We start from the raw sequence: 143,468 nt of genomic DNA, 5'->3' as shown, positions 1-143,468 counted from the left end.
TTTAGTTAATTATTAATTGATTTTAATTGATTGATTAATTAGATTTAATTGTTCCTTTTGATTTAAAAATTCCGAAAAATAGTTTCGAGCTTTGAATTATTTTTCTAAAATATGTTTTGAGGCTCGTTAATTTATTTCAAATGATTTCGGACCCGATCTTGAGCAATCGGACTTGATTATTTATTCAAAAATGGATTCTTTTACCTGTTTTAATTCCGAAAAATGTCTAGAAATTCCAGAAAATTCCCGAAAAATCATTTTTAACCCAAGACTTGATTTGACATCAATCGGGATGGGAGACCTTATATGAAATATGTTGTCTGCTATCTGTTTGATGTGTTATGTGCCGATAGAGAGTAAGAAAACAGTTTTGTTCATAACTTTTGACTCGTAATTCAGAATGAAGTGAAACGAAAAAGAGATTAAAGCTTATAAAGTCTATTTTAATAATATGGTGGAGGATAGAATGTGAATAATTGTTGTTAAATGTATAGAATATGATTATATGTGATCTAATTGCTATTAATTGATGATTGCATGGACTATCTGGTTGTTCTAGTATTACATACATGTGATAAATGATTAAATGACATAGTGTCGTGTCTTGATAGATGTCGGATAAAAGCATATGGATTATGGTGATTGGATTTGGTTGGTTGATTGTTGATTGAGATAGGATAACAGGTGGATAGTCTAATAAATAGACGAGACGATGTCGGATTTTCGATAAGATTTATATGATATTTAATTGATAATATGTTATGTGAAATATGATTAGACTATATGGTAGAGTCAAAGCATGATTATGTGTTAAGTGATATTTGATGAGTTTAAAGAGTTATATAAGTGGGTATCGATATACGTGATATGTGTATGCGATAGGTTATGCTACCGAGTTGATAGGTAGAGATAAGAATCAATAGATTATTTAGTGATAATGGTAGTATCTTATTCTCGTTAAGGATTGGACGAGACGTGTATGACCGAAGACGTTCAGAAAGTCAAACGGGGTTGCAAAGCAAATAAGGAACGAATTGAGTAAGCGAAGCAGTGTGGCGAATAAAGTATAGCCCGGGATGGTCTAGAGACTATGATATACATATATAGATTGTGAAAGTGGAAAGATAAGATTAAGCTGTGTGTGGAATCGGATTTAAGGCAAGTATTCCTAAATCCTTCCTCATATATATATTGCATGTTCTGATTATTCTGTCAAGATTATGATATTGTTTATGCTAAGACCCTTCTCAAACAAACTCTTACTTCTGAGATTGAATCCCATGATTGTTTCTTCTTCCAAGTTTTGAAAAGCCAAACACCTATTTACTCTCAACTTTCTATTTTGATCCATTCTTTCCAATCCTCAAGATTTTAAAAATACCAGTTCTACAAATTAATTCGAAGTTCAGACCGTCATTGAAGCATGTGTTGCTCAGTGATAGTTAGAGCCCAGAATGAAATGGGATCTTCTTGATTATTCAACCCGCCATTGTCATGCTGGTTTAGCAGGCTAAATTCAGTTGCTTAGCCGATAATGGAGGATACTGAATAGTTAGGAATTTCCTGAACTATGATTTATCAAAAGACAGACTGTGGTTTATGAAATGTTGATTCCCAAAAGTTGATTTGAAATATTTCTGTTGCGGATAATGATTATGATTCTGTTCTGTTGATTCAATTGTCTGTTGATTTAAATTGTTAGAATTGGATTAGTTTTTATAAAATATGTGGACCAGATTCGTGGTCAGACCAGATTCGTGGTCAATTATAGGCCAATGTGTGCCTTGGATCCAGTATAGAGAACAGGGCTGTGTGCCATGTTCGGGGTTAGTGCGTGACTGATCAGCAGCCTAACCTTTGGTTTTTAAGTAAAAATGTGATGAATCCAATTCGACAATTCTTCTGTAAGTTTGAAATTCTGATTTCAATTGCTGATATGAATTGTGAAGTTTTCAATTGCATATCCTGAACTTGTGAACCCTGATAAAATATTTCAGGACTATTGTTGCTTATATACACTTGCTGAGCATTGTTGCTCACCCTTGCTATTCCTTTTTAACCATTTCAGAAAAGCTTAGAGTTGAATTGAGATTGCGAGTATGGCTAAGGCTAAGCGAGGAGTCAGAGTTATAGAATATCCAGAGGACAAGTGGAATGTTCAGGGAGATTGACAAGGTTGGTTCTAGATAGAGTTGTATTATTGATGAGATTCAATTGTAAGTCATAATTGAAATAGATTGACAGTGATTCTTCTTATCGAAGATGATCTGAGTTTGTAAGACATTGTTTATTGCTAGTGGTTGATTCTAATTTCAATACTGTAACCTGGATGCGATCCTGTTTTTAGGGGGTTAAAGTGTTTTCTTTTAAATCTTTTATTAAATTTTTCAGGTTTTAAATCCTTTGATTTTATTACCTTTTTAAGAAAATGCAGGTTTTCAAAAGTGTTTAAAATGGTTTTGTATGGTGACGTCAGAATCCAGACCCCCGGATTCTCGGGCTGTCACAAAAACCATTTTTAAAACACTTTGAAAACCTGTAATTTTTTTTTTGAAAAGATAATAAAACCAAAGAATTTCAAAACTTACATTTTAATAAAAGATTTAAAAGAGAACATTTTAACCCCCTAAAACAACAGGATCGCATCCAGGTTACAGCATTGAAATTAGAATCAACCACTAATATTACACAACTTCTCTTACCAAATCAGATCATCTTCGATAAGAAGAATCACTGTCAATCTATTCCAGCTATGACTTACAACTGAACCTCAGTAGCACAGCTTTAGCTAGCACCAACCTTATCAATCTTCCTGGACACTCTTTGACCACTGAATCCTCAATCCTGATTTCTCGCCTAGCCTTAGCCTTATTCACAATCATAGTCTAGCCATTCATCTTTAATCCTTTCTGAAATGGTTAAAAGAGAATAGCAAGAGTGAGCAACAATGCTCAGCAAGTAATAATAACAATGAAAGTTTTGAAATGATATAACAGAAATTCTCGAGTTCAAGATATAAAAAGATTCAACCTGAGTTCGCAATTTCAGGTATTGTATAAGAAGATCACAATACCTTGCAGCAATGGATACTGAGAAATTCATCTTTCCAAAACAATTATTGAATTGGACTATCACATTTTTAATTAAAACCAAGGTTAGGCTGCTGATCAGTCATACCTAACCCCGAGCAGGCCCCGCCATGCTCTATCACTGGATCCAAGGCACTCATTGGCCTAATATGACCACTCATTTGGTCTGACCACTCATCTGGTCCACATGTTTATATAAAAACAATAATACAATTCTCTAATTCAATTCAAGAAGCCAATATAAATCAACAAAACATAATCATAATCATCGTCAACATTAGAATAATTTCAAATCAACTTTGATAGTAAACTTTTCATAAGTCACCGTCCATTCTTTCATAAATCATAGTTCAGGAAACCCCTAACTATTCAGTATCCTCCATTATCGGCCAAGTTTACTGAATTTAGCCTTCTAAACCAGCATGACAATGGCGGGTTGAATAATCAAGAAGATCCCAAGTCATTCTAAGTTCTAACTATCACTGAGCAACACATGCTCCAATGACAATCTGAACTTCGAATTAATTATTAAAACAGAAATTCTTTAGAAACTTGAAGAATAGAAAGAATAGATCCGAATACATGCACTTTTAAATATAGAAAAGAAAGGTACGAATTCTTGCAACAGATACCAAAGGAATGGATCAGAATATTTGCAATATATCCAAGAGAAGGGTTTAGGATACTTGCCTTAAATCTGACTTCAGTCTCACATCTCTATCTCATCTTTCAACTTTCACAATCTATACATCTCGTAATCTCTAGACCATCTCTAGCTATACTCTATTCGCCATATCGCTTCGCTTACTCGATTCATCCCTTATTCACTTTGCAATACCATTCCGACTTTCGGACGTCTTCGAGCATACACGTCTCGTCCAAATCCTTTACGAGAATAAGATAATACTATAGTCACTAAACAATATTTCGCATATACATATCACGTATACCGATACCCACTTATATACCCCTTTAAACTTATCACATATCACTTAACACGTAATCATGCTTTGACTCTATCATATAGTCAAATCATATATCACAAATCAATCATATAAATCTTGTCGAAATCCGACATCATCTCGTCTATTTGTAGGACTATCCACATGTTATCCTATTCTGTCCAACAACCAATCAATCAATTCCAATTCCTATAATCCATATGTCCTTATCCAATATTAATCAAATCATGACACTATGTCATATAAGTCATTTATCACATATGTACCATATTAAGAATAACCACGTAGATCACGTAATCATCAATTCACAGCAAACAAGTCACATATTGACACATATTGCATATTACATAACATATAACCACATTCTAGATTCGATCATATTATCTCATTATATTAAAACAGGCTTCACAAGCTTCTATCTCTTTTTCGTTTCGCTCGATTCCGAATTACGGATCAAAAGTTATGAGCAAAACCGTTCTCTAACTCTTCTATCGGCACATAACACATATAACAGATAGCAGACAACACACTACACATAAGGTTTCCCACTCCAATTGATGTCAAATCAAGTCTTGGGTAAAAAATGATTTATCGGGAATTTTCTGGAATTTTTAAACATTTTTCAGAATTAAAACGGATAAAAGAATCATTTTTCAAATAAATAATCAAGTTCGGATACTCGAAATTGAACTTGAAATCATTCATAAACAATTGTCGAGCCTTGAACATAATTTAGAATAATATTTCAAAACTCGAAACTATTTTTCGGAATTTTTAAATCCAAAAAGGATAATTAAATCCAATTAAATAATCAATTAAATTAATTAATAATTAATCAAATTAATTAACCAATTAATAATTCAATTAATTGATCAATTAAAATAATTAATTACTAATTAAATTAATTAACTAAATAATTTAGATTTATTTTCGAATAAAGAAATAATTAAAACAATTTTCAAAATTAAAAAGAATAACTAAAAGCAATTTTGAAAATTAAAATACAAAAGGTTTAAATTGTAAAGTTTTCAAAACTTGGTCGTAGGGTCAAAAGTGTAAGTTTTGCAAAACATAGGGTAAAAGCTGCAGATTTTGAGACCCGGGTGGCTTATAGTCACCATCTCCGAAAGATCAGGGTTACAAACGGCAATTTCCCCGTTGTCACCCCTGCCGTCGCCGGAGATGGCATTCCGGAGCTCCCACGGCCACCAAAAGCTCCCGAACAATTCTTTAAACTCCCCAAAACATATTACCGGCCTTGGATTACTCGTTCACACATCAGAACAGCCGCAAAAATGAAAATAAAATCACGCCGCCGCCGAGTTCTTCACTCCGGCGGAGCTCGCTACGGACTTCCACCGTCCAATTCAAGCACACCACTCGACTCTACACATCCCACTGAACATAATTGAACCTTCAAAACGCACCCAGATTCATCAGAATGAATACTCCGGTCACAACTCAAAGTTTTCCGATGAACATCTCAAGAACATGAAGAAAAGTTATTTCAAAGATCAAACCCATGTTTCTATGTGTTTCTGAAGTCCAAATTCGACATATAATATTCCAAAACGACGAGCAAAACACACTCTACATCATACAACCATCACATCAAGCAAACAATCACTTTTACAAAAATTCATAATTTAAATTATATAAATTTCGAAATTTGAAAAATTCAAACAAATAATCGATTATACCTGCACTTGTTTTGATCATACGATTACGTTGTACTCATCGAGAGCTTCGATTTGACTACTTATACACCTCCATCGGATTCCAATAACGCCTCCAAATCCTCGTTTGATTACGAAGAACACACTTCGGTTTCTCTCGGTATTCGTGCAGAGAAACTGGTGAAATGATTTTACGGTTGAAATTAAGGTGTAGAAAGGTCTATTTATATTTACAAATAATTGGTACCCCTTGGATCGTTTATAACATGAAAATACGATATTTAATAGCTTTATATTAATGAAGCGGGGTCCAATCGGTACCAGTTTTCGAGATAATCATCAAAACGGGGCATTTTAGATTAATGATTTGTCTGCGGGTCCCGTTTGCACGTATTTCGATAAAAGGTAATATAATAATCAAAATATCTGGCTTTCACGCATATCGAGACAACCAGATAGTTATCAACAATTAAAATACCCGAAAAAACTCCGCCGGACCGACTCCAGGGAAAACCGTACTCCTGATCAAAAAAGTCAAAACACGAAAAATGTCCGAAATATTCAAATTAGGCTAAAGGTGAGTTTTCTCGAAACTTCCGGGAAGAAAATTTGCTACACTGTTACGAGTGAACGGTTTTCGAATAATCAAATAATCAATAATTAAATATAAATAAAGCAATTAAATGCGTAAATCGATTATAAAATCATATAACATTCCATAAATTGATATGAAAATATCCAAATAAATTATATTTTCTCCTGAGCATATAGAAATTGAAATCTCTCAAATACGAACACATTTGAGCAGTCAACTCAATATATCAGATAATACAAAATTCACAAAAATTCATATATTAATAACATAATAATCATAATTCACAATAATAATTGAACAAACAATACCACAAATATCACTTAATCACATAACACATATATTCAGATAATATTCATCTAGAATTTTCAAAAACAATATATGAAACTCATTTTTTAATAAAATATAATCATATATCAATAACACAATACCCAGGGTATAATATAAAAATTCTGGAAACTCATCAAACTGGAATAAAATTTTAAATCTTATTCACTTCTTTATACGAAAATCACTTTTATAATAATAAACAAATTTTAAAAAATCCGGGTCATTACAACGTGTGTGGGGGAAGTAGAGCACATGTGTCATCTATTATACGACTGTGACTTTGCAAAAACTTGTTGGCAACTGATGGGGATTTCAAATGATATGAACGAGGTAGAGTCTGTTTCTGATTGGCTTCTTAGAAAACTGAGTACGGAGTCAGGGGACGGGTTAGTAAATATTGCTACAATTCTTTGGGCTGTGTGGTTCGCGGGAAATCAGAAAATTTTTGAATGAAAATTTGTGAAGGAAAATTATTGACATATGAGCTTGCGATAAAATGGAGTTCGAAGCAAATAGTAGATTGTCAATCATCTTAACGAAGAAGACACCCCACTGTACGACCTGCGGAATCGGGCTTAAATCAACCACATACCAGTTAGTGCCCTCTGGCAGTAGGAGAACTCAAGGTTAATGTGGATGCTTCAGTGTATGCTGGACAAAACTATTTTTCAATTGGCATGGTGACGAGAAACCATCAAGGTCATTATGTTGAAGGGAAGACAATGCAGTTTGGGGAGTGTGTTCCTATGATGGAGGCAGAGCTGGTTGAGATCGCTGAAGCTCTGAAATGGATAAGGGAAGTTCCCATGAGAACGCAGGTAACCCTGGAGAGTGACTCACTACTCAGTATTGACGCTATCAACTCGAGTAACAACAATCTGTTGGAGATGGGCAACTTGATTAGTTTGTGCAGAGAGTTTCTCAAGAGAAGGAATGGGGTTAAGGTTGGTTATATTAGAATGCAGGCAAACAGGCTAGTTCATAGTATAGCTAGAATTCCTTGTAAGTCTAATAGCTTTGTTGAGAATATGTCTCCTCTATCATTTTTGTTGGAGACATTTATGTATGATTATCTCTGATTATTCCCTGATTTAAAAAAAAACATGTAAATTGGCACCGAGAAAATATTATTTAGGGGTCGTTTGGTTGGAGAGAGGGTATGGGGTTGGAATGAGGAATCAGGTTGAGGTGGTATGGGGTTGAGGTATCATTTTTAATATCATGCGTTTGGTTAAGTGCTGCAATGAGCTAGGGCTGGCAATTTTGGGTTTTGGGCCGGGTTGATAGTCGCGGGTCAAAAAATTTACCCAACCCGCACTACCCACGGGTAACGCGAACCCGACCCGAAAATTAATATTTATTAATAAAAATATTTTTTAAATAATAAATGAATATTATTTTAATCCAAATAAATTAATTTTTATTAAATTAAATACTTTTATATTAAATTTAACTAATAAATTTTATAAAAATAATATAAATAATATAAATATATATAATATTCATATTATATATTAATTTTCGGGTAATTTCGGGTCAATTTTGGGTAACCCGAAAATGACCCATTTTGTTCTGGGTTGATTTTAGGTCAACCTGAATTCGACCCGAACTCGAAAAACCCCAACTCGGATTCGTATTTTGCGGGTCGAATTCGTATCGGGTCCAATATTGCCACCCCTACAATTAGCATATCTAATTTATATATTTTTAAGTGATTAATTATAATTAATATAAAAATATTCTTGAAATAATTTTTTTATATATCTTTGAGTCATCAAATTCATTTGAAACTAGTAATTTGTATTTAATGACATAAATAAAAATAAAAATAAGACAAATAAAATTGACTTCAAACCTATGTTTCATACCCACCTCTCACCTTGAGTATGAAAATTTCATATCTTGTAGGTTTGAGATATGTGTTTGAAGGAAAAGAAAATCTAACCAAACACCAGATATGGGTTTGGAGTGAACAAAACTCATACCGGATACCACAAAGGCGTGAATCAAACGTGAAACGACCCCCTAATGTGCTTACAGCATCTCCAACTATTAAAAGCCATTAGCTAAAAGGTGAGTTGGCATACTAAAAATAAAAAAAATTAGCCAACGGCTTGAAAAACTCATACTCCAACCATACTCAGCTGTTTTCCATAATTTTAGACAACCTCCTATGGATGGCTAAATTTGTCGAACATCTACAGGTCTGTAAGAAATCTGTAGGAAGATTACACATCATTTATTACCATATTAAACTAATATATTCTATTTTAATAATCTAAAATATTAATAACATACTATTTTTAAATTATAGCCAACCAATATAGCAAATACCATTGAAGCAAAATGTCTTAGAGCATCTCCAACGGTGTTGGTTATAATCGTTGGCTAAATGAGACCTGTAAGACATTATGGGGCCGTTTGGGTGAGCTTAAAATAAGTGCTTCTTGCTTAAAATAAAAAAGTATAGTAGAAGTTAGAAGCAAATTAAGACTTATAAATGATTAAAGTGTTTGGAAAATAAGTAGAAGTCCTGAAATAAAAGCTAGCATTCCTAGCTTTTTATAAGTGCTTCTTGACTTTTTACACAAACGGTACGAATAAGTGCTTCTAACTTATAAATCCAGAAGCTGGGCTTTTAAGCCGTACACAAACACCCACTATGTAAAATTTGTTGAACCTGTAAGACATTTTGCTTCACGATATTGACTATATTGGTTGTTTATAATTTAAAAATAGTATGTTATTAATATTTTAGATTGTTAAAATAGAATATATTAGTTCAATATGGTAAAAATGATGTGCAATCTTCCTACAGATTTTTTACTGACTTGTAGAGATTCGACAAATTTTGTCATCCATAGGAGATTGACTAAAATTATAGACAACAGCTGAGTATGATTGAAGTTGAGTTTTTCGAGCTGTTGATTAAATTTTTTTATTTTTAGTATGTCAACTCACCTTTTAGTTAATTGTTTTCGATGGCCGGAGATGCTTTTACAGTTCAATAAATTTTATCTAATATATTACCGATACTAATTAGCGAACGATTATACTTAACTCGGTTATAACTTCATCGTAGATACTCTAGTTTAGTTGCTTGCAGTTGTGGTCAAATAAAGTCAACGCAAAATGCTGCCTCCCCAGCGAGCATCATCCGACTCCACGTACACCACCATCCCCGTCTCCTTCTCCGCCGCCATTTCCCGATCCTTCCAGAACCTCTCCACCACTTACTCCCGCCAACGTCCCTGGCCGGAATTCCTCGCCTCCGCCTCCGAATGCTCCCGTCCCGACTCCCTCGCCGGCGCCACGTCACGCCTCCGTCTCAACTCCAAGTACTTCGGCATCAATTACGCCATCGTCATCACCTTATGCGGCGCCTTTTCGCTTCTGGGTTCTCCCCCATATAACAAAAAACACATGGGTTGATGTGAAAGGTGCTGCACCAGTTTTGGAAACTAAATCAAAAGCAGTTTAGTCAAATATTGAGAACCTCGAAGCCTACCATTTATAGTAAAGCAACAAGAAATTCAAGCTGCCATTTGTACTATCAAGTCCAAGAAATTCTACATTTGTAATGGTTAGAAAGGTGTTGGAAAACACTTTTGCAGACTACCCTAATTTGTATTCGTATATATTCACATTGTAATTTTCATTTCAATGTATCCATACACTTAGAACTGAAGAGCAAAGCAGTAGAGATAGCAAGCAAAATATTGTAAGCTTCTGTTATTCATTTTCTTCTTGTAAGCATCCAAGTATTTTACTTGGAAGGTTCTTAATTTAAAAATCTCTCAGGTGGATCAAACAATCCACCTTAAAATTTTAAGATCCTTGTTCTTATAATTTCTGTTTAGATTTAAATATCTTTTGTGTTTGAACATAATCTGTTAAGCAAAAATTAGTTGAAATTTTTTGTAGATTTTATTCAGCCCCCTTCTACAATTTAACTTATTTTTTGTATTGTCAAATAACAAATCTCGACAAATTAAGATAGTAAAATTATTATCTTAATTATTGATTTCGATAGTGAGATCTTAAATCAATTAGTATATAAACATCTTATCGGAATATATAGGGTCTAAGTTTGAAAGCGAGTTTAATTATAAAGATGACCGAAGTTAAAGCGTAGCTAATACATGAAAGGCACATGTTTAGCCTATTTGTAATTAAAGAGGTATCAACTCAACTCTGATAAGAAAGCAAGGTAAATAGCAAGTACTGTTGGAGGAATCCGTACGAAGAACGTTATTGTTAAAATAGAATATATTAGTTCAATATGGTAAAAATGATGTGCAATCTTCCTACAGATTTTTTACTGACTTGTAGAGATTCGACAAATTTTGTCATCCATAGGAGATTGACTAAAATTATAGACAACAGCTGAGTATGATTGAAGTTGAGTTTTTCGAGCTGTTAGATTAAATTTTTTTATTTTTAGTATGTCAACTCACCTTTTAGTTAATTGTTTTCGATGGCCGGAGATGCTTTTACAGTTCAATAAATTTTATCTAATATATTACCGATACTAATTAGCGAACGATTATACTTAACTCGGTTATAACTTCATCGTAGATACTCTAGTTTAGTTGCTTGCAGTTGTGGTCAAATAAAGTCAACGCAAAATGCTGCCTCCCCAGCGAGCATCATCCGACTCCACGTACACCACCATCCCCGTCTCCTTCTCCGCCGCCATTTCCCGATCCTTCCAGAACCTCTCCACCACTTACTCCCGCCAACGTCCCTGGCCGGAATTCCTCGCCTCCGCCTCCGAATGCTCCCGTCCCGACTCCCTCGCCGGCGCCACGTCACGCCTCCGTCTCAACTCCAAGTACTTCGGCATCAATTACGCCATCGTCATCACCTTATGCGGCGCCTTTTCGCTTCTGGGCTCTCCCCTATATCTCTTGCTAATTGCCTCTGTTTTCTTCTTGTGGCTGTTGCTTTGGTTCAGCAGAGAGGATCAGATTGTGATTGGGGGCCACCATATTTCTGAGCAGGCGGTGATGATCGGATTAGCGGTGGTTAGTGTGGCGGTGCTTTGGTTTACGGGGGTTTTCAATACTTTGTTGATTGGGGTCAGTGTCGGAATTTTGATTGTGGCTGTACATTGTATGCTTCGTATTCCCGAGGGTGTGTTTCTTGATGAGAATGATGCGGTTCATTCGGGGTTGATCAACGCTCAATCCACTCCCAGTGTTAATAGAGTTTAGGATTTCCCGAGCTAGATGTACCGAGTATGTTTAATTTGGTTTTGTTGTGTAATGAATGATCATTTTATTATGAATTGTATGTTTTGGTATTGGCCCTTTTTTGTTGTTATAATAATACTGATTGGTTTTTGTGGAAATTTGGAATTTGATGTGTAGTTTGTCCGAAGAATAGTCTTGTGACAAATGATGATTGAAGTTAAAAATCTCATGTATAGTTTGTTCGTAGGGAGATCAGGTGACAATTGAAAATGATTCTTGTTTAAAATTACATGTATTGTAAGATCATGAGATTATGATTCTTGTTTAATATTTTATTTATAGCTTGTTCGTAGAAAGGTCATGTGACAAATAAAAATTCTACAAGATTTTAGTTTTAAATTTTATGTATAGTATCTTCGTGGAAATGTGATAAATAATAGTTCTGCAAATATCTATATTATGAGCGGGATTATAGTGTGTATATTTGTTCTAATTTGCTATGCAGTGGAATGAATTATTTTGTGGAGCTGTTTGTGCAATTCTATTTATATAATTTGTTTGGGTGTTGTTTTTCTTTTTCATGATCGTACCGGTTCATTTATTGTATTTTTTGAAATTCAGAATAGTATATGCGGTTCGTACTTGTATGGCCTTGTGACATTGACAAAGCTGTAGGACCAAGATTTGAATAATTGAAAATACCCAGGTGAAGGCTGGTCCTTTTCTTCAAACAGGCCAAATGATGTAGGTACAGCAAATGCCAAATGGGTTGCAGTGGAAAAAGGAGTTTTTTTCTTTCCGTTTTAAATGCTTGATCTTAAGGTATGGTTAAAACAGTTGATCTAATGAGGAAGTCTAAAACAATCTAGAGGATGCATTAAATTTACAAAATTTTAATTGCCAATTGATAAACCACTTTCCTATTCTCCTGAAACTTGAATTGTTTAATGTACATATGTTCTGCTGCTGTGTATGTTCATTCTGCTATTGTTCTTTACTTTTCTCATTTGTTAAATAGGTTGTAAACAATTTGTATCAGATTCCAGCAATGAAACTCGAGATGCCTGTAAAGCCGTAAGGAGTGAATAGCCGGGAGTATATCACATATGGACTATAAGTCTGCACACATTTGCTGATTTTGAAATGAAGATGCAGTGTGAAGCTTATTCTTTGTAAGTAATGAATTGTGATTATATTCCGGTATAAAAATAGCATGTAAACTCCTAATACATGCACTTCAGATCAGTAAACTTGATTACCAAAGCAAACTGGGGATGGATATAGCATAACTTAAATCTTTATCTTCGGTTTGATATCTCTGCAGGGAAAATAGGTACAATATGAAAGGATACTTGGTCTGAAATCTGTCATGCATAACTGGTAATTGGCAGCTGGATACTGTAAGATCTGACCACTTATTATCTTGAGTATAAAGTGAAGCTCAATTTCGACCCTTTATTTCTTTTTGTGAGTCTTCAATAGACATCCTTTTATATCTCACATCACTATGCAATTCAACTGGGGGAGTCCTAAATGTTATAAGACCCCGGATAAGGTCCCTTGTTTCTATAAGTAAAGTGTTGATTGTTTGACTTCAAATTTTTGTTTGTTCTATATAAGTATTTGTTACTATTATTAGCAAAAGTTTACGAGCCTATATGTGAAGTAGTTAGCGAGCTGAGATTTATTGTGTTCTAGCTCAGCTAAACTGTTATGACCCCAGCTCAAGACAACACCGTGCCACTTAGGGCAACTCCAACCCAACACCAAAACACCATTTTGGTGTCAAATTTGGTGTCAAATTCACTCCAACCCAACATCAAATTGGTGTAAAGTTGACACCAAATGAATTGGTTGACACCAAATTTGGTGTCAAGTATTGATTTGGTGCAACTTTTACACCAAATTTGGAGTTTTCCAAAATACCTACTATACCCTCACATATGTTAATGAAAACAAAATTATTCCATCTATGTCCCATTAAAGTTGTCTTATGTTTTATTATTTATTCTTTAATCATAATTGTTTTAAATTTTCCTTCTTTACTATTTTACTCAATTTTTTATTTATTTCCAAATATCAATAAATTTATATTCTTATATAGAAGATATGTTTTTTAAATAGATTTGATTAAAAATAAAATACAAAGTGATTAAATTTACCTCACATATGTATTATCATGCACAACTTGATAGTTGAGGATGAACGAGACTTGAATTTGCATGTACATGATTATGTGGAAACATCTTCTGCTGCTGTCGAAATGGAAAGAAATGGAGATGACGAATTTCAAGATTTTCTTAGTAGATATCGACAAATTAAAGATAAGGAAGCTCATTTTGAACTTCGCCACGCCTTGATCGAGCACATATGGGAAGAGCATGGGGATTCATATATTTAAGTTGTCCTCTTGAATTTATTAATAAATTTATAATTATTTTAGGTCCTTGTTTATTGAACATGTTAAAATTTAAGTACAAATTCAATAATGATATAAATAACTTAAAAAGAGAGAATATTCCATTTAATGTGTAAAAGATTCTTTTTGGTGTAAGATATGGTGTTGATGGGTTGGAGTGAAATTTTGATTTGGTGTAGTTTTCACACCAAATTGGTGTATTTTTCACACCAAAATGGTGTTATGGGTTGGAGATGGTCTTATCAGCAGGCTCGGCTGCTTGGAAATTACTGGAAAGTTAAGCAAAGTAGAAAATGGAGCCCACCAAGAATCAATATTGATTGTTCAGATGAAAAGGACATTCAAGTACATTACATTTTACTCCTCATTCTTACTAACTTAGCCAATGTTTCTTGGGCAGCTAGTGTTTGAGCATGGCCATGCCCCAGCATCACCGTCCTGATACTAATGCATGTTCTGCATAGCTCTTCACCACTATCAAAATGTCCACCTCTCAGCAGCAACTTGGCTCTGGTTTCTAAAAGTGTAGCCTTCAACAGTGTCACGTCTTGCCATACATATTCGTCTATCCTCTGATTTGACTGCAATTTCTTTTTCCAGCAAAAAGATCCGTGGCACCAATCTTGTATTTGAGAGACAAAGGATTTCTCTACTTCCTCGAGGACATTGGTGCAGACTTTGAGAAGTTCTAATGCTGAGTTGCACCTTGAGAAGGTTGTGAATGCTCTGATTGCTAGGGGAAGAGCTGTTTTTTTGATGTAGAGAACCATATCTATAGCCTTCAGTTGAACTAGTGGAGGTTCAGATTTGAATCCGAAAACCAGAAAAGCTGAGGCCCATAGGTGGTCTGAGTATACCAATGGGTTTCCTGTCTTTCTTATGCCTTGAATTGTTGCCTTGGCAGCGGGTAGGCCGCCTTTTCTCCTTCCAAATATTTGAGTAATTGGGTGAAATCGGATCCAATATCCAGGCTGTCTGTTGGCTTTCCTTGCCAAGCCTAGTTTAACCAACACTGAGGCTGAATCCTCTTCAGTCTTCCACGTTTGTGTTGCTAAACAACCTGAACAACAAAGTGCGAGGCTCACACATTTAGTCCACTTCCTGAGCCGGTTAATTGAAGAAGCTGGTAGAATCCTAGCTGCAGTTGCTAATAAATTAGCTGAAATAGGTGCTGGGGCAAACCAAGCTCCGACGAGAAGCATTCTTGAGGCAAGGAGGTTTCTTGTCCCTTTTGTTTGCTGCAAAATAGCACTGCAGAAGGCAAGTGCTTTCATCAAGAAAAGATTGTTTCTGCAGAATTGTTCATCCGTGGTGCTCAAATTGGAAGGTTCTTCCAGAGGAAGCTGATTTATAGCCTCGAACAGAGCAGATGGTGATATTGTAAGTTCAGAAAGTAGTGAACCAATCACCCATAACCCAAAAGTTGACCTCCCTAATTTGTCATAGAACTTCTCTAGAAACTCCATCTCCAAGGGCGAATATTCTTTCTTTCTTCTCCCTTTGATCACAATCATTGCATCATATAAAGGCAGTGGCTGAAGCTGCATGGGATCAAAGTTCATTACTCTGGAGAGTCTTGTGGTTATAATCACATGGGATCCTCCAGTGTTCCTTGGTATCAAGTCATGCAGATCCTTCCCTTCCCACCATTCCTTCTCTGTCTCAAGATTATCAATGATCACTAGATATGGCATATCCCTAAATAGTTCTCTTTTGACTCTCTTGAAGGCTTCAGATTCCTGCTCATCAAAGCTGTGGATCCTTCCTCGTTCCTTCTCAGCATCAGCACTTACATCCAGCCCCATATGGAGAGACAAATTTAAAATGTTCTGCCTGAAGTATCGAGCTTCACCACCTACCCACAAAACCATCTTGTATCTCTGTGAATACCTATAAGCAAACTCCAATGCAAGTTCTGTTTTTCCAATACCTGAAGCTCCATTTATGCACACAATGCTGTTTCCAAAACTTTTGTATTTTCCACTTTTTGACTTTTTGTATTTAAGTCGCTTAAAAGAATTTCTTCCTATAACTGGTTCAATCCAAGCCTCCAAGTTTGGCTCCTTGCACTTTCCAACCTCCAAATTTATGTACCTTCCTCTACCTGCATCAACCTCACTCTCTTCATCTGCTAAACCTTCACATTGACCAGGTGTTCCTCCTCTAATAATCGGTAAAGATGTTTCTTGCTCAAAGTACTCCCCACACCCAAAAAATGCAGTTTCAATATCCAGTATCTCTTTTTCTCTTCCCACAAAAAATTTGTTTCTCGGAAGTGGCAAGTCCTCGAAAATTTCAACTTCTTTCTCAACAACACTCTTTCTTCCAAGCTTTCCCGTCAAAATCCCTGTAGCTTTCGTTACACAACTTCTCCAGTTACCATCATTTGCCTCCAGCATGAACTCTTGTGACTTCATTAGGCCATCAATCGCTTCTTTACATTCTTTATTCTGAGAATTTTGGTTCACAGGGCTTGCAATCTCATTGATATCTGTGTCGAAGAACAATGGAATCAAGTTCTTCTTTTGAGAAAGGAATCTAATCTCTTCCAAACTATGATGATTCAGGATGCTGTGACTCGTAACAACCACAATGCCATATGTCACCGAGCAAATAACACGGTCAGCTATTTCATGGCTCTGATTATCGGAGTACTTGGCCCTATCAGCAACAAAACAAGCAATGCCCTGCAGCTCAAGCTCTGATTTAAGCCACTTACAGAAGCGCATCAAGTTGGGACTTTGACCGTGATAACCAATGTAAACATCGCAGCTTCTTAGTTTGGCATTCGATGCAGGTGAAACAGATCCTTTAGCAAATGACATTCTTGGAACCGGAAACGAAAACGAAATCCGAGGAGCGGATTCTTGGCCCGGAACAGGTACACATGTGACAATTTTGAGCTTTGTGTCATCGGAAAAATCACATCTTTCAGGTGGGGGAGTGTAGGATGTACTCGGAATGTCATCAGACTGCGAGCCACAATACGACACTGGAGTAGATGGGTGAGTAACTGTTGTACTAGATGGAGTAGTTGTGTTTTCTTTAATATGAGTGGGGATGATAGTTGCTCTAGGAGATATGTAAGGAGACTGAAGGGCTGAAACAAATGCTGAAGAAGGTGGAGATATGAGAGAGGGAGAGTTATAAGGTGAAGATGCAATTGAGCTGTATAAGTTTGGTGACTGTGCATCTGTGATGATGTTTGTTAAAATCTCTTTACCTGGCTTGTGGCTGGAGTTGGCTATTTTGATAGTGAGGGTCTTGGTTTCAAGGGTTGCCATTTCAGCACCAGAAAGTGACACTGGCGATTGTTCTTCCATGCCTAGATTATTAATGGTGCTTGGTGTTTGTTGTGAAATATGGATGAAGAAGATACAAGGTAATAAGAGACTTATATTCTGAAACCCACCTCACTGTTTTCTCTACTGTCAATATTGTGAAGGGTCTCATGAAGAACCATGTTCATAACTTTTAGTTGTGTTTAAACAAAACTGGTTAGGCTGGAATGGGACCAGGAAAAAAGAACTGGAACTATCACTTGATTCTTTGCACTAATTAATGTTGACAGGTTGTATGGCTTGTGGCTACAGACTATTTGCAGAAGATGAATGCAACAGTGAGGCTTTCTGTGTGAAAAATAAATCAACATGTGAAATAATGCATCATCTTCTTCCCTTGTGGGCCTTCCTCTTACACAATTTTTTCACTGCTAACTCAAACAAGGTTGCAAGGATAAAAATCACAACTTTGATGCACAAGTACAGGGAAATTTGAAACACATTGGTTGATTTGATCTAGAATGAACAAGTGAGAGTGAGAGAAAAACTTACTTAAAACTATTGAGTGCACATGGACTTGAGATTCAAATGGTGAAAGAAGAGAGAATGAAGCCTCCTTGCAGGCTGCAGCAACCAAGAAAACAAGGCCTCTGTGTGTTTGTGTCGACAAGCTGTCCAGATGGGGAATCTTGTGTATAGTTAAATGTACAAGAATTTGAAAATAAAGTATGGTTAAAGAAGGTGGGAGGTGTAAATGGTGCAATAAACAAGGGACAATATATATTCAGATGCATTGGGTTTAGGGCATGGTTTTGTTTTATGTGTTGTTCATTTCAATTTTTTAGTAATATACAATTATGGTAAACAGTAAATCTAACATGGGGTTTATTATATCTTGTTCACAGAAGCCAAAAAATGGTCAGAATGAACTCAGAGAAAGAAATGGGAAAAAGGCATTGGGAGATGAAGGCTCAGACACCTTGTTGATGGTGGGCAGTAAGTGTGGTTTTTAATGGTTTAGGTCTGGGAATAGAAACAAAATTGATGAGATATTATATATTTTTTTGTTTGTTATATTTATTTCTATGTATGATTAACTAATCTGACATTGTTTATTGCTCTGATAACTGGGCCAAGACCAGTCAACTGAGGACTGAATCATTTTAATAATTTGAAACTTTTTGTAGTAGCAGTACTAGTATTTATTTGAGGGTAGCAATCATCTCTCATATATGAAAGCTTATGCTAGATTGGGCTCATCATAGAATTAAGGATACATGTTTACTGGTATGTGTTAAGGTTTTGACTGCCAGCTTGGGTGCTTGGCAAATGAACTTATGTGGGCTCTTAGATGGATCTGTTTGGCTAGTTTTGAGAAGCACTTGTATTGAAACTTCAGAAGCCTGAAAAAAAAAAGTTAGGAAGCTTAACTTATTTTAGGATGGAGCTTCTTGTAACACATACAAGGGCAGTTTGGATGAGTTTAAAATAAGTGCTTCTTGCTTAAAGTAAAAAAAGTGAAGTAAAAGTTAGAAGTTAGTTAAGACTTATAACTTATAAGTGATTAAAGTGTTTGGAAAAAAGTAAAAATCTTGAAACAAAAGCTACAATTCTTAGTTTTTTATAAGTGCTTTTCGACTTTTTACACAAACGGTACGAATAGGTTCTTCTAACTTATAATTCCAGAAGTAGGGCTTAAGAGCATCTCCAATGGGCTCTTTAAACAAGCTCTTAACTCTAAATATAAAGAGCAAGTCAAGAATTAGAGCTCCAATGGGCTCTTAGAAACTCTTTAAAAATTTAAGAGCCTACTCTCTCTCCTTTCTTTTAAAGAGCATCTAGTAGCTCTTAACTCAATATAATATTAATTTCCCTCCAATCTTCTCTCTCTTTTAGTTAACTTTTTCCTCTCATTGATATAAAATAAATATAAAATATGAATAAGGAGCCAAATATAAAGAGTAGCATTGGAGTTCTCACGTTTTTCAATGTATTAACTTACTAAGAGCCACATTTTATATTATTGTTTAAGGGATGATTTAGGAGCACCGTTGGAGATGCTGTAAAAACTCCACCCAAACACCCACTTAATTAACTTCTATCCAAATACTTTAATAACTTAAAGACAATTTTTCACTTATAATCTATTTCTTTATTTTAAACAATAAATCATTTTTTAAATCCAGCCAAACGGTCCCTAATAAACCAACTATGAGCCTATTAAACTGATTTGTAACTTGTAAGTCAGACTCTGAGCGGCAATCAAAATATGAGTATTTATTTCAGTTACTCCATTTTGTTTTTAATTTAAATAATCCGCTTGTGAGTTTTTGGCACACATTTTTAATCACATTGAGATATAATTATGGTTTTTATTTAAAAAAATTCCGAATAAAAATACAAACTTATACTTTGGTTAACAACATGAAAATTTTAACTTAAAAAAACATAAAAATTTTAAAAGTAATAATTTTAAAAATAAGTTCACTTCATTTCATATTTGATATTGTGTGTCAAAAAAATTAAATATCAACTATTTTCAAAACATAGAAAGAACCTATATATTATCAGTTTAGACTTTTACTCGTATGAGATGCCTCATTTAGGTGAGATATCTCAGTCATTCGTACAACTAGCTTCTTAACCCGAGCTTTGCACGGGTTGTTTTAAATTATTTTTTTTATATATGTTCATCTTTTTTAAATTGAGATTATTTGTATTATAAAAGTAATTTAAATTGTATATTTATTTATATTTGAAGTCATATTATATTGATATCTATATGTACACATATCCTCACTATGATATTATTAAAATATAAATACAAAAAATATACACTATTTAAAATTTTATTATAAAATTAAATTACCACCCACCTAAAATTATTGAAAATTTGATATAAGAAATGAGATCCAAATTTGATATAATTAAATTTGATTAGTCTCTTTAATTAAATTACTCATTATTGTTGTATTAGATATATAATCGAATTTGACAAAATTCGGTTAAAATCGATGGCTAATTGGACAATAATTGGATTAATTGGTTGAAAATCAGGCCGAATATTAGAATTTACAAAATTTGTGGGAGATAATTTAAAATTTTAAAAATCATTATATATATATTATTTTTACATATATAAAATAAAATTAATTATGTATAATGATCTTATTAATCAATTTGATTAATCGTCGATTTTCTGATTCCCGCTTTTTATAACGCTAAATATATATTTATTATTATTAAAACATAAATATAAATATATTATACATATATGTATTGGAGTTTTAAATATGAAGTAATTTAATGTATATTAATGATAGACATTAATGTCTAATAAATACGTTAGTGTTAAAAGTCAATAATGACCTTTATATATAAAGAAATATGTATTTTGAGCAAATGGTAGTGTAAAATTGATGGCTAATTGGACAAAAATTGGATTAACTGGTTGAAAATCAGGCCGAATATTGGAATTTACAAAATTTGTGGTGGTAATTTAAAATTTAAAAAATCATTATATATTTATTATTTTTACATATATAATATAAATTTAATTCTGAATAATGATCCAATTAATCATTTTGATTGATCGCCGATTTTCTGATTCAGTGTTTTTATAACACTGGATATTTGCTTATTTATTATTAAATCATAAATATTTATTTATTTATTAAATCATAATTATATATATAATATACATATTCGTATATATACATCTTTGTACTGGAATTTTGATTATAAACTTATTAATGTATACTAATGAATAGACATTAATGTCTAAGAGACTCTCGTAAAGTATAGTTCGATAACGTATTTTAAATTTTTTATTTTTTCAATAAAAGTTTATATTTCAAATTTTTTTTCTAAAAAATATATATAATGTAAGTATATTTTACAAGAGCCTTAAAATGCGTGTCAAAAAGTAACGTAACGAACTTGTGGACGGAGGAAGTATATAATAGATAATAGATATGTAAATATGAAGTAATTTAATGTATATTAATGATTAGACATTAATGTCTAATAAATACGTTGTTGTTAAAAGTCAATAATGACCTCTCTATATATAAAAATATGCATTTTGAGTAAAGGGTAGTTTGGTCATATTGAATTAAATTGATCAAAGTTGTCCTATTAGATATATATAACGTATTTTAAATTTTTTATTTTTTTAATAAAAGTTTATATTTCATAATTTTTTTCTAAAAAATATATATAATGTAAGTATATTTTACAAGAGCCTTAAAATGCGTGTCAAAAAGTAACGTATAGAACTTGTGGACGGAGGAAGTATATAATAGATAATAGATATGTGAATATGAAGTAATTTAATGTATATTAATGATTAGACATTAATGTCTAATAAATACGTTGTTAAAAGTCAATAATGACCTCTATATATATAAAGATATGCATTTTGAGTAAAGGGTAGTTTGGTCATATTGAATTAGATTGATCAAAGTTGTCCTATTAGATATATAATAGATTTAGGGGTTGTTCGTAGATTCCCGCCGCCCTACTTCACAAAAAAAAAATGTGGCATAAAAAATTCGACAAAATCAATTCATAAACAATTTACTTCGCATCGCATAAATTATTGAACCTTAATTGTGACTATGAGTTTATGAGCTTATCTGAATAGTTGAGATTAAGCGACTTTAGATCAATTTTCGACATAAACTACGTCGTTCTTAATTTTCGATCAATTTGATCTAATTTATTTATATCATTTATGGTTGGATGAATGAATTTGGAATGAATGCATGACATTGAATTATGTTATGGACAATTATTTATAAATTTTATTATTCCTTCCAAAGATTAAAAATTGTCTTCGTCAAAAACAACAGAATTTAGGCTTATGAGTCAAAATTATGGTTAATGAAAATTGTTGTAATTAAACATAAAGTATTTTTACCATCACAATTTTTTATTTACTTTTGAATAAATAGGCCTCAGCAGCTCAGCCAGTAACATTCATAATAACAACAACTCCAAACAATATATACCCTGGTGAAGACAAATTGCAACAAAACAGTCACTCTCAATCATGATTGCGGAAATTTTTTTAATATAGAGTAACCAGAATTCAAAACGCATATGTCTGGCAATGCAATATTACAAGAAGAAATATTTTATGCAGCCAGTAACATTCATAATGACAACAAATCCAAACAATATATATCCTGGTAAAGACAAATTGCAACAAAACAGTCACTCTCAATCATGATTGCAGAAATTTTTTTAATATAGAGTAACCAAACATGAATTCAAAACGCATCTGTCTGGCAATGCAATATTACAAGAAGAAATATTCTATGCAATATAGACATTCGTTGACATGTTCTACGTCTCCACCAGACGGACATGGGCATGTTTCAAGAAATATCTTCAATTTTAATAATATAATTAAAACACATCATAATAGCAACCCCAAACAAGATACTGATACCTATATACCTATGAACCAAATTACTTATGATCATACTTACATATGTTACAAAAAATATGATATTCTACAAAACTGATAGTTTAAATCAATTCACAAAATATATCTAAGTGAAGAATACATTTATTACTTGACTAAAATTTTGCATTTTCTTTCAACAATTTCTTGTTTTCTTCAAGTTAAAAATTAAAATACTCAGCTTGAGTTACTTTCTATAAAACTTGTATCTATAGCAATAATTTTATCATCAACTTCAGCTTGTTCAATGGCTTCTTTTCTCTTTTCACGTTCATCTTTCTCTTTTGCCGACTATAACATCTCTTTAAGATTCTCATTTCTTTTTTTTTTCTTTTTCAGATTCAATTTGATCAAATCTCTTTTTTTTTATAGAACCACGACTCCAGCGTCTTCATTGTGTTTATTCTCCAATTTCTTTCTTTTTTATTTTGAATTTCTTTTACAGCCTTTCTTTTGATAGGCTTTTCCAAATACGAGATTTCCAACATTATACAATCTGGAGTTGATGGAGAAGCCTTTCTTTTGATAGGCTTTTCCAAATCCGAGATTTTCAACATTATACAATCTGGAGTTGATGGAGAAGAAACTGTCGGACTGTTCATCCAAACTTTTTTTGTCCTTTTCATACGAAAAACAATATTCCACTTAGACAAATATCTCAATATATTCCAAAAATGCTCGAGAGAAAAGTTCTGTTTGCATATTTCTTTGTACATATTTTTTACACCTCGAATCTATTTAGGAAACCATAATTATTTAATCATTCATATATGTAACCGATTCATTGTAAATGATCAAAAATATTACAGTATCAATTTCAGAGTACCTGCTTCTTCCATTCATTTATTATAATCTTTTTAAAATTTATTGACCGGCTGACCACCACTGATGGATCAGTGAACCCCAAATACGGTCTGATTCAAAAAATTTATGCTTCATTAAGTAGCTTTGCACTCTCTACCAATAAATTTTATTTTTTTGTCAATCCTAATGATGGGATCTATAACACATTTCGCCATGTTGAAATTAGTAGTTCGTCTTCTTGCCTTGTAAAATTTTTCATTTGTTGTCTTTTCTCCCTCACTTTCTATGAACAAAATACTTGAGATGCGACTAATATGACTTGTGTATTCTTTTATTTTTAACCTACAATAAGAATTTAGTATATTAACATCTACATTCCTTTCTTTCTATTTCGGTGTAAAATGAGTATTTTAATATTGCAAAATCATCATATTCAGGATACTCCCTATTAATCAAATTACAAAACGATGGCACTCTTCACGGCAATCCATCCTAAGCGCACCTGGACAAAAAAGATTTCAATAAATAAGAGTTATAAAAAAATCTTGTAAATATTTTAAAGCAATTTCAGTAATAATGGTCAACATGTATTAAAAGAATTCACTACAATGAAATTAGTAAATTACAAGCCATAAAATCTTTATTTATATAAATATGTACCTCATATTTGAAGAATAATTATAAATTTATCAAAGCCCCAAACAAAAGCAAGAATTTTTTTTTATAAAATTTAAGGAAACCTGAGACTGAAAAATCCGTCGTTCATTAGTACCAAGTTGTGATGTACGATAATAATTGGATAGATTTGTATAATTATAAGGGGGTTTTCATAAATACCTAAAACTAAAAGATTTTTTGTAAAAATATTGTCACTTTTTGAAACAAATTGCAAATATACTATCTTTCAAAAAAAAACAATTGCAAGAATACGATAGTTGCATTTGCAACCATATATGCAACTACTAGCAACTCTATATGCAACCACAAATACAACTTTAAAAAAAATATTTGGCAAAAAATGAGTGCTTTTGCGGGGCCTATACTAATATTACAAAAGCAACCATAAGATCAACTAAAAAAACTATGAAATCAACTAAAAGCAACCTATTTGTTTGTAAATATCAATCCCCGGTAACATTATATTAAACATCTTCTTCCCTGATCTCTTATACATAGTCTTGCATCGAGGGCAAACTGATTTCCTTCTTGTCTCTTATACTCATAGCAAGGCCTACAAATTGCAAAAACACACTCATTACATTACCGGCAGTCAAAAGCCTAACATCATCGCCGCAGACTTGATAGAGCTTTAAGATGTCGTTCAAGAGATGGAAAAGGATAAAACTTTCAGATTCGTTTAAGAGACAACAAATAGAATATCGTTTGAATGATGGTGAAGAAGGAAGGTGGAGATGCGCGACCTGGTGAATTAAAAAGAGAAAGGATGCAATTGAAGAAATGAAGAAGATGAAACCATGTGTTGAGCTGTGACAAGAACGAAACGTATAATTTCAAGAACGAGACGTATAGTTGCAATATTTTAATCAAACTTGTAAAAGAATTGTATTTTTGCAACAAAACCAGACATACCGTAGTTTTGCAATTAAGATGGTAAGAAGAGGCATTTTTGCCAAATTCCCCAACTATAATAGATTATTAATTTGAAGTTCAAAATATTTTAACAAGAAAATCCATTTTTAATGTAAGGAAATAGATAGTTTGGTATTTGGAATTGGTTGTGTTCATTAAAGGAAGGCTGGGAAGTGAAATACAGATGAGAGGGAAAAGAAAACTAAATTAGAAGAAAAATTATAGATAATTATAGGTAAATTAATATTATATTTATAAATATTATATTTATAAATATTATATTTAAAAGATATGAGAGATATTAAATTCTTAGATTTTGAAAGAATTCGTAGGAAGTTATTTGATCACTAATTTATGACTTATTTTCTTCAAGTTTAGAATCAAAAACTTGTTCAAAGAACTCATTAGAAATTAGAGCTGATCGCGAACCGAGCTGTTCGCGAAAAAGCTCGAGCTCGATAAAAACTCGGCTCGTTAAGAATTCGAGCTCGAGCTCGAACACATAAATGTGTTCGTTAAGAAAACGAGCTCGAGCCGAGCTTTTAGTGTGTTCGGCTCGAGCTCGGCTCGTTAAAACTCGAAAAAAAACAATATTTTCATAATAATTTCGTAATATATATATATATATGTTATTGAACGCCGAATTCAACATATAATATATCAAATCGATCATGAGAAAATTAACTATAATATGGTACCATCAAAACACACTAAAAATTTTATTTGGCTTGCTATTTTAAGAGTAAAGTAGCGGTTTGGCCTTATTTTTCTCTGGCTCGGCTCGGCTCGTATTTGTTCCTGAACAAGCTCGTGTTCGACTCGTTAGTTAACGAGGTCGAGCGCGAACACACTTTTTTGTTTGATAAGAAAGCTCGGCTCGGCTCGATAAGAAAAAATTTAAAGCTCGGCTCGACTCGGTCAAAACTCTGCTCGACTCGGTTCGTGAACAGCCCTATTAGAAATGACCATTCCATAATAAATATAACACCCTAATTTGAAGAAAAATACTCCATTTCTTTCAACTTTTAATTTCTTTATCAAATCAATTTTAAGTTCTTTCAATTTTTTCCAAAACTACATTTCCTACTTCTTTTATCTTTATTTATTTACTTATAGTGTAAGAGCAGTGTTGTGAAAAGCGCAAATCGGTTCTAAACGGCAGGAGGACTTTCTAGCGCTTAAGCGGTAAAGCGGACGCTTAGGCGGAATTTTAAGCGGGTCAATAAGCGGGTTAATTAAATATAATTAAATATTTAATTATAATATTAATATATTTAACAATAATATTATGTTGTGTTACGAATATGCATTTTTAATATTTTTAACAAAATATATATTTTTTAATTTTATAATATAACTAGTTGAGAAGCCGCGCGTTGCGGCGGCCTATAAAAATTATATTAATGATTTAATATTAATATTTATAGAATGTAATAATTTTGTGGCCGTCTATTATAAATATATTAATGATTAAAAATTAATATTTGTAGGATAAAATAAAGTTTATATTATAAAAATTTTGATGTAATACCAATACTAAAATATATAAAATTGCAAAATTGGATAACTCATGGTGAAAAAATGAAAATAAATTTTTACACGTAATTAACAATTTAAAACATGACGAATCTTAATTTTATTTGTGTTTTTTTTGAAAAGTAATCATGTTCTTACATTGTCGCCTTCCTCCAGTTTTTCTGGTTTGATTGTGTACAAAAACATCTAACTTAAATCCGTGAGATAGCGGTCTATAATTAGACTTGCTTGTTACAACCTTTATTTTTTAATGCTGTACGAACAGTCTTCACTTAAAAGTTGCTTGAACAGAATAAACAGATAATACATGAATAATATTTTTCTATGTACAAAGTAAATCATATAAAAATTAACAACAAAAAACAAGTCTGATGAACAAAACAAATATTATAAAAGAATAACCAATATTTATTGATAACATCCATCAATATCATGTCAAGACTATATTCTTCTCCCGTGTTTAGATTTGTCGACTCCCACATAGCGGTCTATAATTACCTTTGCTTGCGACGACCTTTATTTTTTATAATACCGTATAAACAGCCTCCACTTATCGTTGCAGAAGAACGGCACCACCGAGTTGAAAATCGAGCAAGAGAACTATCACCAGAGAGAGGTAGGAATTAGGATTGTGGTATTGAGAGAGAGTAGGTTGTGTTTAGATGATCGAAAACGCTACAACCTATAGGGTGGCAGTTTACACGCGGGCGAAAATCACCCTCTGCCTTTTTTTATTTAATACCGTATAAACAGCCTCCACTTATCGTTGTAGAAGAACGGCACCACCGAGTTAAAAATCGAGTAAGAGAACTATCACCAGAGAGAGGTAGGGTTGTGGTATTGAGAGAGAGTAGGTCGTGTTTAGATGATCGAAAACCCTACAACCTATAGGGGTATTTATAGGTGCAAAGAGACTTGTGTGCTAAGCTGCTATATTCCATAAATAATCTGAAAAGAAACTTACCCCTAATATATCCGAAACTAAAAAAGGTAGTTTTAATTTTTGATATTTTTCATCCGAAAATTCCAGAAAATTAGAAAATTAGAAAAATAAAACGGAGCGATGTGAAAGGCGCCACCTACACGCCCCCGCTTCTCTTTTATATAGAAACAAAATCAGATTAAAACTTTCAAGCTACTATATTCCATAAATAATCTGAAACAAAATCAGATTCTGAAACAAAATCAGATTCTGAAACTTGCTTCTAATATATCTGAAACTAAAAAAGATAATTCTAATTTTTGATATTTTTCATCTAAAAATTCCAGAAAATTAGGAAAATAATATTTTTCATCCGAAAATTCTAGAAAATTAGAAATTTAGAAAAATAAAACGGAGCGATGTGAAAGGCGCCACCTACACGCCCCCGCTTCTCTTTTATATAGAAACAAAATCAGATTAAAACTTTCAAGCTACTATATTCCATAAATAATCTGAAACAAAATCAGATTCTGAAACTTGCTTCTACTATATCCGAAACTAAAAAAGGTAATTCTAATTTTTGATATTTTTCATCCAAAAATTCCAGAAAATTAGAAAAATAGAACGGAGCGATGTGAGAGGCGCCACCTACACGCCCCTCGCTTCTCCTTTATATAAGTATATTGATTCTACTATATCCGAAACTAAAAAAGGTAATTCTAATTTTTGATATTTTTCATCCAAAAATTCCAGAAAATTAGGAAAATAGAACGGAGCGATGTGAGAGGCGCCACCTACACGCCCCTCGCTTCTCCTTTATATAAGTATATTGATTATAGTTATATTATTAAAAAAATTAATATTTCAAATTTATTTTTTTAAAAAAAATTAGCAAGTCAACATCATTTTGACCGCTTAATCCGCTTAACGACCGCTTAATCTGCTTAATTGTCCGCTTAATTTCAAAAAACGTTTAATCTTCCGTTTAGTACAAAATCGAAGCGTTTTAGGACCGATACCGCTTAATCGGCCGCTTAATGCCCTTTTTGCGATAGTGCGTAAGAGTATCATGGATTTGATCTAAATCTGGGGGTGACAACCCGGCCTGCCATCTCCATCACACTCTGTGGCCCCCTTGCCATGTGCCTCTACTGTACTATCTACACGTTCACCCCACCTCCACTCATATATTAATACTATTATTCTACCGTATTTGTTATTTTGTACTAATCACAGTATGATTAATTTTAGAGGCTTTTGGAAACTTGTATTTCATTTCAAATAATGAATTTCAAAAGATAGGATTTGAGTTGTCATTTCAAATTTTTAGATTTATACTAGTATTTGGATGTGTGGATTTCAAATTAAATCCAAATCCAAATTGTCAAACATGTTATTTGATCAAATCCAGAATTTCAAATCAAATTTAATTTCTCAAACAGGCCATTACTTTTTTCTGAAATCAATTTAAAAAATATTATTTTATTTTTTTTTGAAACCAATTTAAAAAATATTATTAATCTTATTTTGTAATTAATCTTACTTATTAATCAATTACTAGTCCCTACTATATATAATCTGTGATGCAATTAAATTCGGGGTTTTTATTCTCTTCAGCTAAGAAACGTCTTTGTTGTTTTCATGGCGCAAAAGGTACCCCTTGATCATAATTCTATATAAATATTTATTTATGTAATTTGATTTAGCAACTTATTAGTCTTACAAGTTTCCTAAATTCGAATACTTTCAGTCTTTTGGCTGATTGTCTAGATCCAGACAATTCAGAGTTTAATTATTTATAATTTAATATGTTATTTAATTTTAAAGTATTTGTTTTGTTGAAGAAGGTAGATTTGCTCTCCTATGTGCTGGAATGATGGTTAATTGTCCTTGTTCTTGATCTTGATCTCAACTTTAATGGACCCTTCTCCATATTATATGCATATAAAAATTCACACATACTTTTGTACTGTATAATTCCCAAAGTTCGCATTTTTATCAGTTTATGGAATGATGGCTTTGGAAAGTGAGAATTCTGTTATTGAATCTGTGGAAGATAATGAAGTGATTATTCCTAGTGAGAATACGATAATTCATAGTAATGGGGATTGTGGTGTTGAGCATGTTAGAGAGGTAGATTTAGGGGAGGTGAAATCCGAGGGGTTTCCTTCATCAGGTAGTGGTTCAATGGGGACGAATTCTCAGGTGAAGAAAGGGTATGGGTTGAAGAAGTGGAAAAGGATGCCAAGGGAATCTAGTAAGGAAAGGGGTAATAGCATGGATAATGGTACAGCTGGGAAAAGAGAGTTTTCGAATGTTACCCCTGATTCAAGAAAGGGCGTGGTTTTGGCTGAGACGAAACAAAGAAGTGAGGGTTCAGTTTCCTCTACTAATGGTGTATTGAAAAGCTCTGGTCTTTTTGCTCAGGGGTTTGGTTCTGGACTGGAAGTTGGACTTGGACCTGTGTTTGATGCAGTCGCGGATTCAGAAAATAGTGAAGATCATAGTAGCAAGTCCTCGACTGCAGCAAGTGCTCCTCAGCAGAGGTTGGAGATACCTCTGACGGGGGGATCTGTGGGTGATAGTAATGGGTTCCATGATTTAGCTGCTCAGAGGGGTCAGCATGGTAGAAATCGGACGGGAACTGGTAAGAAGGCTAGAGCGGAACAGGCTAAAATTGAGAAGGAAAACTCTTATTGCAGCGTGGAGTCTGACTCTCAGGGATCCAATTTTGTCTTTATGCAGGGAGCTAACTCAGTGACCAGTAAGGGTAGACAAAGCAAGTTCGCCAATTGTGATGGTGAAAATAGTGATGAGGAAGGTCAGGGCAGTGAACAGCATTTTGCTGAGGAACTTCAGTCTGGATTCAGGAAAAACATGGCAGAATTTGAGGAAGTCTCACAAACTTATTTACCTGCTGACCTAAATTGGAAAACCAAGGAAGAAAACTGTGTAAACAATGGGTCATCAGTAGATCAGGATCCTTTGCTTGAGTCTATTACCAGACTCCAATCTGCACAGGAAGCACTTGCTGAAGGTACTCTATGTTCTTTCATTACAGTTTTCGTGATGCTCTATGTTACTCCGACTCTTCTATTTAGGTTTCCGTACCCGTGTCGGACACTTGGACACGATACTTATTTTGTGTTGGATCTTTTGACTAAAATGTGGACACTTTGACCAATTTAAAAATCAAATATGAGTCAAACTTACAATTCAAAAGAAGTAGGTTTCAAAAAAAGAAAAAAGCAAGAAGCAAGAATGGGATAAAGTACGGAAGTCGCCTAATTTGCAAAATCCCCTATGAAATCATGTCTAATTTGAGTTTTATTGTTAGTTTTTGTTAGTATGTCTAACTTACCAGGCTTGTTTATTGGTATACTACGATGTGTCCTGTACCCGTGTCCAAAAATAGGACAGTGTCCCCGTGTCCCTAATTTTCAAAGTTTCTAAAGTCTGACACTCGGATATGAGTCGTGTCCGACACTCCGTACCCGAGTCCGAGTAACATAGGAATGCTTAATAGGTATATCTTGATAAGAATAGTAAATTTACGTGATTAGTCTTTTGGTTATCGACCAAATATTTTCTTAAAAAACCTATTCATTTTGCTTTCCAAGTTGCAACAAGTGAAATATACAAATTTTGCAAGCTCAATAAAGTATGGAATGTACTTCAGTTAAACAAACATCTGAAATATACAAATTTTGCAAGCTCAATAAACTATGGAATGTACTTCAGTTAAACAAACATTTTTGCTTAATTATATACTGATATTTTTCGAGTACAGATGGAAATACTATACTATAATGCATAAACATATATACTCTGTTTGGAATGGGAAGTGTTTTTCTCCCTAGTCCCTCCGCTCCATCACACAAGTTGAACTAGAGCTCATTTCTATCATTTTCTCACCCATCTCGTTAATCCTTTTCTTCCCCCTACAACTGTTCTTCCCATCTCTATTGATATACCAAATGGAACATAAGTATTTACTAGGTGAACACAATATCTGAGAAAGTAATTCATGTTACTTCGGAAACTATGTATGCTATGTACTTTGTACAATTCACGAATGCTTTAGACTGCATAAAGCAATAGTTTATTGGGGTGTGACAAGATGGTAAATACATTTGTTTTTGTTGGTTTTGTCTGGTCTTTTGCCCGTAAATTATAATCTGCTCTTCCTGTATTTGCTCAACTGCTGAATCTTGACCCATCGACCTGCTCACTGTTTTTTAGCCTTGTTGGTTCTTCAAGTTCATTCCTTTGGGAGAAGTTCATGTGCAGTAGCTTTTGGTTCTTTTTAATAATTGCTTTAACAATTGTTCCCTTCTAGTCCATGATTGCATATTAATGCCAGTTCGTAGGGAGTCGATATTTTTGCCGTTTATTTAGAGAAGCTAGTTTGGTACCCATCTTCCATTGCTTTGAAAATTTCGTGTTTGAATAAATGAAATATCTGTTTTTTCAGTAGTAGGGTTGGCTACGGGTACCTATTTTTGGCCTATTAATTGTGCTTGAATACATAACATATATATCTCTTAAGTAGTAGGGTTGTAGGTACCTATTTTTTTTCCCTATTGGTCTTAGTATCATGAGAAATGCTACGTCCACAGAAAGCGCTACAGAAAATATTTACAGAATGATGTGGCAGCTCCAGCTGGACGGAGCATTTAAGATGTTGTCTGCCACTTATCTAGCTATCCCTACTTATCGGTCATTATCACATTTATCTCTTTTTATTTTTATAAGCTGTTATCTCTTTTGTTTTGTTTGTACTTTCAATATTTTTATTTTTTTGTTAAACCTCAAATATTTCAAATTAATATTTATTATTTTAAATTTCTTACTTGAATAACCAATATTTACATAAACATGTGTATTTGTATATTATAAATAATGAAATTAAAGTGTTTTATCTTCTTTTTTAAGTAATTCACCTTTTAATTTTTATTGTCTTTTCTTTTTAAATTATTTAACACTTATTTTAACTGTATAATATTTGGATGTAAATGACTAACTTTACTATATAGACTTGTAATATACATAATATGTGAGGGTTTTTTAGTTATTCTTTTATTTTTTTTATATGTAATCACCTTTTTAGTTTTATTACTCTATTTTTCAATGTATTTATGCCAGTTATATTTTACTATATTTTTTAATGTTTTGATTGAAATTAATAATTTAAATATATTATATTTTTAAAATCAGTTGAAAAATGTTATGAAATGGGCCAATTGAAAAGTCAGTTGAAAATATGAAACTGGAAAGTTGAAATATACACGGGAAAAAAAGTAACGAAAACAAAAAAGGTGATTTCACAAAAAGATAAAAGAATAACTAAAAAGAAAAACTTACGTTATATATATATATATATATATATATATATATATATATATATATATATATATATATATATATTATAGAAGTCTAATATTGTAAATTTATCAATTTACATTAAAATTTTACAAAAAAACAAAATAAATGACATAAATAATTTAAAAGGAAAATATAATGAAAATTAAAAGGTGAAATACACAAAAAAAACAAAATAAAAATAAATATATAGTTCGTATAAAGTATATATTTTTGAAATTATTTATTTATTTCATCAAAAAATCACATGGGAAACATTTAAAGTATACTCTTCATTTTCATTATTTATGATATACAAATACACATGTTTATGTAAATATGGGTTATTTAAATAAGAAATTTAAAATAATAAATATTAATTTGAAAATTTGAAATATTTTAGGTTTAACAGAAAATAAAAATATTGGAAGTACAAACAAAACAAAAAAGATAACAGCATATGAAAATAAAAAAAAGATAAATGTGATAATGACTGATAAGTAGGTAAGTGGCAGACAACATCTTAAATGCTCCGTCCAGCTAGAGCTGCCACATCATTCTGTAAGTATTTTCTGTAGCGTTTTTTGTAAGCGTAGCATTTCTCTAGTATCATAGGCGCCCAAATGAGCGGCAATTAATATTGTCCAAATTTAAGCTTTTTCCATTATGATCTGGAAATCTTTTTTCATTAACTTCTTTTTACACCCCTTTCCCTTTTTTTACTTCCATGAAATTAATTTCTTCGACTCTAGTTTTTTTTGTCATGAGGCTTATTTTACCTCTTTCTACTGTGCAGAAGTTCAGAAATTTAAGGAAATCGGAAAAGATGATATATTCTTCTTCAGTGATGTGATTCAGGATGCTAATCCAAGTTCATTGGAGGGTGACATAGTTAACGTAAAGCAGAATGTTAATGTGTTAGAAAGCAAGCTTGAGGAGGCAAGGTCTACGCTTGAACCCTCTCTAACTTCTACAGGTTCAATACAAAAAGAAAACATAGAAATGTCAGATCTAGAGCAAAGAATTTCTAGAGAAGTCGAGGACCTTGAGGGCCTCTTCAAGCAAAGGATCGAAGCTATGGTCGAGTACTTAGTAACGTCGAAAACAATTGAAGATCTGAGATTAGCAGCAGTGAGTAATATCACATTTTTGGAAGAACAAAAACTTGTAGCTATAGAGCAAGCACAGGTAGTTAGCTTCTCTGAAAGTGTAGGATACCAAGCGAGCATGCCCAAAAGAGGAGTGGACAAGTTAGAAACACAAATAGAAACGGGTGAAAACATGAAGCTGAAGAAGAGAACATGTAACTTTGCTCTACTTTTCTTTATACAGTTTGTTCTACTTTGTGTAGCACTTTGGTTCTTTGTTTTGCAGTTGGTGCCTTGCTACACTGAGAATGTACCAACCTAATATTTTTGTTTTTGTTTGTTTTTGTTTTGTTTTTCAATATACTTGGCATCCCTGGAGGAGCTAATGTACTTGTTTGTTCATGTAGTGTGGTATACGGATTAATATACATTGTATTTCTTAATCTTGGTTATAGAATTTTTATACTTTATATGGTAAGTTAATAATAAGAAAATTGATCCTTGTGCACAAGATGCCTCCACATTGTACTTCTGTAAGACTGCAATTACACACGTCAAAATATATTAGCTAAAAAAATATAAAATTTATTAATTAATATTTCAGCAGTGAAAAATTTTATTAACTCTACTTATTATATATATATAATAAGTTTAAGTTAACGAAAATTGAATTTTCAATATTATGTGTGAGTATTTGAAATTACGTACGAGTCTTTGAGTTTTCAATTTTATTACATGAGACAGAAATCTCATACATCTTACCGAGTAAATTGTTTTTTTTGTAGAATACTAAATCTTAATCTAATTTGTTCCCATGAAACAAAAATCTCTCTTTCTCTGGGGCATATCCAAGTAACATTCACAATTATTAGTTATATATTAATAATTATGTCATATTTAACTTAAAAGGACTGATATATCTATACTATCTATACTATACTATATTATAATAAGTCAACATATGTATAATTTGTAGTCGTACAAAATTTTGGTTTGGTCATCTCCTTTGTAATCAGAAATTTGTCACACGTAAACTTCTCTTACTTTTACAATAATATTAAAGAGTTTTATACCGTTTAAATTACAAACACTTGAGATGTTGTACAAGATAAAAACTCCACCATTATTCTTTCAAATATAATTTATATATTATATTATAATAAACCGACAATGGTATAATTTGTAGTCGTCCAAAAAATATAATCAGTTGGTAAATATAATCTGGTTAAAATCTAATTCATCAATTCTAAAATACTAACAAGATAATGTTAAAATTTTAAATTATAATTAATAAATTACGAATTCTATACTCGCCCGTGCTTTGCACGGGTTAAAGGCTAGTATTTTAATAAAATTATATGTAAGAGTTTATAAAATTTTGCCTCAGACCTCAACAAAATAGACAAGAAATATGCTTCATTATACTTTTAATTTAAGGGATTCGAGAGAATTCGAGATCATGTTTCATGATGTAATTTTTTTGTTGATAATATTGTATCAGTGACGGAGTCTAGCATGACAGTTAAAGCAAAATCATAACAGCGGCATAGATTATCAGAAATAAAAGATTTTCGTTCGTTCGAAAATTGAGTATTTTTAAACTAGTTACAACAGAGAGGTAACGGGGAATGAGGTAATGGTCATATGGCAGAATTTCAAGTACATGGGATCTATCGTATAGAATGACGAGGATATTGTTAAGAATGTTAAGCCATCTCCAGCAGTTGTGATCCAAAAATCCAAAATTGGATCACCAACTGATCTAAATTCTGATCCAAATTTCTGACCAACTCCAGCAGCGTGATCCAAATTTTGATCCAAATTACTTTTTGTATATTATATTACATAAATTTTAAATTGAATTTAATTTTTAATCATTCTTAACTACTTATATTATATTTAATTTAATTAATTAATTATTTATTTTTTTAACATCGATCAAAGTATCTCAAAATTAAGGAAATGAAGATGAAACTCAAGGATTTCAAAATGATACGAATAGCTATGGACAATATTTTGATTATATTGGAGAAAACAGAAATAATCTGTTCGACTAAATCAAAATTTATATTTATCGTACTGTTTTCTAGTTAGTTTGTAATTTTATTTTATGCATTTTATGTACTTTTTATTTTATGCATGTAATGGACTCTTTTTTTAATTTCAATGAAATTTGCTTTCCTATTATTCTAAGTTTGTACTAAAACATCAATTTTATTAATCATTAATTATAAACTATTATTAATTAAATATTAATAATCACAAATTAATTTTAAGTCTGATAAACGAAAGATATACAAATAACAAAATCATTATTTTATAATAAAGTAGGTGATCCAAATTTGGATCAGTGAACAGTGGTGATCCAAATTTGGATCAGTACTATTCACTGATCCAAATTTGGATCACTTTTTGGATCACTGCTGGAGGAGAATTTGGGGTAATCTGCCCCAAATTTGGATCTTTGGATCACTGCTGAGTTTGCCCTTAGGACATGCGTTATTAAGAATGTTAAGACATTAGTTCACCGTATCAAGACATGATGGTTTAAATGGAGAACTGTCACAGGTGCTTATTGTGTGCCCTTGGGCACACATTAGAAATATCCATAAATTTTATAGAGTAACATTCACACTTATATTAGTGTGTAGTTCTGAATGTTAGTCAATGAGAAAGTTAGAAGAGTGTAGGTTAGAGATTGTAAACATGCGTAGTTATTTTGAATTTGTGGTTGTACGATGATGGATCAAAATCCAAATGATGTTTTTAGCTGAGTGTTGCATGTGGAACCGATTTTCAAGAAAGTGAGGGAGGGTGGACTGAGATGGTAGGAGCCTGTTCATCGAATATGAACAACTACTCCGATTAGGAGGGTTCGTCGAATATAAAAGAAGAGTTAATTACACTTTGTAACTCCTAGATTTGCAACGCAGTTTAATATCTGAACTTTAAAACGTGACAATATGCACCTTAAATTTAACATTCTCGTGCAAGTTGTAAACCCTAGTCACTATTCCATCCAAATCTGCCGTTAACTTTAACTGTTTGAGAGGTTACAGTGTGTATATTAGTTTCTAACAGCTATTTTATCCCATGTGACCCCTCAAAGCTTTATATTTTGAAATTATTTCTGAACACACACAACGATGTAAAAAAATTAAAATAAATTTTAAAATATGTACTTATTTTACAATTTTAAAATAAGTTATATTGTTTATTTAAAAATAAATAAATTTTCAGATTCTAAATCTAGATACATATTTTTAACATTATTTTAATGTTTTTTACATCGTTCTGTGTGTTCAGAAATAATTTCAAAATATAATACATAATTTTTGAGGGGTCACAGGGGGTAAAGTAGCTGTTAGAAACTGATATACACACAGTTACCTCTCAAACAGTTAAAGTTAACGACAGATTTTGACAAAATAGTGACTAGGCGTTACAACTTGCACGAGAATGTTAAGTTTAGGGTGCATATTGCCACGTTTTAAAATTCAGGTATTAAACTGCGTTTGGAGCAAACCTAGAGGTTACAAAGTGTAATTAACTCATAAAGAACAACTCCTACCGGGAGAGTTGAGAGTTGATAACATATTGAGCGAGTCCAATAAGTTACCTATCTTATTACTTATTAATAATATATAATAATGAGTCATAGTGAGTCTTAGTGATTTAAGTAATCTACTTCTAGTGTCAACTCCAATAGCAATCTCTATATTTGTTCTCTTAAGATTATTTTAATAATAAATTTGAGAGAGAGAATGGGAAAAGGAGGGAAAAAACAAAAAAAGAAAGAGAGAGATGATTATTTTATTTATAAATATTAAATAAGTAATGGCTAGGGTTACTTATAAATAGGTAATGGTTAGGAGAATTAAGGTTGTGCTAGTGATTTAGGATAACACTAAGATAGTGTTGGAGTGCATTTTTTTGACAAATTACCTAAATATGAGTTTAGGACATCATATAAGTAACGTACTGGACTTGCTCTTAGCGGGGGGGTGAAAAGTATTAGATCGAACACCGAAAGGTATTTGGGTATTATGATTTGACTGATTAAACATGAACATGATCGTCTTAAATCTTACATGTGACATAATTTTGGATAGGACTATTTGGCGAAGATGTTAGAGCAGCTGAGTCTAATTTTTGATAGTTAATGGTGGATAGGTTGTACACATTTATTATTTTTTATATATATGTTTGGGTTTGCTTATATCATGTATAGTTTTTTTATCGCACTAAATTCAGGATTTTCATAAAAATAATTTTATTGTTCTTTTATAAAGTCTATTACTGCATACATTTTATCCTTTCCGGACCCCACTCTAAATGAGATATGTTGGATTTATTTATATAAAAATTTGTAATATATGTTAATAATATTAAAATAGACTGAATTGAATACTATGAACACTTTCTCTTATTAATCAAAAATGAAGAAATAAGATAAAAGTAAGAATCTCAAAATAACATGAATAATCGCGGACAATAATTTGATTATCTTGAAAAAAATACATATTACTTATCTGTTTAAAACAAAATTAAGTTTGGATCACTAGAATAGAATTTGGGAAAATCTATTCAAAATTGGAGCTCAAGGCAGCGTTTATCCTTCAGATTTATTCAAAAAATATATAAGACGATTGTATGAATTGTCAAATGGCCAAAAGTGAAATATCGACTTGGATCACGAGAATGCGTCAATAAAACAGTTGAGAGCCTTCCATCTGTTTCATCCGCCAAAGTGATTATATGAATATTCTGCTCACTCAAACAGTAAGCCATCTATAAAAAAAAAAAAAAAAAAAAAAAAAAAAAAAAAAAAAACAAAACCAGTAAGCCATCTTATTTTGTAAATGGATAAAGAAGAGTCAAGATATAAGAGTGTACAGAAGACAAAAGGAGATTGATCAAAATTCAAATACATAGAGGAAAATCTCAAATATATAGACCTCTCTAAAATCCAATTTAATTATTTCAACTAAAAAACATATTTGGCAAGTGAAATAAAGGGGCGTATTTTCAGATAAAATTACGATTTTCATGCATTTTTGTAGTTAGAAATATATATTAAGAAAAAGTTTCATTTTTATTATTTATTAAAGATAAAAAATATAAATCTATTTGTTTTCGGAAAAAAATTATTATTTCTAAAGAATAAGATAAGCCAAAGACGAACATGTGGCAGACCAAGTGAATATCTGATCTTGATACATCCTGCATACATGCATGGCTGTGTAATACTATGATGCATCCGACTCCTAGAATGCAAAGTCGTGTACCTCTAAAATGTTGATATGGGCACTAATAAAATGTCAACATTGGGAAGATATGACTCCTACTGAAATTTATGCAAGTATGTGATTCTTCCTCCTGATATGGTCAAAAAAAAGAGAGTCAAATGACCCAACTAAGAGTTGTTGAGAAAAAAACCCTTGAAACCAAGAGCAAAATGTTTGGCATGTAAATTACAAGGTGTAAGCTGGAGCCTGGAGGGGTAAGTAAGGGTAAGGCTTAATAGCTAGCTACTGCATACTCTAACTGATAAAAAAGACAAGCACTATGCAAGTTTAGAAGTTTATTGTTATACATCATTGTCCAGATTTGAGATTCTTTTGCCTGTCCCCCATGTGGATATTTCCATGGAATACAAGTCTTTTTCTAATCTCAGTGAATTTGTATCAAACCATTGTTCAATTTTTCTTAAAAAACAATCTCGGATTTTTTTACGAAAACAACCTCTATGACTCAGACACGGATACAAGATACATATTATCTTGTTGACGGTGAAGCGGGATAAACAAGATATGTTTGAATCGGTTTAGTTTATCTACACCGTAGATGTTAAATATGCCTGAGCAGCAAAAGCTTGGGTAAAGGGTTGTATCACCCTTAAAAGGAAGTAAAAGTGAAGTAGGCAGTTTAGCAATCCCAACTCAAGACATTTGCACCCCACTTGCAGAAATTCTATTTTAACCCCAGAGAAGTCAAATAGTAATGAATAGCATCAGGCATCATACTATTTCAGCTCTACAAGACTTCTAACAGCAAAATATGAAACGTTTCACATGCAATATTTTACACCAAACCAAAAAGAAGATGAATTCAGCAAGTGATATAAAGAAAACCAACAAAAGAGAACCAACTTTTTAAATCCTTTTATCCATATAAATAAAAATATATGCAGCAAGTCAGCAACATCAGCAGCTTAGCAATACTATCTTCTCATACATCCATAAAAACCAAAGAAAAGGAAGTAGCTTCTTTGAATCCTCTTCACAGATTACTATGTTTCACTTTCCCATGAAGAAAATAAACACAAAAGACAAGAACTTCCTGATGAGTGAAAGACCTGACTCCTTGCAGTACAAGTGATTAACAAGATTATGGAGGCAAACAACCTCTAGAGCTTACTAGTTAGATCACTCTGCTAAAAATGAAGCTGCAAATATTCAATTATCTACTAGATAACTTTCCCATATAAGTATAATAGATTTAGAATCAGAAACAAGATCATAAATGTAACCTTGTTGCATGTTCAGCAGCACCACCTCCCCCACCACCCTGTGCTTCTAAATCATCCTCCATGGGAGGTGGCAGGTTAAGATCAATGCTGATAGTTTGAATGTGGGTGCCACCTGTCTGCGTGCTGGCTTCTTCGCCCGATGATGACATCACCAATGGTGCTTGAGCTTGAGGTTGAGAGTCAGTTTGATCAGCTGAAGCAGTCCAGTGGCACCTTTTGTGACCCCCCAGAGCCTGGCCTGTTGGGAATATCTTGTTGCAGACCTCACATTGGTGAATAATGCTACTGCTATGATCACCCTTTGAGCTCCCAGCACCTTCAATAGTGCTGTCTTTTTTGTTGGCACAGTCTTGACTCATCACCCAGTTCTCCATACCAGGAGTAATAAGCTGGTGCAGGTTCTGATCAAATCCTTCATTCCCCGCCCTGTGACGATCAGCATTGACAGATGAAGACTGATTATTCAGGCCAGAGTCGCCGTTGATGATTGTGAGCTTGAACTTGTTGTGACTTGACCTGTGGCCACCAAGTGCTTGGTGACTAGAAAAACTCTTGTTGCAAGTGCTGCATCTGTATTTCTCAGTAGTTGTCGACCCCGAAACCATCCCCTGTGCTGAACTTCCTGCAGCTGATGCTTTCTCTTGATCCAAATCCATCATCAGCTTCATTTTTTTCGCCTTTTTGTTCTTACTACTTCCCATCACCATCTCCCCATTATCCTCCTTATGATTAGCCCAGTCAAAGTCCTTGTGACCACCATTGTTCATGACCATCAATTCAGTCCTCCTGCTATCATAATCACCATAATTTTCCACAACATGATGAGCAGCATTAGCCTCCTGTCCCATATGATGATCACTCATATTCTTGATCACATGATCGTCGGACCCACCTTCCCCCATTCTCATCTTTTCCATCACAAGATGATCATGACATTCATCCTCAACCATCCCAAAACTCCTCTTCATTTCCTTATAACCCCCCTGCACAAAACCACTAGCCCGAAATTCAACATTACCAGATCCCTCCCCCCTATTGTTAACAGTCAAAGAAGTACCATAACTACCCTCCTGGTTTTGATCAAGCCCTGCATTCACATCCCTCGAAATTTCAGCAGCAGCAGCTAGAGTACTTACCCCAGAAGACCCCGAGACATCCACTTGTTTTAACAACATCAGATCATTAACCGCATTACGTAGCCTCTCCTCCTCATCCTCATCCTCAAATTCATCCTCATCCTCATCGTCTTCTTCTTCTTCATCTTCCTCCTCGGAAACCATAACTCCAGAGCTCCCCACAGCCTCAACAGAACTCTTCCTAACACCCTTCTGTCCCCGCCTGGCCTTTTCACCCCACTTAGGAATATCCGCCAATAAATCCCCCACCGGACCACAATCACCACCACCAACACTACCATCATCCTCCTCCTCATAATCCTCATCAGAAATTCTTTGATCAAGATTCTCAACCAAAACTTCATCTGGTGGCTGAATACCCCTCCAGTCCCTATCAGGATGACACCTCATATGCCCATACACAGACTTCATAGACGGAAAATTCTTCCCACAAAGATTACACACAGCTTTCTTGTTCATCAAACGCTGAAACCCCACACCATCCTCCTCATCCTTCAACTTACCAACCATCTTCTGTCGCCTCTGCTGCTTCCTAATAGCCTCAGCATGAATCCTCATATGCCCCCCCAAAGCCTTCCCTGACCCAAACTCCTTATTACACTGTGGACAAACCCTCGGAGTATTATTTGTCACATGCTGAATCGTAGCAACTTCTTGATCACCATGATGATCCATCTTCACAGGCATCTTGAGCTTGATCAAGAACTTGTTGCTACTCTGCTCTTGATGACTAGGGCCTGATTCCATTGAAGAGCTAAGCAATAAAAGTGAGAGAGAAGTAAACAACACAAGAGAGTTGAAGAGTTGGGCGTTATGTGTGTGTTTATATATGTATGTGTGAGACCTACCAGCTGCTATGCTGTGGTGTTGACATAATAAGAATAAAAGTGAGGATTTTTTATACCCTAGTAGGACCCTATTTTTATTTACACATAATATAATAATAATATTTTTGTATCTCTACTGCCCAACTATAATTTAGGAAGGATGCACAGTAATGAATTTGAGAGATATTGTTTTGTTTTTATGTGAAACATCCAAAAGAAAGAAATTGAGTCCTATTCTTTTTCATCAAGTAAAAGTATAGTGGTGGGAAACAACTAGCTAAATCCAAATCAAATATATCCCTCTACATAATGATTTTACATATCTTTGACTTTTGAGCTAAAAAAAACAGAACTTATTTTACTATGCTAACTGAAAAAGAAAACAGAAAAGATGAATGGAAAAAATGGAAAAGATGAATGAAAAATTGAGATGAAGAGGTAATGGAAAGGTCTCCTAGTTTTCACAATCTCAAGGGCTCTTTATTTCTCAAAATTACATGATATCCAAGTTTTCGAAATCCCAATCAATTGACGCATTATCTTTATTGATTTCACACTTAATATTTTCGACTTAATTATGTTCTCAATAATAAATATGGTAATTGTCGATATTGGGTAGTTGGTAGGTAGATATATTTGAGTATGTAGCTGATTCTCTACACCAAAATCTTCAATGTAATTGACCATTAATTGGATACTACAACTGCTAATTATGCTCACGTGGTCTTTCTTATCTATGTTATTAGCTCATCTTCGGTGAAGAAGTGTGGTTGATCATAAACACTTATATTATGGACTATACATTTTAGACTTAATTACCAAAAAACTATATAACTATCATGTTTTTTTCAATTTAACCACAATAGTATATTTGTTGCAGGATAATGCAAGTAACTTTAAAAAACTTTATTTTAAAAACCCAATCTTACTAGTTCATAACTATGGTTAAGTTAAAATTAAGATAGGTGCCACATATATTATCAAATTATTAATTAAATTATTTAGTACATGGGTTTTATTAATACTTTTACTATCTCATTATGGATCAAAATCCTAATTCACAATCTACACAAACACAGAGCGTAGTAAAATTTATGTTCGAAGGCGACGATGTTAGTGTGATTTTTTGAAACCACCGTCTATCAGGTACTGTATATCAATTATTTATCATGCGATTTATATTAATTTATATCGAATTAATAATTTTATTTAAGAAAAAATAGATTTTTTCGCCACCAAACTTATTGTGTATTTAAAAAACCTAACACTAAACTATGATTTTTTTGTCACTGATGTTAGGTTCGGAATTTTTTTGTTACTGATGTTAGATTCGGATTTGATTATTAACACTATATTATTCTTTTTAGCATTATTAAAATATTGTGATAGTTTGCAATATTTTGGTGATCTGGTAACGAGAGTTTGACATGCATTGTAATACTTCTAAAAAAATAAGTTTCATAAATTATTTTATTATTTTTTCTAAATAAAAATTTATCACTTGAATTTTTATACACAAAAAGAAAATATACATATAGCTGACTTTTTATGTATGTATAATAAATTATGTAAAATTTTAAAATTAAATTAAAAAAATTGATGTGTTGTGCTGTATGCGGGCATTCATGTCAGCTATGAAATAACCATGGTTAGAGATTCATTAAAATTGGGTTATGTCAAATTGATTTTGTATACTTAGTTGCATTATTCTGCAACAAAAAAAGTTTTATGGTTAAAATGAAAAAATCACGTAAGTTTAATAGTTTTTTTGGTAATTAAATCTACATTTTATATGGTGCCCACTCCGTCCGGTTAACTGCATACCTTCACGTATTTTGAAGTAATTTCATAATATTTTTTAAATTTTTTTTCTAATAAACTTTAAACATCAAAATTTTATTTTGAAAAAGGGTAATTTAAAACATATTATGATACATATTATAACACCATATCAATTATTTTTAACAAACAAAATATTTGGAATGGTTCTGACAAGTGATTGTCGACACTCGACACCGATATATGCCCCATGTTTTAACTAAAAATAAAAAAAATTATAATTGGGTCTCATTTTTAATATATAATGGTTTTAAATGAGGAGCGCTTATGCCTAGGGGTGGCAGTTTCGGGTAACGGGTCGTGTTCGTGTCAGCAATCGGGTCGATTTCGAGTCAATTTCGGATCAAGCTAAAATCACTTAAAATTGAATAAAACTTAAAATTGAAGTTATTAGAAACGAAATTCTAATTTGGGGTCATGTCGGGTCCAGTTCGTGTCAAAACGGGTGATTTTCGGATCACTTTTGGGTTTTGTCTCAGTAAATCGGGTTATGAGTTCGGGTCGGGTTCGAATCGAGTTCGGGTCGTGTCTGATATTGTCAGCCCTACTGAGTTATGCCCATCAGTAGCGAAGTGCAGTTTAGTTAAAAAAATGGAACCGTAATCATATTAATTTAGTTGAAAATTAAAAGTTAAAACCAAATCAAATAATAATATTGGTGCATTTCGATTTTTGTATTGGTGCGGTTCAGTTTTCTTAACTCGATTTCAATTTGAAAATCAAATAATAAAAAATGTGTAGATAATATAAAACGAAGAAATGTGTAAAAAAAAACTAACAGCGCCAAATAATTTAGACATAAAGCTATAGGAACTGGTAAATTTCATTTATACCCGGTGGGCAAAATGACACCCACCCATTTTTTTTTTGTAATATATTTCTAATCATGTATGAGCTATAGATTATTTTCAAAATAAAAAAATGTATGAGCTATAGATTATGCATCAAGCTACTACCAGGCCCGGTCCAGAGTGAGGGCAACCAGAGCGACCGCCCAGGGCCCAAAAAGTTTAGGGGTCCAAAATTTGTATAATTTATGTACTATCAATCATGCACTAACAGATAAATGTCATCAAACATTTGTTTAATCTTCTTTTTTTACATCCAGTACACTTTATTGTTTTATAATTATTTTCTTACGGAAGTTGACTAAAATTTGAGTTTGCATTACTACAAGCTCATATTTTATCAAATTTAGTGAAGTAAAAAAATTAGGGCCCATTTTCTTTTTTCGCCCCAGGCCCTCAAAAGGTATGGAACGGCCCTGGCTACTACATGTGAACTTCAGATAAGTCGCCCTCATGAAAATAGATTTCTCCTCTGTAGTTTACTCATTTATGCAATTATGGACTCATTTGCATATAATCTTAAAATGTAAATCTGCTTTTCCAGCAGATCAACGTGAAGCCGTGAAGGCCTATGCAAAGAACAAATGCAGGTAATAGCACCTGAAGAAACTAAACTGGAGCTACAATCAGTTTCTCAAGTTTTCATAGAACCACAAGGTTAAGTTTCTATCTCTAGCCATTGAGTTTTACCCCAGAGGATTAGAAGATCAACAGGTTACTAGTATAACCTTGACTAATATAGCAACTTCTTTGGTTTTTACTGAGACTGATTCAGAAAGTAGCATGTACAAGACAAGGCTACCCAGAAAAGGAAAAAAAAGAAGAAGAAGAAGAAGAAAAGAGTATCTAATGACACAAACAGATATCAGAAATAGAAAGAAATCTAGGTTGCATGCCCTTCGGGGCTATACATCTAATGCCATATACTATCTAGTCTCTGTGCTGATCGAACTTTTCTACTGCTGGAAAATCTAAAGTGCATGCCCCTGTTGTATACTCCTTTCTCACCCCTTCATGTGATAGACCTACAACACAGCAGAAGAAGCTACTTAGTCAAGGTATTGTTGAGAGTTGAGCTAAAGCACTTCAATTTACTTATCAGATCAAGTAACTGTTCAGCAAAAATGTGAAACAGTACATTGTAGAGAGTTTCTTCAGAGTAAATGATTTTGCTTAGCCTTTCTTTTACTTTCATTTATAGCAAAACAAGTTCTGCTCACAACTTAACAAGACTGCATCACTAGTAAGATTTCAGTTGGAGTACTTACATGTATATGCAAGGATGTTGTTGTGAAACAACGAATTTCAATCAAAATATACCAGTTAATATTCCACCATAGTATTACTTTTACATCCATATCAATCTCACAAGTAGTAAATTATATTTTCATCATATTTTATTTGACACCAATCATTAGTGAATTTCTTTTAACAATGTATATATATAGGGTCGCGCTCAAGAGAGAACCAATCCTTAAAAATAGAACCTTAGAACCACTAAGAATCTGCTGCAGAACCCTAATGAATACTAGATATAAGGCTAAAGGTTCTAAGAGGATATATATATAACAACTTCATCATCACAATAATACAATTACAATTCTAATTTTACTTTAACTTACAAAATTTATGGAAGTCATTATACTTGTATCATATTGCCAATCAAAATTGTATGGTCATACATTAGATATAGTGATGGTTCTATTTGAGGGTATCATTGCACCAAAAACTCTTGCTTGTCTTAATATTTCTACAGTAGTATTTAGGTACGCTGCATTTGCAAATGTAGCATCTAAAACACTAATGTTGGAAGATGCTAGATTATAAACTTTTAGAATAGCCAACGGCAATTTAACTGCATCTTTAAGATAAGAATTGAACCAAAAAAAAATATGGTGGTGGAAGTTATTACTGGGACTGATCCATACCTGTTTTTCAGCCTCTGATTTTCTGTTCCATATGAGCCAAATTTTCTTGTTCATGCCATCCTCTTCATTGCCGTAAAAGCGCTTCAGCTTCTCCCAAATCTCGGCATGGAAGTATTTATAACCAACACCATTTTCTTCGAACCTGGCAGGATCCCACAATTCATTCTGGCTTCTACATATAACTGTGTGATTTTGGTCGGAATCATTAAGCGATTCTGATCCTGAAGGGTTGTGATATAAGATACCCTTCCACTGCTCACGACCCACATCTACAGTAACCATATATCCAAGCTCACATTTTGCAACAAGCATTCCATTCAGTAGGCTGCCAGGTTCCATGATAGAACTACCTGTACAAATAATGAAAACTAATCTTATATACAAGTGCATAACCATATATGCAATCCAATAAACAAACATATAGGAAGTCAGAAGACGAAACATCGAAGTATCTTCATATGAAGATCTCAAAATAAAATTTTCACAAGATACTTGTATCGTAAGATCGTTTGCAGGTACGTTATATGTAATGTAATAAATTATGTAACAAATTAGGTCAAGAACCTAAGCCATCGAGATGAAGCATAAAAAGATCAAGTCTGACTCTAGAAACTCCAAGCAACAGTTATTCACAACTCATGCCAGGGCTTCCAGACACTTCATAACCCAAAGAGGGTAAGTGAATTGGTATTTATGAAGTGCCGAGTGTTCAGGCTGGGAAGTTTTTTAAATATTTTTCCAATTAATATGTTAAGTTAATAAGGTCCATATTTTTTGGAATATGATGGAATCTTGCTTTTACCTAATGCTGTGAGGATTCTGCATTACACCCCACCTGCACAACTCTTAATAATCCAAAAATATCTCAGGTGCTCCGATTATTTAAGTAATTGAACCATCAGTCGAGGCTCATGAATAAGAAAAGTAAATTTGCATGATGCTGAAAAACAAACCATATGCTTCTATATTAAAAATTAAGTTGTTACAGATATCTTGAATTGATATACAATATCAATTTTCCTTGATAAAATATCAGACCTTTTTTTTTTGTCTATCTACCTAATCTGTCAAAGGAGGATCGGCTAATACATAATTCCTCGAGTTTCAGCATTATTTACATAACTTTACAATTTACTTATGTTTTCAGAATCTCAAGCATCTGATATACAAATTTACTTATATCAGACATGGCCTCGACTTATGGCAACCAGGTATAAAAGAGCAGGATCGAAACACATTTAACCTTGTATTCTGGTACATGAAAACAAGGAGCGCGGGACGTAGCCACATACGGTGACCCGGTTTGTTCGATATATATTGTCTGCAGAATGATGAAAAGCAAACCTATATTTGGGCCCTTTAATCTCCAGGCACCTTTTCATATAAATTAACTGTTAGTGTTGCAAATATGTGAAGTCTAATGAATTAGCTCATTATTGGGCCCAATCATCTTATGAATCACAAATAATTAGAACATTCAAAATAGTCAAGTCAATATAATTCTGTTTAATATAATTTAAAAAAAATATTAATAAATGTGTAAATTATTAATTACAACTGTATAATTACCTTTAAAAACATCTATAATTATATATTACTTTTTTTTGAAAAAACCCATCGTACCCATACATTTCATCGTACCCAAACGTACTGTCGTACCAGATTCACTGAATCTAATGCTTTGCGTATCCAATTTCGCCTCCCGTTTCGAATCGAACCTTGACCTACATAACATTGTTCTGGTATCTTATAGTACCATAATATATAAAGGCTCTACCCTGATACCAGGACCATGAGATGCAATGCATCAAGTGGTATCCAGATTCTAAGTATAGAATATATTGCAGTGGATTTAATAGCATGAAGACAAACCCAGACACCAATATAGTACTAGAAATAACTGAGATCCATACAGTAATTAAGTAACTATTAGCCGAGCAAGAAATGTCTTGCCTGAAGGGAGAGGATGCATACTAGCACTGTCCTCAAAAAGACTTAGAGCTGAAGAGCCATTGACGATTGTGCTTGCAGAATCTGTAACAAAAGAAATAATATTTTCTTAGAAAAGTCCATAAGAGAACTTGCACCAAAAAAAAAAATTCAGCAAGGGCAATGCCAATGTTCAAGTACCATTATCTATGACTGAAGGTGCACTGTTCCGGAAGTAATAAACCTGCTCAAAATCATATAGTAATGACTGATAGTGGCTTCTCAAGGCATAAGATGCCCCTGTTATCGTAGTTGGGCAATTGAAGCCCTGGAAGACTTCTTTCCATTTGCGATCGTTTATGACCTAATTTACACCATGTAAATCAGCATATAGCATAGTTTTCAGGATATATATAGCACGTGTGAGCTTCATTCCATGGAAAACATGCAAATATAAGATACATTTTAACCTTCCTAAACATGAATTAAATAAAAAGTTGAATGTTGTGAGAACCTACAATATGCCAAACTTTTCCGAACATATAAACAATATGCAGCAAAAAAGTATTCAAAGTACACACATCAATTAACCATATCCAAGAAACTAGCAGATAGATTACCAAAAGTTTCACCAATTATGGATTGCATCCTACAGAGTGCAAAAATTTGCACATTAAAATTGAACTCATAAGATACAAAATGCACATTAATAATTGCATTTCTAGTATGCAGTTTATGTCTTTAATTTATTCTCTATGTTACCCAGACTCGGCTGAAATTGTCCAAACTGGATACGTGTCCGAGTTTCGGACTCTGCAATATACTGAAAATTTCACATGTTTTTGGCCTAAAATAAGTGTCGGCATGTCCGTACCCATGTCCGAGTGTCGAATGTCCAACACGGGTACTCGAAGCAAAATGAAGAATAGGGGTAACGTAGTTTATTCTTGTAACAAACGATGGATATTTGTATCAAACAAATGAAAGTAAGCGTTAATATAAATAAATAAATAAAACTATAGCGGAGAAATTTTTTTCATGAAAAACCCTAATATTTTTGTATCCAAGCAAGCTAGTCAAAGATATGTCTAAAAAGCTCATGTCTCATAAAATCAGAGGCAGCTACTTAATGTTTATCCCCGATGGATATGCTTAAATGACATACAACAGAATCAAGGTCAGTGATCTCATATCTCAACTAAGTTGATACCATATATCATATAGAGGATCAATAACTGCTTTTACCGTTATATAAAACAATTCAAATGAACTAAGGAGCTACACATCTACATATATACACATCACAGCAAGTCATTTGCAAATACTAAGGCCCATAAGTAATCATACCTTGTCCATGCCACCTCGGCCTGTAACCTCCACAAAAAGGCGATGCAAATCTAGTGGTCTTCCACCAATGGTAGGAATTCTACAAAGCAGATAAAAGTAAAAACTTAATTCAAATTAACCCAAATTTTGGTGTTCCTTTTTCCAGATACGCCCAATATTCCCAAGGCATATTTGAAGAAGATACGAATCCACAGTAGATACAAACATAGAAATTAACAACTTCAATTAAGAATCGTGGCTGAAATAGGGTTTAACTCATAAAGCTCCCTACATCAACTCCCAATCCCATAGCATATGTAGAGCGATGCATATATTACTCGGCACTTTTTTTTTTTTTTTGCCTTCAAATCAACCAAAGACCAATCTCAAATCAAAGATTCATAGTGGTCACATTTATGCATGTATTTGCCATTCCCGAGTTACACTGACTCACTGTTCCACAGAGGCTGTAATCCAAGTTATAATCATACAAATCCACACTATACTTTGACTTACATCAATACATACACTGACTGGACTTAAAAGAAAATTCACAAATGCATGAAAATAACGAATTGCATAACCAAAGAGCTCAGACCCATTCATCTCATCACAAATTCAGTGCCCTAATAAACACAATCAACCTAAATTACATCTCATTCAACATAAACCAAGATCATCATTGAATTGATAAACCCCATAATTTAAAAATCATAAAAACACCACATAAAGACACATACCCAAAAAAATAAAAAAAGCCCTAAACCACAAACCCAAATAAATATAAAAAACAGAAACTCACTTAATTTTGGTACGCTTGAATTGATGAAACTTTTCGAGCTTTTCACGAAAGAGTTCTTGATTTTGCACTAGTTCATCGTACTCGGCGTCCGGTGGCGGGTGAGAGAGCGGCGGAGAAAGCGATGTAGCGGCATTTCCGGGGGTGACAGGCTCGTGGGTCGTCGACATTTTCAATCGGAGAAGCAAACGGAGGTGGCAATTGAGTTCTGAAGAGTGTGTATAAGCTTGTGAATATAGACACAAAAATTGTATTGTCACCTGGGACCTACAAAACCTTAAATCTTAAACTCGGGCGTTTTTTCCATTTCAGCTTCGAAAAGAAACTGTCATAGGAAAGGGGAGATACGAGATTTTTCTATTTAAAATCGAAAAACGAATCTCACGTCCGATGTATATCTATTTCTCATCCTCAGCCCGGCTCCGTGGGTTATGCCCATCTTTTCTTAACAGCTGTATTCAACATGTATTTGAGTTTTCGAATTTTTATTTTTTTCGAGGTGATTTATTTTTATGACATCAATTAAGATTTATGATAATTAATAATATTTTTAGAAGGGTTATTTATTTGGCCGATATTTTTGTTAATTTTATTAAATTTTCTATTAATAAGTACGGTTTTATAAAATATATTTAAATAATATAATTCTGAATTTTTAGATTTTTTAAATTTTACAAACAGATGAATTTGACATCACAATTTTCATATGTTATATACTTACGAAAATCTGTTATAATTTTTAAATTCTAAAGAGCATTTCAAAAATTGTAGTGGAATTTTGTGAAACTCTCCCATCTTAATTTGGATTTAAAATAATATATTTATTCATACAAAAGTATAATGTCATTTAAGTGCGACAAAATCTTAAATATTTAAATTTCATCCGATAGAATCCCAATAATTCATCCTTAATTATATAAAATACATATATTGAATATTGGGCCATGTTCTACCAAAAACGCTTAGGTTGTGTTCATAGAATGAAATGGAGGGAGAATGAAATGATTTTTATATTATAATATGGTCTTGATTAGAGAAAATGTCATCAATTTTCATTCCTTCAATCATTCGATTGCTACTATTTTAGCTAGAATTTTAACCCACATGGAAGGAATGCTCATTCCATTTCTACATCATGTTTCCTTACAATCTTTATCACAAGAAATTTAAACCAATTAATATTTACTCACCATAAACTCAAACTTTTTTCTTTCTCCACAAAACTTTTATATAACTTTTCATTACATTCTCTCCTCATTCCGTTTCACCAAGTGAACACAGCCTTAGTTCAAGAACCTAGATTCTTAACTTTAGTTACTGTTTGGGGTTGCTGTTGCAGACAACAACAATAGCTTTTTGCTGAAAACCAGATTAAAAACTGTTTGATAAATTTAAAAGCAACTTTTAGCTGAAAAGCAGCTGTTAGAAAAAGCATGTCCTCTCATCCTTTTGGAAAAAACTGTTTTTCAGCTTTTGCAGAATGCTGTTATAGATTTCATTATAAAACCTCACCAAAATCATTATTTTTTTATATTATAACTCAAAATTAGTAAATATCAAAAAATTACCAAACAGTTATTTGATTTCTACAACGGCACTTATTTTACCAGCACTTTTTCTGACAGCACAGCAATTTTTAACAGCACTTCCAAATAGACCCTTATTTCTAACATTTATTAGTGTTCTGCAACTGAACTGCATATAAAAAAAATGTCATACTTATGTATTATGTCACAAAACGAACTTCGCACAGTGTTTCAAGCTTATGACTCTGAAACCATACACAATCAAACTAGAACTTAATGAAGCCAAACATCGGGAAGAAAGTACTTTGTGCTGGACTGCAAATATCTGTCACGGATTCAACCTCGAGGAAGAGGAACCAGAAGTCGACCAAACTGATATCAAGTAATGGTCAAGCCACGTCTTCAACTTTTCATCTACAAAGACTTTCCGACCTTAACTCAGTTCTTACAAAAAATTAAAAAACACCAATACCATCCAAGTTCCGGTTTCAAAATGTTTTTATCAGTTTCAGTTTTGTCAATAGACCACTTTTGTAATAACGAATTTTCTATGGTGTGCCCAAGGGCACACAATACTCACTAACATCCATGAGAATATTAGCTCTTGATTGGTGGATGGATAATAAATATAAATGGGCCCCCTGCATTCACATCAATTCCACCAATCAAAACAAACCATTTTCATGAAAATTGGTGCTTATTGTGTGCCCTTGGGCACACATTAAAAAGACCGTTGTAATAATCAGGATTTACTAATAACTGCAATAATAAAGAGTTTATGAGGTATGCTTAATCAAAACATGAACATTTTTTATAATTAGTTTTATTTGTGGCATCAAGAACAATAACTATGCATTACGCAACAACAATTTAAAATTTTGTTTTCGTTGCATAATTTTTCTATTATTATAAAGCCCAACAACGCGAGCATAAATACTAGTCATACATATTCCATAATCTCCGTGTCCAAACCGAACGTAAAGAATTGGTTGGGACGAAGGAGTATACATGTATATGTATAAATATATGTGTGCGTAAATTTGTAGGAAGTACAAAGATTTGACAATAGTTTCACAATTGATGGTCATAGTTCTGCATTAGTTAGAAGACTGTCTGGTTCAAATTATTCGAGTATTTAGGATTGTGCTCATTTGAATACAGTGCGACTGCGAACTGCATACGGCATACCTGAACACGAAGCTCCATACCTGAACAAGAAGCAGCACATAAAGTAAAACTCTGAAAATATCCTTGTTAAATCCATCCAAGGCAAGCCAGTTTCATCCTCTACTGATGGGTATACTAGTGAAATACCCACCAAGTACTGTATTTTACATTTTTGCTCACATGGGCAAGGTCTCCTACCCTTTTGTACACCTCTTCCCTTCTAAATATACAACAAAACTAAACTCTAATTAGACAACACTGGCAATCTACACCATCGGACAACACCGAGTCACCGACAACACTAGGAATCTACAACTGTACTGGTTGCCAAAATGCTCATTGCTAAGCTCATATATGCGATCCAACAGGATTGTGCCAAGATGCTTTCATTGCTATGCCTAAAATGAGACAGCAAGCTATGTCCGTTTGCTTATTTGCAGATCATGCTCATATCAGAGCATCAAGATATGAGTAATCATGGCGACGCCCAAACTCTAGTAGGCTCCCGTAAGTACGATCCCACACTCCAATGAAAAGGGACTCTGTATCTGGACTATAAGACATTCCAGAAATTTCACCAAAGAAGTCGATTTCCTGCTCTTTGTCATATCCACTCTTAACATCAAAGACGTGGACAAAATCTGCAGGCTCCGCCATAGCCATGAATCTGCCATCTGAAGAGTAACGAATTGACCGAATGGCTCCAAGATTACCCTTTAAGGCAGAAACTGACTTTGTTAGGTTTCGCATGTCCCATATCCGGCAGGTCTTGTCTTGGTTCCCAGTGGCAAAAGTTAAGCCATCAGGATGCCAGGCTGAAGCAAATGAGAAATCCATGTGACCACGCAACGGCGCAACAGTCTGCAGAAAGGCTAAAGTTAATACAAGTTTTACACAGACTCACTCATGTACAGATGTCTAAGAAGTGTAGTAGAAAATGGAAACAGACGATTACCTTCCCATTTCTCGAATCCACCAACATACAGTCAGGATTGTCTCCAACTATAATTAGAAGCTTACCGTCCGGACTCAAAGAGGTATGCTGCAAATATAACATTAAACAGGCAATTAAAATTCAAAAAGAGAAAAAACAGAGCACAAGCACATCAGACCCTTCACTTCAGTGAACCCCAAACAAAATGACCCCGTCATCAATTACCATGCAATAACATATATATCATTAGCGGACCCATAAGATTCGATGAGCTAAAGCCAGATTACACAACTTTTAGAAATTGTTGAAGGCGGTGCATTATATTTGCATGATATGGGAGTTGAGTTGTACTTGTTGACAGGGCCGGCTCAGTAGCAAGGCCAACTAAGCGGTCGCTTAGGGCCCCCAACCCTAAAAAGGGCCTCAAAATTTTATAAAATCACATATATTGAGTGAGATAATAATAATTAAATTTTTATTTATAAATATGAAAAAAAAAATATCTAAAACAAATATGAATTATTATACTTTAGAAAGATAATATATATATATATAAGTAATTTAAATAGATAATATATATAATATGAAATATTAATAAATATAAATAAGATTAACTTAAAAAATGAGAATTAAATGATTCAAATGATTTTAAATTTTTTAGACATATGTGTATTAAGTACTTACTAAATGTAATAAAATTTATTATCTAAATATATAATATTTATTTAAGTTTAACATTATTATGAGTTATATAATTTCTATTTTTTTGGTTATAGTACTTTTTCAACGTTTAATTAATTTAAATGTTACATTAATGTACAAATAAACCTAATAATAAATAAAAAGAACAACATATAAAATGGTATATAAATTTTGTGTAAAATATAAAGATAATTAATTATCATTTTATCATAAATAATTTTTGTGTATAATAATTTTATAATAATATAAAATATATACTATTTTAAATAAAAAATGTTTTATATATATAAAAAAGGCCTCATTTTCAGTTCTGCTTCGGGCCTCAAATCTGGTTGAGCCGGCCCTGCTTGTTGATGGGCCCTAACAACCGGATATCTTAGCTTGCAACATAAATAATACTTTTAATATCCTCTTGGCAGTAAGAGCTTAAATATACTAATCAGACATTTGCATGAATACTTGAGCAACAATTATAATAATTTAAGACATAGATTAAATAATATCGTAAGGGTAAAGCACCGGTATCCCTCTATTATATATAGGTCTTCCATCCGCTCTGTTTATCATCATTCTATTTAGTCAAATAGTGCACACTGCAGATCCTATCTCTGAAATTATTTTGTTTTTCCTTTCACTTCCCTTAAATCAATATAGCCTGATAGAGATATAAAGTTTAACCACAAGCCTATTACAAGAGAATAAATGAGAAAGAGGTGGTTACATTTACTGGCCAAGGAAAATGAAAATGGTTAGAAAGTTGGAACTTCTCCATATCAAAATCTCTAACTCCACAATCATTATTTGAGGCAGTAAAATGAACTGCACCACTGCAACATAGTTCAAACAAATATTAATACCATCATGAAGCATTAATCATGAAAAAAATTATAAACATTTTAACAATCTATGAAAATGTAAATACCTGGCAGTTTTATATATATCCACGGCATTAGTAATAGCATTGTCATCATAAGTAGTCCTTGAACAGAAGGAAACTCCAGGTCTATCTAAATTCTGCACCAGATGAACGAAATTATGCATTAGCTTAATATTAATCGCAATTCCTTAACATGAGAAAAAACAGTAGCAGAAGACAGCAGTGACCAATCCTAGATAGCACTAGTAACAGGTACTATAAGAAATTTGGTTGGACATTGGTGCTTCCGCAAGTACTAAAATAAAAAATTTAGAACCAGATATAATGAAATGGATTTACAAACTTTTATATAGCAGCTTGCAAGATTACTAATAAAATGGAAGACAAGAGACAAGTTATTAACATTTAAAGAGGCAAGTTATGATGTCTCTCCAGAGTCGAATCTTTACCTTCCAAGTACTATTATCTTTCTCAACCACACCCAGACAACCCCCACCCTGAATACAGACAATATTTATGATCCCAAATCTTTTTATCTATTATGCAAGACCATGAGGACCAAACATGCCCGAACTGATGACAGAAATTTATGTAAAAAGTAACTAGCTTGCCTTGCATATAAGTTCTCCCTGAAATCCTCCAGCAACAAGCAAATTATCCTTTACGGCTAATGTGCTTACTTGGGTTTGAGTAAATCCCTCCAACAGACTTCCAGGGTGTTTCTACAAAAGAAAAAAAACATAAATTAATACATTTGTGCAAAAATAGATACTAACAAACTGAAGCATTAATAGGACACTCACTTCACATGGTGCCACATGTCCAGAAACATTGAGAACCTCAGACTTGTTGCAAGCTAAAGAAGACCAGTGGATGACAGAAAAATGTGACATTAGGTAAACGTCATGCTTTGATGTAGCCCACACCAGATTCCGCAACTGCATCAGAAAATACCAAGTTTCCAGATCAGTCAATACTGCCAATCATTATAATATTGAAAATCAGAGTAGTGTAAACTTAAGCAAAGGGGATATGATTTATAGATTTGTTTTTAATTAATTAAACACTCTAGTAGAGCAACAGATGAGGCAGCCACAATTCAGGGTGCCAACATCATTTTAAATATCGGTTTCCTCCTGAAGATTATACTCATCAATAATATGTAAAGATATGGTGGTAATAATGGTATTATAGAATCATAGACAGATGCTCAATAACCGACACACAGATATAAGTCATGTTTCTGAGGTGGAAGGTACCTCCAAAAGCTTCATAATAATCCTAGATCACAGAAGACCCCATTTTGGGAAACCATATACATAGGAGGCATAATACTACTATTGTTTCATTTTATATAATGATCACAGAGTGGTCGACCCCGCTTGTTTGATTGAATAACCTCCAGAGCGGGATCCAACTAGATATCCAAATGAGCCACAGTCAGGTAACTTAACTTTATTCTTTTCATTGATTTTTATTCTTTCTTTCTTCTTTTTTGATATAATCAAGTCAATTCAACAATTTTTCCTGCAACAGAACCTCAATTAAGTACTCTTCTATACAGTAAAAAGGCGTTGGTATGCCCAATCAACCTCTTTTAACTTTACACTGGTCCATTCAGGGCTTCCGAATTTATAAATGTCAAGGTAAGCTCAGTTCATATTAACATCAGCGGATGCAAATCAGCACTTAGATATCACTTAGGTCAACCATAATAGTATACAAAACAGTTCTACAAACCTACAACATTGCAAATAAGTATGCTTGACCTTGTACAGGGATAGCAAAAAGTATTGTCAGATAATACAAGTATGTATCTATAATAAAGAAACTCGTGCTTCCTTGAGAATATGTAAGTGGACAAACCTGGAAATGATGAATAGTTGATCTCACTGATCTTGAGTTACGTCTGAACTCATAATACAATCCCCCTTTCTTCGTGATTTTGCATTCCTAAATTTTCCATGTTATATTTAGTAATTGTAGGGAAACTGGGAGTGAAGGGTGTGATGAAACAAAAGAGAATATAAATTACCTTCTTTGCTCCTTCTCCAGATTGAGGAATGTTTTCATAGTTCTTGTACTGTTCAAGTCTTGTCTGCCTATACTTTTCTCTGGTGATGCTAAGCCTTTCCCAAGGAATTCCCTGTATATCTTTACCTTTCTTAGCCTGGGAGGCAGTAGTGTCTGCCATTTTGTTATTCTATAGAACAGCGAACAATTAGATTAAAGGCACAGATAATATAAATTTGCCATCATTATCCTGAATCCGATAAAAAAATATACATAGCATATGAAACAATGAGTAAACTCATTGTCTGTGAAAAGTAAAAAGCTAAAAATCATCTTGATTATGCAAACAAAACTAAAGATATAAGTCTCAAGTACCATAGCATCATATTCATCCACATCAGAGTCCGAGCCACCGTTGTCTCTTCCTCGTAACTCATCATCCATGTCGTCATCAACATCTTCCATTTCATATTCGTCAGCCATGTATTCAGCACCTTCTGCTTGATAATGGGACATTTTCTGCTCAACCAAGACATAATTTACAAAATTAGTAAAAACAGAAATTTACACACGGGGAAAAGGGAAAAGATATCCAACAACAAAAAACTATAATAGCACCAAGTGAAATTACAATCATGTAAGCTCAGAAAGCAAAATCGTTCAATATTGGTTGTAATCAACCTCTAAACCACAACCCGAAAAACCCCTGACTTTCATTCATTGAAGGCAAAATTGAATATCTCCACTCCAAAATTTCTAACAATTTACATGAGTACAAGCCTAAAATCAACTCCAAAAGGCGACAGAGAAGCACAAAACAATGCTGGAAGAAGAAATATATAATATAACATATACATAACAAAATAAAATATAGAAAGAAAAAAACGTATCCAACAGCACTAAAATCTCAAGAAAACAAATAAAGTTCCAATCTTTCTCAACAACCCAGGTGAACAATTCAATCAAAACCAAAAACCCTAGCTAAAAAATTAAACCTTTCATCAAACAATCAGAACCCAATTCATACACATGTATAACCAAACAAGCCCTACAATCACACACATACATAGAAGCAGAAGCAATCCAATAACAGTAAAAGTAAAAGAATGTTTATACCTCTGTGAATATCAAGGATCAAAAGGATGAAAAATCTTAAAATGGTTGAAATCGAAACGAAAGAAAATAAAAGATATTTTATGAAACTCCGATTGTAATGGATATAAATGAAGAGGGATAAAGATAGAGATAGAGATTAATGGGGGTTGGTAAGTGATGTTTCTGTTCAATCAATACATACATAATTTTGTATCTATAACTCTCTGAAGTCTGAACATATATATCTACATTGGATTAAAATATTGTTACAAAGGATATGTCATGGCCTTGTAATTATATATCGAATTTTCTATGGTGTGCCCATGGGCACACACTAGTCACTAACTCCCATGAGAATACTAGCTTTTGATTGGTGGATGGATAATAAATGTTAATCGCCCCCCTGCATTCACACCAATTCCACCAATCAAAAGAAGCCATTTTCATAAAAGTTGGTGCTTATTGTGTGCCCTTGGGCACACATTAGAAAGACCGATTATATATTTCTGTTGTCGAATGGTCGATGATGTGTTTTTATTTTTACGAGTTTGCCATTATTATTGTTTAGGACAGCCGGTTTGTTTCGCAAAGTTGTGGTTTTACGACTGGTTCTACAAAATACAGGGTGGATTGGAATAATAAAGTATACAGGATTAGTATGTAAAAAGCTGATTCCATTTTGGAACGTTCTTGCAATCAATCAATCAATATATCAATCATCAATATATCAATATATATATAAAGGAGTATGCGGGCGAGTATGCGGGCGTCTCTAGAATCGTTCGATTCAGTCTTCTAATTTTTCTTAAATTTCGGAGAAAAAATATAATTATAATTCAAAAAAATAAGGTCCAAGAATTCTAAAAATAATACAATTCTTTTCTTATCGAATTCTAAAAGTAATACTCTAGAATCTATTAAAAGGATTCTAACAATAACACAATTCTTTTTCATATTAATTTAGAAATCATAAAATAATCACAAAAGAGATATAATTCTAAATAGTTAAGAAGTAGAAATCTTAACGCGTCTCTAGAAAATCTTTGGTTAATTTTTCTAATTTTCAATTTTTTTTCTTATCGGATTCTAAAGGTAATACTCTGGAATCTATTAAAAGAATTCTAACAATAGCACAATTCTTTTTCATATTAATTTAGAAATCATAAAATAATCGTAAAAGAGATATAATTCTAAATAGTTAAGAAATAGGAATCTTAACGCGTCTCTAGAATCTCTTTGGTTAATTTTTCTAATTTTTTTGAGAGAAAATATGTAAAGTAGCTAAACAATAGTAATCGTAAAATAGATATAATTCTAAATAGTTAACAAATAGGAATCTTAACAAAAATATAATAGCTAAAATTTGTGAAATTCTAAGTAGTTAACAAATAAGAATCTTAAATTAAAAAATAGGAATCTTAAGAAAAATATAATAACTTAAATTTATGAAATGGATATATTTATCCAATTATGATTATAATTTTATCATAACGTAAATTATTCTTGAGAGGACACGCGGGAGATTACGTGGAGTCTTTAGAAACTTTCTGTTTAAATTTCTAATTTTTTGAGAGAAAATCGGTAAAGTAGCTAAAAAATAGTAAAAGAGATACAATTCTAAGTAGTAAAGAAAGAGGAATTTTAACCAAAATATAATAGCTAAAATCTATGAAATTCTAAGTAGCGAAGAAATAAGAATCTTAAGAGAAAAGAGAGATAATTCTAAACAATTAAGAAATATGAATTTTAAAGAAAAATATAATAGCTAAAATCTATGAAATTGGATATATTTATCCAATTATAATTATAATTTTATCATAATGTAAATGATTCTTGATTAGTATTGTATTTCAGGGGAGGGCGGCCCAAATTAATTTTTATCTAGATAATAATAAATTTTCAATTAGTATTATGTTTGACGGGAAAGTGGCTAAAATAAATTTTTATCTAAGTTACAATATTTTTTTTATTCAAACGGGACCACAACTTAAAATAATTTTTATCCGATTATAATCTTTAACTTTATCATAATTATAATAATTTTTATTATTATTGTGTTTGACGGTAGGGCGACACAAACTAATATCTACATTATAATGTTTTGTTATTAGGGGCGTCTATAGAATTGTTTGATTCAGTTTTGCGATTTTCTTAAATTTCGAATGAAAAATATAATCATAATTCAAAAAATCATGTTTAAGAATTCTAAAGTTAATACAGTTCTTTTGTTTATATTAATGATATGTTTAACGGGAACATGACCCAAAATAATTTTTACACAATTATAATATTAATTCGTATCAAAATTTATAAAAATTTCATAACGCCGCCGCGAAGCGCGGTTTTATTCACTAGTTTACAAATATTTGAAGTTGACATCCTGAAAAAGAAATGGCAGAATTATGTATTTTTATTTTATATGCTAATTTGTGCTTGTAGATAAGATTTGACGTAAATGATATGAATATTTCATGCGGATGCATATTTTTTAGTTAATTATTATAAAAAATATTCATTTTAGATGAATGATGGGAGATGTTCATGTTGATTATTTATAACTAAATTATTTTTATAATTTGTATGACATGAACATGCTAAATATGCTTGAGTTGTCGCATAATTAATCGAGATTTAAATATTATTATCTTTATTTTGTTTCAGATGCAAAACAAAAACTGCATTAAAGATTCTAAGTAATGCTACTTTAGTTGAGCTATAAAAAATACAAATCTTGCGATCTTGGTTAATCCATATAACATGTGATAAAGGATTTTGTGATTTACGAGAATTTTCAAGATTACATATATCTCTCGACGATTATGAATCTCATTTATCATAACTTAGTATTAGAAATCATTATCAAAAACATAAATAGAAATATACATATTTAGTTGTCAGCACATATAATCAAAAGAATTAAAATTAGCAAGTTAGTTACGGAGATTGTTATCGTCATCAAACAAACATTATATGCGGAAACATCTCCAAGTTTACATCATAAGGGAAACATTTTTAAGTTTACATCACACAGTTTTGAAAGTCCTCAAGTGTGTGTTTATATGTATTTGGCCCACAGATGTATAAGAGGGGTTGAATACATCTGTCCAAATTATGCGTTTTTGTTCGATTGTATTCGATTTGAAATGTTAGTTTTAGTTTAGCACTAGTCTTCATTATTTAGCCAATTCTCATGTATAACACACATGGCGCCTTTACAAGGGAGAATATGTGAAGTGACGCCAAATCTTGACGTGGCCTGTGAAAGCAGTGAACCTCACCTGGCGCCGCCTACATTGTGACCATTGTGTAAAGCGTTATTGTCCATTGCTCGACTTATTTTCCTCGTAATTATCACCTCGAGCCTACACAGGGTATACTCTTCGCTGTATATATAGGTAGTTGTGCACATTCTTTTGGTCAAATCATATTTTCTAATGTACGAGTTTTAGGTGAAGTTAGTTGACAAGTATCGAGTCCAATGTGTGAAAAGAAGATTGTTAGGAGTTGTCACACATCCATTGTGGGAGGAGCTGATTGCTAACATATAAGCAGTCATATAACTTTATTAGTATGAAAACATTTGGGAGATACCCAAATATAAATATGTGCAGGGCCTGGTCGTGAGCAGACAAAATTATATTATTTTGGAGTTAGGCCCAACAAATGTTACCGTTATTGAGACTAGTTGGCTTATATTCTAACTGTTTGTCCCTCTGTTATAGATTTTAATGATAACATAATAATTAATACATTTTGTAATCCAACTAAGTATTTGTAATTATCAACGAATAATATGAGTCACACTCGGTATCCGGGATGGAAAGCTTATCAACGACTAAGAATTTTGTAACATATCTAGAATAGCTTATCTATCAACGAATAAATTTGAAATATGTTTCGATTAAGTTATTATGAGTTTAAATTTCACATCATATCCCAAGCCACATTCGGTTCAGATAATAATATGTTCGGATCTGTTCAATTACATATTGTATTTGGATGCAATATTTCAAATTGTTTTCGATTAATTTTTGATCTAAATAATTTTCGGGCCTTATCATATTGATTTTCGGATTATCTTCAAATTTGACTAAATTGTTCAGAACTACAGTTGATTCGGATTATTTCAGATTCGAGTAAATTTTAAATTATCTAATTTGAATATAAATTTGGATCTCGATTGTGACAAAAAAAAAAAAGAATTTGGATCTCGATTTCATATATTTTGATTAATTTTTCGGATCTACATCCTAACCGATGGGTTTAAGAAAAAGGGTACCCGACCCAAAGCTGGTATGGTCTAACTTGGTGAACTAAACCAAACCATCTCATCAAGTGTGCGTGAATCGGACCCCCAAGATCAAAATCGGGTCCGTCTTGTCCATACAAAACATGCATCAGACACATCACAAACTGAAAGCCCAGTGAATCACCCGGCTGACACACTGCCACGTGTCACCCCTCCTCAGGTACTGTAATAACATTTGACTTGTCCTCATCTTCGCAATTTACACAACCCCTCTCCCTCGCTATGGCGACCTCGCTGTTAAAAAAAGTGTGGGAATCAGTCTCGAACCGGTCGAGCTCGAGCTCCGGTTCAACATCGATCACTACAAGATCATCATCATCATCATCATCGTCTTATGTTGATGTAGCTGAGATATGTTTACACACATCTTTCACTGGAGCATTTGATCGAATACCTATAGATATATTTGTACAAATTCTAAAATTACTGGGCCCCAAAGAGACGGCGAAACTGTCGGCGGTGTGCAAGTCGTGGAAGTTTATTGTGTCGGATAATCGGCTGTGGATTTATTTTCTTCAGAATAATGAGCAGCCCTGGGAGTCTGTTTTCTTCGCGGAGAATTATCTGCGCTCCGGATATGATCATCTTCTGTATGTTTGTTTTCCTAAAAGCACGAATGTGTAGATAATTAATTATGATTAGTTTATCCGCCAAAGCATATAACTGAGTTCAAAGAATTGACATGACTTGATGTTCGAGTATGTATGATAGAATTAAGTTATTTGTACTCCGAGTATTGGACCTCCTGTCTCGATAAATCTGTTAATTAAGAGGGGTCATGGAACGAGCAGGTTTAAAATCGCAATTAATTTCCTTTTTGAAGAAAGGCTAAAGTGTGATATATGAATGCTACTACTAGTCACTAGACATCCTTACATTACAGCAAGGGAGCTAACTGTTTTTCTCCGAACACTGTGTATGTATAGACTGGTTTCATTAAGCTGAAATATTATAGGTGGTTTTATTTGTCTTAAGTTGTTATTGTAGCTCAAATTCATGATGTGGATGATTGCTAGATGAATCTGTATATGTTTTGATCTGATATTAAAATGTGTAACTAATCGTAAACCAAAAGTAATTACACTAAATTAGGCAGAGCTTGCTTTGTTTACCAGTCAAGGGAGTGCTATGAACTAATTGTTCATCCCTCAAGCTGCTTGTATCTTGCTTGGCCGAAAAGCTCTCTACTTTATATGTTTCAAAGGGTCTCACTTTTGTAGTGTCATAGTGGTACAGTGTTTTTGTAAGAGGTTGACTGTGTTATCAGCAGAAGTCTATTTTTCAAGTAATTTTTCCTTTGTCAAATTGGGATCTGTTTGTGCAAGAGCAACTTGTTCCATATTGTATGCATGTCTAAATAATATACTACGTGATTGTAGATCATTGCCTAGGCAGATGCCTGAGCTATCCTTCATGCATATCTATGGCCAACGCGCAAGGGTCCCTGGTGCTATTATCATTGATGGTGTGTACTAATCTTATAATTCTCAAATTGTATTGATTGTTTCCCTGTCCTTATATGATCTGTGCCAATCCCATATAAGGGACCTTCTTTTACAATTAGGATGTGCAGCACTTTGAGAATCAAGTTTGAAATTTCTTAATGTTTATTAAGTTTCGATCTAAGTAGCTCCAAAGCTAGAGGAAAACATCTTGTGAGGACCTAGATTATGTGACAGATGGGTAGTTTACTTGTTTATTTTGTACGTATTACAAGGTTTTGTTTTAAACATAGACAAAACATTATATAATGCAGCATCATAATTACTTTTATGTAAACTAAGGTGGTTCGGGCTATTGCAAATATGGATGGAGCAAATATGATATACCATCTGGGAGATCAGCAACATTTTTGGTGAGTTTCCTACTTTTCTCAAGGGTCTTACAAGTCACAACAATTGTGTAGTCCTTAGAGCATCTCTAGCAGTGTCCTAGAGAGGTTCCCTAAATATATGATAAATAATTCAACTTCTAAAAAATAGGGACTCTATGTTGATTGACAACTCCAACAATGATCCTTATTTGTGTTCCCTATTATTATTATAATATTTAATTCAAATTCTTTTAACAAGAAGATAACCAAAAAAATATGGGAAAGAGTGTACAAAAGGTGAGAGTTGAATATTTAATCATTAAAAATCAAATGAGGAATGAGTTAGGGATTACCTATTTATAAGGAATGAGAGATGGATCCTAACATTTAGGGAATGAGTAGAGACTCTGCTGGAGTGGATTTTTGTGCATATTCCTTAAAATTATAACTTAGGACCTCATTTAGCTAATCTGCTGGAGATGCTCTAAGTGATAGTCATTTTAAACTCACCGGTGCTCTAATTGAGTTGGCAAATTGACATTGCTCTATGAAGTACAGGAATTTGGTAACATTGAGTCTCCACTGTACTCTCGACTTAGACATTTCTATGCAACAATCTATAGTAGGTACGTTTCCTTATTAAGTCTTTAAGATCGCATCTGATAATTAGAGTTTTATGTGACATAATATGTTGTAATGCATCTAAATCTTATTCCTCTCCTAATAATAGCATGACTTCCGAATTACGATTACACGCTATGTTATTTGAATCGGGTTTGAGAGTTGGACACAGAATGGATCGAAAAGCCAAATTCCAAAATTTTGAAGTAAAAGGATTCTTAAATATAAACCCATAATCATACACGGGTGTGGGGACTCAGTATTCAGGCTTGATAAATAATCATGTTTGTTAATTGACTTTATCTTAAAAATACGAAAGTAGTGTCTACTACCAGTGTGTTAGTTGCATTTATTATGTATGATAAATTATGGCATACAATCAAAAGGATGAAATAGAAAGAAGTCACTCATGGACGTTGTTCTCTATAAACAAGTTCTCAAGAAGCCTTTTATTACATTTTGAAGTAGATTTTTGTAACTCAGTGTCCAGATCTAGTACGAACGATCAGATTCAGGTTTTATGCCCATACCCATTTCTCTTGTCCTGTCGATACAGGTCGGAAGACAAATCAAAGTGTTCAGATAATAAGGATCACATGTTTGGTACCTGACAGAGAATGTAGCTCATTCTTCACATGTATAATATCATAAAAAAAAAATTCATATTGAACTTTTAGTTTAATTTCTCATCATGATTATAGAAGTATCACACAATATTATGGTAGTAAGAATTTGCTTCTCTTTTTTTGTTTATCTGTGTTACAGTTTCATAAATATTTGTTGAACGATTGAATTGTAGGATGCAGGTGAAGTCATCAAGGCATCCAGTTGTTGTGTCCGTTCCAATATGCCAGTATGATGGTCAGTTCTTTATTTGAGTTGCATGGTGTTATATAGTACTGTATGCATATTCATTTACCGTTAACGGCACTTTATTATTTAAGTTTACCTGAATTTCATATTCTAATAAATGAGAATGAAGTAGCCACCCATCAGTTCGATTGACTATTTAGTACTCCCTCTGTCCCAATGAATTGTATACAGTTTCCTTTTTGGGACGTCCCACCAATTGTATACATTCCAAAAGTAGTAAATTTTTATAATATAAAATATAATTACACCAACCACTTTCTTCCACTATCTCCATTCTATAATAATATAAACACTATTACACCCACTACTTTCCTCCACTATCGCAAATCTATTATTAAATATAAATGGGTCCCACCACTATATCCACTTTTCATCTAACTTTATTCATTTCCCACACAATTTCTTGGTCTCCGTGTCCCAACCATTTGTATACAAATGGTTGGGACGGAGGGAGTATATTTATACAATTGTTATAAGTCTGTCCTTAGCGGGAATTTGGTTTGTTTCTTATAATAATAAATTCTCATTGTACCCTAACAGTGTATCCGTATGGATATGAGGATATAAATCAAAATGGAGAGAAGAACATTGTTATTTCAATATCTGGATATATCATTTTCAAAGTAAAACCTTAGTGTGTAGCATCATATCACTTTCGAAACATGTTTACCATTCCAGTGGGAGTATACAGTTCTCCTGTCATGGCTGGTCCGATTGACCTACCTGTTTTCCCCATATCATTTTATTTTTTGTATCAAATATATTTTTAGATACGGACTCTGCTAAAGCGGCTAGAAGACAGCTAAAGGAAGCCATGTACTTGGCTCTGTATGGCATGGATGTTCCCGCTATTGTTGCTATCAACCAGGTAGTGTAGGGCCATATTTTTCCTTTTTTGTCTCTGCTGATTTTCTCTTTCTTTTGGTAAAGGTCAGTTTCAGAAATCTAAATACCCACACCCACAGGCCTCTACTGAGTCTCAAATTCTTGCCCTCTAGTTACCTAAAGAAGAGAGATATCTGTTAGGCTTACAATGCTAGAGAACAGTCTGCTCCTTTGAGTCGACAAAGTAGGTATAAAGGTTTTTGTATGGTATATAGATAAGTCCTCCATTACTTTATATTTTGAGTTGTGATGAATAATATCCTTGAAACAGTTGAAAGTGAGCTCATACACTTAGTTTGCAATCAGGTAAAAATGTACTGTAAAGTAGAACAATTCTATTCTATAACTTCAGCTTGATGTAAAAGAAAAATGCAAAGTTTAATATTAAAATTGAAATTAGATGGAATTTGTCTCTTCATGTACCATGCCAGTAAAAACAGAGTATAAATCTTTCAGAAAGTTGTACTGATGACAGCTAATCTAGCTTTACAATACCCATTATTATTATTGTTACTTCTTCTGTGTTTTGTCAGTACACGGTCTTGACAATGCTACTGTGTCTATTTTGGTTATATGGTGTATTGATATGTATTCTAATAGTAAGGGTGCTAAACAATATTTTGCAACAAGTACACATGTGCAGTCTCCTCATAGGTCTTGTATACTCAGTCATCACAAGTAATAATCAAATTCCATAGTTTACAGAATTAACTTTCATGCGAAGTTTTATGCATAAGTTACACTTTAAACGAACAACTTCAATGCAAGTTATTTGTAATACAATATCAAGCTCATGATGACTTTCAGTTTAGTATAGTAAAGTAATTTAACCTGATTGCCAGTATGAAAAATATTTTGTTAATTGAATTAAATTCCTTGGGTTTACCCTTTTTTATCCGGAAGATATTAGTATATTTAAGAGAAATCGCCACATTATTTGCATTATGTGTTTCTATTTAAATCACCATTAAGTTATTTATGTAGTTTTTTGAAGTTACACTTAAAAATATACGATGGGAAGTTGGTTGATTTAGGTTGCACTTTGCAGAGACCGTATTTAGACGAAAATATATATATATGAAAAGAGTACTGAAAGTAATGCAAAAAAACATTGTTGATAGAGAGTATTTGTAAAAATAGTATACCATGCTTATTATAAAGCCCCCAATCTTATTGACCAAGCATCAAATCGTGGAATGTGATTCGAATTTCTGTAATTAAAACATGTTTAATTATTTAAATGACCTAATGTTTTTAATTTCAGTACAATATTTTCAACATAATTCATCAAAGAAAAAATTGTGTCAGCATAGCAAGTATGTTAATCTCATTGTTTGCTTAATAGCGTGTAGATCTTTCAATCACCAATTGTATTTTGGAGTCTTTCATCGAAAGATAATAAATATCACACATTATTGCTTTCGATTAATTTCAGGGGCTGTATCACTTGCACAGTCATTAACGTAGAAAGTTATACTATTGATACAACTGAGAAATATGTTAGGAATGAATGTTTTCAACTACATTTCCATTAAGTACTTTCTATGGGAGCATTTTTTACTTTATTTGCAGGACATACTTATATATTACCCTAATGCCATTCTTGTAAGAGATGTAGGCAACTTTGGCTTTGTTTGCGGCAAGGCGGACTTCAGGCATTGTTGTTAATATTGGTTTCCACCAAACATCTGTTGTTCCAAGTAAGTTGTCCTTTTCATTTGTTTTCTTTTACTCTTCCTAACTCAGACATTAGTGTAGTATAATTCTTTCTCTTGACAAGCATTCTTTTCTTTCTTACAAAACAGTATTGTCTTTGTAAATTTTTTGACCAGGCAATTTATTGCTTACACTCAGATTTTGCCTTGTTCATTTTCTTAAACAGCCTTTGTTTATTTTCTTAAACAGCCTTTGTTCATTTTAGTATGTCTATATTCATAAATTTTTATGGTGCAAGTCTCCCATATCGTGTATCCACATGTCATGGTCATGCATATAATTAAGCCAATATTCTGTTCACTGATGTATCTATGATTTTCTTCCCTGATTCTGCGTCATATCTGAGCTTTCGTTTTTATTATTGTCAATTTCATTAACAGTTCTACATGGTAAAGTTATGCGCAAGATAGGCGTGGAAGTTGTCGGGATAGGAGCTTTAAAACTTACTGGATTCCTAAGGGAGCAGATGCAACAGAGAAATATGAATTTTGGATCCCTCTATACTGTACGCACATTGAAAGAGGTATAAACTGTATATATAATTGTACCCTTTAATGTTTCATACTTTTAATAAATGAAATTTAGGTGTAGTGACTAGTGAGTACGGTAGCAGACTCCGTACCTCTCTCATGTATTACATCTCTCTTTATCTGATAAAATTAGCGTGTACAGCACACAGGATCATATAATATAATTATAGCCACAATTTTATCTTATCTTTCTTTGAAATTATTTAAGGGCAAGTTTTTTGGTTGGGTATTAATCTTATACAAGTTGGGTGTTCACGTGAATATGCAGAGGCCTTTCAGTAATTGTCTCTAGGTTGGTGTGTCTGTCCTAAATGGACGGTAAAACTGTATCACATTTTGTTTTGGATTTTTTGTTGACCCTTGAAATATCCCCGTTCTACACATGAAGCCTTGAGTGAATAGATTTAAAGCTTTCATTTTAACACCAAAAGTTTGGCATATGTACAATTTGAACTTTTTTTGTAATTTTTTGTGAAAATGCCCTTTCCCAGATTCTAAAGAACAGCCAGATCATTCTATTTGAAATCTATAATAACATCTTTCAATTTTTTTATATATCTTTATGTATCAATGGGAGCTGAGGACTACATGAGATATAAGAGAGTGCTATATGTATGAATGCATATATATACATATACGTGTATACACACACACACATGCCTTCAACGGAGAAGGCACAATTGGACCCGAAGATTCCATAGCTGTATATAAATTAGAACACAAAAGTACATATCAGTTGCATGCAAACAATGAAACACCAAAATAACAAAGTACAATAATGTAGAAGCATACCTAAAGAGAGTTGAGATATATGCGTATCAGCGGAGAAGACAGGGCAGGGCTTTTGAATGAAAGATATGGAGCATACAAAGAAGAAGCAAATAAATGGGGGAGACTTATTGAAATTCTTATTAGAAAAATTTATGCCCGCCCATGCGTCACGGCCTCACGGGCAAGCATACTAGTAAATATATATACACACACATGCCTTCACTTTGAGGATTCAACAAATATGGTAACCCAGTAACTCTTCTAAGAGTTAAAGTGTTAAAAAATACACGTCATAAGTGTAGGAAGACACACACTTGTCTTCAAACCTAATCACAAGTCGTGTAAAACGTATCAAAAAAAATATATTCAAATCTACTCCACATACTATTGTTAAATATAATATATAATGCTTTTAAAAGTATGGGAAGGTTTGTGGGTCTCGAGAATGGACCTCGAGGTGGGCCTTGGCAAGGCCTAGGTGGGGCCTAGTGGACGGGTTGGGCCCTAATGGGAAGGGGGGTGGGGTAAAGTATTGGTTCTTAAGCTTGTCTGGAGCTCCTCTGGTCCTGTCCGGAGTCTTAGTGAGGCTTTGGTGGGCCGGAGGTGGATTGAGTGGGGTCGGGAGTGAGGCCAGGGACGTATCCACACTGGGGGCAGTGGGGGTACTTGCCCTCAGTAGATTGTTTAGTGTTCAGTATATTTCAGGAGAAAAGTTTTGCTAAATACATCCTTGCCCCAATGGTTGAGGAGGGAGTTGGATATTAGAGTTGCCATGGTTCAATTTTTGCATGTTGCACTTCTTGTTTTTGAACGTTTTTGCTCATCCAAGGCTTTTGCTGTCTAAGAACACGCTGTTAAGCAGCTCCCTCCCTGTTTTCCATGCATTTTTAAAAAGCAAAAGAACTCCAATCAAGGAAAAAATTTCTCTGTCTTATAGTTTCTCCCATGAGTTTAAAATTTTAGAAATTTTGCCCCCATGAGTTCGAAATCCTAGATACGTCCCCGGGTGAGGCCCGGGTAGGTGATGATGACATGTATGGGTGGGTGATGTCATATAGGTCTAGTTTCTCTTGGTTCATATTTAAAGTATTTAAAGTTCGCGTTTAGTGGTTTGTATTTGATTATCAGCCATAATATATATATATATACATGGCATTGCTCAAAGAAGAACACCATTAAAAGAACAAAGAACACTTTAGAATCACTTATGAAATCTCATTTTAAACTTGAATTAAATTCGAATTTTAAGCTAATTAATCTTTTATTATGAATAATAATAATATTTAACATGTTTAGCAATAAATATGGATTAAAAATAACATGATTCTATGTAATATTAATCATGCAAAATATATATACATGATTCTATTCTGGATTCTGTTCTGGTAACTATTCTGGATTCTACAATATTTCATATTAATAATTTGGATGTTAGATTTCATATATTATGTTTAATTGGTGTTTAATTATGAAATCATAATCTTAACAAATTATTTTTTATGAAAAATAAAGTGTTATGGTAGTGTTCTTTGTTGTTCTTTTTTTAAAGTGTTCATTGTGGAGTGCAACCCATATATGGCTATATATATATATATATATATATATATATATATAGAGAGAGAGAGAGAGAGAGAGTCAAGAGTCATGCTCCAGTGAGAACCAATCTTTTGGTGAGATATGAGATCTAATCTCAGCCACTCATTTAAATACATTATATTCATCTCTCACCATTCATTTAATATTTTAATATTTCACCATCTTCTAATTCAACTACCCATCACCTTCAACCACCGCTGACCACCACCACCAGCTCCGGCAACCACCAGAAAATCACCGCCGGCAAACATAAAATCACCACCGGAAAACATAAAACCACCACCAGAAAATTAGAAATCACCGCCAGAAAATTAAAAATCAACGCGAGAAAATTAAAATCACCACACCACCACCAGCTACAAACCACCATTGCCACCCCCAAATCCGAAAAATCACCAAATACAAAACAAAATCACGATCGGAAAAAATCAAAAACACAACTAGAAAATCATCATTTCCAATTCATCAGCTTCTTCACTGTCTCTCTCAACCTCCTCTCTCTCTCTCTCTACATTCACACGCTCTCTCCCATTCACTACATCCAACCTCTATTTCTACCCCATATCCATCATTAACTCCGACCATAACAAAAATTACTATATTAATTATAAAGCACCACAAACAAACACCATCAACAAAATGAAATCACCACCGTAAAAACAAAAATCACTGAACCTCCACCAATACCATCTCCAGATCGGAGTATCGAAATCGGAGGTGATGTGGATCGGCGATGAATAGAGAAGAAACAAAATGGAAGAATAAGGACGGGGCTTTTAGAGGGGAGGCAGCAATCGCGTTTCTTGCGAGAGAGATGGAGAGGGAGAGATGGAGATCTGTGTTTTTTGTGTGCGTGGATGGAGACGAGGTCGCCGCCTCGACTACGACGAAGTTGTAGCAGATCTGGTGGTTGCGTCGCTGTAGCAGCAATGGGTAGTGGCGGATGGCAGTAGAGGGTGGAGGTGGGCAGTCGATAGTTGGCAGTGGGAGGTGGGAGGGAAGAGAGAGAGTGTAATAAAAGAAAATGTTAAAATATAAATGTGTGGTTGTGATTTGATTTAGTGATAAAAATGTGGGGCTGAGATTAGATCTCATATCTCACATTAGTTGGGGTTTCCATTTGGGCACTTGCCTATATATATATATATATGCCTATATATATATATATATATATATATATATATATATATATATATATATATATATATATATATATATATAGGCCATTGCTCAAAACAGAACACTGTTAAAAAAAAAACAACACAGAACACTTTAGAATCAAATATAGAATCTCATCTAAAACTTGAATTAAATTCAAATTTTAAGCTGAATAACGTTTTATTATGAATGATAATGGTATCCACCATGTTTAATAATAAATATTTATCAAAAATAACATGATTCTATGTAAAATAATCGTGCAAAAAATATATTTATATGATTCTATTCTGGATTATGTTCTGGTATCTATAATATTTCATATCAATAATTTAAATGAGTTTGGATGTTAGATTTCTTATATTAAGTTTAATTAGTGTTTAGCTATGTAGTTATAACCTTAGAGCAAGTCCAATAGGTTACATATCCTATTACTTATAAATAATATAAAATAATGAGTGCTAGTATGTCTTAGTGATTTAGGTAATCTATTTTTAGTGTCAACTCCAATAGTAATCCCTATATTTGTTCTCCCAAGATTATTTTAATAATAAATTAGAGAGAGAGAAGGGGAAAAGGAGAGAATAGACAAAGAAAGAAGGAGAGAGATGATTATTTTATTCATAAATATTAAATAGGTAATGGCTAGGGGTTACTTATAAATAGGTAATGGCTAGGAGAATTAAGGTTGTGCTAGTGATTTAGGATAACATGGAGTGCATTTTTTTTGACACATTACCTAAATGTGAGTTTAGGACATCATATAAGTAACCTATTGGACTTGCTCTTAACAAATAATTATTTGTGAAAAATGAAGTGTTATGACAGTGTTCTGTGTTGTTCTTTTTTTAAAGTGTTCTGTGTGAAGTGCAACCCTATATATATATATATATATATATATATATATATATATATATATATATATATATATATATATATATATATATATATATATATGGTCTTATTCTACTACAAACTCCCTTATTTTCCAAACTGAAAACCCATATGGAATACCACTAATTTCTAAAACAAATATCACTAATTTCTCCACCTACCCATCCGCCTTCATCTCGACCTCAGCCACTGCCACCTCTACCTCCGCGCGCCATCTCAATCCCCCACCTCCGTCATCTCCAAAACCCCTGCAGAGTAATGGATTGCAGCAGTTTCATATGCTCCGGAAATCTGAGCAGCCATCTCCATCACCTCGTCCATGTTCCTGCTCTTTCCATGTCCATCACCTCCACTATCTCCCCCACCACCGCCACCACCAGAATCGACAACAAGTTCTTCAAAGGTTCATGTGTACTGAGGGGAAGTCGATGGCGATATTTCGAGGGCAAATATGTTAATATGTAATAAGAGTCAAAAGCCTTTGTCTCATCTAATAAAAATATAATAATGCAACATGCTAAAAAGATCAATGCTTCTTCACTAATCACATTAAGCTTGTGATTGTTATAAATTATAAAAAACCTCAAGATACATAGTGGGTAGATTAATGTAAGTAGTGATCTGGTCAATGTACATGAGTACATCTTTCCTTTTCTAAGCCTCTGTAAAATTCTGGTCCAGATGACATCCTGGTCAATGATCAGTGCTCATTTACATGTTTATTCACAGTCGTACAAAGGATAAAATACAATTTGGATATTGAAGTGAGTTTAGGATTCCCATGTGAGAAACAACGAAGAGCAGATGACTAATATAGATATTGTAGTGTAGCTTCTAGGACTGGATTAATTCTAGATGTTTAGCGTCCATAAGATTAGAAAAGGCGGAGAGGTTGTCTGTGTAGGTGTGAATTACAATGACCATCAACCTCTTTCCTCGAACAAACCTTAAACATTTTCACATATAATAAGTTGTGTTATATTCAAGGCTTTATCATCTTAATCTTACACCGCATTTGCATCTTGCACTAGGAAGAAAAGAAATACATGTTGCCTGATGTTTCTTGGTTGAATGGCATACAGAATCTCTGTTACGTTGCCCTTGATTATGAAGCTGAATTATCCAAAGATACAAAGGCATCCTTTGAAGTAGCATCAGATGGTTTGTTTACACTTTCTAAAGAACGTTTTCAAACAGGAGAAATCCTATTTCAGCCACGTATTGCAGGATTGTACGTACACATCTCCTTGCTGTCTTATTACTTAAGAATTTGGTGAATTTGGTATTGTTTCCCTTCCCTCTGTATCCTGATATTAATTTGGATATGGCATTTGTCAGAATTGTTCCAAACTTGTTTTTCCTTTTTTTTTTGGGGGGGGGGGGGGGGGGGGGGGGGGGGGGGGCGCTGAGGTTATTGCCCTACAACTTCTCCCATAAGTATTAAACATGTGAAATCTTTTAAAATCGAGCGTATCCATGTCATTCTTCCTTCCCCGGTCCTTTTCATGAGTTGTCAACGGGATTTGAGTTGGTCAACAAGCATCAACCTTTACTTAAAGGGAGGAGTGGGGAATAAAATTATGGATAACATTGACGGTTAAACTATCCTGAAAAACCAATGTATTTCCTATCTTCTAAATATAATTGTCCACATACTCACCACTCACCAGATTGCCAAAACTTGCACCTTAGCCCATTACATGTTGCCTTTGATCACATTTCCGCTTTTCTTTTACTTCCATTTCGTGTCTCTGATTCTAATTTCCCTTTGATGTAGGCTTGCAATGGGTGTGCAACAGGCAGTGGCACTTTGCATGGACCATTGCCTATCTGCAGATATTGATGATGAAGGTTGGTTTAAGACTATAGTTTTAGCCGGGGGAAGTGCATGTTTACCTGGACTAGCAGGTACAGTGTATCTAGACGAACTTGGTTTTAATGATTTTGAGACCATTGAAAAAATACAAACTCAACAGATTAAAATGTAAAATTAGTCCAAACTTTTTCCCTAAAGCGTCTTAGCTTAAAACAGCAATAGTAAAGTTTGAAGAGAAAATTGATGCTGCTTTAATAAAAAATAATTGAAAAAGATGCTTTGAAAATAAAGAATTGAGTTGCAGATGCTTTGCAAAACTTAATGACATCCTTCCTTATTGTTTACCAGAAAGGCTAGAGAAGGAACTACGTGGATACTTTCCGTCCATGTCTAATGGAATCAGAGTTATCCCTCCTCCATATGGTGCGGATTCTGCATGGCATGGGGCAAAGCTTGTTAGCAATGTAAGCTACTGTACCATCTAAATATCCTGACATATGTAGGATACTGACTGCTTGCCATGCACTTGCTTGAAACCTGAATTAATTAGAGTAATTTGTTGTATTTTTCTTGGGAAAGGATTTTTTTTTTAAGGAAAGAATACTTGTTGCATAGGGTTTATGGACCAGATCAGATCATTTCTTATAAGTTGTCATTTGTTTTTTACAGTTGAGCACCTTTCCAGGTTCTTGGTGCATGACTAAGAAGCAATTTCGATATAAATCTCTTCACAACCGTATATGGTAAAGCAGACTAGTGATCTGAAGAGAGTATGAACTTATTTTTACTAGAAGTTCATGAACTGTATTAGTCTTTAGTGTATAAACTTTCCAGATTTGTCACCAAATAAATGTGTATCATGAAGGATAGAGGTAGTACAAAAAGAAAGTATGCAGGCAAGAACTTTGTAAACTTGCCTATAGAGTATAGATCAAAGATAAACACCACATAACAGTTTATTTAATTATATTTCTCCATAAGTTCCATTCAAAGCGTTTTTTACATTAATATTTAACAGCTTCCTTGCAAGGTAGAGTAATTTGGGAGGTAGAGTGATTTGCAAAATGAAGGTTAAAACACTTGTATAAGATTAAAAAGTAAATGGTGATGTTTTTCATACTTGTATACATTTTTAGCTCAACAAAAAACAGTACATTTCACACCGCTTTGGGAACATAATATCTTCTGAGGATGGATACGGACCGGATGGATGACAACTTTCCCCTCAGAAAATTCTGGTATGGGAGAGATGAAAATTCTCAAGGAATTATCTGTTTAAGAAGAACCAGGACACTAGGGTTCAGTCTTCAGAGATGCATATCTGTCAGAAAGTCGCGCTGCATTCGTAACCAATAACCATTAACAATGGGTAAACTGTTTATGAGTTGCATAATCGCGACTGTATCTTCTTAAAAATTCCGGCAAAGAGAAAAGCATAAAGGTCAAACCCAATAGCTGCATTACAATAAAACTACACAAATTTCGCCAGAAAAGGAAAAAAGAATATGGACTTCAGTTCATGTAAGAAGAAACTCTGACCTTTCACAAGGCCAAGAAAATAAAACAATATATGCATCAACAACCAACCTTTAAAGCTTTCATAACATTTGAAATAATGCAACAAGACAAGCTGCCGTTAACATTATCAACTGAAATCGATTTCCTATGTTATGACGGCCACTTGCATCATTAGCTGAATCTTCTTTGAAGTATTCAGTGCAATCAAGTCCGTCCTTCCCTTCCCTGCAGAAACTGGAAAACAGGCCTGGTGGATACTTTCCATAGACGTTGATGTAGCTGAACATTGTTGAAGCACAATTATTTGATAAGTCATTCAACTCTTCCGTGTAAGGGCAAGCAAATTCCTTGAAAGAATCACAACAAGGTTTGGGTAGGTATCGGGGTCCTTTGCATTGACTAGTTATGACGGTGTAGTTCTGAAACTCAAAGTTAACTGGGCAAGCTGCACATAAAACGAAAGAGGAATTTGTCAGTGAACCAAATTTATATTTAAGCAGAATACTAAGCTTAACTGCATAAAGCACACAATATAAGAGTAATTGCGAAATAAAATTGCTTTATACAACAGAGTAAACTGGTAATTGCTTGTGAGAGGTTCATCTATAACAAAACCGAGCACATACTATTATGTTGTGGTTCGGAGATACTAAACTTGTATGATAGATGAAATATATTCTGTTAGGACACGAAACATGTCGAAGGGCATTCATAAGCAGTGAAAGAGGCTTTCGGGTGAAAATCCAGATCTTTAAAGTTCACACACCTTTTAGCTGAGTTTTTGACTAAAAAGTTAAGCTGATTTGTGTCCTTGAAAACATTGAGAGCATAATATTGGGATATCACTGCTGTCACAATGCAGTGGTGCTCATTGCTCCATGCCTTTAGGGGTCTCGTAATATAAACTCTGCCTAATAGTACAGGTTTCCCTCCTATCTAATCTCCAGTAGACCATAATGTGACGTCCTCAAAATTGTAGCTGCAACTAGACAGAAAACTAAGCAGAGTCTCCATGATAAATGCCAGATGGCTTGGAGTACTTTGGAACATCTACTTTCTTGTATTAAACTGTTGACACATAATTTAAACGAGTCTAACTTCAGCTAAAATTTATGATGCTTAGAAAGTCTCGAGTTTGCAGTTATATAGTTCTTTTAGCTAATCTTTCTGCGCTATTCAAATGCCTTGCTGGATTAAACTAAAAGCTGAAAGACTAGAAGAGCAAAAACTGTTAAGAAAAAGCAAACAAGACATCAATAACACGGAGCATCAACATTTCCTAAACCTTGGCTCTAAAATCATATTCTAAAACCAGCTATGCCAAAACCTTCAATTGTTAGTATCATCCACTATATAGATCTTACACTTTTAACGCAATTAAAGCATATACAAACCACAAAAACTATAACCAACATGAAATTAATACCTTGTTTGGCTTGTAGCAAATTGCGCCCTACCGATGCTTGAGATCCAAAGATATCATCTGAAAAGTTTACACACAACATTTACCAATTAGAGAGACATCAGATTATACAAGACCTGCTGATAATTATAGAAGCAAACTAAATCTAGCAATTACATCGCAATAAGAACACAAAAAAATAAAATAAAAAAAATCACATACCTGAAATGAAAGTGGATACAGAGAGATTGACCAAAAGGGAAAGTGATAAAACTAGAATCTTGAAGTTTGAAGAACAAGAAACATAATTAGCAGCCATATATAACAATCTCTCTCTCTCTCTCTCTCTCCCTCTGTTAGTTCAACTGGATCTGATCTAATATGAACAGACCCAACAGAAATTCTACCTCCTCCTAGTAGTCTATGCAAGAACAGAAGAGAGTTGAGTTAAGCCGATGTTTGTGTAAATTATCTGTGTGTTATAAATGTAATAAAAACAGACAACTGGAAAAGAGAACATGGGGAGGTCTGATACAGCTAAGGTAATGCTCCATACGCGTAAACTTATATATATGCCTCTCTATTTTAAATTAATCAAAGTACCAAGTCAGCAAGCAATGGCCACGAATTTCTTGTTTTGGATACCAACTACTTCTGTATATTTTATTAATTTTATTTTTTGCGTCTTATTGTTAGCCTGCAGTTTCTGTAATTAGTCAACTAACCACACCTGTTAATAGGAGTAATTAGAAGTGTTAATTGATTTGACTCATGTTTTTCTTTGTGAACATCATTTTATTCCAGAAGCTAACTTTGCTGTGCTGAAACTTAAAAGTGGATAAAGATGATGGATGATTATGACAGTATGCGAATGTCCAAACAATTTATGGGATTGTATTTAAGAAGTCGGGCTTCTCTCTGTTTTTTTTGTTAGTTAGGCTATTTTTTTAATATAAGTCGGTTTTTATTTTTCTTGACTAATTTGCCGAAAAAATCAAAATATTTTTAGAAAATTTTAAAAACAAAATTTGCAAATTTAAAAAGTTAAGCTTTTTCAAATCTACTTTGTTTCCATTTTCTTTCCTAATAATATTCTCCTTCTTAATATTTATCAAATAAATCAAAATATTGAAATTATTCAAACATATATAGATAATTTAAAAGACACACTTTTAATAACTTGTGAATCACAATCTACTTTTATCATTTATCATCTATTTTATTACTTTACGTAATAACTTTATTTTAAGTTAGGTCAAACGGATATTATAGGATTTTGAAAAATTATATTTGGGTTTTGATAATTTTATGTCAATCTCCATAATTTTTTTAGCTCGAATATTTATGGTTAAAAGATTAATATTTTCTTTATCGTCCCATTCTAACATTTGAATAATAAATAATACTCCATGATTCTATATTAAAATTCCATTCTCTTTCTTTCCTGAATTTCATATTAGAAAATTTACTCTGAATCGGTTTTCAATTCAAAAGTTCCGTTCCCTCTTTACCTGTTTTGTGTTTTGTTCTCAAATATCATGTTAGAAATTTTACTCTTAATCTATTTTTATTCATAAATTACTTTCTAACTCCACAATTTCTCTTTATATTCACTCATTTTATCGCATACCTAACAAGTAACAAGTGCTCAGCATTGGCATTTGCAAAACAAAGCGTTAAACATTGGCCTTCAAGGAAGCATTTGCCAAAAAAATTACATATTAGCCTGAAGTGTCTTGGTTCCCTGAGAATATGACATTTCTCCCTTGTTGATGATCTGAATCATCTAAACATGCACACCAGCATCACTTAAGTGGCAATTTTGAGTTTACTCCTTGGTGTTTTTGACACTTTGGAGCACGCAGGGAATGGCGTGACACAGACAGTAGCACTTTGCTGGTGCACGCTAACTTTTTCTTTATTTGCAGAAATGGGATTCACAGCATTGATAACAATGGCACCAGAAAGGAAGTTGTGAACACCAATAGTTGATGTGTATTATGTGTGGCACCAGCTCCACTAGTCGTGTCATCTGGTTCTGGCGGTAAGAACTCAGAGCAATCGAGTCCATCCTTTCCTTCTACGCATATACTGCCAAACAAGTCGGCTGTGTAATTTCCTATTAAGGTAATGTAACTGAACATGGTTTCAGAACAGATATTTGAAATGTCATTCAACTCGTCCACGAAAGGGCAAGCAAATTCTTTAAAAGCCTTGCAACATGGTCCAGCTGGGTAGTTAGGTCCTTTGCATTGGCTAGTGATGATCGTATAGTTCTCAAACTCGAAGCTCACCGGGCAAGCTGCACATATGAAACAAGATTATTTTTCACCAAAATTGCACTTTTCGACTCTGCACTTTATATAGTGTAATTGAGAAGTAGTAATAACACAAGTTACACAATTATATTACAGTGTTTGCACAAGAAGAGCGACTTTTGATTCATAAAGTCGCGCACTTCAGACAGATTAGAGCATAAAAATCGGGCACCACTACTTATCTCAAAGTAATGATCCAATTTTCCTTTTGGCTTTCTCTGTGTTTAATTTCAATTAGTCTGTCAGTACAGACTCTGAGCTCAGATAGATGAGACATCAACCATACTACAAGTACAAATAAATGTTGAAAACCTATTCGGAACATGATAGAGCACATGAAGATTATCAAAAGGTCTATGCCAGGATGTTTGATTTTTTATTTTTTTTTTAATTCAAGACTGTGTTTGCAATTCTTAGAAGCCAGTTCAGTTTTGTCAGATGCACAACATGAACTTAGCCAGTTTATTCAATTTTAAGTGATTTTAGCTTGACCCGAAATCGACACGGTTGCTAATACGAACACGATCTGTTACCCGAAATTGCCACCCCTACCTACATATTATACTTTTATTACCAAACAAAAGGGCAGTTGAGAAGGAAAAGGAAAACCTTTCTGGGCTTGAAGCAGGTTGCGTCCAACCAAAGAGTGAGATTCTGATATATCATCTGTACAGTAACCATACAATATTCAGCGATCAATAAAAAAATTTGATTTAACAATTACAAAAAAACATAAATTACAAACCTGAAAGAGAACAAGACACAGACATTTGAGCCAAAATGGATAGCGCGAAAAGCAGAATCTTGATAATTGAAGAACAAAGACTAGTAATCGCCATATATGAAGCTCTATCTACTGGAACCTGCCCTTGTTAGATATCGTATTCAACTTGATCCAGTCTAATTTACGCAAGGGTCTTGTGCAACACCATAGATTGGTAAGGCCAAGTCTTAAAACTTGCACACAGTAAGCGCGGAAAGTTGATTGCAGTAATCAAGACTCACAGTAAGCACGGAAGTTGATTGCAGTTATGGTCTCCTCGTGACCTGAGACTTGGCATGGAAGTATGGTATGCTGTGTGGAATGTGGAATTGTAAGAGAATGTAGTAGATAACATGTGTGTGGATATATGCTAGGCATGCAATACGACAGAGCCATGGAAAAGTCACCATTGTTTTTGTGGTTTGGTCAAATACTCTACCCCAGGGTTTTGCAGATATTAGCGTATCCGGTTCCTAACATACGAATGTTACGCGATATTATCAGTGATTTTTCTGGCCGATGGATAGTAATAACCCCAAAATTTTGATGTCAATGCACGAGACATCAAAATATTTTAGATTTTGTAGTACTATTTTCCAGTCATTTTGAGAAACTAGTGTTGGTAGTAATTGTACTTCCAAATCACAAAATTAATAATATTAATGTTGCCCTCATACCCCGAAACAACACTAACCATTGGGGTAATTAAGAAACCTAATTTGCTTGCTATGTACAACTGTTTGATCCGTTTGAAGACATTGGCTAACCTTAATTGGTATCCTGCAACTGGGTATATATATCGCTTTGTGTGGAAATAATAAGAATTACAAACCTCATATTTACAGAAAAAATGAGAAAAGATAAATAGTACTTTCATTTCTAACTTTGCTTAGTTTATGCACGAGATATCGGACTGATTTCTTTTCATTTTGTCACCGTGCTCATGATCGTGATATCTAAATGATACGACTTATTATTATTACGCTCACTCTCTTCAGCGACTCTGTAACAGTTTAGAATAGGATGATAATATTCAATTGAGTTACTGCACATAAATACAGGAAGAAATTTATATAATTTAAAACATTACATCTAAATTCTAATAATTACAAACCTGTCGTTAATATATACTACGTCATTCCATCAGCAAACAAAGTTGTTAGTTTAAATCGCTAATAGCATTTGTATACAACTTACAATCAAGAATCAGTCCAGATTTTACTTGCGCTGAATCATAAGTACTGAAGTCTGGATCACCAAGATGAACTAAGCTCAATAATATAGAATGATCCATCTTTAAAAAATTGAGTTGGGCCTTAATGTAGATTACCAATAATAACCAACTGCCACAATTAGTATTTATCAGATATTTGAAACATTCATGTGATTGTAACAATCAACTCGGGAAGTAGGGAACAAGTTAATTACTCATACCCCATTTGGTATTACGTTATCAGCTTATATGGGTAGCATCCACTTGAAGCAGTAAACAAGACAAAAAGGTGCCGCAATGTAAAACTATGCATTATGTGTTCCTTCTCTACAGTCTCATATTATGAGACGGGAAAATTCAGATAGCTATTTAGAGTAGGTTCGTCATCTACTTGATGTACACCATGAACATTGAAAAAGAGTAGGAAATCGATCAGCTCTTCTGGTATTGTTCTTTCCTCTATGTACTACCCCGGCCACAAATCTTAAGCCCATGAAGTTAATTATTTGTTAAATTCACCTTTGAAGGTATATGACTATGCGCCCGTTGCTTGTTCCTACTTCAATTGTCCTAAAATCAACACCACAGCCGTCGATTCTGCACAACAATAAAAGGTGATGAGACCATTACATGCTCCCCAATAGAGCAACTTAAGGAAGACTTGGTAGATGAGTTCTACTACAATCTCTGATCAGGCTCAGTATGTAATATATACACATTTATAATCAATTGGCTGGGGGTACATATCATATTTAATAAAAGAGAAGTTTTGTAATGTACCCTGCATTTGGACTCCTGCAGATTGTCCATTAACTTGGATATTTCAAGTTGCTTCATCACGGTGGCATGTAATACCTGTACGAAAAGGAGTTTAAGGTCAAAAAACAAAAGCGTTCTACCAATCCAGCAGATCGATGTGACTTACTTTCTTAGTTTTGTCAAGGTCGAACTCCACAGACTTGATCCTCTCCAAAGAATGCAGAAGCATTTGGTCCTTCTCTTTAGGAATTTGAGCATGTTTGCTCTTTAATTCCTCAAGTATTTGCTCTACTTTCTGCAGGCGTTCCACACAAGGATGGATATGATCTTCCTCAGTGACAGCTACGGTGCCTCCATGTGAATGCATATCAGGATTATGTTCAATAACATTAGATGGATGTACATCGGTCCTCCACCTCCTTGAACCGAAGGGTAAACTTTGAAAAAATGCGAATAGTCTAACTACAAAGCACATTAAAACTTTTGCCACACACTGGAAAGTTCTCTTCACCACCTTTTCCTGGATAATGTCCAACCACTGAATAACCAAAGTACCTGTAACTGTAAAATCAGTTCTTGCACATAATCATCTAAAAATATATATTCTTTAAATACAATTTGGAATAGTAGAAATATACTTTGGACTTAATATTGATGTAATTAGTTGAGGTTGACATTCAAATTCCTTTACCCCTAATAGCAATGAAGTAAAACTTATACAGTAGGAAGATGGTTTAAAGCATCGCCACAATTTTTAAGTAGTCCCAGCTACAAATCAAATTATTGAAGCAAAGTGATTGGAACTTTTTAAATAAAAAATATGGGTTCTGAACCAGAAGTACACACAACACTAAAGAAATTAATCACAACTAAAATATTTGTAGATACCTTCATCACAAAGATCCTTAGAATTTCCCGACACATAACCAGTCTCATTACTATTATCATCCTGACTGAAATGATCTTCACAACTGTAGTAGACAGTTGAATCTGATACCCCTGCCTGTATTTTATATTTGCATCATAGAGACAAAAACTGAATCAATACACCATATAACAGCAGGGTTTATACATTTTTTTTCATTGAAGCGTACTAAATATGGGAGGGAAAAATTTTGATAACAAAATATTGAGATTGTCAAAGACATCAGACTCAAAAAAAACTCACACTTCTGTGAAGAGATGCTGTTTTTGATATTTCACAACTATCTTGTGTGATGAAAGAGGATGGATCATCAATTTCTGTTACTGCTTCTGTTGTTGATCCATCATTGCCCTGTTGAAACAAAATATATCAGATTATAACTATATAAAGAATCTCAATTGCTGATGACATCAGATACATGATACATAAATTAATAACTTGCCTGTAGTGTACGCATCTGAATATAGGAGACAAGTTTTTGTTGTTCACTTGATTCCCTGCTCATTTGTCTAACAAATGTAGTTTCTGCATGATGCACCAGCTGAAAATTGAAAAAAGAACAACTTTAGAAGTCTCTCTCACTCTCTCTACGATACTTGCATCGGGGCATCCAACTTCAAAAAATTACATATAAATACATCAAGGTGAAAATCTCACCTTCATTATTTGAGGTTCATTCCACGGACCACTGTTAGACCTAAGGCACCCTCCTTCAGCAGGACATGTGCAAGAACCTCCCAAGAAGTCCGGCAATTGACTGGAAGATATAAATTTAAGCAATCATTTGAGCTAAACCTAAAGCAACATTTTGAAGTCTGAGGACAAAAAACAAACCTCGAGTCAACATATTCAAGAAGTTTGCCCAAACATTTTGGTTCAAGAACCTAACAAAATAGATCAAAGACTTCAGGTTAGCTAGTTTGACAGATGACCAAGAAATATATAAAGTCAATAAGTTGCTTTACATGAATCTTTGCAATGGTTTTTGGATCTAGAAACTTCATAGCAGCAGGCCAAAGCACCTTTTTGAAGGCACCACCAGCATTGACAACAAACATTCGGTGCAGAGTCTGATGAAAATAACGTTTAAAATAGTTTAGTAACAAGATACTGTTTGTGATAGTAATAGATAATAAACTGAGATCGCCACCTCAGGGTAGTAGTTATTATCGATTCTTGCCATTGCTGACACAAGATTGGCCGCTGTTGGTGTAAGATTTTTAACACCCTGCATCAGTAATAAACTACCATTATGTATATTGAAGCTGTGGATTTGCAAAAAGTAGTCATGGATGAATAAGTCAATTTGTTGATGATCTACTAGTACAATTTAATTCTTTTCTACATAAATTTATTTTGTAACAACAGGCAACATATCATGGACTTTGAATGCAATTTTGGGCATATCTTAAAGACAAGTGTTGTAGATCATTATGTGATATTTAACATTTTTCAAATGAATGAATATGTCAAGTAATCTGTCACTGGGTTCAGAAAGAGACTGAGTTACAGCTTAAACTTACCAGGCCTTGCACATCTAATATTGTAGTTGTTGAACATATTTGTCTCTTTGCTGCAATTGAACATGCAGGGAACTTCTCATGAATTGCTCTCTCAAATTCTTGAACATGATATCTTAAGTAACGATCTAGCGTAGTGATGCGCATAAGCCTGCTTGGGTGTGCTTTTCCAAGTCTTTCAATGTAAACAGGCCTTCCTTCTCTATCAACACCATGGTATCCTTGAGGATAGTACTGCAAGACTTCTTCTAACTCTTCAAATTCATAGTCCTAAATAAAACAACATCTGATGCTGATGATCAGTATAAGATTTTAAATAAATGTGTGATGAGAATATAGACAATTAGAGAAATATTCTACCCACGAGAGTCCTAACTAATTATAGATGCTCGTAGCACGATAAACTAGTTAATACCCCTAACTTTGGTAAGAAGAGGTTTTAAAAATAAATTTCAGATACCAGAACATATAGTGTCCTTATTTTAATAACAACACTTTTTTCATACTGAAATGCTGAAAGCTTATGGTGCTGCTATCACCTATGAGTATTTGGTCATTACTTTGAGATGAAAGAAATATAAAGTATGAAGAAAAATTGCAGCAATCTCATAAAGAGTCAGTGAGATGTGTTTTGTGATTACCTCCAGTATGGTGTCAGTTCCATATTCTTGCCTCCATTTAAGCATTTCTTCCCACATCTGAATTGTTTTCTCAAAATCAAAATCTCTAGCTTTCAAGAACCTACATTTCCAAACAGGAAACATATAAATAATCAAGTGGGAAAGTCTCCAAAAACTATGAACATTTACTAAAAGATTAAACAAATTATTTGATCAACTCATATTACACTATAATAATCTTAACAATATATGTGCTAATATCTAATTTAAGTAGTATTTTCAATCACTCACAAACATGAGCATGGAAAATGCCTGGTTCATATGCTGCTATAGAAATTTGACGAACTTTAAACTCTTTAACTAAAAACTATCAATAGTTTCTTCTCTTTCTTCCAAGGGTTGGTATTGAATTAGAGGAATTTAAGTACTCATCTTGAAACAAACAAATTAATAAAAACCTTTATACTAAAAAATTCAAAAAGAAATTCAACCTTAGCAGTGTATGATATTCATCATGTCTAGCTGGCAATAAATCCTTGTCAACGAGTTTTTGACGCAATTCATGGACGGCACTCTCTTCATTTGGATCACGTATGTCCTCTATGGAAACAGAAGGAACCCTATAATCAATTTTTCTCTTTCCCCTCTTTTTTAAAGAATGTGTGAACTTGTTTGAAGCATTTAAAGCCTTTTTTTTGAAATTTCCAATTTTGGACCGCCGCCTTTCATCTTCTGAATTCTCGAAATCTGATCTTCTGTCTCGTGATTCGTCATAAACTTCTAGTCCTTCTATTCCTATTAATTGAACTTCCATGTTAGAAACAGTTACACACTTTCCCTGATACAAGATACACAAAAACATAGAACAACTACTACTTTGAGTTGTATAACATGCAATGCTTACCTGACATTTTTTGAGAGGCACACGATAAAAAGACCAACTACAAGTGCAAAAAAAAAAAAAAAATAGTTCCCTGAAAACCGCCAAAAGTTCATGTAGTTTGTCACGATCACAACTGAAAGAATGTGAAAAAATCATAAATTAGTTCTCAAAAAAAAAATGAATATCAGAAGTATAAAGAATATAAATATACAACAAGCACATCAGTATCAGCAACAGTGTGCCAAGTGCCAACTAATAATACAAGTCAAGAAGTAATGAAAGTATGAAACTATGCGTGTTATTTCCAGAATCAGCTCGTACTCATCCATTTTAATAAGCAAAATAAGAAAGCAAACTCATTTAAGTGATCTAAAACCAAGAAAACATCTTTAACAAAAGAAGTTCCAAACACATTTACCCTTCAATTTCCTTCCATCAAATCCAACCGCAAATCAGACTTATCGCACAAATAGATAATAACTTGAATGAAAACTTAAAACCTGAAATAAAACCAAATCACATCAACAAAAATATAATCCACTGCACGATTCAATTACAGTAGGCAAACAAAAAACCTCGAAAAAACTCAATAACAACAAATGATTCACAACTCCAATTGTCTTTCGAAAACTTCACATACAAATTCTCATCAAATTACACACTTTATGTACCATCCAATTCAAAACATTTCAGCTCGGCAAATCATACAAACATATTTACACCGACACTTTTAGTCATTTCATCATACAAAATCAAACCTCCAACAAATTAATACACGCACAAAAATCTATAATGCTGGATTGAATCATTTCAGATCTCACATCTAAAATAAAAAACACATAAACAAATGCAAGACAATATAAAACATGAAATCAACACAATAAAATGAAAACAAACCTAAATTAAAATAACTTGATCATAATATACACAGCTGATTAATCGTCGGCGGGTGAATTTCACGGTTGAACGCGAATAAAATCACTCTAAATATACATACATGAATTTGTATGTATATAAATATGTGGTGGTGTTTTCGCTCTTTGTGTTTACGTTTTGGTTTGGTTTGGTTTGTTTGTGAAATGAAGGTTCTGGTTTCCTTTGGAGTATTTTGTTACCAACACTCTGTCTTCTTTTTTATTTTTTTTATATAAACAATCCTGCATGTCATTTTGTGTATTTTTACTGCATGGTAAATCCGGATGAAAATAGTTAAAAATGATCCAATTCATTCTCTGGTGGAAACATTAAAAGTAACGGCACAGGCCTGGTAAAAAATTTCAGCTTTAATGTTCACGCAGAGTGTCTACTTTTTGACCGTGAGTTTTGAATTTAACCGAGGTAAATTTGGTTGGGGCCATATATTAGTTTAGATTAGGTGTGACGTGGATTGGTGAAAAGGGGTCCATGTGGACGTAAACATAAAAGTTTAGAGCATCTCCAATACATTTCTCCTAGCTCAAGATTTAAGAGGATGGATAAAAATTGAGATCCAAGAGTCTCTCAGTAGCTCTTAAAAAACCTAAGAGCCTTTTCTCTCCTCTCTTTTAAAAGTCATGTCGTGGCTGTTAACTTGTTTTTAATAATAAAAAATTCATTCCCTCCACTCCATGAATTTGAATCTTTGACATGTAGCGCTTTTTAACTGTTGTACAGGGTTTTTCCATACAGCACTTCAAAAGCGATGTATGTACTAAAACTTTGTATTAACCCTGGCCGATGAATATTATCCAATGGCCGGGAACCTTAATGTTATTTAACAGGTCCCCTGCATACATATCTCAGGGACCGGGACTCATAGAAGATACATGTATATATTTATATATGATCATAAGATTTTCAAGTCAATGAATTGTACCGAAATACAACGAAAGGAGTTTCTTTTATACATGAAATTAGTTCATTTAAGTCCCACAAAAATTTAGATAAAAAAAATTAATGTATGAACAAAATTCAAAAAAAGAGAGCAAAAACTGCAAAACTAAGAAGAAAATATGAATTTTCATTTAAAAAAGTCTACTCACTAACCAAAAGTCATGCAGAAATAGCATCGTAAATTTAGTAAATAAAATTTTAATGATCGGGGAAAAGAAACCTAGATGAAAGACACGAGATGCGCGAAAAAAAAAAAGGAAAACAAAGAGGGAGAGGAAAAAAAGTATGAAAAGAAGGAAAAAAATAGAGGGAGAGAAAAAAGAGGAAGGAAAGAAAGAATCAAGAATAAATGCTTATGTGACACAATCGTTAATTAATGACAAAACAAAATTGCAAAATACAATCAAATAGCCACCAATGTGACACTCCTTCGAAAGGAACACATTAATAAAACTGAATATAAAAAAAACTATAACACAATATGCAAATATAAAATGTCATACATCTAACTATAAACGAAGCATAAAATCCAATTACAAAATATATATCTCATAACAAAGGACATATATATGATAAATATGTTTATAAACACTGTGGTAAAAGATTTTGAACTCATCATTATCGTGGAGTCAATTCACATAATATTTATTCTATCAAATATAAATAAATATAAATACCAAACATAATTAAATTCGAATTAGAGTCAACTAATTTAGAAGACGCTCTGGTGAGATTTCGCGAACTACCATTTACTAGTCAAGTGATTCATGTATTTCACTCAAATATAATGTCAATAAATTGTCAATTTTAGTTTAAACTTTAAAGCATAGGATAGGTCGACATTTCCAGTAATTTGGTACTACTGTACACACCAAAGTCGACGGATAAATGGAGGCCCACATGCCACCGATACTTAAATGCAGCCACGTTCTAGTGGTGCCCTACCCGAATAACTACGGTAATGTCCGGTGACCGGAATTTAAATTCATAACCTTACTCTTCCGTACGTATCAACTATCAAATGAGTACTCTGTCTCAAACTAATGTCGTTCCCATTTTTGCACGTCATTTTAGATGTTAAAAAAAATATACTTCGACATATTATTTTTCAATTTTTTTTCCTGAATAAAAATATAGATGTTAAACTTTTATTCAGAAAATTTGAAAAATAATATGTCGAACTATGTTTTTTGTGCACCTTAAATTACGTGAAAAATGTCAAAGTGACACTTATTTTGAGACAGATGGAGTACGTAAAATAGAATTTAATACTCCTCGTCCCTTTTTAGTTGTCACTTTGATTTTTTGCATGTATTTTAAGGTAATTAAAAAACATACTTCCACTTATTATTTTTTAAAAAAAATCTTTTTATAAATAAAAATATAAACTATAAATTTAAATTTAGAAAAATAAAATTTTAAAAATATATAGTGACTTTAAAGTACGTGAAAAAAGTCAAAGCGACAACTAAAAAAATACCGAGTAAGTGCAAAACTATGCCCACTGACTTGATGCACCATAATGGAGTATCCATACACGGTCTTCCTCATGTGCGTTAAAGGATGAGTTTACAAATTTTTATCGGTGATATTGGTGTAAATGTATGGGTCCATCTATATCTATGATTAAATGATCAATAAAAATGCACCAAATTCCTAAAAATTAGTGTTTTACGTGTGCTCACGAGCATAGCATAAAAAACGATTCAAATTTTGAAGGAAATAACAAGGTCAGTAGGGATGGGCACGGGGGCACTTCGGGGTCGGGAGTGCTATCCCCGACCCCGATCCCCGAATTTAATACCCATCCCCGACCCCACCCCGAACGGATATTTTCGAGGAATTTTAATTTTTAATAAAAAAATAATAACTTTATAAAATATAATATACTTTTTAATATAAAAACAAACTACTAACTCCTAATATACTAATAAAATAATAATATTTATATTTTCAATATCAAATCATATTAAAATTGATTTATAATATAAATAAACGACAATTTATAATATATTATTTTACAATATATTTATAATCAATCAAAAAAATAAAAGATCATTTTTTAAATTTAATTATATTACAAAAGTTATCTAATTTTCATAATATATTTAGTGTAATATATATATAAATATATTATTATTTACATATATACACAATCGGGGTCAGGGATCGGGGCGGAACGACATCAATCCCCGACCCCGACTTGATCCCCGAATTTTTTATAAAACATTCTCCGATCCATGCCCTGTCTCCGAAAAATTCCTCGAATCCCCAACCCAAACGGGACGAGGATCAGATCAGGGTCGAGCGGGGCTGGGTTAATGTCCATCCTTAAAGGTGAGCTTTTCCTGCTGTCAGAAATTCATGAATTTCCGTAATAATCTTTAATTTCAAGTGTACTCTGTTTTGTTTTAAAATATACTTATAAGTTCTTTGATTTTGTAACACGTATTCCAAGTTATTAGACCATTTAGTAAGAATTAACATTTTTATAATTTTTTCGACAAAATATATTACTTAATATTTAATTACGAAAGATAAAATTTTGAAAATAATAATTTTAATTATGCAGTTAAATGATTCAGAAATATATGTCAGACAAGCGACATATATTTCAAAATGGAAAGAGTAGAGTATTTATATTTCTGCATGTATTCATACCATCTCAATTGTGCTTTTCAAACAAAATCTTAATTTTAAATTTAAAGAAGATGTTAAATATTAATGTTCCAGTGAATTTCTGGTTACTCCTTTAAGAGCTGGTATTCCCTCCGTCCACTTTTACATGTCTATTTTGTTTTTCGAGGAGTCAAATTGATCAATTTTTGACTAAACATTATAAATTATCTACTAATTTTTTTCTAAAATTGAAAGTTGCATATTAAACTAGACTAAATATACTTTCTAATGATATAATTTTTATTATTTTTCTCCTACCTGATCCATGTAAAAGCAGACGAAAGGAGTACATGGTCATTGACCCACTATAAAATCTATAAAAAAATATTAATTTCTTATATTATCATTCTTGTGTTTCTCTTTATTTTTGCTTTGATTTTCAGGACCATGGAAAAAGACTTTATGGGTTTTCCTATCAGTTTTTAAAATCTTATTATCTAAATGTCCGGAGATAACATTGTGTATCTTTCGGTTAGATGATAAATTTTTTTAGATGAAGGAAATCCCTGATGCGGCTATTGTATCTATGATACAACTCATCTACGAGTATGTAGACCCTGAAAAAAAAAAAAAAGAAGGCTGTTACGATGAGCACACCAAATTTAGGGGGTGTTTGGGGAGGGCTTAAAAGCCCGAATTCTGGGTTTATAAGTTAGAAGCACTTATTCATACCATTTGTGTAAAAAGTCAAGAAGCACTTATAAAAAGTTAGGAATGTTAGCTTTTGTTTCAAGATTTTTGTTTATTTACCAAACACTTTAACCACTTATAAGTCCCAATTTGCTTCTAACTTCTACTCCACTTCTTTACTTTAAGCAAAAAGCACTTATTTTAAGTTCACCCAAACGCCCACTTAGTGTTTGTATGTATCATCTGTGTACCATTTACATTCTTTACTTTGTTTATAAAAAGTTTAACTGCTGCCACCTGAAAAGAGATCGCCCTTCCTGCTCCACGGATATTCATTTTCAGGCATGTGTCTCACGCTTACACACATATTCTTCTTCATCTCTATCGTTCCGAATAGCAGCCTCTATTCTTTCGAGGCTGCTGATTTCTCCAAAAATATACACTTCCCTTCAGCCCTTCTCACACTCAATTTGGAAGTGTATACCATTCCCAAAGCCCGGGCAGCGTGCTAAAACGAAAGTTTTGTCAGAGAGGATTGATTACAATTTGCCTTATCTTTTGGCACATATTAATATTCTTCGAACAAAATGTTAAAATTAATGTTTTCAGAATTTTTCCGAACTATAATATTAGTCATATATTTTTATAAACAATTTCAGAAAAAATGATTTCAGTTATATGATCAAAAAATTTAAAAAATGTAGTTAACAAATTAGATGATCTATATTACAGACATCAAGGGAATATAATTAACATGAGATAAGTTCTATGGAGACCACGTTTTCATTGGAGACTTGGTGACGACTTATGTACTGCAACTAAAATATTCCATGAAAATATTGCAAAACGTATTATTTTTCGAATCATGTTCTACAAATATCATTATTTTATTGATAACCTTGCAAATTTTATACATTTGGCAAATAAAACATTAAAAAAACATATTATTTTACAAAATCATATTTAGTGTGCAGAACATTTGTTGATCTTGCAGAACATACATGTTTAGCTTGTTTAGCATAAATAATTTTCAACATTTTCAATGAAATAGTGATAGAATACAAGTGATCTCCAAAGTCTCCGATGAAAACGTGGTCTTCATAGAATCTTTCTCCAATTGATTACTTTTCATGGGGAAAAAATTATTTTTCCTATAGAACCATAACTTTCCAAAGTTTTCATCAACCGAAATCGTGCAACTTACCAAAAAACATAAAACCATAACTTTCCATTCATCTTCCAATCCACAGAATCCTCAACTCCAACTCCATGGTTCCCCACTGTAAAATGTAAAAAAAAAAAAATCCAAAATACTACAGTACTAACAAATCTACACAAACTACAATTCTCAAAAAGTCAAATAATCGAGAAGCAGCTTTAAACAATAGCAGAGGCCAGAGAGAAAAACAAAAGAATGAAAAGTGGCATGCATGCATTAAGAAGATGGCAGAGACAAACAAAACAGTACTGTGCCGGACTACAATTACCTACATTCTACATTATCGATTTACAATGGCGCATTTCTGGAATTCCATACCCCACTTCTTTAATTCTCCTCTCTCCTTTCGATGTTGACAATTCCCCCCTGCTCGTTTTTAACCTTTTCTCTCCACACCTATATTATTCACATGCACTATTATTACTTCATTATTTTTTCTTTTTTGACACTATACGGAGACTTATATGTTTTAGTGATAAATATTTATTCTACTACTTCTCAAATGAATGAGAGTCAAATCTGTTTATTACTCCCTCCGTCTCAATTTATAGGTCCATTTTGGAATAAACACGCATATTAAGAAAAAAGTTGGTTAGATAGAATCTTATCTCATGTATCATTAATTAGTGCATTGATAAGTGAGAATATAGTTGAGTTTCAAAAAAATCACAATAACTATAGGGATTTAGTGCATTGAGAAATGAGAATAATGTTGAGTTTCAAAAAAATAACAATTAATATGTAGATAAATTTGTATTGAAAGAAGAGAGGGACAAGTATTTTGGGACAATTTTTTTTTCCAAAATGGACCTATAAATTAAGACGGAGGGAGTAATTTTTATATACGATATGTTTCCAGTTTCGCCCCTTTCTCTAAGCAAAGTGGTACATATTAGTATCAGAATTTGAAGCGTAATATCTGCTACCTCTGCTTGACCAACTCTGTTTGAGAATTGAGCCGCATGTCCATCATAATCTATACATATTGTAACTAAGTATTCTCTACTGACACCGCCTAAAACATATATCAATCGTAATCTATACATAATTAGAGGTGGCAATACCAAACCCGACTCGAAACCCGACCAATCCGCAACCTGATTTACTCATACAAAATCTGAAAGTGACCCGTTCGACCCGAAATTAGAATTTCATTTCTATAAACTTCAATTTCCAGTTTTATCCAATTTTTAGTGATTTTAGCCTAACTTGAAATCGACCCGAATTACGAACACGACCTGTGACTCGAAATTGTCTAACCCGTGTACATAACTTGTGTCATATATATATATGCTACTATTACTTTTGTTGGAATAGAATTTCAAACAATATCACGTTCTCCACGAAACAGTAACCGAGGGGATCCAAAAATTATCAACAGAACTTTAGTGCAAGAAGCCGAATGGTACTCCCTCTGTCCCATTTTAACTGATGTTTGACTTTTTAACACGTATATTGAGACGTAAAAAAATAATAGTTACACTCAATAAAAAAGTTCAATTCTTATATCAAATAAAAGTTTAGATTCTAAACTTTTATTTCATATAAATTTTATAAAGAATAACTATGATTAGATATGATTTTTTTAACGTCTTAAAATACGTGTAAAAAAATCAAAAGCAGTTAAAATGGGACGGAGGGAGTATGAAAAGGCATGAATATGTAGCACATAAAAGTGAAAGTGACCCAACATCATGGTAATAGTTGATAGTTTTTGACTACAGGATGGCATATCAGTTGACGAAACAAGATCTCACAAAAATTTAAAGACGGAATGGAGATCTACAAGGACGTTCCTACAAGGGCCTCTTTTGCAGCTCACTGTATGTGAATTAATAATGCACATTCTGTGCTGCAAAAAAAAAAAAAAAAAAAGGACCACCAACTCGCATTTGCAACCAACAGAAGAGACAACGGTAGTCCTAACCTCTGCACATGTTAGTTGCGTCATTATCAGTGACTAAAATTACAATCTAAGGTTTTCCTTTGCTCCATCTAGTCTTCTGAAATTTTGAAGAGAGCGGGGATAACCCTATAGCAAAATGCAACGCTTTCATAATCTTCACGAGACCGTGGGCACAGGGAATATAACTAGACGTCTTGACCCGACAAGGATAAAGCACTCACACTGAAGAGTAAACGAAAGAGCATAACAATAGGGTAAAGATCCTTTACCCGTAATTCATATAGCTTACAAGAAAATTGCGAGTTTTATTTCAAGAGGATGGAATTCACAGGAGCACAGAGCATATAACGGAACATGTGGGGAGTAGCACATTATTTCTACTGACCCTAGCCCATGTCGGTGGTCCCTTCTGTCTTCCCACTGCACGCCAAACTCCATACACATTAGAAAACAGACCTGGAAATTCTACTTGATATGATTTCACAAAATTCCACTACTCACGGAGTTAGACATGTGGAGTTTGAAAACCACCACAATACTATACAAATAGTTCAACAGCCAAGTTGAATATATCAACTGAAATCTAAAGTTAAATTGGTTGTCACTGGAACACTGGCAGATAAAGAAAGACAAAACAGATAAGGATAGAACACTAAAAGATTGAACACAGCACACATAAGGCCCATTTAAGTGAACCACATAATATTATAGCCCAGCCCAGCTAACCCTTCTTGTTGAGGTGGGCTTTTAGCTTTACATATAGCACTCAACACTTTAGCTATCCTTCTAATGAACTGATTGCCTAATAGCAACTTGCAAGTGCCGAATTATTATAACTATAAAAGCTACTAGGCAAACACAAAACCATAAATTCAACACAGAATATGCTAGAGTTTCAAAACCACCATGAAAATAAATCAAAATGGAACTTACAAGAGTTCTTTCCAAATTCTTCCCTCATTTTGGAAATAACTACCCATGTGACCCAAATAAAGTATACCACGTTTTCATCATCTTAACATAATAGTAATTATATTATTAATATCATGATAGAAGCTCTCTATTATCAACCCTTTCAGCACTATCAATTTCACAGTTCACAGACATTGAAACTGAACAAATAGTCACTCTGGCAACTGATTAGAGCATTGCTTAAAGATAAGTAGCCATTGAGTCGGTCATTTCAAATATCATAAAAAAAAAATAGCATATCCGAGCACTAACCGACAAAAATAACTATGAGGTTAACCACATCACATCCATCTAATACTACCACCCAAGGATTTGAAAGATATATGCAAACAAACGTATGCACTTTGCCACCTCAAAGAAACAAACATCTACAGGTTTTAAATTAACACTATTATATAGGACCTCCTCCAAGAACAACAGTCAACAAAACAGACCAACATTTTTGTAAGTTAAGACTGGTTTTTATTTATTACTAGCATAATAAGTTGATAACCACATTCAGAACAAACATTTGTATGCTCCCTTTCAACCCATGGCATATTTCTGGGTCCAAGATCGTGCAGTGGTCTCATACTTGGCCCTATCAGTCTTGTACATATGTGCAATCTCGGGCACCAAAGGATCATCAGGATTTGGATCAGTGAGCAACGAACAAATAGAAAGCAGAACCTGAAATATACTTGCATGTTAAACGACCACACAACTGAAAACAATCGAGTAGTGCTTTGCATGCATGCCCTACCAGACTACCCTTTACCTTGGATACGGTCAGTGCAGGACTCCACTGCTCCTTAAGTATGTCAAGACAGATACTACCATTGCTATTAATATTGGGGTGAAAAACTTTCGTCTTGAATGACACCTGCCATATTCACATTCTTCTGATGTAAAAATCATATGGCCAAAAATTAATAATTAAGAAAACACAACTTTAAAATGCACCTCATTGAATACAGAAAGTAAGACATAGTACAGAGAGAGCAACACACATAACAGTCAAGTCTGATATAGTAACAAAGAGAGTAACCTCAGAATTGGGGTTAAATACCACTCTGATCCCTGTAGTTGGCAGTTTGGCACCTTACTTCGATTTGGGTACTAATACATTATTAACATATATCTATGTATGTGATAGTCTCGCTTCTCACGGCTAAATGGCATAGCTACATACGAGCACAATATTACAGCGGTATAATATAGCATAAAAAAGGGTGCCTAATTCTATGGCATAAAAAGAGTTAGACAATACTCCCTCCGCCCCCCTGAGTTATATACATTGGGGGACGGGGACGCGGCACGGACTTTAATGCTCCGATTAAGTGTAGTTCTATAACTTATTTTTAAGATTTTTCTTTTCCGTATAAAAGTTTGAATGTTATATTTTTATTCAGAAAAATAAAATTTTAAAAATAAGTTATAGAACTATATTTTATAAGAGCATTGAAGTGCGTGTCGGACAATGAAAAAGAAACGTATAGAATTAAATGGGACAGAGGGAGTAACAATTAAAATGTTTGAAAGAATGGGGAGAAAAAGTTTGAAGCAGGGGCAAGACACATTTCAAACTTTTAATAGTGTAAAGATGATGTCGCTAAGTGTACAAATGTGCTCACAGTTTAAGGTAATTGCGAGTTGATGCAACTTGGACCAGGAGAACATGGGTGCAAAAAGGAACATATATGTCTTCTCAACAGCAGGCAGCTATATACAACACAGAGAGAAGAAAACACATCCACAAAAAGTGCACAGTGGCAACTTAGCAACATGAGAAACTCCCATTCAAGTAGAGTAAAATGACAACTCACCCAGGTTAATATTTTTGGAGGGTTCATTTGTTTTAAGTATTTGAAATTTAACTGTTCCATTGCAGTGTTTACAATCTATGTTACCCATTTAACACAACGCATACGCCAGACTGAGACTTGGGGGTTTCTAAGAATTGGAGACAAAGTAAGGACTTGCGTATTATTTATCTTAAACCTATTGCTGGATTTCAGTTATCAATGGACATCTTCATCAACATCAATGAGAATTACAGGCTGACAAGTGTCTCACCATTTAATCTACCAGCGATATACATTTTATACACCGCCGGGCTTATTCATCACAGAACAGAGCAGGTTAAAGGTGCTTTTACAAATGCACAGAAAGGTTACACGATAAAGAAGGATATGCACCAAACCATGTAAAAAACAGCATCAAAGAAAACAGTAATTGATGCAAAATCACAAGGCAAGGTTATTACCTTTGGCGGCTTGAATGGGTAATCAGGTGGAAAATGTATGGTCACAAGAAACACTCCACCAGAAAAAGGGCTGTCAGCAGGGCCCATAATTGTGGCTTGCCAATGGAACATGTCTTCACCAACAGGTCCTAAAGATATACACGAAGACAAGGTAATTAACAACATTAAGTCTAAATCAAAAATCAGATATCAATAAAACCCCAAAAAAAGTTCCCAAATCTTAAGTTTTCGCATTCAAATTACTAACTTTGAAGCTCATCAGAATTGTAAATTCCAAATAATGATCTAAGTAATAATTTCTGACAGAATTTGGATATTCTGAGAAAAGATTGAACAAACCAGCACTGCATGAAACAGGAGGATCCTTCTGCAAATCCTTCAACTCCTTCGAGATCCTCTTCGAAGCCATCACTGGGTTCCACTACACTTCAAAACGAGCAATATCAATACAAGTCGTTTACAAGATTACCTTTGGTTACAAGTGAGGGCAAAAAAGAGAGACACGACCCAAATTCATGAACATTTGTACAGACACAATCAAGAACAATATTTTACCGCACCCCGCCCCCAAATCAGTCTTAACAGACTACAGCCCCAGAATTCAAAAATAAATAGAGAAATTTATATTAAACCTTCATTTTTTTATTAAAAACAAAAAGAAAATTTTTAAACTTCCTTCAGCTATTATAAATCAAAAAATATTTTCATCGTGGGCTCTCTCAGCCCTTGTTCCACTACTGGTCTTGATCATTATTTCTAACAAACTTGTAATAGAGAGCCACTGTGGGGCCACAACCGATGAGATGAATCACTAGTACAATCTTGCTATGTTATGTTCAGCCAATTAAAATTACATCAAATTTATAAACAGCGCAAAATCTTGAGAAAGAAAAAACATAATATCAAATTTGCACAACATCAAAATCAAAGGGTTCGCGTTTAAACCTTACCTATCTCAAGATGACATATATAAATCTATGAATCAAAACAATCCAAAAAATCATGTTCCAATTAAATATGATTAATCAAAAAAAAAAAGAGAAGAAAGCACAATCAACAATAATGAACTACACAGATAAAAATTAAAAATCGACAAAAGCATACAATTATACAGAGAGAGCGAGAGCGAGAGAGAGAGGGAGAGGGAGAGAGGGAGAGGCGATTACCGAATTGGGGGAAACAAAAACGAGGGGGATGCAGTTGTGTTTGGTATGGAGAAGGGGTCTTAGTGTGCAGCTTTATTATCAAGCGAAGCTCTAAGCTTTAGGTAGGCGCTAGAGATATATATTATTGTGTATTTGTGTTTGTGTGTGTACGTGTCATCCAACGATCCCGGTTGACGATGGATATCAATCGACTCATTTACATGCACAGCTGCACCCTTAAAAATCATTTTTTTTTTCAATTGTTACTGGATAAAAAACGCCTTTCGCGTGATTGGAAAAATTATTTAATATAATTTTTCTAAATATTTATATGCTAAAAATTATCACCTCTTATTTTATTTTATTATTAAAATATAAATAATTTTGATAATAAAGGTTTAAAAATGATAAAAAAAATATTTCATCATGTTTCAATATAATTCAGATTTTGAATATCAAAAAATGATCAAAATTTAAAATTAAATTTTAATCATATTTCTAGTTAAAAGATATATTTTATTGAATGACAGTAGAACCAAGTATATTTTTTATATAGAATTTTTTATATATAAAAAGAGGATACATCCTTTTACTTTGTTCCAATTTTTTATATTATCGAAACCCTAAACATGAACCAGCTGGAGCCTCCGAGGTATTCTGCTCCGTTAGCCCGTAATAAGTCGTTTTGATTTTTAACAGGTAATTTGAGATGTAAAAAAACATATTTTTACATATTATTTTTCAATTTTTTTTCTATATTAAAATATAGATATTAAACTTTTATTAAAAAAAAAAGCTTAAAAAATAATATGTACAAGTATATTTATGTATACCTCAAGTTACATGACTCTTATGGGACATAGGGAGTATTGAATACTGACATAACAAAATAATTAATAGTTACAAATGTCAAGGAAGGGTCCAGGTCTAGGTCCCCAGCAATCAATTGTTGGGGGACCTTTAACGAACACACACCATTTCAGCCGTCCGATAGGCGAATCAACGGCCACGATTTTAAAACCGTTCAGCGCTTTTCTACCGCTGGACGTCTGTCGTCCAGCGCTAAAAACGCGCTGGACGGTTAGATATTTTTTTGTCGTTTAGCGCTAAAAAAACACTGGAAGCACAGAGCTTTGATCCCATAACACCACGTACTAGGTCAGTTGATCTCACTTTCCTCAAACACAAAAAAAGCAATCTCAGAGCTAAAAAAATTAGGGTTGATCTTGGGAGCTAAAAAAAGCAATTGCCCAATCAAGTTTGTGGTAATTTTTAACTCTATTCTAGTTGTTTACTTGTTTTGGAGTGTTATATTATGGCGGATTCTTTGTTTCAAGATTTTGTTCCTAGAAAGAAAGTAAAAATAGTTGATAATAATGATTCAATAAATGTAGATGATGTTGTTAAGGTTGATAGTGTTGTAGATCGGGTGTTTATTGATTTGAAAGATGATGAAAAGATTGTTCATGATAGAAAATATTTTAGTGCGGATGATGATGGTATTGATGATCTTAATGTTGTTAGTGGTGATGACGAGGTTGATGACAATGTAGAGAGTGATGGTAAAGGAGTAGATGATGCATATGAAAAAATATAAATATAGAGGTCCCGTATTTAAATCAAAGATTTGATAATTTAGAGGCCGCGGAAGGATTTATTAGGGCATATGCCCTTAAAAATGGGTTTTCCGTTAAAATACAACAAACACAAAAATGGGCACAAGTTGATGAAATATGTGCGCGGATGTTTGTTTGTAGACTAGCGGGTGAAAATAAAGACAAAAATGTTATGGATGATGAAGTATGTGTAGATACTAGTAAGGGCACACGTCGTCGGGATAAACTTCCTAGAAGTGGTTGTAAGGTGAGGATGTTTGTTGTGAAGAAGAGAAAAAAAGATTATTGGGAGTTGACAACACTTGAATTAGAACACAATCATGATGTTGTATCTCCTAGTAAGATGAGTTTGATTCAACGGGAGAGACATGTGACGGTTGCAGCAAAAAATCTTATAAAAACGTTAAATGTGTCGGGTGTTCGCCCTAGCCAAATCATGAGTCTTTTTAGCAATATACAAGGTGGAGTTAGTAATGTTGGTTTTGGCAGTCAAAATATTAGGAATGTGGTGCGGGATGAGCGGAAGAAAAAGATACAAGTTAGTGACGCTCAAGCGGGATTGGATTTGTTAAGTCGTCTAAAAGAAGAAAGCGGCGGGAAGTTTTTTGCGAAAACTTAAGTGGATGGAGAACACCATTTGAAAAATCTAGTTTGGGTGGATCCTAAATGTTTGATGGCCTATAGTAATTTTGGAGATGTTGTCGATTTGATACGACATACCGAACGAATAGGTATGCCATGCCATTTGTACCTTTTACAGGGGTCAACCATCATTACCAATGTGTTTTGTTCGGGTTTGCACTCATGCGGGATGAAGTAAAGTCTAGTTTTGAATGGTTGCTAAGGACGTGTCTTGAAGCGGTTGGCGATAAACACCCGAACGCTATAATCACAGACCAAGATCAAGCAATGGCTGGGGCAATGGCATCCATACTACCCCAAACTCGACATTTGTTGTGTTCTTGACATATTAGCCAAAAATTCCCGGAGAAATTGAACACCCTTTATATGAAGCATCCGGGAACATTCAAAGTGGATTTCAACAAATGCATATACCATTCACTGACTGAAGAAATTTTTGAGGAAAGGTGGAACCATTTAGTGGTGAAGTATTATTTGAAAAGTCATTCATGGTTGCAAGGATTGTATTTGTTGAAGGAGAAATGGATCTCGGCGTACACTAAGAGTACATTCTCTGCGGGTCAGAACACTACATCGAGGAGTGAGGGAATGAATGCATTCTTTGATAGCTATGTTAGTTCTTGTACGGGTTTGAAGGAATTTGTTGAGAACGCTCAAAAAGCTATCGAAAGACAATTCATGCGGGAGAAGGAGGAGGATAATGACACGAAGAATAAAACCCGTTACATGAGGTTGAAGACGGCTTTGGAACTAGACGGGGCCTCCGTGTATACGAAGGAGATGTTTCGCCAATTTCAAGTTCAATTGGTAGAAGCTTCTAAATACTTTGTGGAGAAAGATAAAGATCACCTCACGTTAGGGGATGAAGTCACAAATTATAGGTGTTTTAGACCCCTCACCGAAGTTGACAAAAGAACAATGTATGAAGTAAAGTTCAACAAAGTGGCCCTAACGGGAACTTGTGTGTGTCGAATGTATGAACATTTGGGAATCCCGTGTCGACATATCATTGCCGTTTTAAACAAGAAAAATGTTGGCAAACTACCAGTTACATTTATTAAGCGTCGTTGGACGAGAGATGCTAATAGGGTAGATGGTATGCTACTGTATGCTACCGCTTGCGATGATCCAACATCTACAGACTTGACACCAACTCAAAGATTCAACCATATGACCTTGTTAACAATGAGTTTTTGTCATAGTAGCATGGTTTCGAAAGAAAGATATGAGTATGCCCTAGAGGTGATGAATCGAGAAATTGCAAATTTTGAGAAAATAGGCGTTGATGTTGTTCCTAGTACAAGTACTGAGATTCCCATTGAAGAAAATATTGGTGATGGCTTGAACGACCCGGTATTTGACCCTATAGTGTCTCAAACAAAGGGTAGGAAGAAGCCACAACGTTTCAAAAATCCAATTGAAGCCCTTAGTAAAAAAAGAGGAAATGCAAAAAATGTAATGAAGAAGGCCATGACATACGGACTTGCAAAAAGTTAGATGAACATATTCATAGTTCTCAAATGTAACTTTTTTTTATTACTACAGTTTTATATGATTTTATGTGATTTTATATTGTTTTTTAGGTTTTTATATGATTTCATATAATTATAATCTTATGTGAATTTATTTGATTTTATATGATTTTATGTGATTTTATATGATTTTATGTGATTTTATAGGGAATATAGATTTTTTTGCCCCTCAACTTAAAGTGTTTTTATTAACTTGCCACCCAACTACTTTTTTTTTTTCCTTTTAGTCACTTATGTTAGGTTTGGATCTTATTTTAGCCACCAATTTAGGTTCGGATTTGATTACTAGCATTATGATAATCTTTGTAGCATCATTTATAGTATGTAATATTTTGATGATGTGTCGTATGTTTATATCTTTATATATAACAATAATAATATAAAACGAGCCGATGAAAAATTAAAACCAGGAAAAATCGTAATTAGAATTCTAAAAATTCAATAAATCATGAATATGAAATCAATGAATTCAAACAATTCACCTTCCCTGATAAGATAAAGTGAAGTGTAATTGAGTGATATGATGCATCTTCTTTCGCTATTAAAGTTTCAATCGACTAGCTCAGTCTAAAATCTCTCTCAAATTTATCTTCATAAATTTTAATAATTTTATCTTATTACAATTTTCAAGATAAATAAATAGAGAGGTTAATTTAATTTTCGATGATTGCCCTCTATAATGCATCATTTTATTATTATTAATACTCCCTCCATCCCTCTCATTAGTTTACAACTTTTTCTACTGCTTAGCACGTATTTTAAGGCTCTTATAAAATATAGTTTCATAACTTATTTTTGTGATTTTTTTGTGTATAGAAATTCAAACGCTGAATTTATATTCGGATGACAAAAGTAAAATTATTTATGAAAGTAGTTTTTTAAAAGCCATAAAATGCGTGTAAAATTCTTATCGCCCAAGGTAAACGACGTTGGAGACATAAAAAAATACTATATATAAAGATACAGACATATACTAAATCATCAAAATATTATTACAGACTACCACTATATTTTAATAATGCTAGACAGAATTAATGTAATGCTAATGATCAAATCCAAACCTAATTTCAGTGACAAAAAAAATGAACCTAACAGTAGTGAGTAAAATAAAAAAAATTATAGTTGAGTGGTTAATTTCTAAAGAAGCAATAAGTTTAGTGACAAATAAAATTATGATAATGGTAGTAATCAAATCCGAACCTAAATTGGTGGCTAAAAAAAGATCCAAACCTAACATTAGTGAGTAAAAGGAAACAAAATATAGTTAGGTGGCAAGTTTCTAAAAACACTATAAGTTGAGTGGCAAAAAAATCTATTTTCCCGATTTTATATGATTTTATTTGATTTGATTTTATGTGATTTTATGTGATTTTATATGATTTTATTTGATTTCATATAATTATGATCTTATGTGATTTTATTTAATTTTATATGATTTCATATGATTTTATTTGTTTTGTAAAATGTAGGTGAAATATGGAAGGAGACCTTTCTGACATTAGTGACATACTTACTCATGTTAGTGATACTCTTTCACCATCGGAGGAGGCTTTGATTGAAAGTTGGTTCCGTTCTTGGTCCACACCGTCGGACAATGAGATGCTGGACATTATAGAGCGGTTGGACAATGATATGGTTGACATTAATGACCGGTTCGCATTAGATGGTTCATCGTACGCGAACGGCTTTTTGATAGAGGCTTCCGTGGTTGAAGAAGAGGATTCAACTTATACCCTCCGGAAGAAGAAATTGAACGAGAGAGAAGATGGAACGAAGCTTGTACAGGGATTGCTAGTGGAGAAATGGAGGCAAAGGCAAGGAGATGCCCGCCATCGTATTTCATTCGTATTAGGCTTTTGCGACGAGACGCTTTGGACAAAGACAAGCGTTTCGTTCCACATCATTGGGATGGAGGCGAAGTTGTCAATTGCGAACAAATTGCTCAGATAAACAATTTGAGGCCCCGTGAATCACGTACCAAAAAGATCAATTTCGTATCGCATATGTGAAGGGGTTCGTACATAATTTGCAAACGGAAAAACTTGATCATATGCCTAATCCGTTTCTTCTTGCCAAATTTAGATTTTATGACGGGTCCGAGTCTATTCAAGTTTCGCTTGGTGATGACACGAAGGATCATCCAATGATCACGACCGGAGAGGTTTGCGAGGGAAGTATTTTGGTGTTGTATCAAGCGACTTGTTTCATTAGCATGGACAAAACCCCTCACCATCAACTTTCCATTGGCTACTCTAATCTCCTAGGCATTTTTAATTAATTTAACGAATTGTATGAATTTGTAAGAATTCCTTATTTTGTATGAATTTGTAAGAATTGGCTAATTTGTGTGAATCTTTAAGGTTTTGTAAGAATTTATTAATTAGTATTAAATTCTATGAATTTTAAGAAGTTTAAGAAAATTTTCCTTATTTTGGAGTAATGGTGCAAAAAACAGGTTTCCATGGTACCAAAACCTGCAAAAAACTGATCATGGAAGCCAAAATCGTCCCTGTGTTTCCAGCGCTTTTTAAGCGCTGGACACAAAAACCAGTCTTTGTACGACAGAGATTGGTTTTGGCTATAACTCCCCTGTTTCATCAGGTCTGCCTGTAAACCAAAACCAACCAAAACTCAATCCAAAATCAAAACTGCCAAAATTATAACACCATCTAAAATTCACCAAAATCATAACTGCCAAAATCATAACTCAAACTCAATCCAAAATCATAACTTGAAAAATGCTTTCGTAACTCAATGTCAACATAAATTCATACCAAAATCTGCTAATATTGATTTCAAACCTAAAATTAACAAAAACAATCACAACTGAATTTCGGGGAAGGGAATAGGACACGGTTGTTAAACAACCGATATAAATGAAGGTTGCATTATATAGATAAATGAACGAGGTTCTACAAAGCCAAAAGAATTGAAGTTCTAAGTACCAAATTATTCGTACAAATGAAAAGAACAAAAGAAAACAACTTGAACTAAGCCCTAGAAGCATTCTCCGGCCTTTGTTTCATCAGGAACCCCGGGATCATTCTTGATTTTCCCCTTTGAATCTCCTTCGCAATCCTATAGCGGAAAGTCTCAACATCGGAAGTCGTCCAAGTCATTGACTGTATGTGGAATCCCTGCAACATATAGTCCATATACTTCATGACAAAAATACCGCAGTCAGTGTAGTTGCTTTGCTTTGGCCTTCTGATCAAGGCACTAATTGCAGCTGGGCCCTCTGGCAAAACATGTTGCCGCCTCTCGCAAAATCTAATCAACTCAGGCAACATCTCCGTCTGAAATATGTTTAATCAAGTCAGTACTAATAATAAACATACTCGAAAACATATTCAATAATGGCATAAGTGGGTGCATTAAGTGTATACGTACCACTATTTCTTCCTCCTCCAGGTAACTTGGGTCATCATATAAAGGATCCAATATGACAACGCCCCATGTTTTCACGGAGAAGACAAATGGAATGCGGTGATTCTCTTCCACGCAAGTCGGGAGGAAGATGAAATCAACATTGTTGATCGTCGGCTCCACTTCAGCACTTCCATAGTCACAGTAGAAGTTATGCAACTTCACGTAGAATTCGGGGTTCTTCCAATTCTTCGTCTTCGCTAGGGGAATGAAGAATGGATCCATAAAAAAGTACGTTGGCTTCCTATCATGAAGCCTAGCAATTTCCTCCTCCCTATCACGTAACAACATATGTGGCATGAACAGATAGCTAAGAGTTAGTAACCAAAACAACTCCACACACATAACATAATTGTACAGAAATGACATAATAATTGAAAACGGAATACACATATAGGTTTAGGAAAGTACCATATACGCATAAATAATCCGGTCATCTATTCAAGATCCCGGAGCCAGTGTCTGCAAATTGACGGGCTTCAACTCGTACAATGCATTCTTCACCCCCCCCCCCGTCTAGCTTTACCACACCATCTTTCCAACCCCATTGTGTAGCTATTGTATCTTGCTTTGTGGGAGAAAGGGGCTTGTTCATCTTCCATTTCCCCTTCCTCAGACTAACAAGTGCCAGCTTCTCTAGACGGGACGAAGATGCTGGCTCGTCAGGGATATGCTGCGAAGGCTGAGTCATGGGAATGATGTCCTGCTCAGCGACACCTGCCAACCCAGTCCCAGACAAGTCAGCCCGATCTAGATGCTCAAAGACTGGAGGGGTGAATCCCGACCCCTTCACAGTCTTCATGAAGCGAGTGTATCGGTCGACAAACCTAGGTGCAAGTTGTCGAAAGTCGGGGACAAAACTAGCAGGCAGACGCGCATCCAACTGCCTAACTAGGTCCATACCTGCCTCAATCTGCAAATAACCAAAAGTCAATACAACATGGATGTAGCAAAAAAATAATACAGGAATTGCAAAAACATTAGATAGCTAAACACTTACAAGCTGGAAGGCCTCGTAGTTGTCAAACAACTCACGACTCGAATAATCTGATTGAGGCTTGGGCTTTGGCTTCCCGACGCACCTCCTAGACACCTCCATGTACGCAGCCTCCAAAGTGTAGCCTATATCATCGCACAGGGCAATGTCAGGCCTGTCACAAAACCGCCTCCACCGCCCAATCTCTGCGAACCACACAACCATCCAATTCTCTGCACGGAATCTCTGCTTCGGCGTCCTATACGCAGTCATGTCTACAGGGGCCCTCGGAATGCACGGCCTCAACCCAAACTGCCTCAAAACCCTATCAGAATGCTGGATCTCACAAATGTCGAAGCAGAGAAGTGGAAGTCTGGACTGTCCGGCAAACTGTGCCTCAATCTGATCCCAATCAAGATGTGGTATCATAAGTATCATAAGGTGTCCACCTCACTCGATCAGACCCGACCCCATCGAACTCAGCCCCATAGTGTGGCAAGTTGTGTTGAGGACCCTTAGAACCCTGGCGCCGCTTCCCAAGCACCGGCTTCACCACAACCTCTTCCGCCTTTCCACCTTCCTCATCCTGGACTAGAACACTCTTCGTCTTCGGATATGCCCAATAAAGCGCAGCTGGAAATCTCACAGACTGGGGAAAAGGAGAAGGCAAGCCGATATCAAACCGCTCATAACTCCAAATCTGAAGTAGCAGCATACAACCAGCAATGTGTGTGCTCTCCTTCCTGACAGCCATCCCCAAAGCCTTATACAGATATGCCAAGACACCGGAACCCCAAGAGTACGTATGAATCTGCGAAATATCACGAAAGAGCCCAATGTACCTCGGGTGAACAACACTCCTACTCCTCGTAGGGAACAGAACAGCCCCAAGAACCAGCATAAGATAAGCCTGCGTGTGAATTGCAATCCGCTCAGGGTCACCCTCCACACCTGCCCGTCCATATCTCTAATAAAGCCAGGTGAACTTGATGCCTGACTTATTCCAACCTTCCTCATAATCTTCATCACTCAGTGGCTCGAACCAGTACTTTCGAAACCACGACCCCGGGCACTATATGGCTGGCCCTCCCAAGGGTTGGCCAAAAATAGGTAGGCCCAGAATATAACCCACATCCTGCAGAGTAATAGTCATCTCACCCCGGCGCATGAAGAAGGTGTTTGTCTCAGGCCTCCACCGCTCCACGAGTGCAGACACTAATGCCATGTCATTCTATACCCCCACATCCTGGTTAGCAAACAATCTGAAACCCACAGCGTGCAACAGCTCCTTCTGTGCCTCAGACAGAACCCAAACATGAAGTAGACGGCTAGCACCAAAGCACTCTAGAGGCCTCCTATCTGTACGCCTCCATACATTATCACTGGCATGATAAGCATTGTCAGCAATAACCACCCGGCTACTCGGACCTGGCAATATATCCTCCATCTCTGCAATTCCCAAACAAAAGTATGATTACAAATTATTCGAGTTCACAGACATACAAGACTTAATCAATAAAAGACTTGCACAAAAACGCTTACTGACATTAACATCTATACCAAATATGATTCAACAATACAATGTAAATAACATGGTTCACATTCAACTCACACAGAGCATTCGCAAAATCCCCATGAATCTGAAACAAAAAACAGCTACAGCTACATCTACACAGAGCATTCCAACTCACACAGAGCATTCATTGTGGAACTTCACCAAACAGTTGGCGGTCATGGCTATAAATAAAGACTTTTAAACAACAATCTACATCTCATTCATCCCCAAATACTATAATCAATGTTATAATTCGACTAATCAACCCAATTCTTAAATTATAAACAATTTGTTCACTATGGCATTCATCAAACACATTGCAGATATGATGTAACCAGCCTATATATACACAGCAACTCTCATACAAAGCCTCCCACGCAGGTATAAGCACTGATAAAATGATAATAAACAAGATTTATCAAACAGCAATATAATCGAAGATGAGGTATGTTCGAGTACCTTTCTTATACGACTGATAGTCACCCAAATGCTTGAAACACTCCAGATAATCAAGCTGGATGTCACGTAATCTCGTGGGGGTGAACAGTTCGTGTAGCTGTAGTGGTGTGTAATCTCGTGGTGTGTCGACGTTGCCGGAAATCGCTGGAAATTTGCTCTGATATCGCTGTGGTTTCGAGTCGTGTAGCTGTTGGGCGCCTGTAATGAGTTTTGAATTCAAACTATCGACTTATAGTTTCTCTGTGTTTCCAGCACTTTTTTAGCGTTGGACGTGTAAAAAATAGTTACTCGTCCAGCGCTTTTTTAGCGCTGGACGGTAGACGTCCAGCGGTAAAAAAGCGCTGGACGATTTTAAAATCTGGGCCGTCCATTCAACGATCCAACGGCTCACAATGTGTGTGTTCGTTAAAGGTCCCCCAGCAATTGATTGTTGGGGACCTGGACCCGTCAAGGAAATGTTTGGAAAACCAAAACAGGCACCACCATCATATTTTTTTTTGCCAACAGAAAAATAGACTTTCATTAAATCAAATCATTTGAGATTACATTGATAATTCCTGGAGGGGCTTCACCCGCTTTCCAGATGCGGTCAGCTACACAATAACATCTAGTTAAAGCATGGGCTAGGTTATTCGTAGATCGCTTCACGAACTTAAGGATTACACCTTTGTCTTGAACTTCCTTCAGGATGTTTCTGCACTCTTGGATCAACAATCCAAAATATGAAGTCATTACAGTACTGCCTCGAATGGCTTGGACGGCAACTAGACAGTCTGTTTCTAGTATCGTGTCCTTCATATATTCAGTTTTGATCCAACTCAATGCTTCTCGGATTCCCATGGCCTCGGCACATTCTGGGGAAATGTATCCTTCTTTGCAACTCGAACGAGCTTCTATCAATTCTCCCTTAGAGCAACTCCAGCAGCTTCTCTATTTCATGTCCTAAGTCCAATTATAAGGAATGTGACATAAATTAGTGCTCCAGCAGTGTCTTAGAGGTGCCTTAAATCACTAGGATCCTCCTTCCATGCCTTATTAATAAGGCACCACTAGCCATGCCTTATTTGATTTCTATAATAAAAAAATCATTTCTCTCTCTTATTGTAACTTATTTTCTCTCTCTTCCTTCCATCTTTTATCAATCTCTTTCCAAATTTATTATTATAATAATAATAAGGAATGAATTATAAGGATCATTGTTGGAGTTGAAATACAAAATCTTGTCCTAAATCACTAGGATTCAATATTTTATAATATTTATAAGGAAGACACTAAGACACTGCTGGAGATGCTCTTATGATTTCATGCAGCAAATGCGAAACTATAGCAATTCAAGGATTTGAAGACTGCAGCTTCAGTATTTACCTTAGTCTGAGTTTTTGTTGGAAGGGACCATCGCTCATCACCATCGCATGGGTTTAGGAGACCCCATGAACGTTATAATACTACTATACTACATTTTTAACTTTACAAGTTCCCTGACAGCTCTTGAGATTTATTCTGGTAGCTAGGCTCGTTGCAATTCATAAAAAGACATCTTGGTTTTAATTTTTAGAAACAGAAATTACTCAGAAGTTTGAGCTAGGCTAGTTGCCATGCATAAAAAGACATCTGGATGCAGCTCCTCATTTATTAGAACCAAAAATATTCGAGCAACCCCGGCTGATTAATTTTTTTTCTTCCAAATATCAGATAATAATTTATAGTTTTATAGAAAAACTTAGAACATGTAAAAGTCCTGGCCCACAACTAATCGATGTGTGTGGGAGACATTGAGCATATGCTTCACATTTTCTTTGACTGTGAATTTGCAAAACAATGCTGGCAGGTTGCGGAAATGGAATTTAATATGGGGGATGTTGAATCCGCATCTGAATGGTTGCTTGAGAGATTGAGTTCTGAGCCTCATGAAAAGCTGGTAAAGATTGCTACTGTGCTATGGAGTATATGGTTTGCCAGAAAGAAGCGACTCAATTGGTATGGTGGTAGGAAATCATGTGGAGAAGTTTTTGATGGGAAAAGTATTGAAGATTGCAGGAAAGACATCAGTGTTAGAAGAAGAGTCGATAGGAGTGAGTGTTGGAACTTGGAAGCTTTATTATGGTCAGAGCCGTGCCTGAGATTTGGAGTGCCCTGTTCAAAATTTTAAAAGTGCCCTTATAATTTAAAAATAAATTAATAAATACATGATATTATTAATATTAAAGATTATAATAAAGGTATTGCAATGAAAGTGCATAAAATAAATTTTGTTACATATTTAAAAATACAAATAATTATTTGAACATTAAATTTTACAAAGTAGGAATTCATTTAAAAGAAACCAATTATACATCCAGATTTTAGTTTATATGTATACTTGTTTAAATTTATATAAATACATTGTTTAAATTTATATAAACGTTTCTCAATTTATTTTATATTTGAATTGACTTGTTTCTTATAATATATATATATATATATATATATATATATATATATATATATATATATGTATATATATTAAAAATAGATATAATTAAAAATAATTAATTACCTAAAGATGAATCAATGGTCACCAAGAAATAAAAGAATAGTGTACATAGTTAAAGTAATTAATTCTAATGAAGTGATTGAAATTATTAATTAAAACTATTATAAACATCATTATTATATTAGTATCTCTAGAATTTATGTGACTTATTCAAGATAATAATAAAATTTTATTTACTGTGTATAATATTTTTAATTTATAATTTTTAATTTTAAAATAAAATATATAGTTTTCATTTCATTTTAACCACACATATATACATCTATATAAAAAATTGTGCCCTTACTTTAGTTGATCCCTGTTCCGTCGAACACCCTGAGGTCCGGCTGTGATTATGGTCAATATGGTCAAATGGTCAAGAGAGTTGCAAGGTTCACCCATTACCATAGAGACAGATTCTTTACCCACTGTGAATGCTATACACAAAGGTGGCGTAAATCATTTGGAGCTTGGTCACATAATTCAGCAATGCAGAGAAATCCTGGTCAGTAGGGATGATCTTTCAGTAGTTTTTGCCAAAAAGCTAGCAAACAATGTCGCCCGTGGAATGGTTAGGCTACCTTGTACGCTCAATAGCAGCAATAATTTTACTGTCTCCTCAGAGTTTGTTGGAGACCATTATGTACGATCTTTCTTCTATTTAATGAAAGTATTCATATTTCAGCAAAAAAAAAAAAAAAAGACAATAAACAATTCTGTACCAAAAGATATTGCAAACACAATTATTTATACAGACATACACATGGTAGGCAGAAATGAGACGAAATAAGAGAAATTACACATTGACCCCCAAATTCTAATCCTGTAACATAAATCATACAACAATATCATTGTGGATGTGCCTAAGCAGCACTGGAATGACAACATCTGGTGAGCTCAACTGCGGCAAATGACCATCCGTTGACATAACCTCGACGATGGACTTACCTCCTATATTTTGGTGAAGGTACTCCGAAACCACCACAGGCACGGCAAGGTCTTTCATGCTCTGAATTATATGGCAAGGAACAGTTACAAGGGGCAACAGATGTCGCAAGTCGCTCATAAATATGATCTTGGCCACACTCAAAGCTATGTCCGGTCTCATGTTGAACAAAGTTCGACTGAATTCTTGAACAGCTGCCGAGTCCATATCACCCCCCACAGCCAGCGGCGCAAATCCAGCACACCATGCCTTGAAATTTGACTGCATTGCTTCAAATAGTTGATCCAGATCATCTTGTTCGAATCCACCAAAGTAGTCCACATCGTTCAAGTATCTATAGCAAATAAATAAAAATTCATCTAAAATGGTCAACCATCAAAAACATAGATCTGAATAATTGAGCCATAATTATGATCTGCACAAGAAAATTAATATCCAGAGATACAAATTCAATTGATGGGCCATCATAATCATTCTAAGAAATTATCGGGGTGAGCCAGGATCGAACCCAGAAACTAGGACTATAGATGATAAATTCTTAACCACTTAATAATTTTTCTTTTTCTTATCTTCATGTGTCCAGCAGTATTTCAGATCTAATACGAAACAAAAACAAAGCAACACTAACAAGAAGCAATTGAAAAAAGAATAAAAAAATTATTAAACCTGGGAGAACCGGAGACAAGAATGAGCTTAGTGAAGAGGTCAGGGCGACTAATAGAAGCAATAGAACCAATCATAGCGGAAACAGAGTGGCCAACATAAATACAAGACTGAACTTGCAACTCCGTCAAGATTGCAATAACATCAAAAGCATAACCCTCCAAAGTAGCATAGCGATCAAAATCGAAGTAATCAGGGTTAGTTGTTCCAGCACCCATGTTGTCGAAAAGTATGACCCGGTAATCATCAACGATGTGAGGCACCAGGTGTTTCCATACCGACTGATCGGTTCCGAAGCCATGAGCTAATACTATTGTTTGCAAGCCTGAACCCAGCACTTTGACGTTGTGTGCACATTCAACGATTCCCATCTTTTTCTCTCTGATCTGTTTCCTGTGGTGTCAAACGTAGGATCAACTACCTATATTCCTTCACTATTCCTTTTTTTTAATATATTATTATACTAGCCTAGTGTGGAGAAAATGCCCAGAACAACATATTCTGCTGGTCAATTTGCCTGAAATGTCATTTGTCAGTATTTATGCCCAAAATAACCAATAGTTCACGCATATTCTAAATGCGTCTACAAACATCAAGTCAACACTGATCAATCCATATTAATCGTAGTCCCTTTTTTATGAAGATTCAATCTATGCCTGCAAACAACGAAGAAAGGCCAGAATATTATAATTTAGATTTAATAAAATAATTATGGGAATGTAAATTAATAGGAGTTAATATTTTAGGGTTCATATTTGGGTTTTAAAATGTTTAATTTATCCTTGAAATTAAATTGACTAACGGTTAGGGTTTAGGATGGAAATTTAGGCTCTAAACTCTCGAGCCTAAACTTAATTAATTCGAGGCTTTAGGGTCGTGACGCCATAAAGCCGAGTAACCAGTTTAATAAAGTAATAATTGAAACGTAAATTAACAGTCGTTAATATATTAGGGTTCATATTTGAGTTTTAAAATAATTAATTTATACTTAAATAACATTTTAGGGTTGAATAGGGACACTAGAGAGGAGCTCCAAAAATGGAACTTTATAATTTGAATTCGCATTCCGAGGATGCGTATACTGCCAGATTTGTTTACCCCACGCAAGCGCTGTATGCGTGGCTAATTTGGCATCAACGATATGCTTATAGGAATGAATAGATTTAAAAAGGAGAAGATTAAAAAACGAAAGGTGGTTAATACACGCAACCTTCGTATGCGTATGTCAAGGTGCGCATGTCATGCATGCGCGTAGCTCTGGTTATTTTTGGCACCATTCCCGCTTTTTGTTATTTTGGACATGTTTAAGTGATAATTGGTTATTTATGTCTTTCACCCCCTAGTGTGAGGGGTAGTTGGGAATTTATTATTTATAATTTAAATATTAATATTATTTTATTATGTTTCAGGAATAATAAATTAAAATTTGATTAAATTATATCGACCGACTGATATATTTTCTCTTAAAATTTAGTTTCTATGGTATTTTAATATATTGTAAATCAATAATATTAATAAATAAATATTTTTATTATCGATCTGTAAAATGTTTTTATAATATTAATATGTGATGATATATTTTTTGTAACATTTTAAAATAGAGTAATTTAAGGATGACAAGAAAACAACCAAACTAAAAAATCATAACCAAATTTTTGTAAAAAGTGATTCCTTCTTAGGCAGTTTGAGCACTTCACAAGCAGGTGATAAATCATCCTGAGTTGGGCACATTTTTTTAAGCAGTAGAGTGATCCTTGTGCCGTAAGAGCATCTCCAACGGCGTTGGCTATAATCGTTGGCTAAATTGGACCTGTAAGACATTATGTAAAATTTGCTGAACCTGTAAGACATTTTGCTTCAATGGTACTCGTTATATTAGTTGGCTATAATTTAAAAATAGTATGTTATTAATATTTTAAATTGTTAAAATAGAATATATCAGTTCAATATGGTAATAAATGATGTACAATCTTCCTACAGATTTTCTTACAGACCTATAGAGGTTCGACAAATTTAGCCATCCATAAGAGGTTGGCTAAATTTATAGACAACAGGTGAGCATGGTTGGAATTGAGTTTTTGGAGCTGTTGGCTAAATTTTTTTATTTTAAGTAAGCCAACTCATCTTTTAGCTAAGGGATTTAGATGGTCGGAGATGCTCTAACGACATCGTGCAGTCTTCAAAGTGCAGTGAGAGGTGCGCAAGACCGGAAAGCAAGCAAATATATCTTGTCTCCTCCAATTTGGTTCTTGAAAACACTCGCGTGTTATTCGAGTTTTGCTAAATCCATTTTTATTAGAAAAATAGATATCTAGCGATGATAATATTATTTAGAGTTAACTACATTTTGAAATCCCTAAATTTGTTTTAAACGCAGTTTAATACCTGAACTTTGAAACGTACCAATATGCACCCTACACTTAACATTCATGTGCACGTTGTAACCCCTAGTCACTATTTCATCCAAATATGCCGTTAAATTTTAGATTTAGAATCTGAAAATTTATTTATTTTTACATAAACGATGTAACTTATTTTAAAATTTCAAAATAAATACATATTTTAAAAATTATTTGTAATTTAATATATATTGTTGTGTGTGTTCAGAAATAATTTTAAAATATAATACATAAATTTTGAGAGGTCACAGGAGGTAAAGTAGTTGTTAGAAACTAATATACACGCTGTTACCTCTCAAACAGTTAAACTTAACGGTTGCTTTTAACGGATGTGTGGGCCAAGGTTACAAACCGAAAGTTAAATGAAACTTAGGGTTACAAATTGTCACGTTTCAAAGTGCATGATCTGATTTGCTATTCAGTCAAAATGTAAGGTTACAAAGTGTAATAAGCTCATTTTTTATAACAAACATGACTGGCGTGGACAAAATATATGTGGGTGCGGTAGCTTACCAAACTGAAAATCTGAATTACTCGGGTGCATTCTGTTAAAATTTTAACAAAAAATTAATGTGATTTTATATTCTCATCAATTAATCAATTTCTCTTTTCACACAAAACAAACGAACTAAAACTGAAAGTATTTATTTATCACTAAACCATAATTTCTTCTTCTAATATGCAGTATGCTAAAAGTGACATGTGATTATCCCGTTTTAAGTACAGTATTTTTTTTATTTTTTTTAAAATTATATCATTTCAGTTTTATTATAACATAAATAAAAAAACCTCTGTAAAGATAATAGTTGTGGGACGAATAATGCAGAAAAATAGTTACGAAAATCATTACATTCCTTGGATAATCGAGTAGACAAAAAAGAACAGTGAACAAAGTTTGCCCCTTTTAACATTATCTCCATTAAAATAATCAATAAATATTATAAGTAGTGGGATTCAGACCTATCTATGTTGTGGGTACTTGAGTTTTCATCCGAACACTTTTTTTTTCTTTTTCATTCTCTTCTTCAGTTTGAGCTTTAAGGTTTCCGTTCGTAGATTGTAAAAGATTGCCCCTTTGGACTAAGGTTGTTTTCTTAACTCATCTCAACACCCTTGTTTGTCTTTCTACTTATCTTTGAGTTTCTCTTATAATCACTACTGTTAGTTTTTGCTCTGTAATTCTTGTTCTTAGTATGTATTTGTCAGAGCTATTGTACCTTTTTATGCATAATCAAGAAAATAGATTTGTTATGGAGATCAAAGTAGGATCCTTTCGTTTAATTGGTCTCTTGCTAGATGCTCTATGTATGCTTAAATATATTAGTAGCATAAGCTGGCTTCTGTTTGACAATTTTGATTATAGTTAAGTAGGATGCTTGTTTATCTAGTGTCAAGGTCTCGATTTTAGTGGGTGCAAGCAACAGCTGTGTGTAGCTTGATTCTCAGAATGCCAGTATATAATTACGTACAAGCGCGATATATAGTTACTTAGTTGTTCAAAGTTTGTTTGGTCATTGGTGTGATGATATTATGGTCTTGCCTTTTGGATACAAAGAAGATGCCTAATACTCGCGTGCTGGTCAACTATAATTCATTCATGTGCTCATTATTTTACTTTATTTTGATCGTGAACGAAGAAAATGTATGATTTGTGTTTTCGGGCGCTATCTATGGAACAACTTTTTGATCAAAATAAACATATAACAATTTTGAGGAAGCGATTTACATTCTTCATATTATTTTTCTGTTGCTAATCCTTCCAGGAGGATTCATCTTTCTCTTCTACAATTTAGGAAAAATCTGCTAGGAAGTGTTTGTAATGAGTAAATATACTAGTGTTCAGCTTCACTGCCTATTGTAAGATAGTATTATTTCTGTGGTGTTATTGGTTGCAATCTGAATCTATTATTTTTCCAGGGTTGTTATCACACTTGGTGTTGCCTTGCTAAGTGAGATGGGAGGTGCAGTAGCGAAGCAGAATTTACCCAAGGCTTTAGTGCCTGAGAAAAAGCTTGAGGCTAAAATAGTGGAGGCAATGAAGCAGAGAGAATCTAAAGGAACTTCTATAAAGTCATTTAACAGTATCATTCTGAAATTCCCAAAAATTGATATGAGCTTGCGAAAATGCAAAGCTACTTTTCAACAATTTGGTGAGTGAAACAGTCTCATGTAATATATTTGATTGTCTTTGTAATTATCTGTTAATGTATAGATCCACGCCAGTGCCTCTTCTCTAATTTTGATAAAAATCCTTAAGCTTCTTTTTAAATAGCCAAAGTACAACCTTTTATTTTCCTTCAGCGTCTTAGAAAATTGTTCTTCAACATCAAAAGAGTTCTTATCCAGTTATAGTAGTCATTTATGATTCTCCTCAAGTGCTTGCTAAGTGTACTTATCCTTTTCGCTCCATTAATGTTTGTATCCTTCCATTTTAATCTTGCTTATACTTCGAACTGAAATTCTGACAGTAGCCTGGATTATTATTGCTAGATGAGGATGCAAATGGTGTAATTGACCGACAAGAACTGAAAAACTGTTTTCGCGAGTTGAAGATAAACTTTACAGAGGAGGAAGTCAGTGATCTATTTGAGGCATGCGATATATCCGATGAAATGGGCATGAAATTTAGTGAATTTATTGTGCTTCTTTGCCTTGTCTATCTTTTGAAGCAGGATCCAACTGGCCTCCATGTTGTATCCAAAATACCTACTACTCATTTTTTAGATGGTTTTACTTGTGATGTTTTAACTGTTGTTAGAGTTGTAGTATAATCCCTTACTAATAACCTCCCCTCTTCATATACTTTTATTGTTGTTCGGGTTGTTCATACGTAGTAGTAATTTTCGGCCTGTTTATTTATGTTTATTATGTCACTCAGAAAAGGTACTCAACATGTTAATAGGATTCTCCTAATAGTTGAAACCTCTAAGAGTTGTAAATTAGTCATTATAATTATTTTTATGTAAGTGACATACTAACTGAACGTTCCAACAAAGCATCATGGGAAGGTCCTGTGTCCAGTTTGTTTGTTCATCATGATCATGGTGTGCATTGTTGTATTCCTTTATGTTTACTAGAAATCACGGATGGGATTACCAGAACTGGAGTCAACATTCGAGACTTTAGTAGATGCATTTGTGTTCTTGGACAAGAACCATGATGGCCATGTCAGCCGTAGAGAGATGGTTGAGGCCATAAATGAAACAACTTCAGGGGGACGTTCTTCTGGGCGTATAGCCATGAGAAGATTTGGTCAGCTCTCTCTCCCTCTCTATTTCTACATACATGCACATGTATTTTTGGTGACAATGGTTATTACAATGACCGACTAGTCGAGAAGTCAAGATTTATTAAAAGTCGGTTAACTCCTTTATAGTCATGTGGTAGAGCCATTGACACAGCATTTTATTATTGTTGCAGAAGAGATGGATTGGGATAAAAATGGAATGGTGAACTTCAAAGAATTTCTTTTCGCTTTTACCCGGTGGATTGGAATAGACAATGACGATGAGGAGGATGATAATGTTGCAGAGAATAATTGAATCCAAATGTCATTATCTTCAGAGAACTGGGACCTGCAGCAGCAAAAATTTCAACTAGATTAACATTGAATGAGACTCTTGTATATTTCCCGTTAATACACCATTATGGTGTTTCACTCTTTAAGTTATCTGCCCCAACCCCTGAGCACTTGCTTCTTCCTGTGTCAGGTTTGTGTGTAAATATGATGGTAGAGTTTGAAGTTGGAACTTAATGCAGGTAGGTTGTTAAATAAGAGATATATTTTGAACTACTTTTATTTGTATTTCACTTTGTTGTTTTGACTTTAAATTCATGTAATATATATATTTGTTAAAAAATTTAATATGCAATTTCATTTATCTGTATTCTAAAGTGTAATAATCATAGCATCTGGAAGGCATACATCTGACTATCCCGAATTCCTTCCATGAGGTGAGGGAAAATGATTCTTGTTAACTAGGGATGATTAGCATAATATAAAGCTGCTGAAACAATTGTTTACAAGCGTAAGAGGATGAATTTTGTTGATTTTTAACATAGATTGGTGGCCCAGCTATGTTATCAGCATGATTCTTGTTGCGAAAGTATCAGTGCAAATCTTTATGCTCTAAAAATGCATAAAGACTTGTCGGAAAGAACTTATTACGAGACTCATGCTGTTTTCTTTTCTGAATTTTTTTGCTGAGTCCATCGTTGCTGCAATTTTGTATGAATGGTACGTGACTGGGTAAAGTTAGTATTTAACTAGCTTTTGTATAATGTTAAGGATGTTAGGCCTTTAGATTTATGTCATATGCATTGAAGTGAATGTACATGATTTATATTAGCAACCAGGGCTGCAATTTGTAATACAGTTATACAGCAAAACATTCCGTACAGTGTATGGAAAAGGGCTCAAGTAGATACTTGAACGTTGAACTTCGATCAGATTCACATTGATCACTAGGCAGTTCCCCCGAGCTCGTGTATTGAAGTCGCTGAATGCCTATCTGATTTTGTTTGATCTTGTTGCATATACAATTGTACCCGGAGTGACAGCTGAATGTGGAAGCAGGCTTAAACGCAGAGAATAATTCTGGAAGCAGGGAAGAGCAGGCCAGTCAAACAGACCAGACAAATAGTAGTGAGACTCTGAGAACACCATGTCAATGGCTTCCACTTGATCTCAACACTGGAACTCTTCATTCTCTTTGCATTCAGAGGCTCTTTAGACAAATCAAAGCTAGCCCCCTTCATCCTCAGCTCCTGAACACACCTCACCAAGCTCCTGCTATCGGCTCGCTCCCTCTGCAGCTGTCTCGACACTTTCCAGTACCTGCACAACTTCACCTGAACACAAAAAACCAGAACAAGTGAAGTACACAGCGATAAAATAGACGGTACCCACCATTTGTGACAAACATTCTCATGCTCCTCATTAACATTCCTAATATACGTTACTGATGCAGATAATATCGTTAAGAAAAACCCGTGAAACAAAAAGAAAAAACAGCATAATTGGAAAATTTCTGATCGGATCGAATCGAGCCGTGACTCTTTTCGAGCAATTTTGCGACCAAATAAATCTTCTTCTCTTTGCCACAGCTTAAGAAGCAAGAGGTGGCCAGGGCTTTGGGAAATTTCCATCAAAGGATGGTTTTGAATTGCGGAGAATGTGGTCGTCACGGACATCTGTTGATGCTTTTCGTCGACTGGGATTTCGACTACGTGGTGTGCGTTTTTGTGATCCGCCATTTATGCTAAGTTCTTGAAAATTAAAAAAATGCAAAATGAATAAATGTGCAACAAAAATGAAATAGAACAGAGAGATGGAGTAGTGTTAGTAATTGCTTTAACAGAGAATGTGGAAAGAGAGATTTTGAGATTCACTAGTAAGATTTGATTAGCGAGATGAAAGGAAACTTCAGGTTGGGTATATATAATATGACTGTGTAGTGTCCTAGTGTAACGCCTGAAATTAACGGCTATTTTTTTCTCTTTTGCTCTATTGCTTTACAACGGTCAGAATTGGGGAAAGGGCTAAAAAGAGGCGGGCCTTGGATCAAATAGTTATGCGAAACGGTCGGTGTTGTAAAAAGCGGGAATCGGACTTAATGGGTGAAGTTACGGAACAAGGATTAATCGGGGATTAATTGAATTGATCGGAGATTAATCAGATTGATCGGTGATTAATCGGAGATTTAATCAGTTCGGCGAGCTATGGAACATGGATTAATCGGTAATTAATCGTGATTAATCAGCGATTTTTAGAACAGAGGAAACGGCCTATAATTATTTGCAAAATATTATAATATCAGTTTTTGTTCAAAAAAATTCATCCAAATGTCTTAAATTAAATAAAATTGGCGTTGTATGTTCCCAAATAAGTAAAAAAAACATAACACAAAAAATACCTATAAATACACAGAAGCAATATATGGAATAGAGTCGGCAGAAGAAGAGTTAGATCTTGTTGTGGCGTTTGAAAACGTGCATTTCATTTTAAATAATGAATTTCACATTTGAGTAATCATTTTCATTTCAAATATAATTCAAATTCATATTTTCGTACTATTTGTTCCTATTCAGAATTTCAAACGAAATCCAGATCCTCAAATGACCCATAATATTTATTATATTTATTCGAATTGGAGCTGTTATTTACAATTGTATCTCTGTAAATGTTAGAAATTTATTATGACTGTTTGTGAGGTTGTTTTAATCTCTAATGTTTTCACGTATGCTCATTGAAATGAATCAAACCACTGGATTCATTAAATCATCCGAGGGCAGATCCCACAAAACGCTATCTGAATTATAAATATTGGATCCATGCCTTATTTGTTTCCCTTGACATCTTTCTCTCTTGTCATCCTTTAGCAAGCGACCCTGCTCGTCTCCTCCGGGGCACGGGCTTCCGCTACATTGACTCCACGGAGAACCATCTGCCTCATTCCCGAAGGAGGAAGCTCCGCAATGGAATCCAGAAAGAGATGCCGGGAAACCAAAGCTTGCGGAGGTGGCTCCTTCGGGATCCCAGGGTCTGATTCTATTGATAATGTCATTTTTGGCCTCTTGTTTGGTGCTGTTGAAATCAGCAGCTGAGTTGTCGTTAAGGTATGCGGCTGCTCCAGGCTGTTGGAGCTGGAAATCTATGCGTTTTTTAGTGAGGAGATGAAACATCTCGTCTTTGAAGCATCCAAGGGCTGCCTCTGCCAGATTCGCCACCTGTGGCGGAGCCAGAGTCGTGGCTATTTCCGCCATGAGGTGGGAGAAGGGCTTATGAGTCACGGGATCAATTCCCATTCCTGAGAGTTTTTTCTTGATCTTGGTGTTCCAGTGATTTTTTACATCATTGTCAGTGCGTCCAGGTAGCTGAGCAGCAATTAGGGACCATCTACATGAATTGTACCAGGAAATAGCTTATTAAAGCTAATCACCCCGAGAAGTATTAGAACAGAGATACTCATTTGTAAGGCGTATAAGCCTAAATTGTCAGAAAAAAGAAGCTAATATGGAGAGCACTGCATGCTGAAAAGTGATCAAGTGATGTACCTACCTGTTGCCAACAACCGAATGAAGTTTCACAATGGCGTGTTCTTCATCAGCGGTAAATTGGCTGTGATTCAGGTCAGGCCGGAGATAGTTAGTCCAACGCAACCTGCAACTCTTACCACATCTTTGAAGGCCTGTTGATAAACATCACATTAACTAAAAAACGCTTTAAAAAAACAAGATTACTAAAAAAAATTGCAAGACAGTGTCCGAGAACCAGCATTCTTGGGTATGAGGCGCCAATTGCGAGTGCCATATTGTGCAATGTAGGAAGACAGCTTGTTGTCTTCTTCCGGAGTCCATTGTCCTCTCTTGACATTGTCCTTCTCGCAACATGGAATGCGTCCCATCTTCCCTTTTAAAGACTGAGGGAGAAAAATCTACCAGTTTCCGTTGTTAAACTAATCAAGGGCAGTATATAAATAAGAATGTTGGTGAGAGAGAATAAGAAAAGTAATAGGAAACTGGTTTTGGTTTGTTTGCAGTTGGAGGATGAATTAAATAGATGTGAAGAGGAGTGAGAGGCAAAGGTAAAAACTGAGTAGTCATGCATAGAAGCAGTGGGGAAGAGGGAGATTGTGCATGACTTGATTAAAGAATTCAACGCTGCACAGCGTGTGAGAGGAGGGCTGGTAGCTCACCCACAAAACACCTGGTCAACTCCTCAATCCTCTGTGTGTGTGAGCGTACGTGTGTTGATCTACATGTCTGCGTGGCTCACTCTGTGAAAAAAGGAGCATTTGTTACAAAAAGTTGCAACTTTGAGGGAGTAGGAGGTTATTTTTATGAGTTAGAAGTAATGTTAATATAAAGATGAAAAGAGTCTTAAATTTTGATTGTGGAATATGAAATGACATTTTCAGCAACATTGTTCAAGCAAGGAGAGACAACTTATAAAGAAAGTTAGATTATGCGAATACATTGGGGCCGTTTGGGTGAGTTTAAAATAAATGCTTATTGCTTAAAAGAAATAAGTGGAGTAGAATTTAGAAGCAAGATAAGACTTATAAATGATTAAAATGTTTGGGAAATAAGCAGAAACCCTGAGACAAAAGCTAGCATTCCTAGCTTTTTATAAGTGCTTCTTGACTTATTACACAAACGGTACGAATAAGTGCTCATAACTTATAATCTCGGAAGCTGGACTTATAAGTGTTCACCAAACACCCACATTGTCCATGAACTGATTATGAGAATCTCCGGGAATATTTTTCTACAAGTGCAAAAACTGCAGCTGACAGTATATCAGTCAGGTGTCTGACATGAAGTGAAGCCATTACAAGCTGCAGAAATAAGACTTGAAATATTTATCAAAAATGGGAACTTGAGTTTTAAAATATGCGCGATAATATGGAAAAGTAAATATAGCAATTTTAAGAGAGAAAGATCAAGGAAAAAGTAAAGCCAGAAGCAATGTCTTCACTCTTCAGGCATCTCAAGTGTATTTCAGCAAGAGGGAAGTTTCAACCCTTTGGCAACTTCATTTCATTTCATTACTGTTGGGCCAAGCCCAGTACTGAGCCCAGCTACAAGGTTAAAAGCCCAAGAAACCCAAACCAACTCTCCCCGGAGGCCATAAATACATAAGGGCAGCTCCATTCTTAGGGGTCGGCAAATTGAGACAAAGATCCTGGGGAGTAAAACCCTCAACAATTACATGATCGAAACGAACTTGTTACAGACTAATGGTAATTTGTCAAATCTGAATGAATGAGTTATATCTGATTGAATGATTGAATAATATATTTGAATAATCTGAATCAATAAAATATCTGAATACTGAATAGTAAATATTGTTATGGCCAGATTTGGCCCTGGTAATCTTATAGAGGGCGCGCCCTTTTCAGAGGTAATTCCGAGGGCGCGGCCTCCTGGCAGGGGGGAGCATGTCAGTGGAGTATCTTGAATAGCCATGGGAAGAAGACCAAGGGCGCGCCCTTGGCGGGGTGATCCCGTGGGCGCGGCCTTCGGATATTAGAAGACATGTCTGACCTGTTGAGACGACTCATGGGACAAGACATCGAAGATGAAGGGCGCGCCCTCAGGGGTCGCGTCCAGATGTGGACGCATTGAATGAGAGGGCGTACCCCTTGGAGGTGTAACCTCTATGAGAGGGCGTAGCCCTCGGAAGGCTTGGCCTATGTGATAGGGCGCGGCCCTCGGAGGTGTGACCTCTTTGAGAAGGCGTACCCCTTGGAGGTGTAACCTCTATGGGAGGTGTGACCTCTATGAGAGGCTTGAACTCAATGAGAGGGCGTAGCCTTTGGAGGTGTAACCTCTATGAGAGGCTTGACCATATTTGGCCACATTTGGCCACGTGAATTGGGAGAGGGCGCGCCCTCCGCGGGTAATCCGGGAGGCGCGGCCCTTTGTCTCAAGAGCACGATGTCACGTGTCTGAAGTGTGAAGAGAATGAGGAACAAGGATCAAGGGCGCGCCCTCCGTGGTCGCGCCCACAGGTGATGAATATGAGGTTGAGTGAGTCTCGACGACGACCCTTCCGAGGGATACGAAGACCTACCCTTCCGAGGGATATGAAGACTAGTGCCAGAGCTCATCTGGTAGTTATCAGGCTCATCTGGTAGTTCCCGGGTTACGTCCGGGCATGATCTATAATCCCCAGTCCTGCTATCTGCCGGGTTGTCCTCGTGCGGGGGCCTGGGGTGATCATGGTTGTAGAAGGCCCTCAGGGGTAACACGAAGGCCGATCATATGTCCGGGTCCTGTATTCTGGTGAGTTAGTCCTCATTGGGGGACTGGGACGATCGTGTAACTTGGCTCCTCAAGTGTCTTATCTCTTAGTGAGAACCTTCACTAGGGGGTAAGGACGCGTCCCTACGCCTCATGGAAGTGGTCACGACTCTGTCCGATGTCTCCTCCATGTTACGAAGAGTAGCGGTTAGTGTCACCTCTCGTAGTGGAGGTGATGCCGTATCCGTGATGTACTTGGACTAGGATTCTAAGGTAGTTGTCTCAAGGCTTACTTCTAACTGGAGTAGAACTCTAAGTGATAAGTCTCCGACCCACGGTTGGTCTTATCCCCAAGAGGCCTAGTCCTGATCAAACTAGGAGTCTTGGTTCTATAGAACTACGTACGGCTTGATCCCCTATATAAAGGGGTACGTAGGCACATCAAGGGGATATATCGAGAGTTGTGAGAACGAGAGCATAAATATATTCCCTTGATCTCAGCCACCCTCAAACAAACAACCACCACTCTCCGGCGACCAAAACCACCGTCACGGATCTTGATTCCGGCCATGAACCTCATCTTTGTTGATTACCAAATTCCTCTATCAACAAATATCATTTGTCATTAAAATCTATTTATATAATAATTCCTGAATGATGCCTAGTCACAAAGTCCACGTAAGTCGTTAAAAGCCACGTAAATGCCACGTAAATGCCACATAAAATCCAGCTCAATGGTTACTTTAAATATGTAATCTCATATTTTCGGCCTTGATTTATGCTTCCTATTCTTTGGATGTTATAACACAATTAATTCGTGTTGAATGGCTGTCATTTTTGGTATGTATCCTATTTTTTTTTCCTTCCTTACAATAATTCCAGCTTTAATTTTTAATTGTCTTAACTAATATGTAAAGCATTGATTTTTTTCAAAATCAAATCAATTCTTATCATCTATTTTAAAAACTCAAATTCATCGGTATCTCTCTCATCTTTTTTATTTTTCTCCTCCGGTTTCAAGTATGTTAATTGTAACAGACTTTATTTTACTTATTTTGATTCTTTTAATTGATTTCATATGTGTGTGTATATCCATATATTTGCGTATTTATAATTGTAATTAATTACTTCCAACTTCTCTTTGATTAAATATGGGAAGACATCCTAAGCACTCTGAAGACTTTATTGTACGATGTTGCATGAAAAATTAAAAATTCAAAAATTGAATTATCTCTTAAATTGTTGATCATCTTATCTTAAAATATTTAAAATTAAAATATATTTAAGAAAATTTCAAACAATAATTTTCTTATCTTTATACATTTAATTTATTTCACATCTACATATATCTTTTTGTATATTTACCTATTTTTAATTGTATTTTTGCTTATCTCTTTCGAATTAAATTTGTAAAGACTTCCTAAGCACTTAAAAGATTTTTGTATGATATTGCATTAAAAATTCAATAGATTGAAAGAGTGATTACCTCTTAAACAGTTAAACTGCTAATCATCTTTTCTTAAAATATTTAAAAATAAAGTATAGTTACAATATTTTCATAAGATTATATTAAAAAGAATAAGGTATTAATGCACGAATAAATATGTTATACTTTAAAAAAATTATGATTTGACTATTATTTTGTTAAATTTATTTATGTGTTATTGTTTTCTTCATTATTTTATTTTTTAGTTTTAATAAAGTTATTCTTATATATAAAAAATGTGAGATGCGTCATTATATATGTTTTACTCTCTTATTTTTTATTTTAAAATAAATATGAAATTAGTTCAAAATTATATACTAAAGCACTAACAGAGCGTCGCAATGGTAGGGTGTGTGAAGTAGCATTTAGTTGATATTTAAGCATGCTCAATCAGCTGCATAATCAATGCTTTTTATATATTTAATTGGTTTATTTTTTTTAATTTTATTTGAAAAATAATATCTTTTGAGGATCAAAATTTGTAAGCAATTTAGAAGGCACATGTGGTCAATATTTAGCTCTGCTTGATTATATGCATGATTGGTGCTTCAGAATGAGAATGGAGTGAATTTCATTCGATTCTTTCCATTACCATCTAAAAATTTGCAAAATTGGAATCATATGGTTGTCTCTCTTCAATTTTAGATTCAAATTTCCTTGATTATAGCTTTCGTTAAACAATAGTGTGACAAGAATTAAAATAACGATTTTATTTATTCTAATTTGTTTGATTGATTTCATATCTATGTATATGTATATGTCTATATATCCATATATTTGGTAGAGAGTGGATATATATATTATGCTAATTTGTTTGATTGATTTCATATCTATGTATATATGTTTATGTCTATATATCTATATATTTGGTAGAGAGTGGATATATATATAACCGTCATCAAGACCTCATATCCTTGATTGTTTGTATTCATCTTTATTTTTATTTTTCTTTTTAAGGCTGATATGGTAATTTCACATTGGAGTCGATCAACCCATCAAGCTTTCGGTTCGACCCCGCATCTTCTTATTCAAATTAACACTGCGATGAAACCTTTCGGATCTTCAAGAAACCCGACCCGAGTATCGTTGGATCTGAGAGCACATTCAAATCATATCACGATCATCATATCATGATTAGAATTTCAAAATAGCATTAATCACGCGTCCTTGAATCGTGCCACTAATCACGACGTCAGTTCAGATTTAAGTTTTACTACTTATTTGTATATGATATTATTATCAGATCAAAGGAGATAATTTTAATTTCACATTCAAAACCATTCTTTCTTCCAAGCCTCTAATCGTGACGAGTATGTTTTCTTGCTTAGTTTTCGAACTGATTTGTGTCCTCGGTTGGATTTTACTGCAGTACTACTGATCTTGGCTTTCTTTTCACATTAATTTCTCTACCTACGAACTTTGCTTTGCGCTTATTTACTTTATTTAATAATAGAATTCTACTTATCTTGCACAAATCGCGTTGATCCGTGTATGCATCAGGTAGTATCAGTCAAAGTCCTTTTGCGACGATGCTTCGACAAGGGATGACGTCTCGAAGTCAAAAAGAGAATAACACCATTGGTCGTGAAATAGGTTTGCACTATTTCCAGCTTAATTTACAATATTTGCTCCATTGTGTATATTTGTTTATTCTATTATTGTTGAACGGGTTCTGAAGTTTGTTGTTTGAACGCTGCAAGTATCATAATCAGTATATGATTTTGTATTTAACGTGTTTGATAATTTGCTACAGAGAAAAGCTGAGAAATCCGTCCTCACGATTTCTATTGATTTCATGTTCCAGGAATTTGAGATTATTTTTGATTTCTAACGATTATTTTTGCATAATTTCCTTTCGTATTGATAGTGATTAGGATGCACATATAAACTCTAATGCATTTATTGAGCCACTTTTTGTTATTGAGTTTTCCTTGCAGCTGCTGAATAGAGATGATTCGTCCATGCAACTATCGGATGCTTATCGTGTGAAGATTTATATTCACTTTTCCTCAACATCTGCTTATTGATCTAGACTTTTTGTTTACATCTTATCGTATGTCATTGTTGTTTGAAAAGAACCACCGAGAATGAATATGACGCAATTTCTGTCCAGATGCATGAATCAAACCTGCTATAACTCATATGTAAATAGGGAAAAGTAGTCAAAATATTGATTTTCAATGATTTTGGCATTTATTTCTTTTGTATAATATGAAGATGTTTCCCTATTCACTATATTCAAGTTTCAAATCTAGACTTTTTGTTATAATTTCAAATTAATGGAGTCTTTTTTCACTCCACAATTTTATCTCTTGATAAGGAAGTTTTTATATATTAGATTTTTAAATATTCGGATACATGGATCTCGACTGTTATAGCTCATATGCCAATAGGGAAGTCAGACTTTATTTGATTTCCACTGATTTTGACATTAATTATTAAAATACTTTTCTATTAAATTTTTGCAGTTTCCATGTTCATTATATTCAATTTTCAAATCAAGACTTTTTGTTATAATTTCAAATAAATATCTCACTCTATAATTTTAGCTCTTGATAAGGAACGTTTTATATATTTTGACTTTTTTAATTTTTTTGATACATGGGTCTAGCCTACTATAACCCATATGTAAATAAGGAAAAACAGTCAAAATTTTTTTGATTTAACTGATTTTGGCTGTTATTATTACAATACTTTTTTGTATAATATATACTGGTTTCCATATTCAATACATATAATTTCCAAATCAAGACTCTTTTGTTATACTTCCTAATCAACGGAACACTTTTTAATGAAATTTTTATATATTAATTTTTTTTATATTTCCCGATACATGGATATAGACTGCCATAATTCATAGCAAAAAGATTTAAAATTTAAATTTATTTAAAATATTTTCAAACGATAATTCAAAGCATTTGTTATTTTACACCAACTATGAGAAAGATTGTAGAAGGGGGGGTTGAATACAATCTTTTACAAATTTAAAAGATTCAAGAACAATACACTAAGAACACAATAAACAGAAAAACACTAAGTATTAAAAATACGGGTGGATTGAATGATCCACCCGTGAGATTTTATATAGAAGAATCTGTGGATTGTTTACAATTCGCACAGCTGCTGGTTCATCACTCAAACAAGTTCTATCTCTCAGATTTTTCTCTCTAGTAATTTGAACAAATTCAACTGATGCTACTAACTTGGTTATATACTCCAAGTTTTACAAAGCTTTTAGCTAGATTACAAAATGCACTCTAATCTAAAAACAATGCTGCACAACTTTGTCTTATGCATGGTTTCTGAGATGTCTTCATCTTTGACCATCACCTTGATTTGATCCAGATTGCACTGCATGAGATAAGTATGTTTCTGCTTCTTCTTTATTTTCCTAATTAGGCTTCCATGTCTATTTTAGTGTAATTCGATCCATGTGATTTGTCAGACTTAAGCTCTAGTCACTTTCAACTGCTCTTTGCTTCATCAGTTGAAAGTTCTGGTTGCTTTCAACTGCTCTTGACTTTATCAGTTGAATGCCTGGCTCATCAGTTGAATGAATTACAAACTCCATCAGTTGAATGCTGTTCCAGTCTCATCAGTTGAATTCCTCAGCATCATCCGTTGAACACTTTGTCTTCAGTTGAATGCTTGATTTTCATCAGTTGAAACATCATCCAGTCTTCATCAGTTGAACAGTTACATCTCATCAGTTGAATATCCTTCACTTAGATAAAATTACATGGCATTGGATATTTACAATTAGCCATCCTATTCTACCCATCCGTTGATAATTCCCAAAGATAAGAAATGTAACAATTACAACTGAAATTTGATAAAGATTCTAAGTAAGACATGTTACAAAATGTTTATGTTATCATCAAAAATTATTGATTCCTAACAATCTCCCCCAATTTATGACTGGAGAAGATGCAGACATAAATTCTACACTTGATGATAACAAAACATTAATAAAATAAAATGCAGAATTTAAATACAAGAGTTAGAAAAGATTACAGATGATTATGCTCCTCTAGACTGAGCAGTTACTTGTTCCTAGAAGATCTTCTTCTTCTGGACTTAAGTTTTTCTTCAAGAATATTAATCTGCTTCTGAAAGATCATGTAGAACCATTCTTCATCACTATCTTGTCTGTTGAGCTTGGATTGGAGAGTCTTCAGAGTATTCAAGCTAGCAACCTTGAGTTGATCTTTAGGTCTGAAAAATCTCCTAACACCTTGATTGTCCCTAAATTCCATGACTGGAGTAGGTTCATGATGAATTTTCTTTCCAGTGTAGGGAATTTTCAGCCTTCTTTGTAGACTAGCATCTGAGTTCCATTCCTTCCTGATCTCAAGGATTCTCTTTAGTACCATTTGCTTTGCAGGTGGTGTAAATCCTCCAGTCCTCTTCATAGATCCATATATTTTTGTTAGAGAACTGAATCCCTCAGAATTCAGAACTCTGTGAAGAGGCCAGATGACATCACCCTTGTTTTTGTAAGAGAATACCAATCTTTCAGGTAATTTTGAAGTTGCTTCTATTCCTCTTACTTCTTGAAGATCATCCAGCTCCAGCTCCAACTCAGAAATTTCTTCAATGTTAGCAATAATGAGATAGTCATCAGGGTTTTCAGGTTCTTTTGGAGGTTTAGGAGGGTTAGCCATCCTCTTAGCCACAGACTTGACTTTCTTCTTTGGCTTGGAAGATTCTTGAACAAGAAAAGCTGGAATTGGGATATCTTCCAAGTCAATTGGCTCCTCCTTTGGCATTATTGGCTCATCATGGAAGTTGACATCTGGATGTACCACTGTGGTGTCCTTGATTGGAGAAGAAGGCTTTGAGATAGGCTTTTCTGGCACTTCTTCTCTTCTCTTGGCTGCCTCAGGCATCTTAGTTTTAGATTTGACTCTCTTTTTCTTTGGAGAAGAATCAAGAGGCAATCTTTCCTCATTTAAAAGCTCAGCTGCCAACTCCTCTTCCAGCTCAATAGCATACCTTTCATCAATCTCTATTTGGTTCAAAGAGAGTTGGGATTCAAACTCCTCTTTTTCACATTCTCTGGCCACCTCTTCAGCTTTTGCAAATGAGTAGTGAGGATGGCCAGTTCCAATAAACAGCTTCTGGCCTTCTCTATAGATGATGGCAAAATGAGCCTTTAAGGCCACATCTGCACAGTCTTTATAACTTTTGATTTCTTGGCCCAAAAGCTTGTATTCATTTTTGTTAGGCCTGGCTAGTGGAAAGTAGATTGAGCTTGAGTCTTTCCCAGGCTTGGAGTAACCACAATTGTTTGAAAACAGAATGGGCTTGAATTCATTCACAATTGATGGCTCACCCTTTTCTGTCTTGGAAGGGATAACAATCTCAGGTGTAATCACCCTGAGAATTGTGGTTGTGGTTGGAAAAGAGATTTGAGCTGTGGTGGCTGTAGAAGATGTGGAAGATTTCTTGCCCAAATGAGCCACTCTCTTTGCAATGGAGTCCAATTCTTTCATCCTTGCAATCTTCTGCTTTTCCCTTTCAGTGTGGAAAGGAGGAGGAATTTGACTGATCAATTCTGCAGGAGTTGGTAATTCTTTCTCCCCCTTTTTGTTAGCAGCAAGTGTAGGGGTTGGACTGGGAAGTGAAACACCAGAGGCAAGAAGAAGATGTTGAAGAAGTCCAGTCTGAATTCTTTGATGCTGCAACATCTCATCCATTCTAGAGTTTAAGATATAGACATTTCCTTCCAGAGCTTCCACTTGCTTTTCCAATTGTAGGTGTTTTTGCTCAGATTCAGAAAGAGCTGATTTGACCTGAGCTGGAAGCTTTTCATCAATTTGCTTGGTCAGATCAGTCTTAACAGAGGCAATGAGAGAATTGAGATGCTCTATCTCATGCTGAAAGTGGAGAGATTGATATTTGTGAAGCTTGAGATTGTCCAGAGCTTGACTGGCAATGGTGGCAGAGATGGCTGGAGAGGAGGATGAACTTCCAGGTTGTGATTGAAGAATGGTGGACGCTTGCCTTTCCAGCTCCATGCTAACAACAGTTGCATTGGCAGACTGCATGGAGAGCCATGAAGGTAGAGAAGTTGTAGGTTGTTCAACAAGGGATTCCTCAAGAGCATCATTGAGGTCTTCATCACTATCATCATAATGAAAATCATCTCCAGCATTGGCAGGCAGAGCTGTAAATGCCTCCTTTGCTCTAAGCATAGAAGATGTAGTGTGAATCAGATTGAGGTGCCTCTCAGCTGCTTGATTGTCCAATCTGGCAAATTCTTGAATGGAGGACATCCCATGAGTAAAAGTCTCAGGGTCTAGTGAAACACTATCCAATATGGATCTGTATTCAGCTTGAAACTCTTGTTCACTAAACCCTTCATTGACACCTGCATTTCTCTCAATTTCTCTCTTTTCTTGCATCAAGGGCTCCCCTTGGCTCACCACACAACTCACCTCTCCCTCACTTACCCTTACTAAAGGGTCACTCTTATCCTCTCCTTTTTCCTGGCTAGAAGAAAATGCCTGACTCTCCACACCCTCTCCTTTTGCCAGCTCACTAGGCTGCCTCTCCACTCCATAGCTCACTCCACTCAATCCTAGAAGTGTTTGTGCTACCATGTGATCAACTGCTGTAGAAAAAGGTAAATTAATTGAAGTAGCAGCAGTTGTCAACTGATGAGGGACATCAGTTGAAACATGAGTAGAGGATGCATTCAACTGATGAGAGCTGTTAAGCAGATCAGTTGAAGGACAAACACTGTTCAACTGATGAGGGAGATCAGTTGAAGAAAATGAAGAAATAGGTTTAGAAGCTGTGATAGTTGAGTCTGTGGTGATTGATTTTAAAGGAAAATCCACAGAACACACTGTCACAGAAGAAGGAAATGGAAGAGAAAGATCCAACAAGTCATCAAAATGATGATGATCAATCTCAGATGGGGGCTTCTCCATGAAATCCAAAGATGGAGAATTTACAAGTGTGGTGTGAATTAATTCCACATCCACAGAAGAGGTTGGGGATTGTGTTTGAGGAGTAGAAATGGTAAGATCACAAATATGGGTGATTTGTTGAGATGAAGAAGGGGGCTGTGACTCCACATTTATTGGAGTCACATCAATCTGACTTTGAGAAGTTAAAGGCATAAAATCCAGAATGGATGCCTGTGTGTGTGCAGAGTGCTTCAGTTTGTCACTTCTTAACTTCTTTCTCCCATAGGCTTTTATTGGTGAAGAAGTGGTGTCCCTCCCCCTTTTTAACTGTGTCCCTGGTTGAGGACTATTTTCAATAGCAACATCCTTTTGGGAGGATGCTACTAGGGATGTGTTTAATTCCATATTAACATCTACAGTCTTTTGGGAGACTGCAGAGTGGCCAGGCTGGTTAACACACATCTCTCCATCCTTATTCTTAGGGCTTCTTTTATTTTTACCCTTTCCCTCCCCCTCACAACCTCCAATCACACTCCCCTCAGGTTTGTGTTTCTTGGATTTTACAACAGATGCCTTTTGGGAGGCATCTGAGGTTGGTTTAGAAGACTTGGTTTTAGAAGGTTTTGCCACTTGTGTGGACTGTTGATGGGCCTCTTCAACAGCCCTGATGGCAGAAAGCAAAGAAGTTGAGGGTTGAGAGAGAGTAGTAGGAAAGCCATGTACCTCTTTTTGCTTTCCAGCCTCCATTATTGGCAGGTACACCACCTCCAAGGAGGGGTACAGATTCATCCTAAAGAGGCCTTTAAAGACTCTCTTTTCCTGCACAAAACTGGGAAGCTTGGCTTCCTTGTTAGTAATAACTAGCTTTTTGTTGAGATGATTAGCTAGCATCATGAGAAATCTGACATAATAAATATTCCTAGGTCTACCAGTTTTATCACCTAGTTTCTCCCCAATTTCTTGGATCATCAAACCACCAAAGTTGAAATATTCATTAGTCAGGTACATGTAAAGCATTTGTAAAATCTGGGAAGTGAGAGCATTGAAATTACTAATTTTACCAGAAAATGCCTTAATAAAAGCATCACATAAATAACTCCATTCTCTCCTAAGACCCCTTCTTTCTATTTTACCTAAGGCATCAGTTGGCAAAACATAATTCATGGCATAAAGTAAATTAACCAACTGATTATCACTAGGCAAAGATAAAACAGTATCTTCAGGAATCTTAAAGCATGCTTTCATAACATCAGCATTGACAGAATGAGTTTCATTATTGACAGAGAAGGTTAGAGTTTCATGCTCACTATTAAACTCTGCAGAGGTCCACATCTCCTCCACTATTTCATGGTAGATGGTAGGAGCTTCAGTCATAGCATAAGAGAGCTGGCTTGACTTGATGAACTCCATCATCCTGTGATACTCCTTCTCCTCCACAGCCTTGGTATCCACAAATGACGCAAAGTTGTTCTTCTCATAAATAAACCCACTTGGTGCAGTATACTTCTTCATTGGTGCCATTGCAGTTACAGAGAAAGCTTGAAGAGAAGTTAGAACTTGTTTTTGCACAGAGAGAGAAGAGAGCTTTGAGAATTCGAAAGAGTGAGATGAAAAGAAATGAAAATAAATTAAAACACTTAAATACTTTCTCAGAAAATTGCTGTGATTGGCTGAGAAATTACCGTTGAGAAGAAATTACTCTTATTGAACTCTACAAAAATTACACACACGATCGTGTGTATAAAGTAGGTGAGAGACAAAAGAAATTTCAACGGCTCAGATCTGATAATACTTTCAACGGATGAAATAAGCGCCTCTTTAAACTTCCTATTCAACTGATGAAGATCAGTTGAAAGCGTCTTCAACTGGTGTCATCAGTTGAATGAAAAACAACGCAAGAGGATATTGTTTCAAACATCAGTTGAAACAATTTCACTAGTTCATCAGTTGAAATATTATAGACTTTATCCAGAATTATAACTAATTCAATTTTGATAAATCAAAATTAATCAAATTCTGGCTGCCAAATTACAGAAAAATTCACTCTAAATTAGGAGAAATTGAACATACCTAATTTACTTACCAACCTTGTGAATGTGGATTCATCAAGAGGCTTTGTGAAAATATCTGCAATCTGTTCTTCACTTGGAACAAAATGCATTTCAACAGTACCAGCCATCACATGTTCTCTTATGAAGTGGTATTTGATGTCAATGTGCTTGGTTCTTGAGTGTTGTACTGGATTTTCAGTTATAGCAATAGCACTGGTGTTGTCACAAAATATTGGGATTTTTGAGAGATTTAATCCATAATCAAGTAATTGATTTCTCATCCACAATAATTGTGCACAACAGCTTCCAGCTGCAATGTACTCAGCCTCAGCTGTAGAGGTTGATACAGAATTTTGCTTTTTGCTAAACCAAGAAATCAATCTGTCACCAAGAAATTGACAGGTGCCTGTTGTACTTTTTCTATCAATTTTGCATCCTGCAAAATCAGCATCTGAATATCCAATTAGATCAAATCCAGAGTCTTTAGGGTACCAAATACCAAGATTTGGTGTTCCCTTAAGATATCTGAATATTCTTTTTATAGCAATAAGATGTGATTCTTTAGGATCAGATTAAAATCTAGCACAGAGGCATGTAGAAAACATAATATCTGGTCTACTAGCTGTCAAATATAAAAGAGAACCAACCATGCCTCTATAATTAGAGATGTCCACAGATTTCTCATAGGACTTAACTCTAATTTGGTGGCTGTTGGCATGGGAGTCTTAGCTTCTTTGCAATCCAATAAATCAAACTTTTTAAGTAGATCATAGATGTACTTAGTTTGATTTATGAATATACCCTCCTTTACTTGTTTAACTTGTAAACGAAGAAAGTAGGTGAGCTCTCCCATCATGCTCATTTCATACTGACTTTTCATTAGATTAGCAAACTTCTTGCAAAGTTTCTCATCTGTAGAACCAAAAATTATATCATCTACATAAATTTGAACCAGAATAAAGGCACCATTTACATTTCTGTAAAATAGTGTTTTATCCACAGTTCCTCTGAAAAAATGATTATCTAACAAGAATTGAGACAGAGTGTCATACCATGCCCTTGGTGCTTGCTTTAGTCCATAGAGTGCTTTTAATAAAAAGTAAACATACTCTGGAAATTCTGGATCTTCAAAACCAGGAGGCTGACTGACATATACCTCCTCTTCCAGTTCACCATTTAGAAAAGCACTCTTGACATCCATTTGATAAACTTTAAAGTTTGCATGAGCAGCATAGGCCAGGAAGATTCTTATTGCTTCTAGTCTTGCAACTGGTGCAAAGGTCTCATCAAAATCAATTCCTTCAGATTGAGAATATCCTTTAGCAACAAGCCTTGCCTTGTTTCTGGTGACAACTCCATTCTCATCCACCTTGTTTCTGAATACCCACCTTGTTCCTACAATTGTTCTGTTTTTAGGTTTGGGTACCAGCTTCCATACATTGTTTCTCTCAAATTGATTTAATTCTTCTTGCATAGCAAGAACCCAATCAGCATCTTTGAGAGCATCTTCTATGACTTTAGGTTCATCCTGTGAAAGGAATGCACTGTACAAACACTCATCTTGAGTTGCTCTTCTTGTTTGTACAGATGCATTTGCATCTCCAATAATTAGCTCAAAAGGGTGATCCCTTGTCCACTTTCTTTGTGGTGGAAGTGATTGTCTTGATGATGTGGCTTCATTATTGAAGTTCAGGTTTCCATGTTGGAAAGCTCCCCCTAAATTTGACATCTCATTATTTCTAGACTGATTGAAACTTTGAGACATTCTTTCAACTGATGATCCTTGAGGTGTTTCAACTGATCCTTCCAATGTAGTTTCAACTGATGCTTCAGTTGAATTTCCAATTGCAGTTGTTTCTTGCACCAGAGAGTCATCAGTTGGAATATTAATTCCAGGATTAATTCCAACATTTTGAATAATGTCATCATCATCATCACTGTCATACAGATCACCTTCACCTTCATTTTCAAATCTGAGATTATCATGAAATCCTTCATCTGAGAATCCTTGAATCTTCTTATCATCAAAAACCACATGGATTGATTCCATAACAATGTTGGTTCTCAGATTATATACTCTAAATGATTTTCCATCAGAGTATCCAACAAAAATAGCTTCATCTGCCTTGGCCTCAAATTTTCCAAGATTTTCACCTTGATTTCTTAGAACATAACACTTGCATCCAAATACATGAAGAAAGCTAATTGTTGGCTTCTTTCCTTTGAAGAGTTGAAAGGGAGTTAGATTATGAGGTTTGGTAATTAGTGAAATGTTTTGAGTGAAGCAAGCAGTGTTCACAGCTTCAGCCCAAAAATAGGTTGGAAGTTGAGCTTCATTAATCATGGTTCTTGCAGCCTCAATAAGAGTTCTATTCTTCCTTTCAACAACACCATTTTGTTGTGGAGTTCTTGGTGCAGAGAACTCATGAATAATTCCCTCTTCTTCACAAAATTCTTTCATCACAGAGTTCTTGAATTCTGTCCCATTGTCACTTCTTATCCTTCCAACTTTGACATCTGGATTGTTGTTTAATGCCTTGATATGATTGATGATGATTTTCCCAGCTTCATCCTTAGAATGCAGGAAGAAAGTCCAAGTGAATTTTGAAAAATCATCAACAATCACTAGGCAATATTTCTTCTTTGAAATAGACATGATGTTGACTGGTCCAAACAAATCCATATGCAAGAGCTGAAGGGGCTTCACAATTGATGAAAGAGTTTTGCTTTTGAAAGAGCTTCTCTTTTGCTTTCCTAGCTGACAAGCTCCACAAAGTCCATCTTTGGAGAATTCCAGCTTAGGTAGACCTCTTACCAAGTCCTTCTTTACTAACTCATTCAGGGTTTTGAAATTTAGATGAGACAGTCTCTTATGCCATAGCCAACTGTCATCTGTGCTTGCTTTGCTGAGGAGGCAAGTGATAGATTCAGACTTTACAGAATTGAAGTCAGCTACATACACATTTCCTTTCCTTTGTCCAATCAGAACCACATTGTTGTCATCTTTTTTGGTGACAACACAGGCTGCAGGAGTGAAATTAACTTTGTAACCTTTGTCACAGAGCTGACTGATGCTAAGCAAGTTGTGCTTAAGACCAGACACCAATGCAACTTCATCAATGATGACATTCTCTTTTGCAATCAAGCCATATCCCATAGTATATCCTTTGCTGTCATCTCCAAAGGTGATGCTAGGGCCAGCTTTCTCCACAAACTTTGTGAGCAGGGAGGAATCACCAGTCATGTGCCTGGAGCATCCACTATCCAAGTACCACAAATTCTTCTTGTGGTTTCCCTGCACACATTTCACAAACAGATCAAGTTGATTTTGGTACCCAAATTGCTTTGGGTCCAGATTTGTTAGTCTTAGCAGCCTTTTCCACTTTCTCAACCTTTTCCTTGGATTGAATAGGTTCAATCTTTGGTTTTGGTTGAGAAACTGGAATATCAACTCTGTTTTCAAACACAGGCCTTTGAGGCATGCATACATTGTTCATTCCATGCAAATTTGAATGAAATTGAGGCATGTTAAAGGCATTAAAATAAGGATTGAACATATATGGCATGTTAGGCTGAGAATAAGGATTGTGAGGCAATAAACCAGGCATCATATTCATAGCAGATAAATTCATGTGAGGAACAGATGTCATAGGAATAGGCAAAGACAAATTAGGAGCAATCACAGTTTTACAATTGGCAGATAAATGATTTACACTACCACACTTGCTGCAGGTTTTCCTAAGAGCACTAGCATTGGGAGTGTAATTGGTGTGCTTGTTAACTCCTATTTTGCCATTTCTATTTCCTTTCTTCTTTTTAGTCTCCTCAGATTTATGCTCACTAGTATCCAACTTCTTCTTGTTCTTGTTACTGGAATTAAGAGTGTTATTAACACTATCACTGGTCTCAGAAGAACTATTCTCACCTTTAACAAAATTCTTTTTGACAGGACCATATTTCTTGTTAAGCTTCTTGAGAACACTCTTGTCAACTGATGAGTTTTTGTTCAACTGATGACTCTCATCAGTTGAGACTTTGCTCTTCAACTGATGATCATCATCAGTATTCTCATCACCTGAACTGTTCTCAGATATCTCAAGCACTTTCTTATTCCTCTTCCACTCATTCTCTACAAAGGTCTCTCTACCTTGCATGTTGATGATATTGGTGGAAACATCCCTACCAGATTTCCATTTGGCAATAATCTCTTGTTCCTTATCAAGCTGCTTTCTTATGATCTCTTCTCTTTTCAGAACAACCAAGAGATCATCCTTGGCTGTCTGACACTCAATTTTCAGCTTCTCAAACTCAATAAATTGAGCTTCTAAGACACTGTTTCTATCACTAAGAAAGGTGTTAGCTTCCTTAATCCTACTATTTTCCTTAGTGAGAGATTTTAAAGAAACATGCAAATGATACAATTCTGTAGACATTTCATTAATAGTAGCATTGCATTCATCTTTAGTTAACTCAACTAGGTTTGTAGTGAATACCTGACTACTGCTTCCAGTGTTTTCTTCTTGATCTGTGGAATTGGCCATTAGAGCTAGATTGACAAACTCCTCCTCTTCATCAGAATCATCTCCAGCTGCCCAATCATCCTTTGTGATGAATGCTCTTTCCTTTTGTTTGAGAAGTTCATAATATTTCTTTTTGTAGTCAATGTTTTCACTTGACTTCTTCTCAACTTTAGGCTTTCTGCACTCATTTGCAAAGTGACCTGCATTCCCACAGTTGAAGCACTTGAATTTTGATCTGTCTACCATGCTTCTATCAGACTTGGGATTGCCTTTAAAAGATTTTGCAGAATTAAAATTCTTTTTGAATTTCAGTTTGGAGAATCTTCTTGACAGGAAGGCTAGATGCTCATCAATTCCATCACTTTCTTCACCAGAATCAGCTACTTCTTTCTCCTTTCTTCTTCCTTTGCTTGACTCTGAGCTCTCCTCTTTGACCAACTTCTCAGTTTCTTCAACTTGAGACTTTCCCTTGTCCTTGACAGTATCCTCCAGAGATGCAACTAGAGCCACAGATGAATGCCCTTTCTTTTGGCTTTTCTCAATCTCTTCATCTTGCTCCATTTCAAGCTCATAAGTCTGTAAGGTTCCATACAGTCTCTCTAGAGTATAGTCTTTAAACTCTTGTGTATTTCTGAGAGAGACTGTCATGGGTTTCCA

At 34.4% G+C, this 143,468-nt stretch overlaps 16 protein-coding genes and 1 long non-coding RNA gene across 21 annotated transcripts; 5 read left to right on the top strand and 12 right to left on the bottom strand.

Annotated features, from left to right (window-relative positions):
• Positions 1-11,200: 11,200 nt before the first annotated feature.
• Positions 11,201-13,818, top strand: LOC108220521 (uncharacterized). The gene is made up of 3 exons (XR_001806746.2): positions 11,201-12,666; positions 12,884-13,016; positions 13,169-13,818. It is a non-coding gene; the product is annotated as an uncharacterized LOC108220521 (long non-coding RNA).
• A 739-nt stretch (positions 13,819-14,557) lies between these two features.
• On the bottom strand, positions 14,558-18,488 carry LOC108220520 (uncharacterized). The gene is made up of 2 exons (XM_064094119.1): positions 18,097-18,488; positions 14,558-17,972 (listed from the first exon to the last, which is right to left on the bottom strand). The coding sequence occupies exon 2, from the start codon at positions 17,584-17,586 to the stop codon at positions 14,614-14,616; it is 2,973 nt and encodes a 990-aa protein (XP_063950189.1). The 5' UTR covers positions 17,587-17,972; positions 18,097-18,488; the 3' UTR covers positions 14,558-14,613.
• Positions 18,489-29,430: 10,942 nt separating this feature from the next.
• LOC108223739 (WPP domain-interacting protein 2) lies at positions 29,431-34,785 on the top strand. Of its 3 annotated transcripts, none has more exons than XM_017398136.2 (3): positions 29,431-29,519; positions 29,714-30,903; positions 34,024-34,785. In XM_017398136.2, the coding sequence occupies exons 2-3, from the start codon at positions 29,877-29,879 to the stop codon at positions 34,635-34,637; spliced, it is 1,641 nt and encodes a 546-aa protein (XP_017253625.1). In that variant the 5' UTR covers positions 29,431-29,519; positions 29,714-29,876; the 3' UTR covers positions 34,638-34,785. The 3 variants fall into 3 exon arrangements, with proteins under 3 accessions (XP_017253625.1, XP_017253624.1, XP_017253626.1); XM_017398135.2 differs by having other exon boundaries at positions 29,435-29,519; positions 29,869-30,903; XM_017398137.2 differs by having other exon boundaries at positions 29,456-29,519; positions 29,711-30,903.
• A 5,746-nt stretch (positions 34,786-40,531) lies between these two features.
• Positions 40,532-42,786, bottom strand: LOC108221499 (uncharacterized). The gene has a single exon (XM_017395373.2). The coding sequence runs from the start codon at positions 42,728-42,730 to the stop codon at positions 40,835-40,837; it is 1,896 nt and encodes a 631-aa protein (XP_017250862.1). The 5' UTR covers positions 42,731-42,786; the 3' UTR covers positions 40,532-40,834.
• A 3,317-nt stretch (positions 42,787-46,103) lies between these two features.
• Positions 46,104-51,800, bottom strand: LOC108221031 (high mobility group B protein 10). The gene is made up of 6 exons (XM_017394930.2): positions 51,483-51,800; positions 50,702-50,780; positions 49,556-49,718; positions 49,379-49,459; positions 47,426-47,775; positions 46,104-46,522 (listed from the first exon to the last, which is right to left on the bottom strand). The coding sequence occupies exons 1-6, from the start codon at positions 51,647-51,649 to the stop codon at positions 46,502-46,504; spliced, it is 861 nt and encodes a 286-aa protein (XP_017250419.1). The 5' UTR covers positions 51,650-51,800; the 3' UTR covers positions 46,104-46,501.
• Positions 51,801-54,232: 2,432 nt separating this feature from the next.
• Positions 54,233-60,061, bottom strand: LOC108224122 (uncharacterized WD repeat-containing protein C2A9.03). The gene is made up of 10 exons (XM_017398687.2): positions 59,815-60,061; positions 59,074-59,217; positions 58,721-58,888; positions 58,552-58,638; positions 57,489-57,623; positions 57,297-57,407; positions 56,731-56,822; positions 56,530-56,635; positions 55,128-55,214; positions 54,233-55,033 (listed from the first exon to the last, which is right to left on the bottom strand). Exons 2-10 carry the CDS (start codon positions 59,212-59,214, stop codon positions 54,620-54,622), a joined length of 1,341 nt encoding a protein of 446 aa, XP_017254176.1. The 5' UTR covers positions 59,215-59,217; positions 59,815-60,061; the 3' UTR covers positions 54,233-54,619.
• Positions 60,062-64,196: 4,135 nt separating this feature from the next.
• On the top strand, positions 64,197-77,783 carry LOC108223121 (actin-related protein 8). The gene is made up of 12 exons (XM_017397216.2): positions 64,197-64,692; positions 65,482-65,567; positions 65,887-65,957; positions 66,474-66,541; positions 67,336-67,397; positions 68,180-68,277; positions 69,913-69,994; positions 70,391-70,533; positions 76,042-76,190; positions 76,737-76,867; positions 77,124-77,239; positions 77,445-77,783. The coding sequence occupies exons 1-12, from the start codon at positions 64,325-64,327 to the stop codon at positions 77,520-77,522; spliced, it is 1,452 nt and encodes a 483-aa protein (XP_017252705.1). The 5' UTR covers positions 64,197-64,324; the 3' UTR covers positions 77,523-77,783.
• Positions 77,784-78,211: 428 nt separating this feature from the next.
• Positions 78,212-80,232, bottom strand: LOC108223122 (GPI-anchored protein LLG1). Its single transcript, XM_017397218.2, has 4 exons — positions 79,918-80,232; positions 79,720-79,776; positions 78,363-78,738; positions 78,212-78,246 (listed from the first exon to the last, which is right to left on the bottom strand). The coding sequence occupies exons 1-3, from the start codon at positions 80,012-80,014 to the stop codon at positions 78,374-78,376; spliced, it is 519 nt and encodes a 172-aa protein (XP_017252707.1). The 5' UTR covers positions 80,015-80,232; the 3' UTR covers positions 78,212-78,246; positions 78,363-78,373.
• A 1,060-nt stretch (positions 80,233-81,292) lies between these two features.
• LOC108220519 (GPI-anchored protein LLG1-like) lies at positions 81,293-83,172 on the bottom strand. Its single transcript, XM_017394312.2, has 3 exons — positions 82,759-83,172; positions 82,623-82,679; positions 81,293-81,997 (listed from the first exon to the last, which is right to left on the bottom strand). The coding sequence occupies exons 1-3, from the start codon at positions 82,850-82,852 to the stop codon at positions 81,633-81,635; spliced, it is 516 nt and encodes a 171-aa protein (XP_017249801.1). The 5' UTR covers positions 82,853-83,172; the 3' UTR covers positions 81,293-81,632.
• Positions 83,173-84,183: 1,011 nt separating this feature from the next.
• LOC108219871 (phosphatidylinositol/phosphatidylcholine transfer protein SFH13-like) lies at positions 84,184-89,777 on the bottom strand. 2 transcript variants are annotated; one of them, XM_064093023.1, is made up of 16 exons: positions 89,594-89,746; positions 89,115-89,196; positions 88,718-88,829; positions 88,305-88,608; positions 87,835-87,934; positions 87,197-87,463; positions 86,824-86,901; positions 86,639-86,743; positions 86,508-86,557; positions 86,331-86,430; positions 86,116-86,214; positions 85,917-86,024; positions 85,637-85,751; positions 84,915-85,303; positions 84,770-84,844; positions 84,184-84,586 (listed from the first exon to the last, which is right to left on the bottom strand). In XM_064093023.1, the coding sequence occupies exons 3-16, from the start codon at positions 88,722-88,724 to the stop codon at positions 84,566-84,568; spliced, it is 1,818 nt and encodes a 605-aa protein (XP_063949093.1). In that variant the 5' UTR covers positions 88,725-88,829; positions 89,115-89,196; positions 89,594-89,746; the 3' UTR covers positions 84,184-84,565. The 2 variants fall into 2 exon arrangements, with proteins under 2 accessions (XP_063949093.1, XP_017248912.1); XM_017393423.2 differs by lacking the exon at positions 89,115-89,196 and having other exon boundaries at positions 89,594-89,777.
• An 8,549-nt stretch (positions 89,778-98,326) lies between these two features.
• LOC108219743 (ubiquitin-conjugating enzyme E2 28) lies at positions 98,327-101,540 on the bottom strand. Of its 2 annotated transcripts, none has more exons than XM_017393250.2 (5): positions 101,386-101,540; positions 100,559-100,645; positions 100,220-100,347; positions 98,732-98,836; positions 98,327-98,643 (listed from the first exon to the last, which is right to left on the bottom strand). In XM_017393250.2, the coding sequence occupies exons 2-5, from the start codon at positions 100,626-100,628 to the stop codon at positions 98,500-98,502; spliced, it is 447 nt and encodes a 148-aa protein (XP_017248739.1). In that variant the 5' UTR covers positions 100,629-100,645; positions 101,386-101,540; the 3' UTR covers positions 98,327-98,499. The 2 variants fall into 2 exon arrangements, with proteins under 2 accessions (XP_017248739.1, XP_017248738.1); XM_017393249.2 differs by having other exon boundaries at positions 100,559-100,640; positions 101,386-101,535.
• A 2,448-nt stretch (positions 101,541-103,988) lies between these two features.
• LOC108221498 (protein FAR1-RELATED SEQUENCE 5-like) lies at positions 103,989-105,119 on the top strand. Its single transcript, XM_017395372.1, has one exon. The coding sequence runs from the start codon at positions 103,989-103,991 to the stop codon at positions 105,117-105,119; it is 1,131 nt and encodes a 376-aa protein (XP_017250861.1).
• Positions 105,120-108,144: 3,025 nt separating this feature from the next.
• On the bottom strand, positions 108,145-108,880 carry LOC135152830 (putative ubiquitin-like-specific protease 1B). The gene is made up of 2 exons (XM_064093948.1): positions 108,545-108,880; positions 108,145-108,450 (listed from the first exon to the last, which is right to left on the bottom strand). Exons 1-2 carry the CDS (start codon positions 108,878-108,880, stop codon positions 108,145-108,147), a joined length of 642 nt encoding a protein of 213 aa, XP_063950018.1.
• Positions 108,881-114,796: 5,916 nt separating this feature from the next.
• On the bottom strand, positions 114,797-116,195 carry LOC108220561 (probable esterase KAI2). The gene is made up of 2 exons (XM_017394362.2): positions 115,695-116,195; positions 114,797-115,362 (listed from the first exon to the last, which is right to left on the bottom strand). The coding sequence occupies exons 1-2, from the start codon at positions 116,060-116,062 to the stop codon at positions 114,918-114,920; spliced, it is 813 nt and encodes a 270-aa protein (XP_017249851.1). The 5' UTR covers positions 116,063-116,195; the 3' UTR covers positions 114,797-114,917.
• Positions 116,196-119,021: 2,826 nt separating this feature from the next.
• LOC108220031 (probable calcium-binding protein CML21) lies at positions 119,022-121,977 on the top strand. The gene is made up of 5 exons (XM_017393669.2): positions 119,022-119,175; positions 120,008-120,240; positions 120,581-120,783; positions 121,168-121,342; positions 121,511-121,977. Exons 2-5 carry the CDS (start codon positions 120,045-120,047, stop codon positions 121,630-121,632), a joined length of 696 nt encoding a protein of 231 aa, XP_017249158.1. The 5' UTR covers positions 119,022-119,175; positions 120,008-120,044; the 3' UTR covers positions 121,633-121,977.
• A 412-nt stretch (positions 121,978-122,389) lies between these two features.
• LOC108222002 (uncharacterized) lies at positions 122,390-123,514 on the bottom strand. Its single transcript, XM_017395878.2, has one exon. The coding sequence runs from the start codon at positions 123,344-123,346 to the stop codon at positions 122,669-122,671; it is 678 nt and encodes a 225-aa protein (XP_017251367.1). The 5' UTR covers positions 123,347-123,514; the 3' UTR covers positions 122,390-122,668.
• Positions 123,515-124,083: 569 nt separating this feature from the next.
• LOC108222440 (transcription factor MYB80) lies at positions 124,084-125,869 on the bottom strand. The gene is made up of 3 exons (XM_017396360.2): positions 125,364-125,869; positions 125,151-125,280; positions 124,084-124,988 (listed from the first exon to the last, which is right to left on the bottom strand). Exons 1-3 carry the CDS (start codon positions 125,494-125,496, stop codon positions 124,349-124,351), a joined length of 903 nt encoding a protein of 300 aa, XP_017251849.1. The 5' UTR covers positions 125,497-125,869; the 3' UTR covers positions 124,084-124,348.
• Positions 125,870-143,468: the final 17,599 nt, after the last annotated feature.

The sequence above is a fragment of the Daucus carota genome, chromosome 5, assembly GCF_001625215.2.
Source record: "Daucus carota subsp. sativus chromosome 5, DH1 v3.0, whole genome shotgun sequence".
Taxonomy (NCBI): domain Eukaryota; kingdom Viridiplantae; phylum Streptophyta; class Magnoliopsida; order Apiales; family Apiaceae; genus Daucus; species Daucus carota.
The sequence above is the reverse complement of the archived record's forward strand: the minus strand, read 5'-3'. Positions and strand labels throughout refer to the sequence as shown.

Coding starts and splice junctions, on each gene's coding strand:
- LOC108222440 (XM_017396360.2), bottom strand. CDS start 125,496: ATGGGACGCATTCCATGTTGCGAGAAGGACAATGTCAAGAGAGGACAA. Junction 125,281..125,363: donor CCTCATACCCAAGAATGCTG/GTTCTCGGACAC, acceptor GTTTATCAACAG/GCCTTCAAAGATGTGGTAAG. Junction 124,989..125,150: donor CATTCGGTTGTTGGCAACAG/GTAGGTACATCA, acceptor CAATTCATGTAG/ATGGTCCCTAATTGCTGCTC.
- LOC108220561 (XM_017394362.2), bottom strand. CDS start 116,062: ATGGGAATCGTTGAATGTGCACACAACGTCAAAGTGCTGGGTTCAGGC. Junction 115,363..115,694: donor CTTGTCTCCGGTTCTCCCAG/GTTTAATAATTT, acceptor TATTTGCTATAG/ATACTTGAACGATGTGGACT.
- LOC108219871 (XM_017393423.2), bottom strand. Junction 85,304..85,636: donor TAAGGATCTTTGTGATGAAG/GTATCTACAAAT, acceptor TTACAGTTACAG/GTACTTTGGTTATTCAGTGG. Junction 84,587..84,769: donor TGCAGGAGTCCAAATGCAGG/GTACATTACAAA, acceptor ATTGTTGTGCAG/AATCGACGGCTGTGGTGTTG.
- LOC108220031 (XM_017393669.2), top strand. CDS start 120,045: ATGGGAGGTGCAGTAGCGAAGCAGAATTTACCCAAGGCTTTAGTGCCT. Junction 120,241..120,580: donor AGCTACTTTTCAACAATTTG/GTGAGTGAAACA, acceptor TATTATTGCTAG/ATGAGGATGCAAATGGTGTA. Junction 120,784..121,167: donor ATCCAACTGGCCTCCATGTT/GTATCCAAAATA, acceptor TATGTTTACTAG/AAATCACGGATGGGATTACC.
- LOC108219743 (XM_017393250.2), bottom strand. CDS start 100,628: ATGGCTTCGAAGAGGATCTCGAAGGAGTTGAAGGATTTGCAGAAGGAT. Junction 100,348..100,558: donor TCCTGTTTCATGCAGTGCTG/GTTTGTTCAATC, acceptor GTATATCTTTAG/GACCTGTTGGTGAAGACATG. Junction 98,644..98,731: donor CTGCACTGACCGTATCCAAG/GTAAAGGGTAGT, acceptor AGTATATTTCAG/GTTCTGCTTTCTATTTGTTC.
- LOC108221498 (XM_017395372.1), top strand. CDS start 103,989: ATGAAGCATCCGGGAACATTCAAAGTGGATTTCAACAAATGCATATAC.
- LOC135152830 (XM_064093948.1), bottom strand. CDS start 108,880: ATGCCACATATGTTGTTACGTGATAGGGAGGAGGAAATTGCTAGGCTT. Junction 108,451..108,544: donor TGGAGGAGGAAGAAATAGTG/GTACGTATACAC, acceptor AACATATTTCAG/ACGGAGATGTTGCCTGAGTT.
- LOC108220519 (XM_017394312.2), bottom strand. CDS start 82,852: ATGGCGATTACTAGTCTTTGTTCTTCAATTATCAAGATTCTGCTTTTC. Junction 82,680..82,758: donor TGTGTCTTGTTCTCTTTCAG/GTTTGTAATTTA, acceptor GTTACTGTACAG/ATGATATATCAGAATCTCAC. Junction 81,998..82,622: donor CCTGCTTCAAGCCCAGAAAG/GTTTTCCTTTTC, acceptor TCATATGTGCAG/CTTGCCCGGTGAGCTTCGAG.
- LOC108224122 (XM_017398687.2), bottom strand. CDS start 59,214: ATGTCCCATTATCAAGCAGAAGGTGCTGAATACATGGCTGACGAATAT. Junction 58,889..59,073: donor TGGATGAATATGATGCTATG/GTACTTGAGACT, acceptor GCTGTTCTATAG/AATAACAAAATGGCAGACAC. Junction 58,639..58,720: donor CTGGAGAAGGAGCAAAGAAG/GTAATTTATATT, acceptor TGGAAAATTTAG/GAATGCAAAATCACGAAGAA.
- LOC108223122 (XM_017397218.2), bottom strand. CDS start 80,014: ATGGCTGCTAATTATGTTTCTTGTTCTTCAAACTTCAAGATTCTAGTT. Junction 79,777..79,917: donor TGTATCCACTTTCATTTCAG/GTATGTGATTTT, acceptor TAAACTTTTCAG/ATGATATCTTTGGATCTCAA. Junction 78,739..79,719: donor TTTGCTACAAGCCAAACAAG/GTATTAATTTCA, acceptor TTTTATGTGCAG/CTTGCCCAGTTAACTTTGAG.
- LOC108221499 (XM_017395373.2), bottom strand. CDS start 42,730: ATGGAATCAGGCCCTAGTCATCAAGAGCAGAGTAGCAACAAGTTCTTG.
- LOC108222002 (XM_017395878.2), bottom strand. CDS start 123,346: ATGGCGGATCACAAAAACGCACACCACGTAGTCGAAATCCCAGTCGAC.
- LOC108223121 (XM_017397216.2), top strand. CDS start 64,325: ATGGCGACCTCGCTGTTAAAAAAAGTGTGGGAATCAGTCTCGAACCGG. Junction 64,693..65,481: donor TCCGGATATGATCATCTTCT/GTATGTTTGTTT, acceptor ACGTGATTGTAG/ATCATTGCCTAGGCAGATGC. Junction 77,240..77,444: donor GGGCAAAGCTTGTTAGCAAT/GTAAGCTACTGT, acceptor TGTTTTTTACAG/TTGAGCACCTTTCCAGGTTC.
- LOC108221031 (XM_017394930.2), bottom strand. CDS start 51,649: ATGTCGACGACCCACGAGCCTGTCACCCCCGGAAATGCCGCTACATCG. Junction 47,776..49,378: donor TATGCATCCTCTCCCTTCAG/GCAAGACATTTC, acceptor TTATTTGTACAG/GTAGTTCTATCATGGAACCT. Junction 46,523..47,425: donor AATCAGAGGCTGAAAAACAG/GTATGGATCAGT, acceptor GCTGTGTTGTAG/GTCTATCACATGAAGGGGTG.
- LOC108220520 (XM_064094119.1), bottom strand. CDS start 17,586: ATGGAAGAACAATCGCCAGTGTCACTTTCTGGTGCTGAAATGGCAACC.
- LOC108223739 (XM_017398135.2), top strand. CDS start 29,450: ATGCAATTAAATTCGGGGTTTTTATTCTCTTCAGCTAAGAAACGTCTT. Junction 29,520..29,868: donor TTGTTTTCATGGCGCAAAAG/GTACCCCTTGAT, acceptor CATTTTTATCAG/TTTATGGAATGATGGCTTTG. Junction 30,904..34,023: donor ACAGGAAGCACTTGCTGAAG/GTACTCTATGTT, acceptor TCTACTGTGCAG/AAGTTCAGAAATTTAAGGAA.